Genomic DNA, 128293 nt, shown 5'->3' on the forward strand with positions numbered 1-128293 from the left:
CTGGGGCCAGCTGACTCACTTGAGCAGTACATGTGACTCCAATGGGGCTGCTTACGTGTGTCAGGGCTGCAGGACTGGGGCCATGAGCAAATCCTCCTGCTAGATCAGAAGGGGGGGTGCTGGCCAGCGGGGTTAGAGAAAGTTTGTGGTGGGCTGGGTAGAACGGAGTCTCTCCCCCATGCAACGCTAGTGCTTTCACTGAGCTCCACGCCTGCGGCCCGGGAACCAGCTTGGTATTAAATAGGCCAAGAGGAGCCTTGTGACCCTGCTGCTGCGGTCCCAGCAAGAGGCGCAGTCTCGGTTGGGAAGCTGAGAGTCTGTTTCGGCTCCCAAGCCGGGAGATGGAGCCCGGAGGGACAAACCCTGATCCCTTGTTGCTGTTGTCAAGCTTCCTTTGGGACCTGTCCCCCGAGGCAGCATTGGGAGAGGGGGGAGCGGGGAGGCCTCTGAATCTGGCTGGCCATAGCTCTGTCTGCTGGCTCCATGCTGAAGCCGGCTGAAAGGGCGAGCGGGGAATCTCTGCCCAGTCTGGAGAGGTGGTGGTGGGGGGGAACCTGGGCATGGATGCATTGCACCCCCCTGGCTTGATGTCCCTGCCCCATCATCAACCCCCACACCCACCTCCCCGGCCCGGCCCCAGGCGGGGCCCAGCGACTCTAGGTGCTCCAGCCCCTGTGGGAACCCCACTTCACCCCTCCCCACCGGTGAGAGGCTCTGACACCCTTCCCTGCCCACGCCATCCCCACCAGCCAGACGCGCCCGCGCCTCCCAGCATCATGGGACCCCCGGCTTCAGTTCCCCAGGGCCAGATCCTCCCATGGGGTCCTCCTGCCCCCACAGCCAGGATCCCCTGGATCGTCTCCCCCATATATCCGCCTCCTCAGTCCCAAGCCCCACAGCCAGGACATCCAGCCCCCCATGTCCGACCCCCCCACAGCCAGGAGCCCTGGCCCCCCCCAAGCCCCACAGCCAGGATCCCCTGGATCCCCCCCATTTCCCCCCAAGTCCCATACATCCAGCCCCCCATGGCCGACCCCCCCCCAGCCAGGGCTGGATCCCCCCTCCCCCCAAGTCCCATATATCCGCCCCCCATGGTCCCCCATCGCCCCCCCAGTCCCATAGCCGGCCCTCGCCCCCTATGGCCCCCCCCCAGCCAGCCCTCCCAAGGGGCACCCCCCACGGAGCCCCGGTTCCCGGGGGTCCCCGCCCCGGCAGCCCGGCCCCGGCAGAGGCCGCTAGGTGGCGGCGCGGCGCCCTCGCTGGTGCCCGGCTCCGCGGCGCTCGGCAGCGGCAGCGGCAGCGGCGCTCACTCGGCTCGGGCAGAGCGAACCTGCGCCGGCCCCGCCGCCCGCCCGGCCCCGCAGCGCTGCGCCGCGCAGCGCAGCCCCCGCCAGCCGCCCGCGCCGGGAGACCCAGGCAAGTGCCGGGGAGCCGGGGGGCAGGCTGGGGGGGGGCGGATCTGGGGGGGGGGGCATTGTCGGGGGGGTGGGGTGTAAGGGAGGCGCTGGAGGGCAGGATTGGGGAGGGGTATGGGGGCGCTGGGGGGCAGGATCAGGATCAGGGGGTGCGGTATGGGGAGGAGCTGGGGGGCTGAGCGGAGGGGTGGGATACGGGGGAGGATCTGGGGAGCTATGGGGGTTGGGGGGGGTGGGATATCAGGGAGGATCTGGAGGGCAGGATCGGGGAATGGGGTGTAGGGAAGGATCTGGGGGGCAGGATTGGGGGGTGGGGATATGGGGGAGGATCTGGGAGGCTATGGGGCCATGGAGGCTGGGAGGCAGGATTGGGAGCCGGGGTGTAGAGAAAAGAACTGGGAGCTATGGGGTATGGGGGGGGGCAGGGTTGGAGAGTGGGGGTATATGGGGAGGAGCTGGGGGGCTATGGGGCAGATGTAACATCCGTTGGGCACAGGGTGGGCAGGATGGGGGGTATGGGGCAGGGGTAACGTCCATGGGAGATGGGAGAGGGTCGGGGGGTGTACAGGGCAGAGGTAACATGCTGGGGGTGGGAGGTGTATGGGGGGACCTGGCAGGAGTTTTCTGGGAGCGTGAGGTGTTGGGGGCTGTGGGTGGGGCTGGATTTAGGAGAACTGGGGTAAGGTACTGGAGGGCAGGGTCCTGGGGGCAGGGTGCTGTGGGGGTGGGCTTAGTGGAGCAGAGTCTGGAGTCCAGGGGGGTGAGAGACATACTGAAAAGTGTGGGGCTCCGGCTGTCAGGTCCTGGGGGCGATGGGGGGCTGCCTTGGGACGGGAGGCGTGTGTGTGTCGGGAGGTGTGGGTCAGACAGTGTAGTGGCCCTGGGCTGGGGGGCAGGGGTTATGTATGGGGCTGGTGAGGTTCTGGTGTGGGTGACGCAGGCACGTTCAGCACCTGGGCAATGTGGCGCAAAAATCCCATGTGATATTTATGATATTTATTACTCCTTTCTCCCCCCCCACAAGTGCCCTCATGGATAGGGGGCCGGGTGGGTCTGGGGAGTCACTTGGACTGTAGAAGCTTCTTGAGACTCTTCTCCCCTGAACAGGTTTCAGACCAGTAATGAACTCCGGCCGGTGATCCTGGGGCAGGAGGGGGCTGCAGCAGATTTGGTTAGAGGGATGGTGATGCTGGCATGCCGTTGTTTTTCTCTGCAAGCTGGGCAGTTTTCCTTCTCCCCCTTCCCTGAATGCTGGTCTGCCTGTGATGTCGGGATCTTTCATACCCTCAGGACAATCTTGGAGTTTGGGGCTTCTTTAGCTGCCCCCCTGCCTCACCCCAAATGAGCCATATGCCTGGGCTTGGCCTTTAAAAACGAGAGCTTGAAAGCGGGGTAACCAGGAGACGGATCTTCTGCTGCTGACAAAAATAGACAATGAAACTGTCCAATATGGATGAGGAGAACAGGTTCTTCCAGAGGCAGGGAAATGATTATTAACAACGATGCTGTTTTTCTGTGCTGGTTGGAAAGTGGGTGCCCTTCACCCTCACTTAAATAGGAGCTTACGAGTTGTCTTGAATGAAGGCCTAACTCTTGGTGACTTTGGGAGGACTTAAACTTCAGCGTGCGCTTAAGTCCTTTGCTGAATCAGGGCTGCCGGTCTCTTTTTTGCAGTCACATTTCCTCCTGTTTGTTACCTAGCCATGTTGAACACGGTGGCTCTCTGTTCATCTGAGCTGAGTTGCTCAGGGGAAGGTAGAAAACCAGTGTTTGTTGTGGGCCTGAATCTCGGTTTAGTGACTTTGGGGCTGCTTGTAGCTGGAAAATTTGTTGTTAGCCTGTTGGAAATGAAGGACTTGTGTTGCACTGAGGTTTTTGTTCAATTCCATTCGAATCTTTCACTTCTCTTCCCTTCAGGAGTGTAATGGGTTCTTGTAGCTGTGAGATTTATTCAGCGATTTTTGGCAGATTGGATGTAGGAGAAAACAACCAGGAACACTTGAAATAATTGATGTCTAGTCTGTGCTCTGGAGGGGAATAGCTGCTTATAGGCGCATTACCTTACTTCATAACTATGCATGGAGCATCAGTATTAGCAGCGCGGGAGCTGGTGTTAAGGAAATTAAGAAGGTGAATGGGATGGTGTGGCTGCAGGGGGTGCGGGTGGGGAGGGAGAATTTCTGCCCTGGGTTTCTGGCGTTTACCTGGGAGGCTGAAATCGGCAGCTTGATGCAACTTGTTGTGTAGCTGCTGTAGTTGAAGGTACAGGGAAGTGCAGGTTTTCACAAATGCTTTGTAAAGCTGGTGGAGCTGATAAGCATGGAAGCTGTGGTAGAATTCAAATAGCAGGGGACTCCCCCCCGCAAAACTTGGTATCTGCTTAAGCGATCAAAGAGCCAGAGAGGAAGGAGTGCTTTATTTCTATATATCTACACGCATGCTGCCCCCCATCCTGGAGAAAATAGTGGGGGGAGAAAGCTGGGTTTGGTTTACAATCTGCTTTGCTGCCCTCCCTCTTGTGTTGAAAACCCTGCGTAAAATATTAGCTGTGTGTGTGAATAATCCCTGTTTGAAGGTGGGGTGAAGCTCCCTGGCACCTCCCTGCTTGCTTTGGAACTCCGAGGCAGATACTCTGTGTGATTAGAATTTTTATTGTTGTTACTCTTGCTGTTTTATGGCCCCTCTTCATATTTTACCAGCACCAGGATTCTGCTGTAACAAGGTCACGGCAAAAGCATCTGCATGTGAATGTTCTGAATAAACTCTCTCTCCTTTCCTTTTCCCCTCATGGTCCTCCGAGTCCAAACCCTGCAAATAAAGTAAAATAAAATCTTCAAGCTGAGAATTCAGGCAGCCTTGTAATATAGATGATGACCAGAACAGAAATCAGCTACTAGATTTTGGCTTTGCCCCAGCTTGCGTCTTTTAGATAGATTTGGGAGGAGGGGGGTGGACTTCAGCAGAATTAAAATACCTGATGGTGTATCTAGTGGGACTTCTGGTGCCAAGCAGGACTGTGCTTTTAATGTAGGTCCTGTACAAAGCTGTGGATGTGAAATAACTTTGGATGGGACAAAGTGCTGTGAAGCAATAGTATTTTTTTTATCCAAGGTGGAAGTAATCCTTTTCTGACATTCATCTTGAAAGCTGAGTTAAAGGGGACATCAACTTACAGTTCGGCTTTGGGGAAAAACTAAACAAGGCTTTATTAAACTTGAAGCCGATACGAATGCTTCTATGAACTCTTTTCGCTGGATTTATTTCCCCTGTTTGTCATTGGTGAGGCCGCATTTGGAGTACTGTGTCCAGTTTTGGACCCCCCACTACAGGAAGGATGTGGACAAATTGGAGAGAATCCAGCGGAGGGCAATGAAAATGATGAGGGGGCTGGAGCACAAGACTTATGAGGAGAGGCTGAGGGAACTGGACTTGTTTAGTCTGCAAAAGAGAAGAGTGAGGGGGGATTTGATAGCAGCCTTTAACTACCTGAAAGGGGGTTCCAGGGAGGATGGGGCTAGGCTGTTCTCAGTGGTAGTAGACGACAGAACAAGGAGCAATGGTCTCAAGTTGCAGTGGGGGAGGTCTAGGTTGGATATTAGGAAAATCTTTTTCCCTAGGAGGGTGGTGAAGCACTGGAATGGGTTACCTAGGGAGGTGGGGGAATCTCCATCCTTAGAGGTTTTTAAGGCCCAGCTTGACAAAGTCCTGGCTGGGATGTTTTAGTTGGGGTTGGTCCTGCTGTAAGCAGAGGGTTGCACTAGATACCTCCTGAGGTCCCTTCCGACCCTGATCTTCTGTGATTCTATCTTTATTTTAAAGAAAATGTATCTTGGAATAAATAAAGGGGAGATGGGATAGTCTTGTGGTTAAAGCACTGGACTGAAACGATGGATAGATTGGGTCTATTCCCGGCCCTGCGACAGGCGTCCTGTGTGACCTTTGACAAGTTACTTAGCCTTTCTGAGCCTCAGTTTCCCATCTGTAAAATGAGGCAAATACATCCGACCCCACAGCGCTGTTGCGAGGATAAATCCACTCCTGTTTTTGAGGAGCTGAGGTGATGGGGGTTGGGTCCCACGTGAGCAGACAGACATTGCCAGTAAATGTTTTTGAAACCCAAACCTTCTGGCACGAAAAAAACCAGAAGTAAAACTGGCACTAAAGGCCCATGAAACTTAATTGTCTTTCATTGTTCGAGCCCAGTGAAATGCAAAGTGTAACAAAGAGCACGGCCAGGGACAAGCAAATTGGATCTATCAGTAGTGGAAAAGTCTTGAGGTGTGGGTAACAACAGTCAGGAAACTCCACAACGTAAACAACTTGTCCCTTTACATTTGGGGTCCTTTTTCCTTCTCAGCGTAGCTCTGAAATTACGCCTCTGCTTCTCTCCTGAAAATAAAGCCCTTCAACCACAAAGCCTTTTAAGGTTTAACTGCAGCTCACGTGCAGCACGTTGTGATGAACTGCGCTGCTTTGTTTGAAAGGAAAGACAAATGCATGCTGCTGGGAAGCTTTGCCGTAATGCTGGCGGGCTGGAGCTGACTTCTGCATAGACTGGATGTGGTGCTGCTGGCGAAATGGCAATTTCCAGGCTCCACGCATGGTCTTTCCGAACGTACTTAACATTGGAGGGTTTGGTTGTTTTGTTGCCTGCTGAATTTAATCTCCAGTTCCCTTGTGCTGGCTCTAAATGCCCTGCTGAGCAGGACTGGGTGGGCTGGCTTGGTGTGTTGGAGCCTGACTCAGTCTGGGGGGATTTAGTATATTTTTGTCCCATTCCTGGTTTCTAAGGTAATGGTGCCAGGGATGAACTTGGTGCAAGTGGGAGCAAATCTGCCAAGCTGAACGGGAGTTGTGCTCACCAGTGTCACAGCTGAATTGGGTCTATTGCGCTGCACCCTGGTGTTAGTGCCTTACTGGGATTCCCTCTCACTGGGACAGAAGGTCATAGAATCACAGAAGATCAGGGTTGGAAGGGACCTCAGGAGGTATCTAGTCCAACCCCCTGCTCAAAGCAGGACAACCCCAACTAAATCATCCCAGCCAGGGCTTTGTCAAGCCGGGCCTTAAAAACCTCTAAGGATGGAGATTCCACCACCTCCCTAGGTAACCCATCCCAGTGCTTCACCACCCTCCTAGGGAAAAAGTTTTCCTAATATCCAACCTAGACGCCCCCCCACTGCAACTTGAGACCGTTGCTCCTTGTTCTGTCTTCTGCCACCACTGAGAACAACTTCATCCTCTCTGGAACCCCCTTTCAGGTAGCTGAAGGCTGCTATCAAATCCCCCCTCATTCTTCTCTTCTGCAGACTAAACAAGCCCAGTTCCCTCAGCCTCTCCTCATAAGTGATATGCTCCAGCCCCCTCATCATTTTTGTTGCCCTCCTCTGGACACTCTCCAATTTGTCCACATCCTTTCTGTAGTGGGGGGTCCAAAACTGGACACAGTACTCCAAATGCGGCCTCACCAGTGCCGAATAGAGGGGAATAATCACTTCCCGTGATCTGCTGGCAATGTGCCTACTAATGCAGCCCAATATGCCGTTAGCCTTCTTGACAACCAGGGTCCACTGCTGACTTATATCCAGCTTCTTAACTACTGTAACCCCCAGGTCCTTTTCTGCAGAGCTGCTGCCTAGCTCGTCGGTCCCCAGTCTGTAGCTGTGCATGGGATTCTTCTGTCCTAAGTGCAGGACTCTGCACTTGTCCTTCTTGAACCTCATCAGATTTCTTTTGGCCCAATCCTCCAATTTGTCTAGGTCCTTCTGTATCCTATCCCTGCCCTCCAGGGTATCTACCACTCCCCCCAGCTTAGTGTCATCTGCAAACTTGCTGAGGATGCAATCCACCCCATCCTCCAGATCATTAATGAAGATGTTGAACAAAACCGGCCCCAGGACCGACCCCTGGGGCACTCCGCTTGTGACCGGCTGCCAAGGTCCAGGGTAGCAGAGAAGCAGAGTTGCTTGGGGCAAATTGACCTATACCTCTGGGTCTGTTCTTCAATGCAGAGGTCATTTGGGCTCTTCTTTGGGCATTGCCCCTAACCCCTCTCCAGTCCACACACCAAACTCTCACCTGAGATTGGTGATTTAACCCTGGGCTAACTGGCCCTGCAGGCAGTGGGGTACTGCCCGAGTTCCTTTTTCGCTGGGGCGGGTTATCTGCCCACTCTGCATGGAGCCCGCAGGCTAAACCAGTGCAGTGCTGACAGTCCCCCCGTGTGCCCAGAAGGCCAGACAAGTTCTCCCACGATTTGGTGGGAAGGAAGGAATCAGAGCTGCTCAGCTCACCGCGGCGCAAAAGAACCACGGGCTGGGCCCCCTGAAGTCCTCGCGACACACGCAGGGGAGCCGAGGACCCAGGAACATGCGGCGGCTCAGAGCTGGGATCGGCGAACCCGAGGGCTCAACGTGGGTGGTCAGCACCAGCGTCTAACACTGGGCAGTGAAGACATCCCCAGGGTGCATGTTGCAACTGAAGGAAAACAACCAGCCAAAGTGTTTGAGGAGAAAACCGGGGAGCAGCGTGGGGAGAGCACCCCTCCGCTGAAGGAAAACGCTCATGATCGAAATTGCATTCCCCAGGGTTACCAAGAACCTTGGATTATGAAAGCTCAGCTTGGCATTTCCTCTCACATAAGCTGCTGATGCTGGAGGATTTCCCTGGGGGTGAGATCAGAATCAAACCCTCACACTCTCCCTTGCCGTGACCTCTCTGCCTGTTCACTCAGCTTCGCCAGTTTCACTTTCAGCTTCTTCTAGGCCCTCCGACGCCTTTCTTTCTTTCTCCTTTCTGGGAAAGGGCCTGCCGTCCCTGCCCCCAGCCGTGAGGCTGTCAGGGTCTCACTGTACAGACCCAACTAGGAAGACCACGCAGATGGTCTTCGGGCCGCAGGGCTGCTCTGTTTGGGTTTCTGTTGAATAAATAAAAGAGACGGCTCGTGGAAATCGCTCGCACATGTCCTTTCATGGTAGCGTCTTGCAAAACTAAACAACTTGTAGCAAACACTACGTTGTGGGGCTAACTGACGCCACTTGGCCCGGTAAGGGAGAGGGTTTTTTTACCCTGGAGCTGAGTGACAGGAGACATGTAAACCTGGTTTCTGGCTTCTCCTGCTGAGCGAGAGCCCGCCTGTCTTTCCCCACAAGTTCTGAGTGAGGGACCACTCCCCACCCGCCTCCCTGATTCCTTCAGGGCGGAACTGCTCTTCCGGTCGGTCATGTGGGCAGGAAATCCCATGCGCTCCCTGCCTCCGTCCTGAGCTCGCTACCTGCTGCTGCCTCCCAGGGAGACGCAGGAGACGGTCACCCCATGTGATCTGGTGTCCCCACGCGCACAGATAGAGAAGTCCCTGCCCCAAAGAGCTTGCTGCCCTTTGTTATGATCTGCCATTCAAACCCCGGGGCGGAACATGGAACTCTTTCTAACACGTCCCCAGCAGCTGGTGCTCTGTGGTCCTCTGAGGTGTGACTGGCTCCGGAGAAGGGGGGGAGACGTTTGCTGGCAGGAAGGAGTCTGTGGGCCCCGTTGTCGGGGCGAGTTGCAAGTCGGTTGCTACTTATTGGAGTGATGGAGCGTGAGCTGCTGGAAACCGAAGACAGCTGAACAAACAACCGGAGAATCCATGGGGCTGTTCTTCTTCCACATCTCTGTAGCAGTCGGAGAGGAGATCCAGCCAGAGGGGTCTGAGCATGTCAAATCCTGAAGCAGGGAGGGAAATGGGGATACACTGAAAGAGGCAGTTTCTCGCCCGGATTGCATGGCGATGCTGTCCCCAGCGCCCGCTAACTTCCCTGAACAGTTCTCAGCCTTGAGCTGCTGAAGGTAGAGAAATACAAGCTGCAGAGATCATCCTCTGGGTAGGACTCTGGAGGTTTCCCTTTCTGAGCCGGAGGCATTATCAAGAGACGTTCTTCCTGATTCTAGCAATTCAGAGGAAGCTCTATTTAAAAAAAACCCAAAAAACTAATTTGTTCCTCTCCAGCTTAGGAGCGAGATCAGTTTTTGGCCCTAAACTTCGCTTTACTTCACCCCCTTTCACCAGACAAATAGCATCTGTTTGACTCATCACCGGTGCTGAAGAGTAGCAGTTTTCCAGAGGAGTGGAGATGCTTATCTTTGCTCTGTGTCACAGTGAACCCGGGTGCCCTTTAGGATTAGGCTGACAATTCAGAAAGGCGTGTGTGTGTGTAGGGGAAATCGAACAGGAGTCTGGGAGGGCTGAAAATCAGCTGACATGAGCTACTGAGAATAGGGAGGGAGTTGATGTAATGTGGCCCTTCTGACCTTAAACTCTGTGAAATTGTAATCAGGGTGCAAGGCAGAGATGTAATCAGTCATGAGGACCTAGTGTCTAGAGCAGAGTAACCGTCCCCGCTAACTTCTGTGACACACACCTAAAAACCCATGAAATTCACCTGAGAACCAGGCTGTCTGCACTGCTGATTGACTGGTGATTCGTGGCCAATGTAATTACCACCCATAAGCCAGAGACCAGTGCTCTGGGCAGAACTTCCCACCAAACCAAGTATCTCTAAATGGATGGAGAATGCTAGTATGAAATTCACCGCTGTTCAGCATCCCATGGCCATTACACAGCCCATGGAGAATGTTCCCAGGGTGGATTTCTATACTCCAAGAGCTTAAAAACAGCCTAAAAGTGGAATAGGGTGTGATCTAGTTCTGCTGTCCAAACTGAGTGAGAGGCAAAATCCAAGCAGGATGAATAGTGGAGAGAGAACTAGATTTTACATTACTGGAAACGCATTTTTATCAGTAATCAGTTTTGCCAAGTGCAAGTGTTTGAGAAGCATGAGTCAGGTCCCAAAAAATCATGAGATTGTCTTGAAAACTGTGAAATTTTCAAAGATAAATCTGGGTTTATTTGCTTCTGTTTTTTGAACCTTTAAAGTTTCACACTTTCATGCTTTTCTCTGCAACCATGAGGGCTAGAAAATTTTTTTTTTTTTTTTTTAAATGAAAGCAGAGATTCTCGTGGAATAATGCCATTCCAGCAACTGGGGCTTCAAAAAACATGTCGCAAGATTGGTAATAAAATCACAAGGGTTGACAATGTTGGGTAACGAAAGCAAGGACGAGTTTTACTGCTAGACAGTGTCCCTTTATTGTTACCACTTCTGAGACTGATCCTTCAGCTAGAAATCATATGGATTTACTTCCCCTCCATTTTTGGACCCAATAAATATTAATTCATCGCTTGGTTCTTGTTAACTTTTTTGAAAGGGAATGCTGAGAGATCTGTTTCTAGGTACCGAGTTCCTGTGCTGTTATCGATCACTTTGTTTTTCTGCTTCCTAGTGAGTTCATCTTCCTCCCCCTTCTTCTCACCTGACCTTTGCACGATCAGAACATGAGACACTGTTTACACTTCACCTCTAGATGTGCTTGTTCTGACAGGAGCAGGTGAAAGATTAGATTTTGGATTTGTTCCCCATTCTTAACAACTGAAGGTGGTGTGACATGGGCAACTCCTGGTTTTAAAATGCAATCTCGGCCGTGTCGCTTTAAAGCTTCTAGTAGCAGCCAGGACTTGGCTTGCTTTGGGAGCTGATTTTGCTCCATTTGTAGAGCCCGGCACGGATACAAAATTTATATCCGCATCTGATCCTCAGAAATGGTCCGCGGATATAAAGGGGACACCCGCAGGCGGATTTGCAGGGCTCTATCAATTTGATGCAGTAGACCACTAGGCCTGTTCCTGTTGTACCGTCTCCATGCAAAACTGCAGGGCTGATGTCCTCCTGTCTCTGACAGGTCACTTCTTCCAGGTTTTGTGCAGGGAAGTGGAGAGGAAGGGGACTGTTTGTAGGAAGGGGAGCTCTGATTTATTGGCAGACGTTCTGCATGTCTCTTTATCTTCTGCCGTTTGTCCGTCCCTTCCTGCGGTGTTTTTGCTTGGCACTTTCCAAGCCACCTTCCAGTTAAGAACAGGGGGAAAGTGTTTTCCCCACAATGCCAGATGTTTCCCCTTGGTGCCTGAATACGTGAGCCGCCTGCTCCTCCCAGTCACCAGCTGATCAGTGCCTGTCCCCGTGGGAGTGCCTGCCTGCCTGCGCTCTCATTTCCCTGCCTATCTGACGGCTGCAAATTTAACATGAAGCTCTGCGGCTTCCAAAGGAAATGAGCACAGCCGAACTCCCACTGGCTCTGCAGAGGGAGGTGTCCTTGGCTCATTCAGTGGAGTAACTCCCTAGACGCAGTAGAGGTCCTGGCGTTTGAGCGAGGCAGAAAATCATTTTCCCGTCCTGGGAAACGTTTTTGAACACTTTTCCTGGCCCGAATCAGTCAAAGTCTTGAACATTTGCACAAAAGGCAACCCCCCCTCCTCACAAAAAACATTCCACGTTGGGTCCATGAAAATGGTTTGATTTCAACCTTTTTTAACTGGTTTTTTCTTTTTTTTACTATAAATTAACTTACATTTCAAAACGAAAAGTCGTTTTGAAAAATGCCAAAACAGGATGTGCTGTCCATGTTGGAGCTCCCTCGCCCCCTGCACCCATACAGGGAAGTCATCAAAACGGGCCCTTTCCCATTAAAGAAACAAAAAATCATTGGGTTTGACGAAATCAGCGTTTTTCAGTGAAAAAATGTTCCACTGAAGAATTCCCAACAAGCTCTCCTGACAGTGCTGGCTTCGTCTGCTCCCATCACCAGTGCCAACATGCTGGGTAGCATCACCATACCCGTGTCGGCCCCAGAACGCTCCATACTTCATAGCCGCCTCCTCCTCCTTCCACCCTCTTCCTTAATATATGTCCCCCTTTAGGCTGGGATGTGCTGTCTGAAGCCACCATATTCCCCGTCTGTTTTCCTGCTGCACTCTCCCAAAAGCCAGTGTTTGTGTATCTGCTTCGTGTTCACCTGGAGATGAAGAAATTATGGGCCATATGAAGGGTCCCATTGCAAAGGGTACCTACCATTCATTATAGAAGGGTTAATGACCTGGTCCGTGAGTAGGGCTTCTAGGTGCTAAGAGAATACAGATGATAACATAAGCACGTTGCAGACGTTAGTTTCTCTTACAGAGGTTTATAAGCCACCTGCTGGACTCTGGAGCAGTTGATTAATAGATGTCCTGTAAATGGTTAACTTTGCATGAACTATTCCGAAGAACGTTAAGGCTGCAAAATCAAGAGGTCAGAAGTTGGGATATGCCAGAATTAAAGATTGCCCCATGCAATCCTTATATCTTGTGCATATGCCTGACGTCGTGAAAGGCTGTTGCATACAGTTCTCCCCCCCCCCCCCCCCCCCCCCCCGTTAGAGCAGATCTGCACCAGGGATGAATCAGGGTTGGGGAGCGAAGGAGGCTGTTGTCTGTAGGCCCTCTGCCTCATTTTGTGGGAGGTCCCACGGGTCTAAAACCCAGGACTGAAGAGCTGCCAGCTGTAACCAGCGTGGGCTCTCATTGCCCATGACGTGCTGTGGACACAGACCATTGGTAGTTCCTCCTCAAGGGTTCGACTGACAGCAGCCTCATGGCTCCTGATTGGCTCCCTGCCCTTTATAAACCCAAGGCGCCACCAGTGTGGATTTCCTGTAGGTGCCATGATTATTCCAGCTCCTGAACTCCTGGCTTCAACCTCGGCTTGATTTGGACTTTTCCTGCTGACCCGGACCCGGAAACCTGACTCGGACTCTGACCCTGGGAATTGAAGCCCGGCCTGGAACCTGACTGTGAAGTCCTCTGCTACTCCCAGCCCCAGCTTTGCCCCTGCTGTGAGCCTTCATCCTGACTGCCCGCACGTTAGCATCCCGACAGTTTGTTGCAGAAGTTGGAAGGTGTGTGATGAATGAAGATGGTCCCTTGGTTAAGGATTCTTTTCCTGCTGCTGCCACGGAGTTCATATGTGGTGCCAGCCAAGTCACGTACACCCAGCTTTGCACAGGTGGCCACTAACTGTGTGTTCCTCATTTTCTGGGTGCCTAGCGGTAACATCTGGGGCTGGATTTGCAGAAGTGCTGAGCGCTCCCAGCCGCGACGGAGGTTGATGGGGACCGACCTTTGAACATGTGTGCTATAAAAATGCAAAGGACTCTGGAAAAATCACAGCCATGTAGTCACAGAGGGGACACCTAAAATTAGTGGACGCTTCTGAGGATTTTGGCCTTAATCTCTGTGCCTCAGTTCCCCCTCTTTAAAAGGGTAATAATCCCACCGACTCTCAGGTGTGTGATGAAAATGAACGAACGTTTGTAAAGCACTCGGATACCATGGTGAGAGCACCCAGGAGGAAGTTAATAATCTTGTAGTCAATGCAGGGTTTAGAAGACATGTGCTTAAAAAAGGCCTGGGACCATGCACTGAACGAGGAAGACAAAAAAAAAAAAGTGAATAACTCTTCAGTTACTGAATGAGGCAGGGTCTCACGGGGGGGGGGTTGAGGGATTATGGTCTGTGATCGTGTCATTAAAGACTGGATGTGCCCAAGGGGGCTGCATCAACCTTAATGCTGGCGTTCCTGAGCTTTGGAACGCTGGAACGTTACGGTCGCGTAAATCTTTTAACGCAGGTTTCTTTGTGATTTCCGAAGTTTTAGTTTTAAAAATCTCAGATTCATTTGGAACCGTATTGACCCCCGACTTGGTGAAGGGCAGGGCGTGGCCCTTTTGATCTGCAGCACGGACGCCTGCCACTTGAGCTAATGGGCTAGCGACAGCAGTAGTAGGCTGTCATCCTCTATGCGGAGCAGCCACTAGAGGGAGATGAGACATACACTTCGCCGGTGGGCTACACAGACATTTGCTGACGGCAGAGGAATGTAGGACTTCGGGTTCAATTCCAGGTTTTGGAGGGGAATGTGCTCTAGTGGTTACACTTCCACCCCAACCCCTGTCTCTGTCCCCCACCACTCTCCCCTTATCCACCCCCCTCATCCTGGTTCCTGCCCCCCATCTTCTAGCTCCTGCAAACCCTTCCCCCCCCTTCTTAGTCCTTTGCATTTGAATCAGGTGCTTCCTCTGTCTCCTTGGAAGGGGAAGGCATGAGAGTCTTCCTGGTCTCCGTTCTGTTGCCCAGTGCTGCAGGGAAAGGAGCAATTGCAGGGAAAGTCCTGCTGAGCCCCTGCGGCCCTGCGACGGCGCACACTCAGTTGCTCTGTGGGCGTAGCGTACGTGTGAGCTATGCGGCGTTCGCGTATGTTCAGGGCAGGTGGCATCTTCAGAGAATTTAGCTGCCAAACTTTAACAATGTGTGTGAACTGAGAGTCCCCCCGCCCTTCCCCCCACCCCCTTCTTATACTTTGCCCAGATCTGGCAAATTTTCGCAGGGATAGCAGAAGACAGATCCCTGGCACCAGGGTGACACCCCCTCCTCCCCTGCCAAGTTTCAAGTCCGTGCTCCAAAGCAGAGGCACCAGAGCTTCTCAACAAAACACCTGGCAGCATTTTTTATTTGTTTTTAGCATGAGCAAAACCTACTTTTTCCTAACTTTCTTCTGGGAAACGGCTGACGTGCATTAGCAAAAACAGCTCTGCCTGAGGCGTGTGCGTAGGACACAGCCTGGAAACGACCTCTTGGGTCCTCCAGATCCCCTGCCGTTGCAGGGGCCTGGGAAACATCAGCCCGAAGGATTTAAGTTTCAGAAAGTTACAAGCCACGGAAAACTGGGTCTGATAGTGCAAAGTGTTGGGCAGCTTTAACTATAGGTGGCACCGTCAGCTTTGCCTATAATACCTTTAGTATAAAGTGTGGCCAAACTGATGTGAGGGATGGACTGACAGAAGACGGGGCTCGGCTGGCCTACATTTAGTTTTAGCCATATTAGCGTGTGAGTGTTTTCGAGCACTCGTGTGTTGCCTTCTTTAAATGCGCTCTCTTGTAGTTGTCTGCTATTCAGGTTTGTATTTTGTTGGCGCTTTCTCAACTCTTAATACAGAAGAGACATGCACGTACGCCAGTTTATTTGCTCACGCGGACTGGGGGATAAGGAGCGCTCATCTGTTGGAATACAAGATGTAGGGAGAGCGGCACGAGGTAAGTCCTAAGACGCCACAGCTTTCCAAGGAAACGTAATTGCATTTTATTAGCGCACAGAGCGTGGCAGTGCGGATCTTCTGACGCTTCGCCGTAGCGCTGATCTCTCAGAGTCAGAGATCAGGGACGTGTGGGAATGTCAGAGATCCTACTCTGCAAATCTTCACACAGTATTACCAGGCAAGTGTAATTCCCTCCAGTGCTGGGACGTCTCATTAACTTGCAGCTCTGACGGCAGGTGCTGAGCCTAGCATTTGTTGGGTTTGTTCAGGAGGAGCAGGATGGTTTTGAATGGCACCTCATTGTCCTGCCATGTCTCGGGTACTTTTTAAACGTGCTTAGCCTGTTTTTCTCAGTTAAGAAGATGGTGCTTTTAGAAAGCCTCTGGAGGCTGGATTGCTCCGCTGCGTAACACAGAGACGAGACGATGGGGCCTGGCATTTTCCTCTGAATTATCCTTTTTTTTTTTTTTTAAATTAATGCTAAAAATGGGAGCTGGCTCTGTTTCAAGTGAGCCTTCGAGCTGGGTCTGAGAAGCCCCTAAACGAATTCTCGTGTGCATATTGGCCGGCTTGATAGCAATGGGCCTTGGCTCCTTCCTTTGTGCAAGTCTGGATGTTGGACTTCCATAATCCAGTGCGACCCTCATCGCAAACAACCACGTGTATTGGAAGAATTAAGGGAGCTACGCGAGATGGGTCCCAGTGACATCACAGGCAGATGCGAGCTGATTGGTTATCCCTGCACTAGAGCCTGATTAAGCCACCTGTGGTGATGAGTCATTTCTGGGCTCGGCTCCAGCCAATCCACAAGCCAGGAGCTGGTCTGGTGATTCTCGGGGCAGGTATATAAGCCTCACAGGAGACACAGCAGCTCAGTCTGATGAGTGTCACTTCCTGGCTTGGATCTGCCCCCTGCCTGCTGGGGGTGACAGACTCCGCAGGCCTTCGCCGGCTCCAGCCCCACTCTTGCTTTGTTCCGACCCCGCTCTTGACTCCTGGCTTCGGCTCTGACGTCCAGCTCCGGTTCCTGGCCTGGCTGCCACCACACTGACCACTAGGCCGGACTGCCCCTGCTCCAGCCACCTGGCCTGAACTTCCCCGTCTCCGTTTCTGACTGTAGAGTCATCTCTAGCTAAGCGATACTGTACGTAGAATTACCCAAGGTCCCAGATAATCCTCTCGAATTAGGTGTGTGGGGTAGACAAAGGGGGAGAGCTAGATCTACTAGGAATCACTGCAGGTCCGAGGGTGGCCTGGAGATCAAGGAACTGGAGTGGGAGGTAAGAGATTGGGATTCACTTAATCCTATGCTTCCATTTAGGGTGACCAGAGAGCAAGTGTGAAAAATCGGGACAGGGGTTTGGGGGTAACAGGCGCCTATATAAGAAAAAGCCCCAAATATCAGGACTGTCCCTATAAAATCGGGACATCTGGTCACCCTACCTCCATTTCCCATCTCTACATGGGATAACATTCCCTCTGTCTGTTTGGCCTGTAAGCTGATCAGAGCAAGAACTGTCTCCCACTACGGCATGCAGCCCAATCTCTCAGGCATCTAGGTGCTGCTAGAATATCTAATCAGGATCCCAGCGATAAGGCGTAGGTCCTCGAGTGTGAATCCAGTCTGAACAGCGGCTCCAAGGGATGGCAGTAAGTCGCTGATACTAATGTTAGACTGGCCGGTGAGCACAGAGGAATGTGCTACCTTCCACTGACGGCTGCGTTCTGGACCTACCATTTGAAAGTGATCTGTGACGATTAGCATCGTCGTCCACAGCGATGGAGCGTTAGAGTCACTGGGAAAATCAGGCTGGTTAGCCTTCGGAACGCAATTCACAGCCCCGAATAGGACATCTGTTTTCAGGCGTGTATTTTTGCACTGACGATTGGAAAGAACAATACAAAGAGTTCCTATTGTGGGCGGCTGCCGTGCCTGGGCGGACCGTGTTTCGTTTGAGTCAGTGTCACATATGCTAATGACACTGGTGTGGGAGACTGTTTCCCAGTGGGTAGCATTCATTCCGATTGTCAGACGAGCTTGTATGTGTACTTATGAATGAAGCTGCATCGTTTGCTGGTCTTGCCAGGTTCTACGCCCAGCTTGATGGCATTTCTCTGTTTGTAATGCGATAACTTTCGAATGCCACGTCCAATTAATTCCAGTATTTAAGGGAATGTTCCAGGCATCTATGGCCAGAACTCTGTTGACTGAAAGTGGGAAATGGGGGATCCCCAGAGCCCCTGGCATCTGGCTAGCAGAGCTATTCACTTCAACCACTGCTGTAATTATTGGTTGATGGCAGCCATTAGCACATTTCTGCATAACAACCTATTTTTTTAGCCCTGCCCTTTCTCCCAATAGAATCTAAAAGTGTTGACACCCTGAAAGTGAAAGGAAGGAGAATAATATATAGCAAATGGAAGAAAGGGGAATTTGATAGTAATGAATATAAATCAGAAGGTAGGAATTGTAGAAAATTGATAAGGGAAGCAAAGGGACACAAGGAGAAATCTGTGGCCAGCAGAGTTAAAGATAATAAGGAGTTTTTTTTAATAAGGATCCTGACAATGGTATTAGTCCATTACTAGATGGGAATGGTAGAATTATCAATATTAATGCAGAAAAGGGAGAAGTGTTCAATAAATATTTCTGTTGTGTATTTGGAGGAAAAACAGATGACATAGTCTCATGTGATGGTAACATTCTTTCTATTCCAGTAGTATCTCTGGAGGATGTTAAACAGAAGCTACTAAAGTAGGACATTTAAATATCAACAGGGTCAGGTAACTGGCGTCCAAGAGTTTTAAAAGAGCTGGCAGAGGAGCTTGTTGGACCATTCATTTTGATTGTCAATAAGTCATGGAGCACTGAGGAAAAGCCAGAAGACTGGGAGAAAGCAAATGTTGCACCACTTTTTAAAGAGGGTAACTGGGATGACCTGGGTATCGCATGATGTGATTGAAACCCTAGAATGATGTAAAATTAACATAGCATTATATAGCATAATATAGCATTATATATAGTCCACATTAAATGGACTAAAAGCTGTCTGACTGATAGGTCTCAAAATGTAATTGTACGTGGGGAATTGTCAATGAGAGGAGGTGTTTCCATGGGGTCTCACAGGGCTTGGTTCTTGGCCCTATGCTATTTAACATTTTTATCAATGACCTAGAAGAAAACATGGCATCACTAATAAAGTTTGCAAATGACACTGGTAAAGAATGCAGAGGACAGGTTGCTGATTCAGAGCGAGCTGGATCGCTTGGTAAACTGGGCACAAGCAAACAGCATGTGTTTTAATATGGCTAAATGGATGCACCTAGGAACAAAGAATGCAGGCCGTACTTACGGGATGGAGACTCTCCCCTGGAAAGCAGGGGCTCTGAAAAAATGTGGGGTTCGTGGTGGATATTTAGCTGACCATGAGCCTTGAAAGAACTAATGTGATCCAGGGATGCATAAACAGGGGGATCGTGAGTAGGAGTAAAAGGGTCATTTTACCTCTGTATTTGACACTGGTGCTACTGCTCCTGGAGGACTGTGTCAACTTCTGGTGTCCACCGTTCAAGAAGGATGTTGATAAGCTGGAGAGGGTTCAGAGAAGAGGCAATGAGAATGATTAAAGGCTTAGAAAACCTGCTGTATAGTCATAAACACAAGGATCTCAATCTATTTAGCTTAACAAAGAGAAGGGAGTCAGACTAAATGATCACAATGGTCCCTTCTGGTTAATCTAGGAGAACAAGAATGGGTGATGGGAGGGTGAGCACACAGATCCCCTGGTGTGAGGCAGAGAGGGAGGGTTGCAGAGAGTCCCTGAAATAGAGGAGATGGGAGGATGGCACACAGGGAACCTGTGGGGGCCAGGAGAACGGAAGGCTGAAAGGATCCCCTAGTGTGTGCAGTGAGCGCAGCCTAGAGAAGGAGCAAGTGTGTGATCACCTAGATTGTTAGTAAGGAGTAAGACGGACAGGAGCGGCACTCTGGCGATAATTCCCGGACTGAGTATATGCCCCGTTAGAAAGCGGGGAGAGTCAAGAAGCTCTCGCCTGTCTGCAGTCTACTCAGCTGTGGTCAGATGGGCTCCTGGTGGCACAGGTGACCAATCTGGGCTCTCGTAAAAGCGTATTCTATTCCCTAGCGCTTTGTGTTCTGAATAAGAAAGTTGGATCTAGCGGTTTCTGGGATGTCCTGAGGCCATGCTCTCGTGATAGTGCCTAGGCTCTTCAGCCGGCTTGGTCTCTGCTGTGCTAGCCAATGTACAAACATGGCGACTGCCCTTCCTTGCCCAAAAGTGCTTCCAATCCTAGAGTAATGCAGAAAGCTGCGTTTGGTAAAAACATTTGCATGCGGTCGGTTTTTCCGGCTAACGTTGTGGTTTGGTGGGAACTAGTCCAGGACTGAACGCAGGTTTACTGGGCCAGGTGTAACCAAATAAATGAGGAAAATCGAGGCCCCCCCCCTTTTGTTTTATAAGCACCGAGCAATTTTTAGTTTGATTTCTGACTTCTAAGAGCAGAGGTATAGGTTTTGATATCAATTAAAAAAGCGGCGACATTGGCAATGTATCGTGTCTCTGGCATGATACCTTTACCTGCTGGTGTAGGGGCCTATGATCTGGGGAGAGAAATCAATTGACTGTGATTTGAATGTGTTTTTCTTAACCAGAGCTTTCAGGTTAGCCAGGCAGAACATTTTCAGTAGAAGGCAGAATATGTATTTCTAGGTATTGGAGAGTTTATTAATGAGCGAACGGGAGTATGGGAATGTTAACAGGGAATTACAGCCTACTGGGCTTAAGGAAATTAATATATATCCCAAAAGCAGTGGAGTGGGGGATTTCTGATGTCCTCCAGGGCAGGAAGAGACTTCAGCTTTTGACACAAGTGCTTTGTCATGCTCAGTCTAGAATTCTTGGAAGCGTTGAGTATCTTGTTGGCACCAAAGTTTGTTTTGGAAAGCTTTTGATCCGTGTAAATGCCTTGGAACTCTTTCAAGCCACACAATTCAATAGCCAGCAGCAAGTACAAGGGCAAAAACTAGGAGTGGGAGATGGGGAATTCTGCGTGATAACTAACTACAGTGCAGTGGAAACAGGTGCCGTTTCTAGTCCAAGCTGGAGTCCAGCTTTCAGAGAGCTTGATAGTATTTCATTTAAGATGCTCCTAAAATCCAGACCCAGTGCAATAACAGCCTTTAGCGCACAGGCCAACTCCATGGGTTCATAGGCTTTTCCCACATGTAGTACGATGACCTTGAGGACAGAAGGAATTCAAATGAGGCTTTCTTGCCCATTCAAATAGATTCTTTTAAGTGTAATGAGGCTTTGGACCGTTGGCAAGTGGGTCTGTGGCTTCTTGAATAGACCACTGCTCTTTAAATGTTAAAGGTTGTGCATTGGAACTTGACTTTCCTGTTTGAAGCCCATTGATTTGAACGGACATTAAAACTCCAGTCCCAACATGACTTGTTCTGATCTTCCAGAGTGACACAGGAGTGTCGTGACTGGCAGACTAGCACACAGCTCATGTGGATTTCGGGTTGGGTTATGTCTGAGATACCCTCTCCGTTCCCTTCGAGTGCAAACTTCGGAACTGCATAAGAAGTATTTAGAGGAGCTCAGTGTTACAAAAGTCTGCTCTTGTGGGGTAAGATCCGTTCATGGAAATCAGACCCAACAGTGGCCAAAGCACAGAGCTAAGATTGTTGATTTTTAAATGAAGTGAACTGAACTGAATACAAACTGTGTCCTCAAGCCGCAGCCAGTCTCCCTGATTCTCCCTTGTGGCTGAATTCATGCCACTCAGCTTCATGTTTCGCATGGCCCATGGGGACCGATTTTACTGTTCACCCCTAGGAACAGAGACATTGTCAGGCCTTGAACAGATCAGGGGCCAAATCTAGCTCTATTCCTATGATCCCACAGGGGAAAATAGAAATGCTCCATAATGGATCTAGCTAGCGGTGTAGGACTATGTCACGAGGTGGCTGTATATGCTGTGATTTTCTTCCTGACCCTACTCTGCCAGACTAGTTTGTGCCCTGAAGCATGACAATAAATACCCCTTTAATTTTTACTGTAGCTGGTGTAATTGCATTACTATATTAATATATCAATTTTCTGCTTATTCTGGCCTCTCCAGATAAAATAGTGCAGGGAGATAGGTTAGCTTTGAGCTGACTTTTGAAAATCTCCCAGCCAGGGCCTGTGCAGAGGGATTACATTTCCACGTGCTGCCTTTACCCTGACTTTCACAGCCGAAACCAATGGCTCAGTGTCTGAGAACACACTCAGCAGCAGCACATGCTTTTTTTGGCTATTTTTTGTAAAGCTGCCATTTTTCAGCTGGTGGCATAGGACTCCTGGCTAAAGCAGATCTTATGCCTCTTGTCAGCGTGTTTTTCCGGGGGCAAACTCCTTGCCTCGTTTCTTATCCTAATTACATTTTTCTGCTTCTGTTTTAAAAGCTTCTTTTGAAAAACATGGAGTGACTTACAGAACTCAGGAGCAGAAATCCTATCTGGCTTCTGCTCCTGCACTGACGGTGTGGGGTCTCTTGGGGTCTTTGCAGAGGGTTCTTTAACCCGTGTCAGCCTTCTGGGGGTTGAGAAGGAAAAGGTGCTCTTACGGACCCAGTTGTGGCATGCACGCGAGTACTTGCTGGGACTGAGGGTGCTTTAACTGCAGTGTAGACATGCCCTTACAGTAGACACCCGGGCCAGCTGACTAGGGCTGGGCAGGCTCAGGCTGCGGGGTTGTTTAATTGTGGCGTAGACCCTCCCACCTCGCAAGCTCCTAGAGCCCCGGCTCCAGCCCGAGCCTGGAGGTCTACACTGCTGTTAAACAGCCCGGTAGCACAAGAGAGAGCCCGCGTTGAGCAAAGAAAGCAAATCCGTAGCCCGACCGTTCCTAGCCGCCCAAATCAGTGTAGACCCGCTGGCTCTTGCTAACTCCTGTGAGCCCCCCCTTTCCACTGCTGTCCTGGCAGTGCTCGTTGGAGGTGTTTCCCCCCATGCAGCATTTCCTTATCACAGCAACCCTCAGCCCTGACGAGCCCCGGGCTCAGCAGGAAGCGCACCTCTGCAGTGCATTGCTCTGTGGGTCTGATTCCAATCTCGCTTACGCAAGCGGCCGCTCACTTCGGGGGGGTTGTTTTGGATTCTTATACTGCTATAACCCTCGCTTAATTGTTCTCTGGAAAACGGAGCCTCTGCTCATTTTCTCCTCTTCTTCCTTGTTCCCTGTCATCCAAGCAGTGACTATTGATATTAACTAGCGGTAACGGCTCGGGTTTCCCGTGCAGTCTGATACAAGGCTGCGCACAAGAAGCGTCTGATTGTGCTCTCCTGCCACCGTTCTCCATCCCACCCTCTCCTTTCCGCCCGGGCTCCTGCCCGAACACCGTTCAGCGTTGACTTTCGAAGTGGAGCCTTCACCCTTGATTGTCCCACTCTCTGTTGGCACAGAACCTGACGTGGTTTTGGTGAAGCCCATTTCACAGCAAAGTGTTGCCCTGTTTCTGCTGGAAAACTCTCCTTTTTAGTCTTAAAAGGACTCTGTCAGGATAAAAATCAAATCGCTTAATGCCATGTGTGTGTGGGATTTTGTTAACACCTCCGGGTGGAGTGAGGATTAGAATGAGAGTTACCTTACCCTTGTTTATCTTGTGCTGGCTATTTACCATCCGAGCGTCATGTGGTTAGCATGCTGGTTCTGCTGGACACTGGCACAAGACTCTGTGGGATCCCAGCTTTGCCGGGGAATGCTGGACTGTAAATAAAATGGCGTAGAATTGGGGTTTTTTAACGCATTCGGTTTTTTTCAGTTGAGAAACTTAAATACCAGGGGCCTAGTCTCCACAGCTGTTGTATTTTGGTCTAATCACGAACGCTGTGGAGAAAGTGAATAGCGAAGCATTATTTACCCCTTTTTGTAACACAAGAACCGGGGGTCACCCAATGAAATTAATCAGCAGCAGGATTAAAACAAACAAAAGGAAGTCCTCCTTCACGTGACGTGCCATCAGCCTGTGGAACTCCTTGCCGGGGGATGCTGTGTAGGCCGACACTATAACAGGGTTCACAGTCCATGGAGGACAGGTCCGTCAATGGCTACTAGCCAAGATGACAGGGACACAACCCCAAGCTCTGGGTGTCCCTAAACCTCTGACTCCCAGAACCCGGGTGTGGATGACGGGCTGAATCACTCGATAATTGCCCTGTTTTGTTCACTCCCTCTGAAGCATCTGGCATTGGCCACTGTCAGAAGACAGGACACTGAGCTAGATGGACCCTTGGTCTGACCCAATGTGGCCATTCTGAAGTTCTTAATTCTGGTCATTCCTTGGTGACTGTGCTGTGCAGGAGGTCAGGTTAGATGTTCTGGCCGTCCTTTCGGGCCTTAAACTCGGTGGCTCTGGAGAACCTGGGACAGGCCAGGCAGCACCAAGGTAGTTTTGGGCCTCCCTCGTTTTGGCCTTCTCCAGGAACTCATGCAGCCCCCCAAATGACTTGGATCCAGCTGCTCCCCCTCCCACCCCTACCCCTATGTCAGGAGGGCTGTGTAGGGCTGCTTACGTTGGCCCTGTGCTGGGGAAGATCTCCAAGAGCTGGGACCCTTTCGCCGAGCGGAAGAGAATTGATCCCAGTGTTCAGGGAGGCAAGGACTGTCTTGTCCAGCTTAGACCATGAGCTTGATGCTGCCCGAGGCACCGCAGCGAACCTTGGTATGGCCATTTATAACCCGTTTCCTTCATCCCGGAGCTTTGTCTCCTCCTGAGCAGTGGTGCGCCCGGGCGCCGGTGTGAGAACGTATGTTGGCACATTCTGTGGCAGACCTGGGGCCCGAGTGTGCGGCGCAGGCCCGAGTGTGAGATGCAGGCCTGAGATGCGTCCGTCCAGTCCCGTCTTGTAGCCATGTTTGTTCCTCTCTCCCGTCGTCGCTTTCTGGGATGAAGGGAGATCAGTCAAGCTAGGAGCAGGGCTGGGGCGGCAGTGTACTGGTTCAGGGATGTAGTACCAGGGGCCTGCCAAGAGAAAGATGCATTGGCAGGAGAGGAAGGTGGAAATGGGCTGGTTAATCACAGGGTAGCAAACCTCCAAAAGCAGGTGAGCTCTGACGAGGCCGGGACAGAATCTTGCCTTCCCTCCCCCTCACTGATTTCCCCGGGGAAAGCCAGGCACACGTGTAACCCGCAGGACAAACCCAGCTTCCTGTGGGTGTGAAATGCCAGCCAGCCAGTTTCCCCGGTCCGTATTGGCATTTCCTTGTCACTGCACTGCAGGCGACACATGCAGTGACCCAGCTTCTCTCCCTTGAACTGACTCTGCCATGTGACTCTGATCCTTTGCGGAGGAGCAGGATTTAGTTTCTCTCCACCATCCCCCGGGCAGAGGGAAGGTCTCTGCACACACGGGTTTGCCAGTCAGACAAGGCCAAGGATGAGTTAATGTCCTGTGCTTACAGAAAATAATAAAAAACCCAGCAGTTCCTCTTTCTGTATCCACTGAGTAAAAAATTAACCAGCTTTTACAGCTAATAGGATGATTGTCCTTCAAGACAAAAAGCTACACGTTGATCTCAGGCAAAGGAGTGCCAAGAAGGAGGTGTAATTACTGATCTGCAAAAACACCGAATGCATCCAGAGGCTGACTCCAGAACCCCTACGTGGGGAAGACATGCACACACAAGCCTCCGGGTCTGCCGTTAACATTTCCTCTGCATTTGCTCTGCCCTGTCTGGTTAAATTTTAGACAGCTATTTGAGCTGAGTTTGCTTTGTGATAAAGAAGGGCCCAGCAGTCTGGCCTGATGCCGGGTTTGTCCGTGAGATCTGCCAGCTTTCTAGAGGAGGAGATGGTAAGGAAACAAAGTTCAGGGCTTATTTATTTTTGGAAGACAAACTGTTCATGCCTGCTGTAGCCAGGCAAGTGGCACGATTTTTATTGATCGGTTTTTCGTCTGGTGCAAGGAAGAGAATTAGCCTTAAAATTTACCAGCCCAGATGTACCGTTTACTTGCTTGCCTCTTTACGGTGGGGAGGGATCTGCTGGTTCCTGACGAATGATTTCATGTTCTTGCTGCTGCCTGATGCAGCCTGGTAAAGCTTCAGAGTAGGAGTCCCAGGGGTCTGTTGGTTGGGTGCCTGAAGCCAGCTGGCATGAAAGCATTTCGGTGTCGTAGCTCCCTTGCGCCCACATATGCAAGCATCTGCAGCAGCGCTCAGACAAGCACCAACTGGGTCTGTGCAGAGCCGTGTCCTCCATCGCTGGCGCTGCAATGGTGCCGGGGGACAGCGAATGCTCAGACAGGGGCTGTGGACATCCACTTGGTCCTCCCAGTGAAATTCCTCAATCATCCTGCCCATCCTCCACTGACTGCTCAGAGCATGGGCCCCATCTCCTGCCAAGCCCCTTGCTGGCTAGATGCATCCAAGTCAGAATGGTCCTGCTCCAGTCTTGGCTGGTCCATCGTCCAAAGCTGCAAAGAGACGCCAGTACAATGAAAAATCCCACTGCATCAGCAGAAACTCTGTGCATCCCCCGAGGGGTCCCTTGCAGCGTTGCTCTGGGAAGGCCTCCCTTTGGATCTATCCCATCTTTAGCCCCTACAGGAGAACTTGAGAGAAGGAAACGTAGCGAAGACACAAACCCAGGAATATCATAGAAACATAGATCCCAAGGCGAGAAGGGACAACTGTGGTCATCTAGTCTGATTCCCTGTATAACACAAGCTGGAGAACGTCCACCAAATCATTCCTAAAACAGCTCTCTCAGAAAAAACATCCCATCTCGATTTTAAAGTGATCAGTGATGGAGAATGCGCCAGGACCGCTGGTAAATGGTTCCAATGATTAAATGCTCTCCCCGTTAAAAATTCACACCTTATTTCCAGTCTCTGGAGAGGAGCAGGTGTGTGCCTACTGTGTGCAGTTCTGGTCGGCCCATCTTGGAAAAAATAGATTAGAATTGGAAAAGGTACGGAGAAGGGCAACAAAAATGATTAAGGGTATGGAACAGCTTCCGTATGAGGAGAGAGTAAAAAGATGGACTGTTCAGCTTGGAAAAGAGATGACAGGGGCAGGGGGAGATAGGATAGAAGTCTATAAAATCATGACTGGTGTAGAGAAAGTGACTAGGGAAATGTTATTCACCCCTTCACATAACACAAGAGCCAGGGGTCACCCAATGAAATGAATAGGCAGCAGGTGAAAAACAAACAAAAGGAAGTACTGCTTCACACAGTGCCCAGTCAACCTGTGGAACTCCTTGCCAGGGGATGTTGTGAAGGCCAAAACTATAACTGGGTCCAAAAAAGAATTAGATGAGTTCATAGAGGATAGGTCCACCAATGGTGATTAGTCAGGATGGTCAGGGACATAACCCCATTCCCTGGGTGCCCTTAAGTCTCTGACTGACAGAATCTGGGAGTGGACGACGGGATGGATCACTCAATGATCGCCCTGTTCCCTTCATTCCCTCTGAGACACCTGGCATTGGCCACTGTCGGAAGACAGGATGCTGGGCTAGACGGACCATTGGTCTGACCCTGGATGGCCGTTCTTATGCAATAGGCCTGCAGGGGATGCTGACCCCCGGCTCCCCATGTGCGCTGTTGTCTTTGGCTCTGGCTCAGTAGCAGAGTTCAGAGCTGTGGGCCCTTGGATCACCTTCATCTTACAATTATTTGTCTCCACATCTGGACTCTTGGAGGGTCTCTAACTCCAGTGCCAGGCCCAGCTGTTGTTGGTCTATATAGAGCAGAGGGAAATCAGACTTGAATGGGCACGAGCCATCCTGAGAATCGGCATTGGAATTGCCGATTTGTGTTGCGTGCAGCCGTCGGCTGGCTTGGGCCACTGATCAGCAGGGTTGATTTAAAATCAGTGACTTCGAGGGCGGAGGCTCTGTGAGCATTTTCATCAGTCTCCCACGCCAGCCGGTTCTGCCTTTCCTGTGCCTGCACCCAGACCTCGGACTGCTCTGGGACGCTTGAACAGACTGAGCGCGCTTACTGTTGTGAAAATGAAAGGCTGCCGGAGTTGCAGGGGGAAGGCAGTGGCCGCAGTGCGTGTTTCAGGCAGGCTGGGAGGCTAAATGGCATCTCTTAATAGAAGTGAGAAAGTTACGAGCCATTAATAAGCGGAGCCGAGATGGGAACGCCTCCCACGGGGGCACCCGAACAAGGCCACTTTCTGTGCGTGCCTTGCAAACGAAAACAACATCGTTCTGTTCTCAGCGGGACACGGCGGTTTTAAAAGTGCTTTGTGGGAAGAGCAACCCAGGGGGGAGCATTTGGGCGACTTGTTCATGGGGAGGCGTGGGGGGGGGGGGGACTGTGACAGCTGCATTTGATATCCTCATGCAGAGCTAATGCGGAGCTTTTCCACGGCCGCTGGCATACAAAGGAATGGGAGAAAACGGCATGCCTGACTATTCCATCAGCAGCTGCTGCCCTGCGGGAATCAGAGGATCGGAAGGGACCTCGAGAGGTCTCCTAGGCCAGGCCCCTGCACTCAAGGCAGGACTGAGTATTCTCTAGACCATGTGTTGCTCTGGGAGAGGATGGCCAGCGTGTTACCGCTCCCCATTGACTCTTTCAAGTCTCTGAGGGTCAGCCTCAGACCCCAGTGGGAGTAGCAAGAGCTCCAGCAGAAGAGGCTTCTGCGCTCTGGTCCAGCAAAGCACTTTTAAGCCCGTGAGAACTCCCGCTGGCTGCTCGTAGTGCCGTGGGACTGCCTATGTCCCTGAAACGAATCACGTGCTCTGCTGGGTTGGGTCTGCAGAGGTGATGAAAATCCTAGAAGATGATGGTTGGAAGGGACCTCAGGAGGTCATCGAGTCCAACCCCCTGCTCACAGCAGGGCCAACCCAACTAAACCATCCCAGCCAGGCTTCGCTGATGTAACTTCCCTCTCGGAGCAATGGGCAGGGGCACGGGCCAGTAGCTTAGTTTTTCCTGTCTGCCCATGGAAAATGAAAACGGCTCTGAGTGTTTCCATTAAGCTCCACAAACGCGGAGGGTGCTGGTGACGGATTTGGGAGTATGGGGGGAGCGGCTGTCCGGCTGGTGCTTTGACTGGTGGGACTGCTTCCTGGGAAGCAAAGCGGCCCCTGGGGTGGAGAAACGCAGGTGCCATCGGGATGCATGGGGAACCAGAGCTGTCAGCGCTAAATTCTGTACTCGTTTCACGAGGCTGGTGTAACAGAACGCAGCCCACCTCCCATTGTGGGGGAGGGAAGGAGTGCAAGGAAAGTACTCTTTGAAATCTATGCTTTGATTACCGGCAAACAAGCACTTGATTTAACCAGCAATTTAAAAACGTCTTGAACTCTAGAGTAAAGGGAGAGCTTCGATTCTTCAGTGTCTTATCCCGCCCCGTCAGGCTGTCAGCTACAAGGGGGGCTTCTGGTTCAATCCTTCATCTTGCTATTGTTAGTGACCAGCTTTCCAGAGGTTTGTTTCCAGTGACCGACTCTCCTCCCGAAGTAGCTGCTGTATGCCGTCCTGCTCTCTACAGGCGTTCCCCACCATTGCTTGAGCCCAAGGTTTTGTACCCATCGCTCCTCTTGGAGACTTCACTTGGGTTTCTCAGTCTAGTCGGGTCCGCTCTAGTCCCCGTGGTGTGTGATTGGGCTCTTTACCCTCTGTACCCCGTCCTCCTAAAAGGCTGCGTGCCTTGGGCTTGATTCCCCACCGCCCACGCCAAGCGGCAACGGCGACGCTCGCGCTGCGCGGTTGTTTCTGCCGACACACCGTTCACAGCGGGGGATCGTCTGGCTCTGCACGTCTTGCGGAGTTAGAAGCCCAGAGTCCAGCTTTCTGACGGCTGGGCCGGGAGGCGTGGGATGAACGATGGGCCGTGTTTCCCAGAGAGCCGGGAGACCAAGCAAGGTGAAGGGTAGTGTTAACTGGCTCTGGAGACGCTAAAGTGGCCGTCGTGAAAGAGATGATGGACGTTGGGGCCGAATCTACAAAGGAGCAGAGACAAAAGGATGGTGGGGCATTAGCGACAGGCAGATGGTTCTGAATTGAGGACAGCAGCCCATTTTCACTGACTCCTTGGGGTGGGTTGTGCATATGTTGGGGAGCTGGTCCAAACGCTTTCATTAAAGGTAGGTGTGTCCGGGGCGGGCGTTTCAATGAAAAGTGGGTTTGTTTCTGACCCAAATGAAAATATCTGCAGAAAAATTTCATTTTGGTCAAAACCCCGGTTTTGTCAAGTCTTGGAACACAACTTTCTGTCTGTGTGTATGGGGGGAAATCCCCACTTGGTCTTTCACTGCCCCCCTCCCCCACTGTCTCTTTTCCAACAGGGAGGGGGAGACAGTAAAAAAGCGAGTGGATTTTTTTTCCCCAGCCAAATCACATTGTCATTTTTTTCCTGCCAAAAAAACCAGTTTGATGCTTTCAGGGGATGATGGAATTTCAAACAACCCCAAACCACCTGCGTTTCTTGCGAAATATTTTGTGAAATATACTTCTCCCTCCGCCCCCAACTCTAGAGCACTTCCTCAGAAGCATACAGCATGGGTCGCAGCAAAGGACTGGACTAGAGAGGCTGTAGGCCTGAGATGAATTAGTGATCTTGCTGGCGGTGATGGCGAGGGCATTTCTCTCCTTTGCAAGTTTAAAAAAAAAGCCAAGATTTTGTCCATTTAAAATCCAGACTGTCCCTTCTAGCTCCCAAATCATTGCGAGAGCTCTGTTCTCGCTGCCTTTAGAGGGGCCGTCGGTGGTCCAGCAACGCTTGAGCTGTGGTTAGAGATGATTGCCCCCTTTGCCCTCCGAGCAGGACCACGCAAGGAAGCTCCTTCTCTCCTGGACCCATGTCTGAGTCAGCAAGCCTCGTGTGCGCCTCTCTGCAATGGGGAAGAGTTCTGGAGGGAAGGGGGCAATCTGGTCTGTGCTTTTTAGGGCGGGGGGGCTTGCAAGCAACGGACTTCATTATCCGTTGCCACCCCCAGCAGTTGGCTTGATGTGTCTGCCTTTTGTGGGGAGGAGCAAAACTGTACTGAAATATTATCGCTGCAGAGAGAATCCAGCTGGTGCTGAAATCAGGGATTTAAACCGTGGGGACTCACAGCACGGGCAGGAGAGGGGCTATCTGCTCCCTTCCGCTCCTTTCTCCCTCTGCCCCCGTTCACGCCTGCCCTGGGAACGTGCCCCAGCCCGTGTGTGGACACACACCAGCCCTTGGGAGAATAGACCAACCTCCAGGGCTCTCAGTCCTGCCTGCCCCTACCCCCCGCCAGGACTGCTAAGGAAAGGAGAAAAGAGTGGCCACTCCCATGGTAGATGTCACCAGGTGGGGCCGTGCTAGCCGCCACGTCCCGTGTCTTGGGAAGACATGCTGCTGTGCTGAGTTTTGGAGCATGGGACGTTTCTGCTTAGAGGCATCTTGGGGAGAGATACAGCTGTGAAGCCAGGGAATTTGCCGTCTGCCTTGGTCTCCGATGCCTCAAGACGTGCCTCAGAGTTGCTCCCTGGGAACAGGGCAGTGCTGTTGGGCCGAGATTCCTGGAACGAAGGGATTGCCTTGCATGCTCATTTGACCGCCTCTGTTCCAGGACTGGTGTACGTGTAAAATGAAGGAGTTACACTTGGAGTGCACACAGATTCCTTGTCTTTAATTTCTCCTTTGTTGGGAAACCGACTGGTAAGACTCCAGGCATCTGCTAGTGCTCAGCAGAGATGTTGCAAGGGGACCCTGGTGTCAGAAGAAGGGGCAATGGCTGGCTTTTGATCGGGCCTGGAAAATTCACCCCTCCAGTTTCTCTTTCCGGGCCTGGAATCCTCTTTTTAGCTTTTTAGAATTTGTTTATTCTCTGTTTCAAATCTGATGAAATATTTGCTCTTGGGAAACCTTCTGCGGGAAGCATGTTTGAACAGTGTTCTGGCAGGCGAGGTATTTGGTTTATATTTATTAAAAGACCTAAGCAAACAAATGCGCATTAGTCGCTTTATCAAGAGGTCTGCTGTTCAGAGTTATTGGACCATCTCTCCTCTTCTCATTAGTTCCTTTTAAAATTAGCAGGCAGCTTCTGCTGGCATGGACATTGCTGGGATGGGCTTAGAACTAACCAGCTCAGAGGAGATGAGGATTTTGTTCATTAGAGCCCAAATCAGATGCTTAAAAGCGAAAGCAGGCAATAAAGAGATGTCAGATTTATGGTTGGGTTAATGACCTTTAAAACCTGCCTTCCCAGAGTCCGGCCTGTGCTGTTTTAAATGATTTTTTGGTAAACTTTTTTATTAAAAAGCGCTTGATACGGATCAGCTTTCTCCACTCCACCCCTGCTTCGAAAGGAGGCCTGCGGGTGCTTTGAGAAGTAGCTCGAAAGCTTATCCAGGTGCTGCTGCTGCTTCTGTAAACGCCTCTCTGTCCTCTCCTGAAACCAGAGCCAGACGAAGGGTGGGATGTGGGAGACGCTCCTGGAGGCCGTGTTTCTAAAACGGCTCGGGGCACGCGCAGCGGCAACGGAACGAAGCTGTGCAAAGACCGCACGGTCACAGGGAGGCTTTTCCATTATTCATTGCTGAGCAAAACCTGCCCCCGGAAATAGCTTCTTTGCGCTGACTGTCTCCATCAGACTCCGCTCTCATCCTTCGTTGGCTTGCTTTGAGGGGGGAGAGGGCTTGGTTTCCACTGCTGGGTCGCCCTGGATTGAAAATGCGCCGGTTTTCGCTAGCCCAAATGCGTCTTTAAAGGTGGTGGCGGCGGCGTGGGAGTCGGGTGGGCTTGGTCTCCCCTGCGGAGCGCGCGCTGTCGCTGACGTTGGCGCGCTCTGATGCCTTTCCGGTCGTGCGTTAGTTGAGTTCGTTTTGCCGCCTGAGTGGAAACGAGAGGCCGGTCCGACCGTCGGTCACACGTGAGCACCAGGGCCAGGACTCGACTGGGTCCGATTCCCTCCCCCGTGGCCAAAGAGCGATTGGGAATAATTAATCTTAAAAGGCTGGCCCACGTAAGTGGCGCTAAATAGTGATGAATTCACGAGGGTGGGGTATTTCCACCCGTGCTGGGACACTCCAGGCCAGGTTCCCCCTTTCCTCTAGTGCCCGTGAGGCCTGATCCTCTGACGCGAGCGTGTCTGAGACCGGGCGTTATTGATACACACGGCTCTGTCTCACCGAGCGGCTGCTTCTCAAGCTGCGGCTCTGTCGGCTCCCGCAAATCTGCCTCCGTTCCGTGGCTCTGCCGCTCGGACCTGCGTCCACGCGCTCAGGGCGAGGCCTTTCCCGCCCTCGCTCTTAGCTCCGGTATTGGCCAGCCGAGGGTGAGACACGCAGGTGGCTCCCGGTCGGGTCACTGAGGCAGCTGCTCGACTGGCAGCCTCGTTCGAGGGACCAGCATTGGACGACGTGAAGGGCCAGGTGGAGGCCGTTGGCGGGCTGGGGAGAGGGAGGCGGGCACTGCCCTGTGATGGCTGGTCTATGTTGTCCCCGTGTGCATTGGAGGCCTCCAACACCCTGGAGAATAGGAGCCCTGGCTGGATCCTCCCCCCCACCACTGCAAGTCTCCAAAGCCCGGCAGCTGCGGGAAGCCGAGCCAGCTGGAAGCGCGCCGCTGTGAAATGCTCTTTGCTGGAAAGGGGTGTGCTGCGTTCCTGAGCGCTGGAGTGGGTCAGTGGGTGGCTGGAGCCCCGGGCTGGGTTTGCACGAAGGAGGACGAGGCTGCAGGTGTTATTTCGGAGGAGCCTGGCTGGGCTGGACCAGGCCCTGGGTGCCAATGCAGGCAGGTCAAAGACGTGACATTACTCCCCGCGGGTGCGCCCTCCCGCAGGGCTGACGAAGGGGCTGGAGAGCGCACGCCCACAGAAGCTGGGGACTCTCCCCGCCAGCTCTCCCGTTCTGGCCAGGTGGTGGCACTCCGGGGGGCAAACGTACAGTTACACCGTGCAGCGCCTGACATGTACACCCTGGAGAGTTCTGCAGGCTGAGGAGTAAAGCACAATAGAGTATCCAGTCAAAGCTACAGGGGGGACTTTGCGTCTCCCCACGGCCCCTCGTCTTGCAAAAAGTGCCCAGCAATCTTGCATGACCACAAGGGTTTGGCATCTGTTCCACGCCCCGGCAAGACGGCCCCGCGGAGGGGAGGAAAGCCGCCCACGGAATCGCCGTCCCCGCTGCCTGGCTTCTGGGAGGTCTCTCTCCGGCGCAGACCAGACCTGAGCCTGCGTCGCTTGGGGAGCCGCTGAGGTCACCGCCTGCAGGGCTCGCACACGGGACTCGCTCTCGTTTATCAGCAGCGTGGTGTTGATCATTCATCTGAAGCCCTCTGTTTGGGGCACTGGGGCCCTTTTATCCCCCCCCGCCCTGTGCCCTGCAGGGCAGAGCTGACCGCCACTCCCGGCGGAAGCCGTCGGCACAGCTCCCGGGACAGCCAGAGGGTCTGCCTAGAGCAGGACGTGGTGCACCTTGCCTTCCGCCGCGCGTGCGGGGCACAGCGCCGAGCCCCAATTCTCGTCGCCCGCTGCCCTCTAGTCTTGGGGGGCCCGGCAGGTCCTTGCAGTCGTCCTGCTGCCAAACGGGGGGATTTCCCCGCGGGCGCGTGACGAGCCTCGAGCCGGGATGATTTGGGGGGAGGGTTAAAAGTGGAACAAACGTGTCCTCGTGGCTCCGCACGGGACTAGCCCCCGAGTCCTTTCTGTAGCGCTGGGAGGCAGAGCAGAGCTCATGGGCGTCCAGGAATCCAAAGTGAGCAGCGGCTCCTGGGACAGTAATGGACAGTCGCCTGCCCGGGGGACGACAGCCTGGGGTGTGTTAGCAAGAGGCGGCTTTTCAATCTCTCGGCAAACCGGGGTGCCCCGGGGTGCGCATCACAGCCACTCGGGAAGCGAGGGAGACCCCGGGCAGAAGCAGACGCTGCAGAGGTGAGCAGAGAACACAACCAGCGGGCTTCCTGGGGAGTCGCTTTGCTAGGCAGGCCTCTGAAATAGCCAAGATCCCGGAAAGGAGGCTTTGACAAGGAGCAATGCAGAGAGAGCGTGTCCTGGTAAAGCCGAGTGGAGAATTATCCACGCAGGCCCTCGCCGGTCATCTCTCTGAAGAAATCCTTGCTCCGTCTGCAGTTGGGAGCAAAGGGCCAGGAAGTCAGTCATGGCCACAGGCACGGGGAGGGAGTGCTGTTAAATGGTTAGAGCAGGGGACTGGCTGAAACGGGCGATCGACTGGAACTGCAGAGAAGTTATTAAGCAAGCCGGGGTCTCTTTAAAAGGCTGTCCTCTTGCTACCTGCCTGTGAGGCAGGGCCTGTGATTGGACTGGCCTGAATCTCTCTTGTTTTCTCTCTGATGGTGTCTTTTCTCATCATTTTCTTTGGCCAGAATTTTCAGAAGTCCTGCATTCGGGGCTGGACTTCCAGAAGCGCCCAGCCAAAGGGTTCTCAGCTCCCTGGAAGATTCAGCCCTTTCGTAGGTGTTTCCTGGCATTTCCCTCCCCAGCAGATATTCGAAGGCATATTTATATAGTGGAGCCAATTTTCTGCCTTATAGTCACTAGGAACAAAACAAGAAGCTGCTGGTTTATGATGCAGCAGGGAAAACGTCGTGTCATTCCTAGGAGCGATCCTAGCCGTTCGGGCAGGCTGAGGAGTTGTGGGCTCGCCTTGCCCAGAGATCATCAGCGTTTGACTTTGCACCCATCTGTCGTGGGCGGGTTGGGAAGATTGGAACTGGTTGTGTCACAAGTTGTGCACGAGGACTCGGGATTCACTAGACGCGCCTTCACTCCGAAGGATTCTCCTTTGATCCCACAGCAACTTGCATCCTCCTGTCTTGGTGAAAGAACTTAATTGTCAAACTCTGGGCCAGACCCCAGACCTGGCCCTTTCCTCCTCTGCCGGGAAAGGAAAGACGGCCTGGAATGATTGTCCGAGATAGCAGAGAAGGATGGGCGGAAGAAACCCCTTACCACCTTCAGTGCTGGGTGGGGTTTGGGGACGTGTTACCTCACACTGAGCCTCCAATAACCAGAGAAGAGCTGGAGAATCAGTATAAGTTCATTGGGAGCCGCAATGTGCCAATCTAATTTAACCGGGATGTAATCAGGCACTGGGTGGGCAGCTGAAGTGCGGAGACCACTGATACGCTGTCTGCTAGCCACTGTCACCTTATTGTTTCCTTCTGCTTCCCCTCGCTGTGTCCCTTTCTTGTAAGCTCTTTGGGGCAGGGACTGTCATCATTCTGTGTACAGCACCTAGCCCCTTGGGCCCCCACGGCCCTACCACAATACATATACTCACTATGGGCGATGGGAGCTATTGCATCCCCCTAAGACAATGGTCCCCAAACTGTGGGGCGTGCCCCCCCAGGGCGTGGAAGAACGTTTGGAGGGGCACACAGTGAGACTTGGGCCATGCAGAGAGGAAACGCCATGCTTCTGGCCCAGCTCCGCCCCCAGGTCCAGCTCCGCCCTGTGCTCCGCCCCCAGCCCAGCTCCACCCTCATTCCTTCCCTGCCCCCGGCTGGGTAAACTCTTTGAGGCAAGGACTTGTGTTGGTAGCGTATTTCGTGCACTGAGCACGCCTGGCAATTAATCGCGTCGTCCTGGTTACCATTAAACTGGCTGGAGTTCGCTGCAGCAGCAGGTCAGCAGGTTAAATCCTGTATGGCTGGATTGTTTTAATCCTCCAGCCTTCTTTGCGGACGGTAGTTCAGATTTACCCTTCTCTTGGCTTGCTTAACTCCATACTTCAGGGTGTAAACTGATCTGCTGTGGGAGGCCAGGAAACAGGCTTTTTCCCTACAAACCACACTGCTTAATTGGCTCCATCCAATATGGTTTTCCACCTTCCTCTGAAATGCAGGGTATTAGGCATGGCCGAATTAGATGGGATTTGCTGGACCGGATCACTGGCACGTTACATGGCGTTTTGGCCGGAATTTCTTCCCTACTGGAACGGGATCCAGGGCAGATGCTGAATCTCCAGGCAGCTTATTAAAGAGAAGCTGAAATCTAGTGGAATAACGTTGGGAAACCCATTCGCCCTAGAAACAACTTGGCTAAAATGCCAAATTGCTCCTGTATTCTTTCTCTGCTCTTTTTTATTGCTGGCTTTCTTTTTGTGGTTGCTGCCTGGCACATCCTCACCTGAAGCCCCTATCCTCTCCGGTTTCCCAGCTCTGACATACAACTTCAGAAGCTGCTGCCTCTCCCCCATCCCATCTCAGCACACATCCTTAATCTGAAACGGCCACATCAAAACTGAAAACTTCTTGTGACGAGGCTCCATGTGTTCACTGCAAAGAAGCTGGTCCAGGAAAAGATGTGACCTCACCTACCTTGTCTCTCTCAATTGCAAAAAGAGGCACGAATCCAACTGTACAAGCAGCAGACCAGATACTGCTTCACGGAAGGGGACGTCGGTCTCTCTGGGTCTGTCAGAGGAGAGAGGGAAATTGAAAACATCTGGATCTTTTCAAGTGGGGAAATCTCTTCCCCACATGGTCAGGTTTGTTCCTGGCTAGCTCTTCTCTTCTTGATGAGGCCGACCAGGGCTTCGGTTTTTAAATGTACAATGCAGGGAGTGATGCTCCTCTTGTCTCGGTTGTCCACTTGCACCCAATCCAATAAACCTTTCGACCGAAGAGGAAAGCGCCTTTCTGACTTCGGTACAACTTGCTGTATTCTCTTCAGCCTCATCTTTGCTGGGCATGCCCCTGTCTGGAGACGAATCTTAGCGCAGGTCTGCACCACCACGTTACTTCGGCATAACTGCGTCGCTCAGAGATGGGGAAATGCCGAGCTGTCTTCCGTCGGCGTAGAGCATCTTCACTGAAGCGCTGCAGCCGCGCCGAGGCAGCGTTCGAAGTGTGGAGCTGCCCGGTGAAGCCATGGGGACGTCGGTGGTGGCACGGGCTAGCCCTGTCCACCTGGAAACCCTGACACGGACGCGAGTGGCCAGCCCAGGCTGCCCTGTGCTTCCGCCGCTTTGCTAAATCGAAGCCAGCGGGGCCGTGTCTGCTTCTGTGGCTGTCACCCCTCCTGCATGCAGCACAGACACACCCGGGCTTATGAAAACTCAGGAGGGATCGCAGAGCAACGCTGGGAGAGCAGCCCACAAGGAAAAATGACGCCATTGGTTCTGAGCAGAATGCATCCCGGTCTCTGGGCGACATTGGCCGTGAGTGCATTTCCCATCGCAGAGGGAAGCAGCTGTGACCTCGCTCCTTGGGCTGAGCTGGGTGCGTCTCAAAGTGTCCTGAGCGGGTTGCCAGGCACTACACAGACTCCTCTTTCGTGCCAGAGCGACCGTTTTGCTGCCTGCGGCGTCTTGTTGGTGCTGATTTAAAGAGCCCCGGCAAGCTGGTGAGTTTTCTCGCTGCCCTTCCTGGGTTGCAGAGAAATGCTCTGAAAGCAGAGCCCCCGACACCGACTAGACGGAAGGACAAATTGTAGAATGACACTGCTAGGACGAGTGGCTGCCCCATTTGTCTCTCTCCACGGTACCCAGCTTCCTTTGCCATGGCATGAGAGATCCCTCTGCTTCTCCCTCCCACCATCCTCCAGGCAGCAGGGACAGGCAGAGAGAGATGGGTGCTCTGCCTCTCCGTGGAAAGGGCTGACCTGTTGGCCTGGGGAGGAACAGAGCTGGGGCTGCAGATTCTTCTGCCACCGTCCAAATGGGCCCTGGCCGTGGTGCATCGGCAGAGTGATAGCGATCAAATGAAAAGCTACCTCATGTGGAGCTCTGTCCTGCTGTGCTGGGGCCTTGAACTAGGGGATTGGTCATTGACCGTCTGGTGTGTGTGAAGCACATGTCTGGGGGCAGGGACAGGGTCTTCTTGTGTTCCTCCTGCGCTGGGAATTGCTCCTTCCTCCATCTGTAAGCAACATGTACTTTGGCTCTTCTTCCATTGCAGGGCAGGCAGGGAGCAGGGGGGGCTGGCCGCTTGTCTCAATGCACCTTCCATCAGGCTGAACAAATTTTACGTGACTTTTCCCAGAAGAACGTCCCGTCTGATCCAATCCAGCCACACACCTGCCCAGGCCCCAGCAGGACAGAGATGCACCTAGATGAAAGCTTGTATCTCTGTCACACATAACTGGGCGGGGGGAGGGAAGGGGTGAGCCTGCAGCTCTCCTTCCTCTGGAAAGGCCGATCTCTGTGCACAGAGCAGAAATCTCTTCACACGAGCCGACACCGTTACCATTCCAGACACCCTCATGCCTGCGCCGGCTGTAGGCCAGCCAACCGTAGGAGACTCGCTCTCCGACTTGCTTCCTTCGGGGGCAAAGTGCAGTGGAGAGCGAGCTTTGCTGAGCTTCTCCTAGAAGGGCCTTTTTGGTTTTTTCCTTGGTTTCGTTTTCAGAGCCAGCGATTCCCCCTTTTCCTCTCTCGCTCGGCCAACTGGCTCAGATCAACTGTTTCTACCACCCTTGACTCTTCACACAGAGCAGATGTGCAGGAAACGGCCTGAGGTGAAGGAAGGAAAAGTAGGCCAGACCTTCAGGAATATCGTTTTCAGCTCTCTGAGCAGTCAGGCGGGGACCAGAGCTCCTCTGGGAGTTGCAGATCAAAGCATGTTGGATTTGAAGGGACGAGGAAGGATGTTGCAGCAAGCGGATGATCGGAGATCTTGCAAGCACCTTCTGCCCTAGGGCACCGTCCTTCTCCCCAGCTCCCATGCAGTGTTTCCAGATGGCCTAGATCTGGTCTAGTGGGGAGAGGCCTATGGCTCAGGGTCGAGGTGAACTGGCCTCGTTACGGGGCTGGGAATAACACAAGGAATGCTCTGAACCAGGGCTACGTGTCCAGGACCTTCCTATCTTGCATATGATTCAGGCTCCCTGTTACGTATCCATCCATCCATCACACTCAACTCCGCACGCGTTGAGAACTGAGGCCGTTGAAAACCCAGGTCGCTACTGGTTTGCCTTGCAGCTGAGCAAAGCGCGTGCTGGTCTAGCTTATCTCCGGTTTGATGCTCTTACTTGGACCGGCCTCCCCGGCCCGGAGGCGTTCTTGCTGTGAGAGTCCGGCCCATGTGGCGCGGCCTGTGGTTTGTTGCATGGATGCGTCGGCTTTGTCGAGCCTGGCTGTAACGAGCCCCGGTCTGCAAACGGCGCTCCTCAGATGCCGATGGCTGGGTGGTCTCCAGCACGCGCTGGGTCTGCCAGGGAAATGTGCACTGCCCGCAGGCCAGAGCCAACTGGTGAGTAAGCGGTGGCAGCTGGTCTCCTCCAAAGGAAAGCCGCTCCGTGTGCGGGGGCGAGAGACAGGGCCAGGCGGTTGCCTCCAAGTGAATCCCTTCCAGCTTCCCAGGCTCCAGCGGGCCACAGTCAGTGTCACAAAACTGTCCTCCGTGACGCCGTGGTGCTTTCCACGCTAGCTCTCGAAGCCCGACGTATCTAGCCCGGCTTAGGGGAGCGGGGAAAAGCGTAAGTGTCTTTCCCAGCGTCCCATGGGGAGGAGAACCCAGCTTTCCCCCTCCCAGCCTTGCGTTCAATCCACGGGAGCCCAGCGGCCCCACTAAGCTGTTGTCAGGGCGGGCAGGGAACCTTGGCAGCCTTAGACGTGTTGCCTGCCCCAGTCAGGATTTACTCCCACGTGCGATGCAGTGGGTAAAGCTGCACCCTTGGCATGGGGGTGTTACCATAACCCCCTGTGCAAAGGCCGTGTCCCAGGTGTCTGACGGGAGTCTGCCTCCAGAGACCTGCCCTGCTCTGACCACTGAGCCACCCATCCCAGGCCGGAGTGGCACTGGTCCAGTGACATCGCTGCCTGCCAGGGCAGGAACGACACCCGTGTGATTCCCAGGGGGCCGCTCGGCGCAAGGAGCTGCACCAAGGCACAGAGTTTACGGCCAGAAGGGCCCCCGGCTCATCCCGTCTCACTTCCTGTCTCGTGCAGGGCCCCAGCCCCACCTGGTGCCTGCACCCGCAACCCAGCTGCTGTGGCGATAGCTACCGGCGCCCAGTCAGTGGCAGCCCTGAAACTCCATTTTGGGGGGCAGCGATGGGGTGGCAAAGCCCACGAGGAAACAGGAACCTGGTGGGGCTCCGTCACGGGGCGGGAGGGGAGGGACCTGAAAACCAAGTCTCCCCTGCTTCCCAGACGGATTCACAGTCAGTAACTGGCACAAACCCCTCCCGTCCCGAGGGCCTCCCCACTGCTCCACAGGCTGGTGGTGAGCTAGGAAATCTTTCTCCCTGACGCTTCCTGCAGAGGGCTGGGGGTTTCCAACCTAGGCCTGGGGGTCTCTGGGGACTGTAGGATCTGGCCATGCCGCCCTGCGCTTGCAAGCGAAAGCAGGGTCCGAGCGAGGGAAACGCAGCCTGCCGGCAGCGGGTGACTGTAGACGGGGGGACAGAGCGTCCTACTGGGAGCCAGGAGCGCCTGGGTACTGGTTCCTGCCCTGCCTCCCCCTGCGGCTTTGGGAGACGGCTGAATCTCTCCGCCACAGCTTCTCTATCTGCGAAACGGGGGCAGCACCTCCCAGGGGCATGGACGAGGAGGGCAGAAATTCTGCGAGAGGGAAAGCGCTGTGCCCGGGTCGGGGCGTCCCGATGCCCTAGCATGAGGCCAAGGGGCGCTCGGCAGCAGGTGCCGCCCTCTGGGCAAAACTTAAACCCAGCCACGTGCAGCCATTATATCCCACTTGGTTACCCGGGAGGGAGGAGTGTTACGTCCGCTCGGCCAGTCGCGTGGTCGCCTTAACTTTCCTTAGCAGAGTCAGCTGGAGGTGGCCCTTCACTTCCTGTCCTAAAGTGTCATGCTCTCTTGCTGTTGACACAGCTGCTGCACTGTCAGTGGCAGGTGTGACTATCACACACACACACACACACACACACACACACACACACACACACACACACACACACACACACACACACACACACACACACACACACACACACACACACACACACACACACACACACACACACACACACATCTACGGCCAGTGCTTTAGAAAGGCTGAAGCAGAGATAAAAATTGCCTGGCTCAGAGCCAGTCTGCCAGGCCTGTGACATTACAGGTCTGAGACTAACGTGACCGAGTTCCCGCTGTGACCGGCGGTGAGCAGGGAGGCTAAACGCCAGCTCTGACTCTTTCGGGACGACTCGGCAGGGCTCCGAACGCCTGCAGGAAAGCTGCTCTGATAAAAGCTTGCGGAGTCTCTCTCTCACTGACTCCCGGCACTGGAGAGCACTGAAAAGCTGGCGAGGTTCAGAGGAGGTTGCTTTTGTTGGAGTCTGAACAGCTCTGAAGCTGTGAAATAAAAGAAAGAGAACTCAGGCTGGCTGGCCGGGCTCTGCTTTGCCTCTCAGTCGTGCAGTAAAGGGGTGCAGCACACCATGCGCGGGCTCCGGAAATCAGCAGGCTGCAGCGTCTCCTCCTCCCTTGGAGGTCTGCAGCCTTCTGGCTGGGATCTCACCTGACCTTTTCTAAGCTAAACCGGTTCAGGGCTGGTTTGCACTGGGGTGGGACACCTGGCGGGGGAACCCAAAGGGCAGATTTCCTTCTGGGCTGGCATTGGATGTATTCCTGCAGCATGGGGGTAGGGGCATTGCCTTTCAGGTGAGACTTGATCGCTCGTACCGTGGGATTATCTTCCCATGTGTGGCCATTGCTGCCATCTCCCCTGCCCCCCTCTGCTCCCGATTTAGCTAGCCAGAAGCTTAAAGATGCAGCCAATGGCCAGTCCTGCCAAGCCTCTTCTCCCGCATGCGTGTGTAAGCGGCTTGGATGGATGGCCGGGTCCGTTTCTGGATGATAAGGGAACCGCAGTGCTGTTTCCTTCCTTTCACTCGGCTGGGACAATGCGCCTGTCCAAGCAGCAGGCATTGGCAGAGCCGATTCTGCAATGCCATCACCCCTCCCTTTGGTGTCTCTCGCTGTCTGCCGGCCCTTGCTCCTCACGGGCTTCCAGCCTGGGCCTTTCCCCAATATTCTGAATCGGAAGAAAACCAGCGGCAGCAAAACTCAAAGGGCGCCCCACACTCAACCTCGGCGTTGATGTTAGCAGGGAGTCACGCCTTTCCCGAGACGCGCTAGAAAACGCCACAGAACTTGGGGCGGGTGGGAGGATTTTGGCCGGCAGTTTACACCTCCATCTTATGGTCGAGCGAGTCGCTGCAGCTGGTTTGGCTTAACGAATGCAGCGTGCTCCGTTAACGACCGTCCCTGTCTGGAAACCGCATCGCGCGTCACAAGTCGGAAGCGCTGCGCCGTTAGCTGCCTCTCTGCAGGGCAGGGCTGGGATCGCAGCTTGCTGTCTTGCGAACGAGCTAAAATTGTCCAAAGGGTTTTGCCCTGGTAACCTGGCCTCACAGTTCGCAGAGAAAGCTGGTGGCTAGTGCAGGAGAAAATGACTGCTAAGCCCGCCACTGGGATTCTGTGCACAGCTCAGGTCGCCCCATCTCAAAAAAAGTATCTTAGAATTGGAAAAGGTACAGAGAAGGGCAGCAAAAATGCTTAGGGGTGTGGAACAGATTCTGTATGAGGAGAGATTAAAAAGTCTGGGACTGTTCATTTTAGAGAAGAGATGACTGAGAGGGAATGTGATAGAGGTCTGTACAATCATGACTCGTGTGCAGAAAGTGAATAGGGAAGTGTTATTTACCCCTTCACAGAACACACAAACTAGAGGTCACTCAAAAAAATCCAATAGGCAACAGGTTTAAAATAAACATAAGGAAGTATTTCTTCGCACAGTGCCCAGTCAACCTGTGGAACTCCTTGCCAGGGGATAATTGTGAAGGCCAAAAATATAACTGGGTTCAAAAAAGAATGAAATAAGTTCCTGGAGGATAGGTCCATCAATGGCTATTAGCCAGGATGGTCAGGGCCTTCCTGACCTTTATTTGCCAGAAGCTGGGAGTGGACATCAGGGGGTGGATCACTCGAAATTACCCTGTTCTGTTCCTTCCCTCTGAAGCACCTGGCCTTGGCCACTGTCGGGAGACAGGATGCTGGGCTAGATGGACCATTGGATCTGACCCAGTCTTGCCATTCTTATGTAATTTTCTTTTGTCCCCCATCCCCCCGTTTATAACTGGTATCAATGGCATCCATTACCATCTCCACAGTGTCTGGGTGCCTCAGGATTCGTTAAAAATAGCCATCACCATAACTCTGTTTCTTTCTTCCCAGCCTGCAGAAGTCGTTTGGTTGGTTCCCAGGCTCTCCCGTTTGGGGTGAGCGGGTGGGTTGGGGGTGTGTGGAAAACTCTTTCAAGGCGAGTTAAATCTAAGAAGCAAGGGAGGGTTTTTAATCAAGGAGGCGTCTGGCTGTTCTGGTGTCTTGCAAGAGTGAATGAAAGCACTGGAGTTGTCCGGTCCCTGTGACCAGTCTGCTTCCTGCACGCCCTCCTTCCCCCCCGGGCTGGAGTTGTCATAGCTCACAGCTGTGCTAGGAGATTGTGCGTGCCGATTTCTGCAGGAGCCGGGGCCAGGCGCGTGGAGATGTTTTCATACAGTCCTAGGATAGAGAGACCTTGGACTGGGAGCTTAGTACGATGTCGGAGGAGGGGTGACTCCTGCCAGGTTGCTGTCTGAAGCATGCAGGCTTGAATTCTCTTACGCTGCTCAGTTCCACAGGCTAGCAATAAAGGCACCGCATCTTCTTTTAAAAAAACCCCGACCCGGGGAATCGGTCTTCATGACGGCATGCAACAGTGAGCTTTCCAAGGCTGCCCGCTGCCTCAAGTGTCTCCTCTTAGACTTTTTTGGCAGCTCTTCTGGCTTTAATTTGGCCCTGGATCGTCTTATTCTTTCAGGTGGGGCAGGTTAGTACAATAGGAAAACAAAAATGAGCCTAAAGCCCATTGAAACATTGGCCCAATCCATTCCGTAGGACTCTGTGCTGGACGCAGAATGCAGATTGGGCGGGACTTCGGGACCACAGTGAGGGTTTAAATCCCACCTCTTTGTAATTATGCTTATTGGCTAGATGATTTAAACTGAAATGCTTGGGGTGCAAGATGAAATAAAACACAAAGGATCCCCTCATGATAGCATTCAGCGCAGTGTTATACCTGGTGTGTTTATACCTCTTTTCATCTTGCCTGAAAAAGCCTGGGGGCGCAGAGAGAAATCTGTGTTTTACCATGCAGTCTCTTCCGGCTATGGCTGGGCCCACACCTTTGATACACTCTATTTATGATGCAGTTACTCGGCTGCCCGGTATCTTCCGATTTCTGTACGCCATGGGCCACCATTTTGCTTATGGGATAATGTAGCAACGTAGATCTTTTAGCGTTTGGATTTACGGAGGCTAGCAGGTGTCCGGGGTTTGGTGAGGCATGATTTCTATTTTAATTTTTTTTTTCCCAGAGACTGTGCATTTTTGTTCAATTTAGCAAATTAATACCGTTGAAAGAGGAGAACGGATGAGAACAGAATCCCTAGCCAGCGGGTGTGACGTGTAGCGGATAGGGCGGGGGATGCTCAGAACGCCTGGGTTTCTATACCCAGCTCTGCCATTCTGTGTCTTGGAGTAAATTGCGTTCCACTCGGGTGCCTCAGTTTCCCCATCTATCAATAAGGGCTAATACTTCCCTGTCTCCCAGAGATGTTGCAGAGCTTAACGTGTGGGGAAGTGCTTGGAGATCCTCAGAGGAAAGGCTCCAAGCGTTCTGCTCCTCAACTTCCACTCTGTATTTCAGGAGCACGATTGTGGTTCGCCGTGACACACGCCGGAGCTGGGGGGAGCCATCTCCAGTGAGCTGGGACCCCGTCCATCGGCAAAGAGTTTGTGTCAGCAGAGCAACAACCGCGGTCGCCCGGGGAGATGAGAAGACGCATGGCCCATTACCTGTTGGTCCTGTTCGCGGCCGCGGCAGCCGGCTCTCCCGCTCGGCGATCCGCTGTGGACCTGGACGCCACGCCGAGGACGACGATAGCCTATAATGGTAAAGACGCTCGGTTTTAAGTGTGGACACCCTGCCCCGGAGAGTGGTAGGCCTTGCTCTGGTCCGAGCAGCCTGACGCTGTGTGTGTGATTTGCGCGTGTTGACTGTATGGCTGGGCTGCCGGGAAGTCCAGCTGCGGGGTGCTACTGGGGTGGACTGCGGGGAGCTCCTGCGGTGAGCGCCGTGCAAAGCCCCGGTATTCACAGGAAGGGCCAGGATCTACGGGGATAGCCCGGGGATCATTTGCACGTAGGTGACTGGAGTGTCCCTTGCTGGGTGGGCTTCGGGGCGTTTTCGGGGCTTGCCAAAGATCAGGATGGGAGATGGAGCTTTTCTTGTGTGGAGGGGTCTGCCGGCCTGCCCTGCCTTTCAGAAAGGGTCTGGTGTGGAACGGCCGGTGCTCTAAGGGGTCTGATGGCTGCACAGGGATGAGACTGATGATTTCCCCCCCCTTGTGTTTCTGCTGTGAAAGAGGGATGGGGTGGGGTGCGGAGACGGGAGGGAGGAAGCGAGTCCAGTGAGCCGTCGGCTTGTCCTGCCTGGGAGCTGCTGCCGATTGGGAGCGGTCAGCGGGACTGCAGCCGCGTGTCCGGTGACATCCGCCCCTCCGCTCGCCTGCGCTCCGGTTTCCCACGGTCTGGAGGCAGAAGGACACATGGCCCCGGCCCCTCCAGCGCAGAGCAGGGGAGGGCACGGAGGCTCTTTGCTGAGGCTGCATCCTTGTGCCTGCTGTTCCTGGCTGACTCTGCTCAGCCCCCGGATGCTAGAGCTTCTCAGAGCAATTGCAGTAAACCGACCCCCAGCACCTGCCTGGATTTGGAGTTGCTTCCTTAGACCCCGTTGGAGGCGAGGCTGCGCTCATCAATAGCTGGACCAGCGCTGGCCTAGAAGCCCCCCCTGGGGCTGGTTCTGTGATTTACACCCGGGGGCTTAGCATTAGTTTAGGTGAACCCTGTGCAAACTCCCAGGGGCTAGCAGGAATTAGCCATCAGAAAGCTCCCTCCACGACTTCCCTACCTGCTTCCTTCCTGCCTAGGAGATAGAAGGGAGAATATCGTCTGCTCTGCAGAGCGAGCCAGCCTGGGGCCCATGCACAAGCCCACGTAAACCCCAGTTCAGCTCATAAGGTGGTGCATAGACCTTGCCCTGGCCCTCTGCCCAGGGATGAATTCCACCCAGAGTGAGCTGACGGGTGGGCAGGTGGAGGAGGCTGTCGCAGGCCCACCGCGCCGTCTTTTTCTCAGCACGACTGGGTGATCCCGTCTCCTGCGTCATCTTCCCCTCTGCTCCGACTGACTCCTGTCTGCACACTTGGAAAGGCGATTGGCCGTGATGGACGTAGGGTCGGGTCTCTGCCCTGGAGCCTGTCTGGGGGACATCTCACCTGAGATGCTGCTACTTACATCATGGCGGTTTGGAAGGGAAGCCAAGTCACCAGCCTTGACTTTGCGGGGATGCTGAGAGGGCCGACTGATGAACTAATGTTTGCGCAGCATGAACTTAAAGGCTAATGCAGCTGGGAGAATTCACTTCTCATGGAAAAATGAAACCCTTGTGTGATGGCAGCAATTTCAGCAAAAGCGTTGGCTGGAATATTCCTGCAAAATGCTCTGGAGAAGCCGAGGATCTGCTCTTGGTTAAAAGTTCATGCTTGGGATGGGTAGGGGCCGTCCCGTGCGTGCCGTATGGGCTAGTGGCTTTAGCCCCGGGCTCAGAGCCAGGAGGTTGGTCCCAGCTTCACCACACATCTACCACTGGGTAGCCCGACTGCTTTGAAAAACAGCGAGCACTTTATAAACACCACGCTGCCAAGCAGGACAGCGTCATTAGTTCCATTTTACATTGGGACGCTGGGTCAGGCCAACGGTCCATCCAGCCCTGTTTCCTGCCTTCCAACAGTGGCCGGTGCCAGGTGCTCCAAAGGGAATGAACAGAACAAAGTAATTATTGAGTGATCCATCCTGTCATCCAGTCCCAGCTCCTAGCAGTCAGAGGTTTAGGAACTCCCAGGTTATGGGTTTGCGTCCCTGACCATCTTGGCTAATAGCCATTGATGGACCTATCCTCCAGGAACTTATCTAGTTCTTTTTGGAACCCTTTATAGTTTTGGCCATCACAACATCCCCTGGCAAGGAGTTCCACAGGTTGACTGGGCATTGTGTGAAGCAGTACTTCCTTATGTTTCCTTCCTGTTGCCTATTAATTTTATTAGTTGACCTCTAGTTTGTGTGTTTTGTGAAGGGGTAAATAACACTTCCCTATTCACTCCAGACCATTCCTGATTGTATAGACCTCAAACACATCATCCCCTGTCAGTCATTTATTTTCTAAGATGAACAGTCCCAGTCTTTTTAATCTCTCCTCATACAGAAGCTGTTTCATTCCCCTAAGCATTTTTGTTGCCCTTTTCTGTCCTTTTTCCAATTCTCATATATCTTTGTTGAGATGGGGTGACCAGAACCGCATTCAGTATTCAAGGTGTGGGCGTGCCATGGATTTATAGTGGCATTATGATATTTTCTGTCTTATGATCTGTCCCTTTCCTGATGATTCCTCACACTGTTAGCTTTTTTGTCTGCCGCTGCACACTGAGCAGATGTTTTCCATAGTAATGCCAAGATCTGTCTCGAGTGCTAACAGCTAACTCATACCCCATCGTTTTGTATGTATAATTGGGATGATGTTTTCCAATGTGTTTTGTTTGCATTTATCGACATTGAATTTCATCTCCCATTTCGTTGCCCGGTTTTGTGAGATCTCTTTGTAACTCTTCCCAGTCAGCTTGCACTTCGCTATCTAGAGTCATTTTGTATCGTCCGCAAACTTTGCCACCTCATTGTTTACCCATTTTTCCAGATCATTTATGAATATGTTGAACAGCACTGGACAGATCCTTGGGGGACCCCGCTATTTACCTCTCTCCACTGTGAAAACTGACCATTTAGTCCTACCCTTTGTTTCCTGTGTTTTAACCAGTTACTGATCCAGGAGATACAGTTCCCTCTTACTCCATGACAGCTTAGTTTGCTTAAGAGCCTTTGGTGAGAGACCTTGTCAAAGGCTTTCTGAAAGCCCAAGTACACTGTAGTGACTGGATCACCCTTGTCCACATCTTGTTAATCCCCTCAAAGAATTCTAATCGATGGTGAGGCATGATTTCCCTTTACAAAAGCCGCGTTGACTCTTTCCCAGCATATTGTGTTCATCTGTGTGTCTGATCATTCTGTTCTTTACTGTAGTTTCAACCAACTTGCCTGGTACTGAAGTTAGGCTTACTGGCCTGTAATTGCCAGGATCGCCTCCATAGCCTTTTTAAAAAATTGATGTTACATTAGCTGTCCTCCAATCATCTGGTGCAGTGGCTGGTTTAAACAATAAATGATATACCCCAGTCAGTAGTTCTGCAATTTCATATTAGAGTTCCTTCAGAATTCTTGGATGAATACCATCTGGTCCTGGTGACTTAAATTACACAGTAATATCAGTTTGTTCCAAAATTGTCTTTGTTGACACCTCAGTCTGGGACAATTCCTCAGATTTGTCACCTAAAAAGAATGGCTCCAGTGTGGGAATCTCCCTCACATCCTCTGCAATCAAGATCAATGCAGAGAATTCATTTAGCTTCTCTGCAATGGCCTTGTCTTCCTTGAGTGCCCCTTTAGCATCTCAATTGTCCAGGGGCCCTGACTGATTGTTTGGCTGGCTTCCTGCTTCGGATGTACTTAAAAAAAAAAGTACTGTTAGTTGTTGTGTCTTGCTCGAGTTGCTCTTCAAAATCTCTTTGGACCTGCCTAATTGTACTTTTATTCTTGGCTTTCCAGAGTCTATGCTCCTTTCTGTTTGTCTCTGTAGGATTTAACTTCCAATTTTTAAAGGATGCCTTTTGTTCTCTAACCGCCTCTTTTACTCTGTTTAGCCTTTTTTTGGTTCTCTTCCTGGTTTTTGTTTTTATTTGGCGTAGCCTCTATTACAGGGTTTTTTTAAAAAAAGTTTTTAAAAGTTTCCAAAAGTTTATTGATGAGGAAAAAGAGGTACAGCAATCACCCCCAAGATGGTATCACAGCTGTGCTAAATCAGAACCTAACCCACTGCACAACAAAATCCTTCACCTCTTCCTGCAGTAGGGGTGGGGGAGGGCTACCTCTCTGGTGCTGCTTTTAAGAAAAGAAAATCTCAGTGCATTTTGTTTGTTTAAACAAGGCTTCAGCCCAAATGGGCTGGACCCCTCCCTCGAGGAGCACGTTGTTTGCGAGAGAGTGGAGGGGTGAAGAATAATTTCTGTGCATGCTCAGTGGGTCTCTGCGGAGCTTTTTAGCAGAGCTTGAATGAGCTCCCTCCCCCGTAGGACATCTGTGCCCTTTGCCTGCCTGGGTTGAGCTGCTGCTGGGCCAGCCAGCGTGATGCCAGTGGGGATAACACTTCCCTGCTGCATGCAAAAGAGTCCTTCCAGGCCAGAGCCCAGCCAGGCCATCCAGGAGAGCTGGCGAAAAGCCAGGGCACCCCAAAGAGTGAGAAACCTTGGGGCTACCTGCAATCCTATCTTTGAAAATAAATCCTGGGAAATGAAATGCCAAAAACTTTGCTAAGATGGCCCCAGGGTCCGACAGCAACACTGACGTCTGACCGGACACTGCCGGGTCTCTTTTTCCACCTGACTTTCCAGTCAAAAACGGGACACCTGGCAACCCTACTAGAAGCGTGACTGTGTTCCTCTGCCAGGGACTAGCCGGCGCTGGGCCTGTCTACGCCGTGGCTGCGATTCCCAGCCTGGGCGGACAGACTCGCGGGAGCTCCGCTTGAGCTACCCCGCCAAAAATAGCTGTGGGGCCGTGGCTGCCCGGGCGGCGGGTCAGGCTAGCCACCCGAGCAAGGGCCCACTTGCCAGCGAGCCGCTGCCCCGTGCTGCAACAGCCACGCTGCTGTTCTAAGCGTGCCGGCGCCAGCCGAGCGAGCACAAGTGCACCCGACTCCCTGTGTGGGGAATCACCCATAGAGGACCCGAGCTAACCAGCCTGCGTCTCTTGCACGTGGCAGTCGAAGCTCAGGCTTGTACGCGCCACGTCCAGGTTTCGGTTGGTGATCTCGTTACAGGTGGGGGCCCAGGTTGCCCAGGGGCCTGATCTTGGACTTCTGGAATAGCAGCCGATCATTAACCTCTGTCCGTGGCCTGCACCCTGGAGGGGGACAGGGAACCCCAGTGGCCAGTGTGGGTTCACACGCCCACTCGCTAATCTGGCCCCTGGGGTGGAGTGCTGCCCTCCCCGCCCCCCGAGGTTCAGGACGTGCGCCGTGGGCTGGGTCGCCGTTGCTATAGGAACCGTGATGCCAGTGGAGAGGCCTGTCGTAGGGCGGGAGGAGAGAAACGAGCAGGTTCGTCCTTTTTTCCCTTGAGGAGGACGGTCGGCGCGTGCGGGATCCCCCTGGCGGGGCCCAGAGGAGGAAGCCAAGTGGCTGTAGCGGGTTTCTGAACCACGGGCTGTAGCGGCTGGGAGAGCATCCGTCCGTGGCACAGAGCCAGGCCGGGCGCTCCGTGGGTTTGAACGGGGCTCGTAACCTTTCCAAGGAAGCTCGACGCGCACGGTGAGTCAAATCCGCTGCACGCTCACCTGTCAGCCCAGCAGGCGCCTCGCCGTGCTTTCATCATCGTGCTGGATGCTTGAAGCAGGGGGCAGCCGTTGGGGCTGTCCGCTGCTCCTTGGAGCCTGGGAGGGGAAGGGGCGCTCCTGCCTAGGCTGTGTGTGTTGCTTTGTGTTGTGTTTTAGAGGAAGAGACACAGGTAGCTTTAGGCAATATAGCCTCAGGGCTAGGGCTCAGGAGATCTGGGTCCTATTCCTGGCTCTGGCCTGTTGGCTGACCACATGCAAGTCACTGCGCCGCTTTGTGCCTCAGTTTCCCCAGCTGTGAAATGGGGATAATGATCCTGCACTTTGTAAAAGGCGCGGAGCTATAAAGATGGAATGAGAGCTGGGAGTTCTACCTGTTGATTATCATTATCCATGGCCTAGGATTTCAGCAGACAGGAGGGTGGGGGCATGAAGGAGTGAGCAAATTCTAGGGTGCTCCCCTCACGGCGGAAAGATTGCTCCAAGCGTCTCCATTCTGTTTGGATCTGTACATGCCTCAAAACCCATCCCACCCACCCTGTGAGGTTTGGGGAACCGGAATGCCCTTGTTTTGCTTCAGATTCAGCTTCGGACCAGCACTTTGTTTAACACATTAGCACTTGGATACGTTCATAGTGAAAACAAGGCTGAGTTTATTATCAGAGTCTAGAGACACAGTGAGTAAGGACACGGGAAACACAGGGCGACACACAAAACAAAATCATAGCACACTTTCTGTGACCAAACTTAATGCACACATTAGCCGCCCGTCTATAGAAGTTTATCGCCCCCGAAGTCCTTTGCGGTGTTTTCGGCCACGCTTGGCCCAGCCCCCGTTTCCCTGCATGGAAATGCACTGGCTTCTTTGCCTTCTCCAAATGCCCCCCGAATTTATGGTCTGTCCTGAGAGACAAGCTGACCACGCGGGGCTCGTCTTTCCTCCTTCCCCGGGGGCGTCACCCCTCTTCGTTAACATGTTGACTTCGTATGTAAATGGCTCCCAAAGCGTTAGCTTCCAGTGCTTAATTTACAGCCCGTCAGAGAGAGAGACATTTCTTACTCCCCGTCTGGAGGCAAACCTGTTTTCGCCTCTGTTGGTAACTAATACCTTGAGCCGGACTTTTGAACACATTGCCAGTCTGTTGACATAACTCCTTCCCTGGTTGTTCTGATCTGAATGACCAGTGTGACCCCGGCTTTTATTTAAGACCGCACCTGACGTTCCTTGGAGAACCGGAGTGTGCAGACCACAGGCTGGATATTCCTATAACCCCTTTGCCAGCTGGCTTGCAGACAAGGGGGTCCCACGCAAGGTCACACAGCCGGTCAGTTGCAAAGTTGGGACTACAGGTCTCAGTCCAATGCCCTAGCCACTAGGCCATGCTGCCTCTCGCTGCACTAGCCTGGCCCTTCAGTTTGTGCCTGTATTTGACACTCCAAGAAATGCAGGACCCATGGCAGTGGCTGGAATTAATCTTAGCGCACGCTTCTCACTCGTGGCTCTGGCCGTCCTGGCCAGCATCCCTCCCCGGAAGGTCCAGGCCTGTTGAACAACGGCCCTGAACTACGCACCCATGCACCACGCTGTTAGAGGAGGCTTCGCCCTAGACCAGCAGGGTAGGAAGAGTGTCATGGGGCTGGTGAATGGGTTTGGGTTTAGATCTAGGAGCTGTTCTCTCCTCCCTCGTAAACATGTCAGCTCTTCCTTCCCCCAGCTACGGGATGGGAGCAGATAGCTTTATGGAGCGTCCTTCCTCAAAGATCACCGCCTCTTCCAGACTGTCACGTTGCCTCGGCGCTTCACACTGACTGTGCACGTGACTGGCTGCCCCCCGAACGCTGGGAGCCCTGGGACAAAGGACTCTGCGCTCCAGAGTCACGCCCGGGTGTAGGGTTTGTTCCCCGGATGCCCCTGTGAGGCTGTGCTCCTAGATCCTTCTCCTCCACCCTCGCAGACTTCACTCAGCAGCGAAATAAAGCCGCCAGGCAAATGGGGGCGGTTAACTCCTTAACTCTGCAACATCTGTGCTGTGAGCTAACACCTCGCCTTCTGCCGCAGACTCAGCAGGCGTCCCGGCTTCATTTCCCGTCTGCTCATATTTTTAAGGCTTTTCTGGGGGGACCTTGAGGACTGGAGACAAAACGTTAACTCCTAAAATAAAGGACCGGCTTGGTGATCCACTGAGGGCTGAGCCAGTCCAAGCCCTGTGACATGTGCATGCACACGGCGTTGGGGTGCATGTCCTTTGAGCCGAGGAGGTGGATGACCTCTGCTGCCGGGAGAACCTCCCCAAGGCCGTTTGCAGAATTACCCTGACGGGTATTTTACCTAGCCGGGCCGCTGTCGCGTTTGACGTGTGGACGAGGTGGTGTGCGCAGGAGGAGGAGATGAGAGAGGGGGCCATCATTCTGGGAACGTTACCGCCGCCCTCCTTCGGATAAAACGGTGTACGTCTCTCTTGACTGTCGGGGTGCTGCATTCCACACCTCCGACCTGCCCCCCCCGAAGGTCTCGCCCCATTTCTTCCCTCCTGGGAAGGCTCCGTCTTGCAGCCGCCGCCTTTCTAGACACGGCTCTTCAGAGCCAGCCCCCCGATGCTCACGAGCTGAGCAAGTCCACCAGCTGGAAGGGGCATCTGAAGCCGCGGTGGTGGGAGTTGAACGTGGGAGCAGGGTGACGGTCTCTAAAAAACAGCTCCCCGCAGCACCAGGGCTTCCCGCCTGGGCTGGCTGCTGTCGCCTCTGCTCTGTAGGCTGCTCTGCTACCACGAGGGCTCATTTCAGGTGGCAAGCCCATGGCGAGGTCTGCAGATGCCGCGGGAAGGTAAATAGCTTTCCAGCCCTGCGTCGGGCCAGGAGTCCCCCTGTGATGCATCTAATTTCTTTTAACAAACTCTGACCACCTCAGGCAGTCCCCTGCCGGGGATCAGGAAATACTGGTCTAGACTAAACATCTGGATGCTGCATCTGGATGCTGCAGATGTGGCCTTACGTTAACTCACATGCAACCGAGGCAGTGCAGAGGATGTCGATTCACAAAAGGCCAAATTCTGGTCTGGGAGATGCTGGGATAAATCCAGAGTGAATGGATTGAAGTCAAAAAGGAGCGATTTGTAACAGATCAGACTCTGGCTTATAGAGAGAGGGATGCGGGGAGGGTCCGCGCACCTCAAGCCCTGGAAAAGTAGCACAGATTCAGGAAAGAGAGAGAGAGAGAGAGAGAATGTGCTTCCCTGGCACAGGCCTCACAGCTGCTTCTGACTTTTCCGATGGAGTTAAGCTCTGCTGCGATATACATGAGCAGAAATCCAGGGCGGATGGAAAGTGGAGCCTTTTCTATGGATGAGGGAGTGTAGGGATCCGAGGCTCTGCAAACAAGAGGCATTGGACCTGCAAGGAATAGGCCAGAGGACCAGCAAGGTTGGAGTGGCGCAGAAGATGGGTCTTAATGACTAGCGAGTAGGGCTCGATGGTGAAGTGCGTGAGATGAACTTCCGTGCCGCATAAAGTACCTGCGGGACTGGGATGGAAAGAGTGTCCTACACGGCAGGGTTAGGCGGAGGATGTGACCCACGGCTTCCTTTCTCACTGAGCCTTGAATCCGGGTGCTCAAGTGTTAGCTTTCCAGGACGCTGAATTGAGCTGCAGATGGAAACAAAAGCCCCTCGGAACAGCTGGATGCTTCAGGCGTGGAGAGCAGTTCTGGGTTGTTTTTTTTATCCCAGGTGTTTCTCTTTGTCTTCGCTCCCCATTCCGTCTGACAGCCGGCTGGGCTTGGAAGGGGCCTCTTTGAACCTGTGCGGAGAAATCAATTTGAAAATCTCCCAGGCGGAAGATCGTTTTACAGTTTACCCTGCCGTCTTCCTGCGGCCTGGTGGAAGCTGCGGGACCGCACGAGGCGCTCAGGGTGGCTTTGCTGGGTAGTTTGGTTTGAGGCCTGCGAAATTCTGGAGTGGCTCCGTCTTAACTTTCCCAGCCGCGTGACGGTTCTGTCGGCTGCCCCGCTGTGACGTGAGCAGAGAGAAGGCAGCGTAAGGCTGATCTCTGACCCGGAGGGCTCCGATATGCCCGTGCCACGCTTGTGGCAAACAGGAAAGCGTTTGGCTGATCTTGCAGTGAGCTCAGCTGACTGAAATACGGTTTATCCAAGTTAACAGACTCCCTAAACTTTCAGAAATTCCCCTTGGACTCAAGCAGCTGCCATAACTAGCTGCTGGCTGAAGCAGCTGCGTGTATCCCTTCTGCCAGTCGAGTCGGCAGCAGCAAGAAGGGCCAGATTCAATATCCAGGGCTTCCTTTCAACAACACAACACCAAACCGGCTCAAGCCCCCACCCCGTAACCTGGGACAATCGCACCCCACCCCTCGGGCACCTCTACAGGCAGCACGTCCCCCCTCGCAAGCGCAGAGACTGAGTGTAGAAAAGAGACTTTTAATAAAAAGGGGCAAAGTCGCCTGGCCTTGACGTGGGAAAACACCCCAAGGATTCACGGGCCTAAAACCAGGGACAAAACGCCCGCCCCAGAGTACCTGGGGCAGTTTCTTTTTGCCTCAGTTCTTAAGCCCAGCAATAAGGAGTTCCTTTAACGCGCCCCTCCCCTCACAGCGCCCCCCTCCCAGGGGTTGTCCACAGTCAGGGCCGACCCAGCGGCTAGAGGTGCAGCTGCAGAGTTCACCTCCCACCTTGCCTGCCCCGCTGTCCGGCCGCTACGCTCCGGCCGCTTGCCCCGCCAGCCGCTCCGTTGCACCCCGGCACCTTCTGCTGCCGCGTGCTCCTCTGCAGGTCAGTCTCCTGACGTTCCTCGCAGCCTAACGTCCCCTCTGTCCCACGGGGCCGGGTAAAGTGCAGTGCCGGGAGGTGGGCAGGAGGAAAGGTTGCTGGGAGTGGGGGGTGTCTGTGCTCCACCTGGCCCAGGGGAGGAAAATGGAGCAGGTTTTCGCTCCAGCAATGGAGAAGAGGGAGAAATCTGCAACGACCCTTTTCCCAGCAGCCTCCAGCCTAACCCAGTTTTGCCGGCCGCCGTAAAAGTAGGTCTCGGTAATTGCTCCGCACAGCGCAGCAGGCTGGCCCAGGGGGACAGCAGCTGCGGCAGGACCCAGGCACAGTCTGGCCTTGATGGGCTTTTCTATGCGTGAGCCGTGGTTGCCAAAGGAGTCAAAGGATGGGGCCGCTCGGAGTGAGCAGAGACGCTCGCTGCCTTAGCCCAGATGCCGTGCGCAGGAGCTCCCTGTTCCCGGGCTGGGCAGCTCACCGCTCATTCCCCCTCTCCTCCCCTGCCTCTGCTCTGAGCCTCTCTGCCCCTCTGCTGCACTCTCCTCCCCGGCCCCCAGCATGGTATAAAACCTCCAGGGCCCAGCAGGGACGGGCAGGGGGACCTCAGCCTTCAGCTCCATGGGGGGCTCAGGGTCTCAGTAGCTGGCCGGGGAAGGAGGCTCGTGGCTGCAGGTTTCAGCCCCTCAGCTCCGGTCTTTAGCCCTGCAGGGCGTGCCAGGGCTTCAGGCTTCAGCTGCGGCCCCCCTGAAACGGCTCGCAGGCTCCCCAGTTGAGAACCGCCGCGCTGCAAAGTCGCCGATGGCAGGCAGGCCCGGTCGGGGCGGTTCAAGCCAAGGCCGAGCGCTGACTCAGGCTGGAGTGAAGCCCAGCGCCTCGCCGAGCCGTCTACAGGACCAGCTCCTTCCCCCCACTGCCACCCAGCTGTGAGACGCCTAATGCAGGGAGCGCTGCCCACGGATCCTGCCCATCCCGGTAGAGGCTGGCCTCCGCTCCGGCTGACACCCGGGGAAATGCAGGCAGGCGGTCTGGACTGCAGCGCGTTCCTGCACCATCCACGGCTGCGTGTTCTTGTTGGGCTTGTTCTTGTGATGTTGCTAAGCCTGGACAACTTAAGCTGTCAGCTCTTTGGGACAGGATCCGTCCCGTAGTCCCTGTGTTTGTGCAGCACCTAGCACGGTGGCATCCTGGGCTAGCACTGGGGCTCCCAGAGGCTCCCATAAGCCCTGTAAATCCTTTCCCTGGTGTGCGCTGTGTTGGGTGACCAGTTGTTTTTATTGCACGGATGCCTCCAGGTCTCATCCGGGTCGGGCCCCATTGCGCTAGGTGCTGTACAAACTTAGGGACAGTCCGTGCCCTAAAGAGCTAACAGATGGCTGAAACAAGCAGATAGGAACAGGAAAGGCCACAGAGTGAGTGTGCTGCTTTCCCATTCCAGGGCGAGGGGGGGTTCCAACACCCCCTGATTTTTGACCCCTGGAATGACAGAAACAAACAGGAGGGGAAGAAGCGGCAGAAATAACAGGCTGCTCCAGCACAGACTAGCTGGGTGCACAGTTCCTTGCTGAGCCACCGTGGTGATCCCAGCCAGCCGCCCAGCGAAGGACAGGCCTTGGAAGTAAGGGGGCAAAAGGCCCACGGTGGATGACGCCGCTCGTGAAAACAGGTCCAGCGGGGGCGCCGTGGGGCAGCGGTTAAGTCACCGGATTGCAAGCGTGGATTCTGCTCCCAGCTCTGCTGCTGGGGGACCCTGGGAAGGAGGGTGAATGAGCCCGTCCCTGTTCTGCACCCTTGCGCCTGCTCTCCACCCAAGCGGGCTCCGGTCTCCTAGCGCCGGGCTGGCTCGGCCCGTCGTGCCGTGGCCTGAAAGGGTCTCGTTCGCTGCTGGGGTCGATGGTGCCCCTGGTTAGCAGCCGCAGCAGGGGGGCTGAGCCCCTCTTTCACCACTAGCAATGATCCTGCCAAAGGGAGCCGAGGGGGATGCCAGCTGCTCTGTCCCTGCGCTTGACACACAAGAGGCACTTACGCCTGGTGCACGTGGGCGGGCAGAGGAGGCGGATCGCCAGAACGGCCCAGCACTGATCGGCTAGACCCCGGGGAAGCTGGCTGTGGCGTGGGCCCCTTGCTCTAGGCACACAGGAACTTTGCATGCTCTCCCCGGCAGGGAAAGCAAACCGCAGGTAGCGAGTGGAGAGATCTGGCTCTTTTCCCTACAGCCGCCGGGAGGTTTCTGTGCGTCCTGCCTTGCGTGTCCAGCTCTGTAACTTCTAGACGACAATATTCCGTGCTGAATTCCAGCCGTGCTCTGTACGCAGCCTTCAGCTCTGCTCTCTGGGGACTCGTTTTCTTCTCCATCCAGCAGCGGAAGGACAGGAGTGTCACAAAGGGTGTGATTTGTCGTAGCAGGACCCAGACACTGCCGGCTCCTGAATCTAAGGCAGGATTTTTAATTAAAGGAGAAAACTTTCCACCAGGAGACTGAGAGCAATTAAGGCCTTCTGCTTTCCACAAGACCTTCCCCCTCATTTATTCCTCTTGTCCTGATTGCTCGTTATCTGGGCTGTTTAAACAAGAACATTGGGCGGGCACCGGTCAAAGCGCTTTGCAAACATTTGTTCGTCCACGCCCCCTGGAGCTGCTTTCAGTTTTTTCAAAGGAAAAGCAGCTCTTTTTGGGGCCGGGGAGCGGGGGCTCGTTAAAAAATGTTGGCAAAAAAAATGGAGTGCCGTGTTTTTATGGCACTGGTTTGTTTACCAAAAACCAGGGGTTTGGTCGATGAAAATGGAACGTTTGGGAGAATATTTTCAGCAATTTGGGGCGGGGGGAGAGGCAGTAGACAAAGGTCACACACCCAAAAATTGGCTCCGTTTTGAACACTTCAGAGTGAAGACAGGTTTTCACTGAACGGTTTTCCAGCCAGCTCCACCCGCAGATGAGGAGCTGGGGGTCAGGCCTTTGCCACTGGAGCAAATATCCAGCCGGGCTGTGAACCTGGTGACCGCGCGGGTGTGAAATGTCGCAGGAAAACGTTCACCGCCTTGCCCGGTGGCATGTGCTCCCCGCGTCTCACTCTGCTGTGGAATGTAACAGATCGGCCGGTCTCTGGGGAGGTGGGGGAATCTCCAACCTTGACAAAGCCCTGGCTGGGATGATTTAGTCGGGGTTGGCCCTGCTTTGAGCAGGGGTTGGACTAGATACCTCCTGAGATCCCTTCCAACCCTCATCTTCTGTGAGTCTAGAGATTCCCAAGCCGCCTGCTTACTGGAAACGGGGCCTTTTCATGGCCCACCAGGCCAGTCTCCTAGCGTAAAACCCGCGTGACATTGCAAACGCTGCCTGGCTTCGTTTCCAGCTCGGGGACTGTGGGGAAAGCCCAGAAATCGGACTGAGGCTTTGTCTCCATACGGACGAGGCACCAGTTTAACGACCAGACTGGAACACGAGCCGCCTGGGTGCAGACAGGTCCGGACAGGTGAGCGGGGCTCAGCTGGACTCGGGGAAGGCACAGCTGCAGGCCGCAGCCCGCTCACCCGTATTGCATCGCAGGCCTGGCTTTAAAAACCTCGTTAAACCAGTGCTGCGCCGAGGGTGGGCCAGGCCTCGCCTGACTCTCTGCCCCTGCCGTGCCTGAGAAGCAGAATTCCCAGTGGCTCCCAGTAGGCTCAGCGTGCCTGAGGCTGGCCAGCCCAGTTCTGTACTGGTCTGACTGTGTTGTTTAGGGGAGTGATCTTTTTTTTTAACCGATGCATGGTTCATTTGGGTACCACCCCCGGTCTGGGCATCGTTATACTGGGGAAATGGTGCCTCCTGCTGGCCTGGATTATCCCCCTTGCTATGTAGGGACAGCGATAACGCTGCTGTGGAAGCAGAATGGGTGTAGTTCTGCCGGCGGAGTTACAGCTGGACAGCTCCCCTGCCTGGTGACATGCCACCCCGTGTCTCAGCCGCTTCCACTGCAGAGCCCCGGCAGCCGGACGAGGCTTTCCCCCTTCTGCTTCTTAGACCCCAGCCGGCCTCAGCTCCCCAAAGGGAAACAGCGAGCCGCCAGCCAGCCCCAGCTTCCTGTCCGTCTGCCCGTCTCTCCCAGAACATGCCACGGTCCGGCCAAGGGGATCTGGGTCTAACCAGCCCTGCCAGCTGCTGCCCTTTGTGCAGGTGCTGCCTCCCAGCCAAGATCCCCCAAGGGGGCACTTGGGGGTCCTGTGATGGACTAAAGCGGTGGGGCCTGGGAGAAGCTCTGGGCTGGGACTTGCTTGGGCTGGTTTTGGGCCCATCTGCTGCCTCAGTTTCCATCTGGGCTCCAAAGTCTCCCTGGTCGTTTTTCAGGGCGTCCCCTCGCTTATAACCTGGCCTTGCCTTCCCTCCCTCCACACTACGGCCTTGGCAGTCCCCCAAGCTGGGGCTTCTCACCCGGCTTCTCTCCTCGCCCCCGGGTCAGGCTGCCCTGATCTGCCTCCTCAGGCCTGGTTTCTGTCCCCCCCTCACATAAGCCCCACACCCATTCCTTTCGCCTGGCACCGGTGGGACTGAGTCCCCAAACCGTTGAAAGGGCCAGCTCAGCTCGTGAGACGCTCAGGGACCCGAGAGATCCGGGGACGGGCTCAGGGCTCGGTTCCGGGGTCTCCCCGATTCCTCGCACCCCTTCCCTCGCTTCTTTCTGCGTTACACTCAGGTTGTTCATCCTCCCAGCAGATCTCTGCTCCCGTTCCCTCCTGCTCTCTGCTCCCCCCAGGCCCTCCTCCCGCTTTTGCATCACCCCTTCGCGCCGCCTCCCTGCGCCTGCCTCCCTTCCAGTGGGCTGCCCTCCCTCAACCGCTCTCCCTCCTGAAACCGGTCTCCTGCCAGGCCGCCCGGGGCAGTCACAGGGCCCCGTACACAGCGGGGTCATTGCATGCTGGGCCCCCGCCCCCACCTCCGTGACAGAGGAGCAGCCGCTCCATGTTATCGTGTCGGCCGCAGGCACTGGGCAAAGTCTGGGGGAGCCTGGAGCAGTGGGAAGGTGTCCCCCCCCGCACCGGCACCTTCCCCGCCCAACTCCACAGCCGCAGGAGTTTGCTGTTCCCGTCTGGCTGTAAAGCCCCCAGAGCTGAATCACGTTGGTTCTGGAGAAGCAGCTTTGTCCTTCAGCGCCAAATAAATGACTCCTGGCAGCGGCGATCCCATCTGCCTCTGCTCGCTACTCATTGGGGGGCTCCATTTCATTTTCCCACCCCAGGTTGATCAGTGGGGTCCCCCCCCAGTCCTATAATTCGATGAGTCTGTGAGATTGCTCCTTTAGGTCAGGGAGCCAAGCAAAACCCGCCCGCCGCGGCTCCCCTGGAATTCCCCCCACCCCCTTCTGAAATCTCACAAGAGCACCCAGGAACCTCAGTCACGGGCCAGGTCCCGGCTGCGCTTGGCGCTGTACAAACACAGAACTGAGGCAGTCCTGCCCCAAAGAGCTGACGGACTCAATTACAGGATAGTCATGAAACTGGCTTGGGAAAACTTGCGATCATACTGATCTGCAAAGACCAGGTGAGTGAGTTTCCCTTCGAATGCCAGTGAAGTTCGCCACACTCCTGTCTCATGGAGGTGCGTTAGAGGTGCAGTTCAGCCCTGTTCGGAGGTGGGTCCTAGGCCTTCTCATAGGGGCAAATTTCACCCTACAGGAGCTGAGCCAACTAGCAATGCCATGTGCTTCTCTCCCCCCCCAGAGCTGGCCGACGTCCCGCGCTTCAGCAGCCACGCCCTGAACTATACCACCCTGCTGCTGGAGGATGAGAAGGGGATCCTCTACGTGGGAGCCCGCGGGGCCATATTCTCCTTAAACTCCAGCAACATTGCCGATGGCTCCCAGAGGAAGGTGAGCAATGCCGCACCCGGTCCTGGATCCCTTTGCAGCCGCTTTGGCGGAGGTTCCTGAATGGCCCGTGGTTTTTTTTTTTTTGGGTGCTGAGCTGTCTTGGGGAGTCTGCTGTTCGGAAAGTGCTGAGCATCAGGCGTCTGCAGCTGGGCACCCCCAAGTCATTGGTCACTCTTGAAATCTTAGCCTGGGCGCCATACGGCCTTTCTCATTTTGTTTTTTGAAATGGCGTGTATACAGGGGTCAGACTGGTGTGGGGAGGAGGGCGGGCAAAGTGACGGTACTCTTCTGAGCCCCGCCCACAAAATAAGCTCCACCCACAAAATAAGCTCCACCCATGTGCACCACCAAAATGAGACCTGGCTCCCAAGGGATTGTGTAGATCTGTGACCTTCCCTCTGCTTTCTCACATAAGCAGTGACATAATTAACAAGGCTGATGTTTGAATTAGCATCCTGTGAGCGAACCCCGTCGCTGGGACTACTTCAAACATCAGTTTACACCTCCTCTGCCGGTCACGGCAGGCTCTCTGCACCGGTTACACTCCAGTCACAGTTTTTGAGATTTTCTTCCTGAGGAGGCCAGCTAAAGGCATTTTATTTTGGAATCAGAGCTGAGATTCTGGAGAACAATTAACAGCTTCAGCTGGAGGCTTGTTAGAGCTGGCTGAGAAACGGTTTTCTAACCCTGCGAAATTTCCAACAGTTTGAAAAACGTCCCCCTCCCAAATTGTGGCAAAAAGTCACAAAGTCAAAAGATCACAAGCTAAATATGAGACAAGCGTGTAACACGGTTACAAAAAAAATGCAGGCATCATTCTGGGAGGTATTAACAGGAGTGTTGCAAGCAAGACACGAGAAGTAATTCTTCTTTACACCGCGCTGATACGGCCTCAGCTGGAGTGTTGTGTCCAGTTCTGGGCGCCCCATTTCAGGAAAGATGTGGACAAATTGGAGACAGTCCAGAGAAGAGCAACAAAAATGATGAAAGGTCGAGAACACACGACCTGTGAGGGACGATTGAAAAACTTGGGTTTGTTTAGTCTGGAGAAGAGAAGCCTGAGAGGGGACGTGATAACAGTTTTCAAGTACATAAAACATTGTTATAAGGAGAAGGGAGCAAAAGTGTTCTCGTTAACCTCTGAGGACAGGACGAGAAGCAATGGGCTTAAACTGCAGCAAGGGCGGTTTAGGTTGGGCACTAGGAAAAACTTCTTGTCAGGGTAGTTAAGCTCGGGAATAAATTGCCGAGGGAGGTTGTGGAATCTCCATCACTGGAGGTTTTGAAGAGCAGGTCAGACAAACCCCCGTCAGGGATGGTCTAGATAATCTCAGTCCTGCCTCGGTGCAGGGGACCGGACTGTATGACCTCTCGGGGTCCCTTCCACTCTGACACTTCTCTAAGTGGGACCGAGTGAACTGGGCGGTCCCGACAGTCTGCCCCTTGGCTTTGCTCTGGGGAGGAAGGGGAACTCAAAGCACTACAAACCCAGCGTCTGCGCAAGGCATTGTCCAGCTGAGTTGTGTGTGCTGCCGCCCAGCGGGCCCTGGCCTGGGATTCACAGTAGCCAGATCGGTATTTCAGTCACGAAGCATGGGAAACAAATGGACCCAGGCGTGGGGCTGGTCCTTGCACTGATCAGTCTCCCGTGGCTGGCTCTTGAGAAGTGCCGGCGACGTCATTCCGGGGCATCGCGGTGCAGCTGGGAGGCGCCGGTGAGTAACGGCCCCTCTTCCCTTCGCAGATCCAGTGGGAGGCGTCTCCCGAGAAGCAGACGGACTGCCTCCAGAAGGGCAAGAACAACAAGGTATTTGCGGCGGCGTCTCGGCGCAGGCTGGGGCGGGGCGGGCGGCCTGCAGGAGGCGGGCCTGCCGTCATGCTCTTTCTCCCTCTCCGCAGACCGAGTGTTTCAACCACGTCCGGCTCTTGCAGAGGCTGAACAGCTCCCACCTCTACGCCTGCGGGACCTACGCCTTCCACCCGCTCTGCGCGGCCATCGTGAGTGACGGGGCGGGGAGGCAGGGATCATGGGGAGGGGGGACCCTGTCTGGGTGCTGGGTCGCAGGCTCGGAGACGGGGGGGGGCAGACCCTGTCCCTCCTTTATCCTGCACCAAGCTGGTCGGCTGCGTGGGCAGAGCCAGCAGGATTCGAGGATGCTCAGCGATTCCCAGGATCAAGCTCCTTTAAGGAGGGTGCCTGGAAACATCCGTTGTGTTTATTTATTTATTGATCTGTGCCACCGAACCAAGAGGCGGTCCCTGCCCCAAAGGCCTTACAGTCTCAGTAAGCGCCAGCGCTTTGGCCAGGGTCCTAGCGGCTATCTCCATGCGGACAGACGCCGCCGGGAAGTCCCACGCTCTGTTGCCCTTTTCTGGCCGCCTCCGGTGCCCTGTGCATCAAGCGGGACACGCTGGAACAGGCTTGGAACCAGCCGGCCCCTGTTCTGTGTGGCCCAGGTGGTCGGCAAACCTGCTCAGCTGGGGCTGGCTGGCTGCCCCGGTGGGCGGGGCAGCAGAGTGGGCTAGCCGGAAGCAGCCCCAATGGGTGGCAGGTGGGTGGCTTTCCGGGAAGAGGAAGATCTAAGGCCGATGTCCACGGCTGCAGGGACTGACTGGGCTACACAGAAGTCTCTGGTTAGGTCTGACCGGCACCCCAGATCCCTGGTGCAATGGAGGCAGGGTGCTGAGCTGGTACCCAGCACTCAGGGTATGGAAAAATCCAGTCTGGGGCATTATGTTCTTTGCCTGAGTCGTCTCCCGTCTTTGCCGACCGAGAGAGGAAAGTGGGGGGGGGTGGATCTGAGGCCCCTTCACTGCCGTCCAGCGTTGTACGTCAGCGCTTTGGCAGGGATAGGCGTATAAAAGGTATAAAACGAGGCAGGGCAGCCAGAGCCGCCTCCTGTTAAGGTTACCTGACACTTCCCATTCTCAGACCCTGTTTTCAGCCGCTTATAACTGCGGCCGTCCGGTCGCCGCGTCGTCAGCTCGCCTAGTTGTTGGGTTGGAAGAGCCGAGCCCCGGTAGCCTCCGGACGCCACCGGGTTCCCCAGGCCGCCGGGTAACGACAGGCTGCCTTCCAACAGCAGCAGCATCGCACCCGCTGAGCCTGGCGGAGGATGCAGGCATGGCCCGGCGGGGCTAATGACGGTCGGAGGCCTTTGGGGGCTCTATGATTTGCATAGGTGGGGGGCGGGTCGCCGCCCACTCGCCTGACGGGGCAGTGCCCGCATCCCGAGACATTGGCAGGGTTGTCTGCCCCATGGTCTGGGCCGTGGAGACTGCGCTGCCCCCGGAGGGGGGGGTCCTGCCAGCTCACGGCTTGGGGGACACGGGGGAGCTCACGTGGCAGCTGCCACGGCTGTCCCCTACTCCGTGGCTGCACGGAGGCCTCCAGAACTGTGGGTGCTGCTTTCACGCCGTCCTGCCCAGCCCAGCGGCACCCCAGCCCCCCCCCAGGTAACTCCCCCCTCGCTCCCCTCTCTCTGCAGGATGCCGACAAGTTCACGCTGCCGCCCCACTTGGAGGAGGGCAAGGAGAAGTGCCCGTATGACCCTGCCCGCGGCTACACCGGCCTCATAGTAGGTAGGTAGGTCCGGACGCCGACGGGGCCGCTCGCCTGGGTTCCCTGGGGAGTTGGTGGCACCAGAACCGGGGCGGAGGCTGAGTGAGCTGGAGCAGTCAGGTTTCCCCCCCCACCCCTGCCCAAATTTCTGTGCGCCCCTGGGGAGCCAGCCTCCCCCCGCCTCCCCTTTCACGGGCACCGCCAGCCCTGGGCTGCTGTGACGGGAGAAAGGCTCAGCCCAGCCCCCCGTGACGGAGGAGTCCAGGCAGAGCACCCCGTCCTCCACCCGCCTCCCCCGGCCCGGGGCGAGGTGAGAGGGATGCGGCTTGGGCTCCGGGTGGCTGAACGACCAGGGGGGATCCTGACCCGTCCTTCCCTCCCCGCTCCCAGACGGCGGCTTGTACACGGCCACGCGGTACGAGTTCCGCAGCCTGCCGGACATCAGGCGCAACCTGCACCAGCGGCCCCTGAAGACCGAAGAGTCCCCCGTGCATTGGCTGAACGGTAAGATCCGGCGGCGTGCCTCCTCCTTGGTGGTGCGCGTCCCCCGGCTCGGCATCCCCCTTCGCCCCCCAGCGGCACCGCTGCCCCCTCGGGGCCGGGCGCTGCCCGCCTTTCCCAGCGTAACCTGCGGGGGAAGCTTCAACCGGCGGGACGGACTCATTCGACACTCCTGGGGGCCCTGGCTTAGGGGGGACGTGTCCCGTTATGAGCCTGGGCTGCCGCGGCCGGCCTGGGAGCACTGGCGCCGATCCTGGCAACCTTTCCCCGGGAGAGCGTGTTGCCAGCCCTCGGACCTGGCCCGCATGGAGCGGGATGTCCTGCTTTATTCACGGGGCCGAGTTCCTGCCTCCTTCCCTTCTGTGTCCCTTCAGGCTTTGCACCCCCTCTTTTTTTCGGGGTGGGGAGGATTGTTCTGGCGGTGATCACGGTCAGGACCTTTTCACTCCCTTGCCCCGTGCGGAGCGGCAGCCCCTTGGATGCAGGAATCGGAGCCGCTCCAGTGATGGGGGCACCCTGAACGGCTTGCCATGTCTGGCTGGGAGGGGTGCCCGAGATCACAGAGTGTCGGGGTGCTCCCTGAGCAGCCTGGCAGCGGGCACAGGCGCCAGACGGAGTGCTGGGGGTGAGGGGCGGTGTGTGACGAGACGCAGCATGGACCAAAACTTGGCGCTCTGCTGAGATTTAATGCCCTTCTCTAGCCCCTTTCATCTGAGGATCTCAAAGCACTGGTCAGGCCCTCCAATAACCCTGGAGGCAGAGGGGCGGGCAGGATCGGCCTTCCTTATTTATAGTGAAGGAAGCCGAGGCATCAAGAGAGAAAGGGAGCCCCCCAGGGGCTGAGACGGTTCCCGATCAGATCCCCCCGCCCTCCCCGCCGGCCGCGCGGCACGTCTGACTGCTGCCACCTTCCTGCCGTTCGCAGACGCGGAGTTCGTGGCCTCCGTGCTGGTCCGGGAGAGCGTGGGCAGCCCCGTGGCGGACGACGACAAGATCTACTACTTCTTCATGGAGCGGGCGGGAGAAGAGGGCACCGCCTTCGAGAAGACCCAGGTGGCCAGGGTGTCTCGGGTGTGCAAGGTACGGCGTTCATTCGCCCCCCCCCCCCCCCTCGCCTGCGCTTGTCCTGCCCCTCCCACCCCACGGAGCTATCCCTGATTCACAGCTAGGGAAACTGAGGCACGGAGCGGGGCAGCCACCTCTCCCCAGGGTGCGATCAGGCCCCCTTGATCTCCTGTCACGTTCCCCACCCGGGCCCTCCAGCTGTCTGGCTCCATGGGGAAGATCACATCTTGCGCTGGTGCCCTCACCGTGGCGTGAAGTTCTCCTGGGCAGCGCCAGGCCCAGGATCTGTAGCCTGTGGCCTGTAAGGCAGGGCCGCCTAGATACCCAGGGCTCTGATGGAGAGGCCCACGGGTATCAGGTGGGCCTGAAAATCCGTTGCTGGCTGTGCCTGGGGCAGGGCCCGGGAGGGCTCAGCCCTTGACTTCCATGGAGCTGGGCTTGTTTCCACCCCCCACTGCCCCAGCCCCACGGCCCCAGCCCCACGTCATCCATGTGTCGCACGTCAGCTGGCGAAATCCTCCCAGCGCAGCCCAGCACGTGCCCCGCCAGCTGAGCCTGGTGTTCACAGCCTGTCCCCGGGCAGCACCTGCCCAGCATGCTTTGTCTGTCTTGGGAGATGGGCAGCCGGGGCTGATGGCTGCACGCAGACAGAGTGCAGCTTCCCCGCAAGAACCGGCCTGCCCCCAACGGCCCCTGGCGGCCGCGCTCCCCGGCAGTGTCTCTGAGCTGCCGGGCAAAGCCTGCGGCTGCTGGGCCTGCGGGCACGTCCCCAAAGCCGCCCCGGCAGCTGGCACTCCGCCGCAGCGTGAGAGATCCACGACTGGTTGGGCCACGCAGACGGGGCTGTCCTCCCAGCCGGGGAGTGGTCCCTCCGGGGCAGAATCAATGGGGCAGTGTATGTGTGTGTGTGGGGGGGTCTTGCCCTGCCACATGTGCCCCTCCTGCCCTGCGATGTGCCAGCACAGCCAATCAGCGGGCGCCCCCCCCCCCCACACCAGAGCTCTGATCACCAGACCCTGCAGCTCCTCGGGGCTTTTCAGCCCGTCTGACCCATTGATTAGGAACGGTACCGGGGGGCACCTTCTCCACCTGGCCCGGCGGAGGGGGGCGGGGGCCCCAGAATGGCCGCAGAGAGGGCAGGGCGACGTGACGGGAGGATGGAGCAGTGCGGGCCATTTCCATCTCCAGGTGTCATCGTGCACCGAGCGCTGCTCTGCAGATCCCAGCCGGGGCTAGGCTCTGGCCCCTCACATCTGTCTATTCCGGTGGCTCCCAGGAGCCTGAGTGACGGGCCGGGATCCCGGGGTGCTAGGTGCTGTACAAACACGGAACAGAAGGAAAATCCCTGCCCCATCGAAATGCCCGGGGCAGCGGGATTACTCCAGCTTTATGTCTGGGGCCCGGAGCAGCGGCAGGGGCAGGGGGAGTTTGGGGTGGGAGGAACACCCCGGTTCCACGGGGCTCAGAGGCAGTGACCTGGACAGTCTTGCCCTCCCCCAGCGCTTTCCTTTCCTTCCCTTCCAGAACGACCTGGGTGGCAAGAAAATCCTGCAGCGGAAATGGACGTCTTTCCTGAAGGCCCGGCTGGCCTGCTACATCCCCTACTACGAAGTGCTCAGGGGCGTCTACAGCCTGGACGGGGGCAGCTGGCCCAGCACCGTCTTCTACGCCACGTTCACCTTGGCGGCCCAGTGGTGAGTGGGACTGGCTGGCTCCTTCCTGGCCCAGGGGCTTCTCCCCAGAGCGGGGCGAAGGATCCCCGGGGGTGGCGTGGATTGTAGCAATTCAGCAGGGTCCCCTTGGCGCCTACGGGTGACCCCGAGAGCTGCTAGAACGGCTGATCCCCTCCCTCCCCCCCGGGCCGTCTGGGTGCCTGCCCTGGCAGGGATAGCTGGGTCTGGCAGCTTCTCCTAATGGACACATCGCAGCAGGACCTTTTGTAGCCCCTCCCCCTTTGTGACCCACCGGCAGTCCCCAAACAGGTCCTCTGCCACGGCGGCTTCTTCCAGAAACCGTCAGCCAACCCTCAGCCACGGGGCTCCGTGCTCTGTGTGCATCCGGCGTCTGACCCGTTCCCCCTTCACAACCCTGCTTGACCAGCCAGGCTGCCGGGCCTGGGTCCCACGCCCGGGAGCCCTGGGCAAAGCCAAGCCCTGCCTCTGGCTGTCTAGGCACACTCTGGGCGTACAGATCCACCTTCCGGCACCCGCTTCTGCGAGCCGGGACCCCGCAGCCCAGCTGCCTCAGTCCTGGCTCCACAGCTGCATCCCAGGGTCTTGAGCACACCCTTCCCAGCTCTCCGGCTGTGCGGCTCTCTGGGTTAAAGTCAGCCTCGGCAGGGACACGGGACAGCTGTCGCGTCCAGACACAGGCTTTGCAAACAGTGTCCCCAAATCAGCGACACTTTAGAGATCCAGACAAACCAACAACCATCCCCTGCCTCAGTTTCCTCCCCACTCTGGGTCAGGTTCTGGGTCAGTGTCCTTTCAAGATTCCTGGCTCTCTCTTCCCTTCTCCCTGAGTCTGTGCGGGTTTAAAGGCTAGTACTGACTTCCCATTCCTTTGTTTCCCCTTCCTGGGGAGATTCCACTGCTCCAAATCCTTTCCAACCAGCTGGAAGATCTGGTTCCCCAGCTTGGACAGCCTCTTTCGCACACCCAATGCCCTGCCAGCGCACAGGTTCAGGTTAACAATCTATTTTGTCTATTCTGCCGCTTCTTCCATCTCAAGGGGTGGTTATCGAGTCAGGGACCCAGTCAGCCCACGCTGCCCCTGGAGGCAATTTCATCCGAGCCAGACTTCATAAGTTCTACTTAGCCACATTCCCCAAAGCGTCTCACAGCCCCCCCGGGCGATGAGCTGCCTTAGGGTGTGCGGATCTGTCTGTGGCGCCGGAGCGGCCTGGGGAGGGCGGGTGAGAAAAGCCAAGCGCACCGTGCGATTTTAAGCAAGCTCTTTCATGGACGAGCGGCTCCGTTGTGGTGACGCTGACGTCACAGCCGGCTTGTGCCTGGGGATGGGACAAATGAGATGCAGTGTATAAACGTGTCCCTGGGAAAAGCGCAGGCCTGGAAAACCCCAGTTCCCGGAGCTCAGGGGGGAGATACAAACCCCGGGTTACAGGGACTGTGGCGAGAGAGGCGGCGTTGCTGGCAGAGGTGTATTTCCCTCCTTTGCTGGATTGTTTCCTGCGCTCCAAGCTCCCGCGCCACGGGCGGCTTTCTGCGTCATTTCCAAACGTGTCCGGCATTGACCACCTTTTGGCTCTATTTTGCTCTGGTTTATCTGTGCAGAGGGCAGGGACTAGAGCGGGCGCAGAGCACAGTGAATAGCCGCTGCGTGACATTGAGGTTGCAGGTGGCGGGGGGGGCAGAGGGGAGTGAAATTGAAGCATTCTGGCAGGATTCCCAGGGGCCGTATCTGGCAGAAACGCAGCCCGGGTAGACAGGAGGGGCTTAGCAGGAAGTGTGGCGTATTTAATGTCAGCGTAGCTGGACCGAACTCAAACAACGGCTGGCTTAATGGAAGGGGCATTTCCTGTTGGTTATCGATGGCGGGGTGAATTCTCACGAATCGCTGCCTGGCTAAATAGCCGGGGTCTCTCCAGAGAAGCCTGACACGGGCTGTGGCTATTTATAGCGCGATGGCACGTGGAGAACCGCTGGGCCAGGCGGGGATGGTTTCCACAGAGAAATTCATTAATTATCACTCAGCCTTCTCAGGCCTCCTGGGAGCGCGGGACAGTTTGCAGCCACACAGAATCCGGCGGTGAGGGGGTTAAATTAAAGGGACAGCGCGATGGCCCTGTAGCCCAGGACTTTTAGTAAGCTCCCAGGCAGGGAACTGACCCTTCCTGGCCAGGCCAGAAAAGGGGGTGGGGAGGGCGAAGGTGAGCAGGTCTGTTGCGGGAGGTGGGGAGGGGAGGGGGCGTCCCAAGGCAGCCGCAACCCAACCCGCCGGGGGCTAGCACATCCTGAGATGCTTCTCCTTCAGGGTCCCGAAGAGTCCCAGGCTGGGTGGGCCCCCGAACTGCAGGCTGGGAAGAGGGTCTCAGGCAGAGGGTGCTGGGCTGGAGCTCCGACCCCTCTGTGACCTGGGCCAGTCACTCCGTCTCCCCTCAGTTGCCGTCTGTACAATGGGGCTGAGAGCCCGGCCCTGACACACAGGGTGGGGGGGGGGGGTTGAGGGGGTGGGGGGCTGGGAGGCGGGGGTGGGGCTGTGCCAGTGCTGAGGCAGAAGCCCCCTCTCGCTCCGCCCCGCTGTGGGGCTGGATGCCGTGCTGTCTGGGGCGGGGAAGGGATTTTCTCCCTGGGGCAGGAGTGAGCTGGGTCGTCAGGGCTGGCAGGGGTCCCCCCGCAAGCCGTGTGCAGGGGGCCGGCCCCTCGCCAGGGGCGGTCCTTCCTCGTCTCTATGTGGCACCTGCTAAGCAGGGAGCCGGATGATCTCCAGGGGTGGGTTTAACAGAGGGGGAAACTGAGGCACACCGCTGGGGCTCGCCCGGGCTTGTACACTGGGTCAGTGGCAGAGGCAGGAACAGAGCCTTGAAGTCCTGACTCCCAGAGTCCTCGAGCGGCTGCTTCTCTCCACCTCCCATCCTGCTGAGATGCCAGCTCTCCAGGCCCGGCCAGGCAGCGTTTCTCTCGGGTGAGGACGTGCCCGGCGGCCTGTGGTTACACTGCCCGCCCTTCTCACCTGCAGCGGGCCTGCTCCCCGGGGACTGGCGCCTCCCCGGAGAGCCCCGTGCCTGGGAAATGGCCAGCCCCGTCGCCGCCAAGCATCAGGGATCAAGCTGCGTGGGCCCATTGGCCTTGCTGCCTGAGTGAGGAGCCGAACCAGAACCGGCTGGGCTTTTGCGGCCCAACCGGGACCAGAACAGCAGGGGAGCTGCGGGTCGGGATTGTGGGGCGTCGGCAGAGCCGTGTGCTGAGGTCCCCCGGCTGCTCCCTGTGCTGGAGTTGGACGGTGGCTCTGTGTCCTTCCTAGGGCCAGCTGTGCCCACGTCCCAGTCCTGCCACGGCTCCGCCGGTGCCGGCTGCCTCTCTGGCATTTGCCAGCCAGTGTCTGATGGAGAAATGGGTTTTTTTTCCCCCCATTTTCCTTTCTTTGCCATAAATACTCAAGTGGACACTAAGGCGGTGTGCCGGCCCTGGGGCGGCATCACTCCGTTGCTGGAAGGTTAGGCCGCCTGGGGATGAGGCCTGACGGCCTTAACGCTGCCCCTTCAACGCTGCAGCACGGCCCCGTCGGCAGTCACGGGGTGACCGATGGGTTCATAGACCTGGATGGACACCGTCAATACAAGTCTGGGCCTCAGGAGACCGGGGTGCTCCCCTCAGCTCCGCCGCTGCCTGGCTGTGTGACCCTGGGCAAGTGCCTTCCCCCTCGGGGCCTCAGGTTCCCGTCTGTAAAATGGGTATCATGCGACTGATCCACTTTGTCACCTGCTTTGAGGTCTCTGGCTCCTGGTCCAGCTGGGATCCCCTCCTCCAGCAAAGCCTGGAGATTCGGAGCTGTTTCTGCAGCGCTGGAGAGGCCGGGGCTGTCACTCACTGGGGTGTCGGGTGGATGGAGCAGGGAGGGGTGTCTAGGGGGGCCATGGGTCGCTGATCCTGTCGTCCTGCCTCCTAGGAGGAGCATGGAGGCCTCCGCCGTCTGCCAGTACAACATCTCGGAGCTGCAGAGGGCTTTTGAGGGCCCCTACATGGAATACCAGGACACCACCCGCAAATGGACCCGCTACGACGGGCAGGTGCCGGACCCGCGGCCGGGCTCCGTAAGTGACCTGGCGACGCTGGCACCCCCTGTGCGGGGCTGCAGACCTGCCCTTGGGAGGGAGCCAGGAACCTGGATGCTAGTCACAGCCGGGCCCCCCGGTTCTAGCACGCACAGTCCCACCCTGGGGGCGTGGGAGCAGGGGGCAGTGCTCATGTCCCAGTCACTTGCCAACTGGGGCCGGGGGGGGATAATCATGAGCTTCCAGTGCGCTGCTGGGGCCAGAAGAGCTCGTGCGATCCTGGTGCATAAACAGGGAATCTCGAGTAGGAGCTGGGAGGTTATTTTACCTCTGGATTGGGCCCTGGGGCGACCGGTGCTGGAATCCCGCGTCCAGCTGTGGGGCGTGATGAACCGGAGGGGGTCAGAGAAGAGCCACAAGAACAATTAAAGGAGTAGAAAAACCTGCCTTAGAGCGACAGGCGCCAGGAGCACATTTAGCTGAACAAGGAGAAGGTGAAGGGGTGATTTGATCCCAGTCTGGGTGCGTCTACATGGGAACCAATATTCAGTAACGGGCTCTTCGGGCCAACCAAGAAAGGTCCAGCACACGCCCGCGGCTGGAAGCTGCAGCCAGACAAATTCAGACTGGGAATAAGACGGGAATTACAAACTGTGAGCGGAATTAAACCTCGGAACCATTCCCCGAGGGCGGTTTTTAAATCGAGACGGGACAGTCTCTCTCCCCGCTCTGCTCTAGGGATTGCTGGGGGCCAGGTCTCTGGCTGTGGTGTACAAGCCAGACTAGCGGGGCGCAGGGACCCCTTTCTGCCCTTGGCATCTCGAGGGCGTACGGCCAGAATGAAGCGTTAGATCATTTCCTTTGACCGCCGGTCTATTACAAGCCGGTCGATTTCACCCAGTTTCCCCCATGTCGCGCCCTGTCACTCCAGTCAAACGAAAGCCATTTAGCGGGCAAGACGAAAAGAAAAGCCGTGCCCGAGGTGCCACCGAGGCCCGTGCAATGGCAGGGCCCTGATTAGATGAGACGCCCAGCAGCCAGTTGTGAAGTTGCCCTGCATCCCCCCTGCCCGGCCTCGCCTGTCATGCAGCGTTGCTGGGCGCCGTTAACCAGCGGCCGCGCTCCGCCCCAGAGGTGGCTGCAGTGGGCGCGCGTTGGCTGCGCGGCCCAGAGGGGCCCCCTCCCTTAGCGACCTCTCCTCCCTCCCCGCAGTGCATCACCGATCGCTCCCGGGAGAACGGCTACAACTCCTCCCAGGACCTGCCCAACGGCGTGCTGGACTTCGTCAAGCAGCACCCCCTGATGTTCGAGGAGGTGAAACCGGCCTGGGGAGAGCCGCTGCTGGTCAAGAAGAACGTGCTGTACACCGCCCTGGCGGCAGACAGGGCCCTGGCCCTGGACGGCCGGCACTACGACGTGCTCTTCATGGGGACCGGTGCGTTGGCGCGGCCTCTCCCGCACGCAAAGGCTTGGGGGCGGGCAACGGCCTCTGGGGGCCCTGAGGATGGGTGGGATGGGGGACCCCCTGGAGCGAGGGGACCCAAAGGGGGGGGGGTACCAGAGAGCCCCACCTCCCCATCATGACAGCAACCAGGGGCTGATGTGCTCAGGCCAAGGAGGAAATTCGCTGCTCAGTCGCCCGGACCCGGCTGCGAATCCCGCCCTGGCCCAGCGGCGTTGCCCTGACCGTGCCCCTCTGCCCTCGCCCAGGTGATGGCTGGCTCCACAAGGGCGTCGTGATCGGCTCCGCGGTGCACATCGTCGAGGAGATGCAGGTCTTCTGGGCCCCCCAGCCCGTGGAAAGCCTGGTGATCTCCAAAGCCCAGGTGAGACGCCGCTCTGGGCTGCACCCCGACACCCCGGGCGGGAGAGGGGGGGACAGAGCCGGCCTCTGAGCAGGGGCACCACCCACACCCTGCCCCTCCAGGGGCTGTCTTGCTTGTAGAGAAGCAGAACGAAATGGGGGATGCAGCGGGGGAGGAGGGGCAGGGAGTTGGGGCAGCCAGAACGGGGGGGGCTGGGCGTCAGGACTCCTGGGTTCCCTTCCAGAGTCTGCTGCTGCCTCGCCCAGCGTCCGTGGAAGCCCGCTGCCCCTCTGCACTGTTGCCTAGGCGGGGGCGGTAGGAGCTGCATGAACTGGACTGCCAGGCGCTGGCACTGCGGGGTGGCCCGGAACGGGGCCGTCTCCCACTCGGCCATGCTTTAAACTCCATCCTGGGTGGCTGGCTGAGCCCATAGGGCCGGCAACGCGGCAGGGCGGCCGTGGGTCGCCAGTCTGGCCCCCTGCCCACGGCGGAGGCACGGCGCTCGCTCCTGCCTGGCATGCCACGGCTCGTCGGAGCCTGCGTGCCCGCCCCATGGAGGGGGCCGAGAGCTGTGGCGTGGGGCAGGGTGCCTCACGCCCTCATTGGCGATGGGGTGGCTCTGGCTGACCCCCCCCCCAGGGCAGGGGGCGCTGCTGAATGAGAGGGGCGACCCTGGGGCTATATCGCAGCGTCCCCATGGGGGGGCCCTGCCCCCCGCCCTCAGCCCCCCTCGCTTCATCCCTGCTGCCCTCATCCCAGGCCCTGGGGAGGCCCCCCTGCCGTCTCCCCACGCACAGGGCTCAGCGAGGTGGAGGGGGCAGCAATGGCAGAGACAGGCCCCCCCAGCCCAGTGGAACAGAGCCTGGGGCCGTACCCCCATGGCCACGGTTCCTGGGGACGCTGCAGGGAGGAAGGAAACCCCCCCTCTTTGCAGCGCAGGGCCTAGGAACCAGGCAGCTTTCCCGTCCCCTTGCACTGATCACCTTGGTTCCACCCAGCCCCTTCTGGCCCAGGCCCCCACTGCCCCCCGGACACCCAGGGAGCGAGTCCATTGAGGCGTGTGAGCCCGTCCCACGGGGGACTGATGCAGTGACTGGCCCAAGGATACACAGTAGGCCAGTGACACAGCTGGGAGGAGAACCCAGGAGTCCGGACCCCCCACCTCCCACTCTAACCACTGGAGATCACTGCCTGCCAGGGCTGGGAGTGGAACCCAGGAGTCCGGGCCCCCAGTCCCCAAGTTTGTGTAACTTGGCAGGGCGGCTGCATGGTGCGCGGGGGGACAGGGAGGGGGCTCTGGAGCGTGTGACGAGGCCCTAAGGGAAGGGCCGCACCACGGTTTCACGCGACTCATCACACTGGGCTCTGCGCGCTTTGCCCCGCAGAGGAGTGTCTACGTGGGGGCTGCCAGCGGCGTCCTGCAGCTCCCCCTCGCCAGCTGCGCCAGGTACGGCTCCTGTTACGACTGCATCCTGGCCCGGGACCCGTACTGCGCCTGGGACGGCGCGGGCTGCCGGGAGGTGGCCAGCGCTGCAGACAGGTAGGGCGCCGCTGTGCCCCACGGCGGGGATCCTGGCCCCTGAACTCCTGGTGCCTGGGGTTAGGGAGGCTGCTGGCCCCAGCCATTCGCTCCTGCTCCAGCCCAGCTGGAGGGATCCTGGACTCGGCCTGCCAGAACACCCTCCGGGAGTTGGGATGCAGAGACCTCCCGGGATCTCCTGCCGCTGGGACTTCCCCACGCCCCGGCCCACCCAGCCAACCTCAGCCCTGCCCGCTGCACGGCCCAGAGGTGCTGCGGCACCATCTCAGCCCCTCTTCGGTGCTGAGGACCCTCTCCCCAGAGCTGGCGGGAGGTTCCGGGGGGCCCTGACTCCTCAGCCCGGCTCCCATGCTGCCCCCGGGCCTGGGCGCTTCCTTCGCCCAGAACGGCATTGTTACCCGCGGCTCTGATGGCGGCTGGGACGCTGGGCACCGGCTGGCTGTGTGCAAGTGTCTGTCTGTCTGCAGGCCGGGCTGTGTGCGAGTGTCTGTCTGTGTGCAGGCGAGGCTGTGTGCGAGTGTCTGTCTGTCTGCAGGCTGGGCTGTGTGCGAGTGTCTGTCTGTGCAGGCGAGGCTGGGCTCGCCTCTGTCTGTCTGAAGGCGGGGCTGTGTACATGTGTCTGTCTGTCTGCAGGCAGGGCTGTGTGCGAGTGTCTGTCTGTCTGCAGGCCGGGCTGTGTGCAAGTGTCTGTCTGTCTGCAGGCGGGGCTGTGTGCATGTGTCTGTCTGTGTGCAGGCGAGGCTGGGCTCGCCTCTGTCTGTCTGAAGGCGGGGCTGTGTACATGTGTCTGTCTGTCTGCAGGCAGGGCTGTGTGCCAGTGTCTGTCTGTCTGCAGGCAGGGCTGTGTGCAAGTGTCTGTCTGTCTGCAGGCGGGGCTGTGTGCATGTGTCTGTCTGTGTGCAGGCGAGGCTAGGCACGTCTCTCTCTGTCTGCAGATGGGGCTGTGTACATGTGTCTGTCTGTCTGCAGGCAGGGCTGTGTGCGAGTGTCTGTCTGTCTGTCTGTGTGCAGGTGAGGTTGTGTCTGTTTGTCTGCAGGTGAGCTGTGCACGTCTCTGTCTGTCTTCAGGCAGGGCTGTGTGCGAGTGTCTGTCTGTCTGTGTGCAGGCGAGGTTGTGTCTGTCTGTCTGCAGGTGTGCTTTGTGCGTGTGTCTGTCTGTCTGTCTGTCTGCAGGCGGGGCAGGGTGTGTCCGTCTGTCTGCAGGCCAGGCTGCGTTTGCACGTGGTACGTGTCTCTCTTCGGGCCGCCAGTCACCGACCCCTTGCTGACACGGCTCGTCTTGCTCCTCCCAGGGCCCAGCTGACCCAGGACGTGCGGCGCGGCACGGAAGGCTGCAGGAACGGCTCTGCCCAGGGTGAGCCTCTGCTCCGGTCCCCACCGGCATATTCACGCTGGGAACCTCCAGCCTCCGCCCCCAGGAGCCAGAGGGGGGGATCCGGCCCTGGCGCTTCGGGCCGTTGGCAGCGCCAGCTGCTCTGGGGTTGCCTGGGAGAGAAGGGGAAACTGGCCCCCTCCCGGCTCCCCCCTTTACCCCCGTTCCCCGGGAGGGAGGTCCCTGACCACTCGCTGCACTGGGGGGGGAGCACCAGTCCCAAGGCATTCTGGGAGCTCTCCGGGCCCAGCACAGCTTCTGCTGTTCCTGGGGGGGCGCGGGCCATGGGGCGCCGGCTCGTGGGGATTGTGCGTAAGCCCTGCCTGTCTCGTCTCTCCCCCAGCGCGCCCCGTGCAGAGGAACCGGACGGCCCTGCGGGGCGACGACGTGCTGCTGCCCTGCGAGCAGCGCTCCAACCTGGCGCAGGCCACCTGGCTGGTGAACGGCACGGGGGAGCTGGCGGATGGCCAGGGGGGCCCCTTCCGAGTGGGGGTGGACGGGCTGCTGGTGACGGACGCCCAGCCGGAGCACAGCGGCCAGTACAGCTGCTACGGGGAGGAGGGCGGCTTGCGCTCCCCGCTGGCCGACTACGCCCTGACCGTGCTGCCGGAGCTGCCCAAGGAGCCGGCCCCCACGGCCCCGCCGCGCACCGCCCGCCAGGCCTCGCCCGACGGGAAGCTCGTCTACATCTCGGTCATCGCCGTGCTGGCCGGGCTGTGCCTGGTGCTGGGCGCGGGGCTGCTCCACGTCTCCTGCCTGCAACGGCGCAAGGGCAGGTACGTCCTGGACCCGCGCGCCCTCCCGGCGGAGCTGCAGACGGTCTCGGCCAACCACCCGGGCAAGGGCCAGGAGGACGGCTGCCTGCAGATCATCCCGGGCGAGGCCCCCCCGGCCGCCTCCCCGGCCAGGGAGATGCCCCTGGCCGCCCCCCCGCCGCCGCCCCCCCCGCTCCCGGCGGAGTTCACCAACGGCCTCTCCGCCGCCCTGCCCAACACGCTGCGCAAGATGAACGGGGCCAGGTACGTGCTGCTCCAGCAGCAGGAGGAGCCCAGCACCTCGTCCCTCCACAACACCTCCTTCGCCCAGGAGCTGAGCAAGATCCTGGAGAAGCGGAAACACACACAGCTGGTGGAGAAGCTGGACGAGAGCTCCGTGTAGGGGCCCCCAGGCGCCAGCCCCGTTCAGGCTCCGTCCCCTCCGCCCCCGTCCCCTCCCAGCCAGTGTTACACAAACTCACAGCGAAACTACCTCCTCGGCCGAACGGCCAGGCCAGGCCGGGCTCCAGCCGGGACTTGGAGCGCTCAGATCCCCCAAACCTTCGCTGGGTTGGGTTGGAGATCGCCCTCAAGGGAAATGGATTTCACGGGGGTTTCTATTTATACATAAAGAGATGATGATCCGGAAACAGGAGCCGGAGACACAGCTGTATCGGGGGGGTGGGGGGACTATCCGGCCGGAGGAGACGTGTCTGGACGCTGGCCTCAGCCCGTGGAATCGGACCGCTCCGGCGGGGCGGTGGGAGAGGTCTCCCCACCGGCCCTTTCAGCACAGAAGCGGCAGCCAGGCGCGGAGCGGTGGGAGCCGGCCCCTGTGTGACGAGCAGAGGTAGGTGATGGAAGGCGGGAGCTCCCTCTGCTGAGGGCCGGCAGGCCGCTTCCTACGGCCCCTCTGCCCCGGTATCGGGGATCAGAGCCGATTCCTGGCGCGCGGGGACTCCACGCACGTAGCTGAGGCATAGCCAGCTGGGCAGGGGTAATCTGGCTGCCCTGCTCTTGGGCAGCGTCCCAACGCCCGCTCGGCTCTGAACGCTTTGCCCCTGGGGGAAGTTGGCAGGGGCTCGCCCAGCCCGGGGTCTCAGAGCCGTGGCTTTGGCATCTCGTGGGCTGCCCGTGCGGGGTTTTGGTTCTGTTCGAGCAGTGCCTAGCCGCCCCTGTCGGGCTGGGGCTGGACGGAGACAGAGTCAGACAGACCCACGGTGGGCGGGAGGGAGGGAGCGCGGTCCCCACTGACGAGAGGGGAGTTGAGCCCCATGGAGACCGAAGGACTTGCCCAGCGTCACACAGGGAGTTTGGGACAGAGCCGGGATGGAACCCGCAGCGCTTGAGTCCCAGCCCAGGGCTGGAACCACTAGGCCAGCCTGCCTGGCGACAGCCGTCCACTGCTGTGTGGTTTTGTTTGGTCAAGGACCTTTGAGCATCAGTACACAGTGTGTGTGTGTGTGTGTGTGTGTGTGTGTACACAAGGGCAGGGGAGGGGTGTGTAGGTGTGTGCACACAGAGGATGGGAGGGGGGATGCGCACAAGGACAGGAGGTGTGTAGGCGTGTGTGTGCACACAAGGACAGGGCGGTGTGGGGGTGAGTGTGTGTGGATACCTGGCAGGGTGGGGCTCGGGATGGCTGCCTTCCCACGCAGGTGGCTCCCCCTGCCCGGCGTGCGGGTGGCACGTGTGTCACAGAAAAGCTCCCTTCAGGACGGCTCCCAGGGTTTGAACAAATGACACGGGGGTTATTTTCTGTCTCCCTCCACCTGTCCTGCCAGGTGCTGTGTTCCCTGACTCCAGGGCCCAGGGCTCCATCCCCAAGCATAGGGCAGGCCTCGCCCCGTCCCGGTGGGTGGTGGGCCCGTGCAAGGGTCAGCGTTTGTACTGGCAGAGAAGCGCTTTGTGCCCTTGGCCGGAGTGATGCCCATCCTGGCCCTTGGGTGATTTGGGGGGGGGGTAGATTCCACATGGGGAAGTGGGGAGTTTCCCCATCCAGCGGCGCTTTGAGCCTGCTCTGACACGTGCGGTGCTCGGCTCAGCCCCGGGGTGACAGGCGCGGGGGCAGCAAGGGTGACCCCTGCTTCTTGTGTTATGTGAAGGGGTAAATAACACGTCCTTAGACACTTTCTCCACACCAGTCATGATTACATAGATCGCTACCATATCCCCCTTAGTCCTCTCTTCTCCAAGCTGACCATAGAATCACAGAAGATGAAGGTTGGAAGGGACCTCAGGAGGTGTCTAGTCCAACCCGCTGCTAACAGCAGGACCAACCTCAGCTAAACCATCCCAGCCAGGGCTTTGTCAAGCCGCAGCTTAAAAACCTCTAAAGATGGAGATTCCCCCACCTCCCTAGGTAACCCATCCCAGTGCTTCAGCACCCGCCTAGGGAAAAAGTTTTCCTAATATCCAACCTAGACCTCCCGCCCTGCAACTTGAGACCATTGCTCCTTGTTCTGTCATCTGCCACCACCGAGAACAGCCTAGCTCCATCCTCCCTGGAACCCCCTTTCAGGTAGTTAAAGGCTGCTATCAAGTCCCCCCTCATTCTTCTCTTCTGCAGACTAACCAAGCCCAGCTCCCTCAGCCTCTCCTCATAAGTCTTGTGCTCCAGCCCCCTCATCATTTTCGTTGCCCTCCGCTGGACTCTCTCCAACTTGTCCACATCCTTTTTGTAGTGGGGGGCCCAAAACTGGACACAATACTCCAAATGCGGCATCACCAATGCCAAATAGAGGGGAATAATCACTTCCTTGATCTGCTGGCAATGCTCCTCCTAATGCAGCCCAATATGCTATTAGCCTTCTTGGCAACCAGGGCACACTGCTGACTCATAACCAGCTTCTCATCCACTGTAACCCCCAGGTCCTTTTCTGCAGAACCGCTGCCTAGCTCATCGGTCCCCAGTCTGTAGCTGTGCAGGGGATTCTTCCGTCCTAGGTGCAGGACTCTGCACTTGTCCTTGTTGAACCTCATCAGATTTCTTTTGGCCCAATCCTCCAGTTTGCTTAGGTCCCTCTGTATCCTATCCCTACCTTCCAGGGTATCTACCACTCCCCCCAGCTTAGTGTCATCTGCAAACTTGCTGAGGGTGCAATCCACCCCTTCCTCCAGATCATTGATGAAGATGTTGAACAAAACCGGCCCCAGCACTGACCCCTGGGGCACTCCGCTTGTGACCGGCTGCCAGCTAGACATGGAGCCATTGATCACTACTTGTTGAGCCCTATGCTCTAGCCCAGTGTTTCTCAATTAAATTTGGCCACGGAACCCTTTTGAACTCCATAAATAATTGCGGAACCCCCCAAACTCTTAGCAGTCTTCAAATGTCGAAATAAGCAAAGGTCAGCATTTCTTACTTAGATTACACTTACACTGGATACCCTCCGCTAGAAAATCCGAGACATCTTCCCTTTTTCGGCGGCGCGGAGAACAGCTGCTCTCAGAACCCAGGGGTTCCGTGGAACACCAATTGAGAAACACTGCTCTAGCCAGTTCTCTATCCATTTTATAGTCCATTCATCCGACCCATACTTCTTTAACTTGCTGATGATACTGTGGGAGACCTTATAAAAAACTTTGCTAAAGTCAAGCTATGTCACATCCACCTCTTTCCCCACATCCACAGAGCCAGTCACCTCTTCATAGAAGGCAATCAGGTTGGCCAGGCATGACTTGCCCTTGGTGAATCCATGCTGACTGTTCCTGATCACCTTCTTCTCTTCCAAGTGCCTTAAACTGGATTCCTTGAGGACCTGCTCCATGATTTTGCCGGGGACTGAGATGAGGCTGACTGGTCTGTAGTTCCCTGGATCCTCCTCTTTCCCTGTTTTGAAGATGGGCGCTAGATTTGCCTTTTTCCAGTTGTCCAGGACCTCCCCCAATTGCCACGAGTTTTCAAAGATAAAGGCCAATGGTTCTGCAATCACCTCAGCCAACTCCCTCAGCACCCTTGGACGCACTGCATCCGGCCCCATGGACTGGTGCATGCCCAGCCTTTCTAAACAGTCCTGCACCTGTTCTGTCAGCACTGAGGGCTGCTCACCTCCTCCCCATTCTGTGCTGCCCGGTGCAGGAATCTGTGAAGACAGAGGCAAAAAAAAAGCATCGAGTACTTCAGCTTTCTCCACACACCGAGGTTGCCTCCCCCAGCCAGTAAGGGGCCCGCGCTTTCCCTGACCTCTTCTGGTTGCTAACATACCTGTAGAAACCCTTGTTCCCTGTCACGTCCCTTGCCAGCTGCAACTCCACTTGTGCTCTGGCCTTCCTGATTTCACACTTCCAGTCTTTAATCTCTCCCCCAGGGAAACACTTCCATTCTCCCTCCCCCCGGTTTTTGTTACCCATCTCTGCACCTTTTCCCATGCTGGGTATAGCCACCCCACGCCCTTCCCCTGACCCAGCTAGCCTGAGAATGTCCCCGTCTCCCGAGGAGCTGGCAGTCTCTGGGTTTTAAAGCGGCTGTGATTTGCTCAGCGGTCAAATGCAGGGGGTGGGGGGCTGCTTCTGCAGTGCCCTCGTTTCCTGCGTCACAGCCACCGAGAGGCAGAGAAGGGGAAGCCGGCCCTGGCGAGAGCTGGAAAGCGGGAGGCGCCACCCATGGGAGGTGGCGGGGCGAGGGAGCGGGCAGTGGTGCAGCCTGGGACTGGGGGGCCGGCATCCCAGCTCCAGCGCTGGGCAGTGGCGGAGGTCTCGGCACGTTGAGTCCCTGCCTGGAGAGCTGGGGGGTGGCCATGGAGCTGGAACAGGAGAACCCAGCTGGTTTCCTGGCTGGGGGGCAGAATTGAACGGCACTTCCCAGCGCCGGGGATGTCCTACTCCGCTCTGGGGGCACATGGGGTCCCACCAGGGGCCAGGGGGTCCCAGCGCCGCTCGGGGGGTGTAGCCATCATGGCGTGTGGCTGGGGAGCCTGCCGCATCTTCTGTGCAAACTCCTCAACGCCAGCCCTTGTCTCTGTCTCCCCGCAGGTGCCCGTCAGTCTGTGCGGCGTGACGATGGGGCTGGGGCCTGGCTGCGCCGAGCTGCGGCTCCCGAGGCCGGTGCGCAGGACTGAGGGGACGCCGGCTGGCCTGGCCTGGTGAGGGGAGAGCGGCGCCGGCCCCCCTCCATCGGCTGCAGGCTCAGTCACCAACCGGCCTGTCACAGCTACGCAGCCCCGGGGCTTTCCCAGCGATGCCAGCCCGCAGCCGGGTCATGGGGGGGGGGAGCGAAGAGTCGCTGCAGAGTGGGTGCGTCTGTGTGTGTGTTTGTGTGTGTGTGTGCCTGTGTGTGTGTAAACAGTCACAATGGAGTGGTACGTCGGGGTCATTGCAGTGCCTGTGTGTGTGTGTGTGTGTAGACAGTCACAGTGGAGTGGTACGTGGGGGTCACTGCAGTGTGTGTGTGTGTGTGTGTGTGTGTGTGTGTGTGTGTGTAGACAGTCACAGTGGAGTGGTACGTGGGGGTCATTGCAGCGTGTGTGTGTGTTTGTGTGTGTGTGTGTAGACAGTCACAGTGGAGTGGTACGTGGGGGTCATTGCAGTGTGTGTGTGTGTGTGTGTGTGTGTGTGTAGACAGTCACAGTGGAGTGGTACGTCGGGGTCATTGCAGGGTCTGTGTGTGTGTGTGTGTGTGTGTGTGTGTGTGTGTGTGTGTAGACAGTCACAGTGGAATGGTACATGGGGGTCATTGCAGTGTGTGTGTGTGTGTGTGTGTGTTGACAGTCACAGTGGAGTGGTACGTCAGGGTCATTGCCGTGCCTGTGTGTGTGTGTGTGTGTGTAGACAGTCACAGTGGAGTGGTACGTCGGGGTCATTGCAGCGTGTGTGTGTGTGTGTGTGTGTGTGTGTGTGTGTGTACGTGGGGTCATTGCAGTGTGTGTGTGTGTGTGTGTGTGTGTGTGTAGACAGTCACAGTGGAGTGGTTCGGGGTCATTGCAGCGTGTGTGTGTGTGTGTGTGTGTGTGTGACAGTCACAGTGGAGTGGACGTCGGGGTCACAGCGTGTGTGTGTGTGTGTGTGTGTGTGTAGACAGTCACAGTGGAGTGGGTCACTGCAGTGTGTGTGTGTGTGTGTGTGTGTGTGTGTGTGTGTGTGTGCCTCTGTGTGTGTGTGTGTGTGTAGACAGTCACAGTGGAGTGGTACGTGGGGTCACTGCAGCGTGTGTGCGGTGCCAGGGTTCACATCCAGCCGGAGCCATGCAGGATCTCCCCAGCCCCTGCCCAGATGCCCTTAGCCACGTCCATCCTGGGACGCTCTCGGGGCGTCCTGCCCCCAGGCTGCCCCCTTCCTGGCACCCAGCAAGCTTCTGCCAGACCCACGGCTGCAGGTGGCAGCTGTCGGCGCAAGGGCAGCCCCGGGCGCTCTCTACTCCCAGCCTGGCCTTTGTCCATCCCACGGGCACATGCGCCTCTGGGTCGCCCGATGGGGCGGCCGCCGGTCTGCCTCAGCACCGCTGTGCCCCTGGCGTACAGCTTAAAGCCTTCCCTGCCCCCAGCTCGTGCTGGGCCCGCCTGGATGCTCGGCTCTTTGCCGTGGGGCTGTCCCGTGCCCTGCTAGACCCTGCTGCCGGCTGGGACGGGGTACACGGGCCGTGGGCTGGTGCCTGCGCTCTGTCCCCGGGGAGGCGCCCTGGGTTACCCTGGCGTAACTGGGCGTGGGAGCTGGTCCCGGATTCCGGCCCCTCTCCCTTTCCTTCCTCTGTATCCCGGGTCTTTCCCGTCCCAGCGCCGCCTGCCCGCCCACCTGCCCGCCCACCTGCCCATCCAGCCTGGACCCCCGCATCCCTCCCCACAGCCTGTGTCAGGCTGGAACGGAGCTGGGGAGCACTGCCACAGGCCCTGCCGGGTGCGTGTGTGTGTGTGCAGGCGTGTGTGCGTGTGTGTGTGCAGGCGTGTGCGTGTGTGTGTGCGCGCAGGCTCAGCACCACGGGCTAGACCAGCAGGCGTGCGCCATGTGCCCTGACTGACACGCCGGCAGCGGGGGGGATTCCCCTGCAGCTCCCGCGTTTTGGGAGCCCGAGATCCAATGTCCTGGCCCTCGCTGGTGCCTGAGGCCTACGTGCACAGCCTGGATTCGTTCCAACCCGCCCCCGGCCGCGTGGGAGCATGCAACACGCACGGCAGAGGCCGGCTTCCTGCCCAGCCGGGGAGAGCTCGTTCTCACGAAGCCCGGGGGCTACGCGCGGGCTGCCCCGAGAAGGCCAACGCGAGGCACGGAAACATCTGATCTCCACGGCCTCCCTCCGTCCACCACCGCTCGGCCGCAGCTTCCCCAGCCCGGTGCAAGCTGAGCGTGGGTCCAGGACAGCAGCGCCCGGGACTCCTGCACGGACGGCGGGCGGCGAGCGTCCCTTCCAAGGCAGGGACAGTCGGCTCCAGACTGGCCACGGACAGACGTGACCGACTGTCCTGGGGGGAGAGAGGTGGCAGGGCCAAGGCACGACTGCAGCCGTAGCTAGCTCTGCCTTCTGGCCAACGGCACAGGCCCTGAGAGAGAGACAAGACGGGGGGGCAACGTTCCCACGGCCTGGCCGAGCCCAGGAAGCTGCTCCCGCGAGGCAGCCCAAATTCTCCTTTGTTTCATCTGATCCCAAAGCAGGCCAAGCGATACCCCCCTCCCCTGGGCCCCCGGCCCTGCTCTCAGGCAGGCTCGCACGCCGTGGGAATTGGTCACCAGCTCTCCCTGGCTAATTGACTTGGGCATTCGCGCCGTTACCAGGCCGCCCTGGTATTCTGGGCCAAAACCACCCAGGCAGCCGCCTCCAAGGGCTCCACCACTCCTCAGCCGGAGGCCTCGGTTTCCCCTCCATAAAGCCAGGGTCGTTTCACCCTGCCTGGTGTTGGGAGGCGCGGGGCGTGGGGCTCGGGACAGCCTGGTAGACAGCAATGACCCAGGCTCTGCCGTAGCCCGGGGTACGCTGCAGCCTCCCAGGCCGTTGCTGCAGGGCTGTTCAGGCTGCCCGGGCCTGGAGAGGGAAGGGTCCGCGTGGCTGTGGCTGTATCCGTGGCTGATCCCCGGGGAAGGTGTGGGGCAGGAGCCCTGCAAACTGGACGCTCCTCCTCTCCAGGACAGCTTGATCTAAGCCCCATGTGCCAACCCGGCTCGTCCTCAGCGACGTCCCGCTGTGGACCGTCCAAGCGGCGGCATGCAGCACCGTGCGCCTCGCGGGTCGCTCAATAAACCTGGATCTGTCTGAACGAGCCAGCCTGGCGTGAGTCTGGGGCCGATTCTCTGCCAGTGGGTGGCACCGCGGAGGGGGTGGGGGGGGGAGGGGAATAGCTGCCAGGGCAAAGAGGCACCGTTCATTTGGGCACTGCAGACCCTCCAGAATGACATGAGGAAACCCTCCCTGGCCATGGGACTGGCAGAGCCCCGGGGTCACCCCATTAGACCATCTCTGCGCCAGGATAGCAGGGCACTATCTGACCCGCCAGGGAGCGACTTCTACCAGCCCCCAGCGCTGTCATCCCTAAATGCTGTCAGTAGGTTCCAGGGTGAACGGAGGCAGTGGGCTCAGCGGGGGTAGATGCGTTCAGCTGCACTGTCCTCGCCGGAACTCGGCTGAGGACCCGGCCAGTGGCTATAATTAAACTCAAGCCCTAAGGGTGGTGTTGAGGCCCTGGCGCCTCTCTGCTCTTCAGATTCTGAGACTGCACCTGTCACCGTGGTGTCTGGCCTCTCTGACCTCCAGGTCACAGGCTGAACCCAGCCCACGCGCTGCAGCTGGGCGGGAGGGTTCCAGGTGTGAGGGTTTGGTTCAGGCGAGGATCTGCTATTCAGATCCCTGCCCAGACCAGCCCTCAGCCGCTGTTACCACCTAGCCGGCTGCCCCTGTGCGATGGGTGGGGGGCAGCCTCTGCTTAGCTCCTAGCGAAGAAAGGTTCACCAGAGCAGCCTGGCCTACAACGTTCGGCACGTCTCCGGAAGCCCCAGCGCTGGGAGTCCTGTGATTATGAGAGACGCTCACCTGTCGTTTCAAAGGGAGGCCCGTCCGGCTTCCAGTCTGCGTAGCGCTGGAGAAAAGCTTGAAAACGGGACCCGGGAGCGACTGAAAGGTTCGACCCCCAAAGGGCAAAGAAAACACCCCTCGGATGGATTATTGGCAGCCCTTTGATCCTGCTTGCGGCCAAAAGCTGGGGTGGCGCTGGCTTGCTTCCGTGAGGATGGGGCAGCGACGATCCGAATCAGGTGTGTTCTGGGCGTGACCTCGTATATTGACAAGGAGTGGGCGCCCCACCCCGCTTCCCTGCACGCACCACACACACACAGCAGCCGGCTGGGCTCTGGCTAAACAAAACCCCACGTCTGCCCCTCCGGCCAGCCCCTTCCAGCAGCCGGTGAGTTTTAAAAGGCTGCCGGTTTTAAGCTGGTCTCCTGATCTTTGAACGCTGAGGGTCGGCCAGGCCGAGACCAGGCCTGACAAGCTGCCCCCCGCCCTGAACGCCGGCACGGGAAAGCCCTGGTGTTTGGGTGGGGGGGGGGGCCCACACTTTCCAGCCAGCAGGTCACAGCAGCGTGGTTAAAAAGAACCGCCTCCTCTGTGGGGAAATAGTCCCCAGATGGCAGCTGGGCGCACTGGGTCCTTCCTGTGGGGAGAAGGACACCCTGCCCCATGGCCCCCACTGCTTTGCCTGTGGGGGGAGGGGGTGTCATGAACTGGCCCGGGCAGGAGTTGCCATCTGTCAGGGTTGTGCCAGCAGGTACCTAGGCAGTGGGGAGGGGGCCTGGTTGTAGGCACCGGCCCTTCTCCCCCCGCCTCTGAGTCTGGCCCCAATGAGGGGACATCTCTGCTCAGAGCCCTCCACTCGCCGGTCCTGGCAACTCTCCTGGGGCATTGGAGAGCAGCTGGTCCTGCCCCAGCGAGGGCCTGGAGCCTCGGTGAAGCTGGTGCTGCACGACGCGCCTCTGCCCCACGGCGGCTTCCCCGCCCACCCAGGGCAGTTCTTCGAGCAGGGCTGGCCTCCTAGGAAACCAGCCTAGCCTCGGCCTGCTGCCCCTCCGCCCTGCCCGCCTGGAGCTCCCCTCCTGGCCTGCCTCAGGGCACCTGGCCACTGCCGCGCCAGCCTCCGCCATGCAGCTGACAGCCGGGGGGCTAGGCAGCGTGGCAGAGCCTCGTGCCCCCACGGCCCCAGGGCAGCGTGGCAGAGCCTTGTGCCCCCACGGCCCCAGGCTTAGAGCATATGGAGCTGATCAGCTGCAGCGTGCGAAAAGGATTGCATGAGTGAGCGAAGGTCTTTGCACACTTGCCCTCTAACGAGTGAGCCTCCCCTCCCTCCCTGCCCAGGGAACCTGCCTGGTGTGGGGGAGAGCGAGAAACCCGGCAGGGCTGCCAACTCCTGGCCCCGTGGGCAGCCCTCTGCCCAGCCAGGCTGGATGCAGCCAGCTTCCTCCCAGGGCAAGGGGATTTGGGCCCCGCAGGGAGAGGAGGAGGAGCTGCCCCCCCCCCCCCCCCTTAGCAAGGGTGGCCAGAGCAGGCCTGGGTGGGCTGGTGCTGTGGGCTGGAGGTGACAGAAGCCGCCCGGGTAGGGGCTGGATGTGGCAGCCCTCGCCGCGCAGAAGGCCTGTCCGGCAAGCAGGGGGTTGGGTGGGTGCCACCCGGGCCACAGGCAGAGCACCGAGCGCAGCTCAAGGCCGGCTGGAGGGAGGGGGGGAGGCGGCGATGTTGGCGTGGTGTCTGCCCAGTGCTGTGCTCCGGCCCTGAGGGTGCCTCCCCCTGGTGACGGAGCGTGATGAGTGGGCACTGCCCTGGGCCAGGCACAGCCATGCTCAAGGGATGGGGGGACGCCCCTCGCTTTCCTCGCACAGCTGCCCATGGTCCAGGGGCAGCAGGAGAGGGGGCCCGGCCCTCCCTGGGGGAGGAGGGAAGTGCTGCTGGGTCACACAACCAACACCAGCGCCCCTGCCCTGGCTGGAGCTGGGTCTGTCCTCCTTGCCTCGCCCACGGCCAGCGGCCGGGAGAGCCGGGTTCCAGCTGCTTCAGCAGGAGTTGGCCAACCCCCCCGTTGCCAGTCGTGCTGACTGGCCCCCGCAGCAAAGGCCAAGGGCTGAATGGGCCACGGCAACCGAGTGAGGCTGGGGCACATGGGGAAGAGCAGGAGACGCTGCAGCTCCTGTTCCGCCAATAACCCCACTCTCCTCCCCCCCGGGCTGCCGAGCTGATGCCCCTTGCTGGCACAAAATCCCCTCCACGATGCGTAATCCCCCCGTTAGGCCAAACCCAGGGGGCTCACAGCTTGATCAACCCCCCTTTCCGGTCGGTGACTCAGCAGTGGGATCACAGCACCTTGGTGAACAGCTGGCCACCTACCACCTGGCTGAATCGGTCAGGCTGGGAGGGTCTGGGTCTTGAGTCCACCATCCTCCCCCCCAATTCCCTGGGCTGAAGCTCTGGGGTTTTTCTCCCTTGGGTTGTCTCAGGAGCCGCACCAGCCTGTGCTGCAGGACCTGAATTTCTGCTCCTCCGCCAGCCGTGTTTCGCAGCAGGGCAACCTTTGCTCTGAACGGCTACCGGATCCCTCCATCGGAGCGAGAGACGCTTTTCATCGCTTCCTGCCACAGGAAATCGGCAGCAGGCGGAATGGCCCAGCTGTGGAATTCCCCCAGGGCAGGCAGGCGGGGAGAGGGTCCAACCACATCTGCTGTGAAGTTGGAAACCCCCTCGACAAGAAATGCTCCATTCATCCCTCCTCCCACCCCGTGAACAGCCCACCTGGAACCGAGGTATGGGGCCCAGCCCCAGGGGGTAAAACAGCAAACCCTTACAGCTGGGATGGGAGAAGAGTTTGGAACTTGAATGTGGGGGCTGGAGCTAACAGAACTGCTGCCTCCCCAGCTCCTTGATCCCCTTGTTCTACAGGCTGTAGGGGTAGAGATCTCTCCCCCCTGAAATGCAGCTGTCTCTGGGGCGGAACACGGCAGTTGATTACCAACAGATGACGGGGAATTAGCACTGCTGGTTCTATTTGCTGCTGCCACCAACTTGCTGGTGACCTCCCGTCTGTGCCTCCCTTTCCCCCTGCATAAGGTGGGATAAAGGGCCTCTGTATCCCAGGGGGCAGGTAAGGGGCGTGGAGAGCTTCAGCTGGAGGCGCCTACAGTGCCAACAATAGCCCATCTCAGAAGCATTTAACCCGTGGATCTCTGGATGTGAAGGCGAGAGCTCCCCACCCCGAACGCTCACACAGAGCCCGGCCACACACCCTTTCCAGCAGGTCACACTTTATTAGGCTGTGGCTCCAGTCTGCCCAGGCTCTGCATGTTGAGTGCGCTCGGCTTGTTGGTGAACGGGTGCCACTGGCCCTGGATACTGGGGTTGTCCGTGTGGAAGGGCTTGCGGATGCGGATGACCTCCAGCCCGGACTGGTTGGCCAGCTTCTGGATGAGCTGCGTTATCTCATCGACTGTCTTGTCGCCGATGTTCTCTTCCCTCACGGCTCCGTTCACTGGAAGAAAAGAGAGGCGCTCAGGGAGTCAGCCCTGCTGGGAGGAGAGCCCAGACCTGCAGGATCTATGCTATGCTCGGATGGAGGTCTCTGAATGCCTGGGGGGCGAAAGAGCTGCCGCTGAAGGCTATGAATAAAGCACATTTCTGTAGCACCTCATCTCAAAAGGACCCCAATGTAAGCTACAGGGACTCCACCCATCCCTGAAATGCAGCCACCTATGAAGTGGAACGTGACAGCTGTTGAACAGCAAGCAGCAACACGCACAACACTTGAGGAGGGGATGCAAAGGCGAAACAATTTCAATTAGGGGGTGCTTGGGGCGTGCTTGCCTCTCATTTGAAATCCTGCCCTGATCCATCCCTGCTTAGCTGTTCGGTCTGGGGGCGTGGCTGCAAGCTATACCCCTCACTCCTTCCCACCCAGCTACCCCTCAGAGGAGATTGAGGAGAGACGGCCTGGCTTTCTGCTGAGGGGTCGGGGTGGCGTCTCCCTACTTCACCCACCAGCAGGAGGCAAATGGTCTTGTCGACAAGGAAGCGTCTGCCATTTTTTTTTCTTTAGCCATGACCAGCCGTGCCATCTGATCAAGTACTAACAGGGTTCTCCTCGCCATATCATCTTAGCAACTAAACGGAGTGATCCTCTTTCACTAGTCTGACCCATCTTACCCTCTCCCTTCGTGGTATATCGTATCCTCACTTGTCTGCCTAGTCCATCAGTCAGCCTGTAAGCTTTTTGGGACAGGAGCCTGTCTTCTGTGATTACAGCTCTGCTCCGTGTGGGCACTATGCAACTATATGACCATTTCCAGTGAGCACAAATCAGAGGCTGAAGTGACCTGCACAGCTACCCCTGCTTTGAACTGCCAAATAAATACTGCCAGCAAGAGCTGATTCTAAGAGGAGGTGGCTCCAATCAATGCATTTCCTCGTGTTCCCATGTCAATACCTCTCTAGTGTTTCCATCCCACAGCAAAATGCTGATTGCTTTGCACTTTCTTCTCCAGATACAGTTCTGCTTTTCGTCTCAGTCTTGCAACTAAGAAATCTATTCTAGGGAGACGGCACCACCTACCCGTCAGTAGGCACACTGCAATGCTAAGATAACATCTTGCTAGGGAAATGTTAAAAGCCCATTGAAACTGTCTAGATTTCAAATTAGCAGTGTTGTACCCCACAGGAAATGAGACAGACGGGGTGGGGGAGGTAGTATCTTTTATTGGACCAACTTCTGTGGGTGGAAGAGACAAAGACAAACTTTTGTGCTACATGGAGCTGTTCTTCAGGTCTGAGCTCTGTGTAGCTCACAGGCATCTTTGTCTCTTCTACCTACAGAAGTTAATCCAATAAAAGATTATCTCACCCACCTTGTCTCTCTCAGATTTCAAGCTGACAAACAATGACTTAAACGAAGTTTCAGGTCCTACGCCTGCCCCTGACCAACTGATGTGGTCTTACAATCATATTTGAAAATAGTTTTTCCTCTTCTTTGCTGCTGCAAGAGACCCAAAACAGGGGAATTGGCATATCTGAGGCATACCTGCTGTCAGAAGCAAACTTACACAAACTTCCTTTTAGTTTCTTGTTAATCCTCTTATTACTGGTTTTTGATGAATGATTTTTCAGACTATGATTAAATTGGGTGTCCCTTTAACAAAAACCATCATTTCCCAGGGCATTCTGACAGCACATCTGCAATATACTTCAAAGAGCTTAGTGACACGACACGAAGCAGATGTTCCATGTGTTTTGGATATATTCCTTTCCTGATTATTTTGTATCTAATTGCAAGAGAAGGTGGCTGCAATCTGCTCAGTTTAATGCAAGTTAGGTGCAGTCCTTGGGCTCCTGTCACGTCAGTCCCCCGATTCAGCCATCAGTCCAGTCTGGGCATTGCTTTTCTTGGTGGAGTTTGATTCTCTCCATTCACAAAGCCCTCTCAGTTTTACAGCTAGAGAAATCCGTTGTCCTATGTCTAGAAGTCAGGGCTTGTCTATGCTTGCAAATTAATTCAGGTGACGGTAGAGTGTAAATTTAAAGCACTACAGCTAGTCCTGAATAATTCCATGTGTGAACACACTCATTCTGGAATAAGAATACCTAGTTCTGGTTTAGCTTAATCCACTCTCAAAGCTGATTTCTCTTTGACCTTCCTATAGCCCTTCCCTTTAACTCAAGCCCCTTTGATCTGGGAGAAACACCCTCCAACGTGGTGCTTTACACCCCCGTATCTCTGGGGTGACTGTTCACTACCAGTGGAGTTCTCAACAAGCCTCTCCTTCACTGAAACCGGAGGCCGCGTTTTTCCCAATACTCACAATATTCTGCCACCACGGTGGGGCACCTGCACTTCTTCGGGGTGACGTACACCACCACGCCAGGGTTCTGCTTGGCAAAGTCCACCACCTTCTCCTCGATGTAGCCCCTGCCACAACACAACACAACAGCGGGAAGAAATCAGAGGTGAGGGGTTGGCGCCAGACCAGCCGAGGGGGCGCGCTGGGAGTCTTACCCCTTCGGGAGGGGGTCAGGGTGCAGGTGAGCTCCCATGTGTGGGGGGGACCCGGCACCGAGCCGTGCGCTGAGTGGGCCCGGGAGCTAGGACAGAAGATCGGGGTGCAGGGGGCAGGAGCCCAGCCCCCCAGCTTAGCGTGTCCCCCCTGAGGGGTCAGAGCACGGGGGGTGGGAGCAGGGGCTGCAGTACCTGCCCCTCCCTCCAGGGGAGAGGTCAGGGCACCTGCCCGCCCCAGGCAGGGGTCAGAGGTCAAAGGTCAGGGGGTCAGAGGTCAAGCGCGGGGCCCCGCCCCCCGGCCCGCACCTGGCCCCGCGCGAGGTCTGCCCGCCGGGGCTGAAGGCCAGGCTGAGGCGCTGCAGCTGACAGACGTAGCGGCCCAGCCCGTTGCGCAGGACGCTGCCCAGGAAGCGGCTCGGGGTCCCGCGCGCCGTCATGGCCACCCGCCGCGGCCGGCAGCGGCGCTTCCGGCTCTCCTGGCCCCGCCCCCCACCGGATATGACGCGCGGGAGGGAGCCCGCGCTCCCTGTTGTGCTTCCGGGGTCGCGCGGGGGCGAGGGGGGGAGGATGGCGCGTGCCTGCGGGCGGCACGTGGTGGGGCCGAGAGCGGGCGGGGGCGCGCGGGGGGCGCCGGCCTGAGGGGCGGGGAGCGGGAGCGGTGCTGTGGGGGAGGGGCGCTGTGAGGGGAGGAGAGAGGGGGGCGGGGGGCGCCAGGGGGAGGGGCAGGGGGTGTCAGAGGCGGGGAGAGTTCGGGGGGCGGCAGGAGCCAGGCCCGGGGGGGGAGGGGAGGAGGAGGAAGTGTGGGGGGGGCCCAGGTGCCCCGGCGGTGCCCTGGGAGGGGGGGCTGCGGTGGCGGGGGGGGGGCGATGGGGGTGCCCCCCTGCAGAGCCTCCCTGCGCCTGCTGGCCGGCTGGGCGAGGGGCTGGGGGGCCCCGCTGAGCCGGGGGGCCCCGGCCGGCCCCTGCCGCCGGCACTACAAGAAGGAGGCGCTCCCGGCCCCTGAGGGCCCCGTCCCGCCCGTGACGGTCACCGAGATCCGCCAGTACCTGCGGGCCCAGGGCATCCCTTTCCAGGACGGCTACAGCTGCCTGCACGCCGCCAGCCTCTTCGCCGAGAGCCCCGGGGGGCAGACGCCACCCCAGCCCCCCGGCCGCCACAGCCTCTTCATCGACAAGACCACGGGCAGCTTCGTGTGCACCGCCAGCCTGGCCGAGGGCACCTGGCAGGACTTCCAGGCCTGCGTGGAGCTGAAGCACAAAGGGGTCCCCCGTGCCGGCCTGGAGGAGCTGGGCCGGGCCGACCAGGCCGGGGAGGACGCCCGCCACATCTGGGACCGGGCCCTGCCGCTCTGGGAGCTGCTGGACGAGGAGGAGACACGGGCTGCCAAGGCCGTGTTCGGCATCTCCAAGGTGTCGGACGCCACCCTGAAACGCTTCGGGGTGCGCTACCTGCGGGCTGCCCGCACCCTGGTCTTCCCTTGGTTTAGCCCCGGTGGCACCAGCCTGAAGGGACTGAAGCTGCTGGGGGCCGAGTGCCAGGGGGACACGATACTTTACGTGGAGAACACTCTGCCCCGGCCGAGCACCTATCACAACCTCTTTGGGCTGCCCCTGATCGGCCGCAGAGACACAGAGGTGGTGCTGACTGGCCGGGAACTGGACACCCTGGCGCTCTACCAGGCTACTGGCTTGCCCAGCTTGTCCCTACCCCGGGGGGCCACCTGCCTGCCCCCGGCCCTGCTTCCCTACCTAGAGCAGTTCAAGCGCATCACCCTGTGGCTGGGCGAGGACCTCCGCTCCTGGGAAGCCGCCAAGCTCTTCGCCCGCAAGCTGAACCCCAAGCGCTGCTCCCTGGTGCGACCCGGTGACCGGCAGCCCCGGCCCCTGGAGGCTTTCACCCGTGGCATGAACCTCTCCAAGATCCTCCGCTCCGCCCTGCCTGCCGGGCACAAGTCCATCGTCTCCTTCCGCCAGCTGCGGGACGAGGTGTTCGGGGAGCTGTCCGACGTGGAGCAGGTGGCGGGGGTCAAGTGGGCCCGCTTCCCTGAGCTGAACAAACTCCTCAAGGGCCACCGCAAAGGGGAGCTCACCGTCTTCACAGGTGACTGGCTACAGGTGAAAGGGGGAGGGGGAGTTGAGAGAGTGGGACTTGAGCTCTTCATCCCTCTGTTGCTGGCCTAGTGGGGTGGGGTGGTCTCTCCATTCCTGCAGAGGAGGCCTTGTCACTCCCCTGGTCATTCATAGCACTCCTCTAGCCAGGACTCACTAGCGCTGCAGACTGGTGCGTTCCTATTTAATCCTTTCTTCCCCACCTGGACTTGCTGGCTCATGCTGGTAACGTCATACCCTGTACCATAGCATCTTGCTGTGATGTTACCAAGGGTGCCTTTGATTTCCAGTGAGGAATAAGCAGCAAGCGCAGCCAGACCCTAAAGAAAAAAGAACCTGTTTCTGTACCATTGGCCTTAGAAATAACATTCCCCTTGTTCCTGCCCCCGACTTGAAAATGTCAGGTACCTGCAGAAATTTCTCCAAGGATTTGTGGCCGCAGTGGATCCTGTTGAAGGACATCCAGGTAAACTTGGCCCAGTTTCTTTCCTCCAACCTGCTTTAAGTGATGTGTAAATTCTCTGCGCATCTAGCCTGGCTGTTACTCCAGGCATGGCCGTGAGAGGTCCCACGCTAGTCCCACAGCACTGTTCTCATCTGGAGAACCCTTTTGTGAGGCAGATAGGAAAACTCTGGGCGTACAGCAGCATAACTGAGTGCACAGTCTGGCCGTTCAGCATTAGAGACAGAAAAGGCCTGTTGGGTCTCATCTAATCCTCGACTGGGGCAGGACTGTGCCCTACAGCATGTTCCCCAGTGCTTTCCCCATCCAAGATAAGTGAAGAAGCTCCCAACTGGGGAGGTTCTTCTCTAGTCCAGTGGCCCTCTCTATTAGGAAGAGTTTCCTGATGTTCATATCCTCTGGCTGGCAAAGCAAGAGAGCCCTTCTGCTCTAAACTCCCTTTTAACCCTGTTTCCGTTGAAATAGGCCCGACGGGCAGCGGGAAGACGACCTTTATCAGTGAGTACGCCTTGGACCTCTGCGTGCAAGGGGTGAACACCCTGTGGGGCAGCTTCGAGATTAACAACGTGCGCCTGGCCAAGATCATGCTGACCCAGTTCGCGGTGAGGCGGCTGGAGGAGCAGCTGGACCAGTTCGACGAGTGGGCAGACAAGTTCGAGGACCTGCCGCTCTACTTCATGACCTTCCACGGGCACCAGAACATCAAGTAACGTATCTGCCAGCAGCCCCCCCCTTGCACATCCGCTGTCTTGAGACCTTCACAGCCTGTGCACCGCACTGTGGAGCTGCTGGGGGCACAAGGGGGGTGAAGGGACTTCCCCAGGGTTGCACAAGAACTGCCGGTAGAGTTGGGATTAGAACTAGGCAGTTCTTGGCTCCAAGTCATGTGCTCAGTCCACCGGACCACACCTCCAAGAGGGGTCTGGAGCAGTGGTTCCCAACCTTTTTGGCTCCAGGGCAACAGATACAATTTTTACAGCCCTGAAGGGCCACAGCAGCTGCCCCTCCCACCCCTTCTGCCAGACAGCAGTGAGTTCAGCGCAGAGGCTGCCTCCTCGCTGATCTCCCATCTCCCTGGCTGCAGCAGGGAAACCACACGTCCTGTAGCCCCGTGCGCTCCACCTGGGTCCCCAGGCAGTGGCTCTCTTCTGCAGCCAGGGGGACGGAAAATCAGAGCTCCCCTCCCTCTGGCTCCAGCAGGGACCCCAGCACCTAGGGACTCAGGCAGAGCACTTGGCTGTAGCAGGGAGCACAGCAAGGGGGAGGGAAGCACAGATCTCCTGTCCCCTTGGCTGCAGCAAGGAGCCTGCGCTGGTCTTTTAGCCCTGCAGCAATGTGCTCCACCTGGGTCTTCAGACAGCGGCTCCCTTCTGCAGCCAGCAGGAGGGGAGCCGTGGGCCACTTTTGGCCCCCGGACCACAGGTTGGGAACCACTGCTCTAGAGGGTCCTGTCTTGCTGTGCAGACTGTGATCCAGGGCACTTAGATGGCCAGGATGGAATCACCAAAGCTATTTGGTACCTAATGCCCAGTGTGTGCATGGGGCTTAAAACAGGTCGGAGACCCTGGCCCCAAATGCTTGCTGTCTGTTGTGGGACAGTAGAGGGAGCAGACCCCTGCCTCTGGGGGAAGAGAGCAGCTGCAGCTTTACAGGCAAGAAAGGGTCAGACCTTTGCTTTGGCATCTGACAGTCAAAGGCGACTGGTCAGATTGCGTGCATCTGTGGTGCCCTCCGTCCAAAGCGCCTTGGGCACATCGATTTAGTTAACCACACAGCCCATCCTGTGGGTCGGGGTGCAAACCCTTGGTGTAGCTGGAGGGTGAGGTGGTGACTTGCCCAAGGTCTTGCAGTGAGTCCGTGGCAGAGCTGGGAATGGCTCTTCAGAGTCCCTGTCCTGTGCTTCAACCACAAGCCCTTCTCCAGTCCTTCTCTCATCAGCATCAGTAACCAGCTTCTCTGGTGACTCGTTTACCTGAGGCAGCCTCTTCTGTTTTCCCCGCCAGGGCAGTGATAGACACCATGCTGCATGCTGTGTACATGTATGATATCAGCCACGTCATCATTGACAATCTCCAGTTCATGATGGGCCAGGAGCAGCTCACTGTGGACAGGTAAGCCTCTCCTCCTACTTGGTGCATTCCAGTTGTGCCCTCTCTCTCCGGCTTAGAACCCCCTCGTGCAGTCCTCTCCAGAGGAACCGCTGAACCCTGGTTCTTTAGGCCCCATCTCACTCATTCTTCTCACATTGACCCGTGTATGCAGATAGCCTTCCCTCATCTGGCGGTGCTGCCTGTATAATAAAGACAGTCCCTGCCCCAAAGAGCTTCCAGTCTAAGTAATATGATTTTCGGTATCCATCGATTAAAATTCATTTGAAGAGAGCGGCCCGATGGTGTCCGCAAAGTGAGCCCTGGAGTTTACGCTATTTTCAGGGTTTAGATTTTTGTTGCCAAGTGTTTTCTCAGCTGGAAATTGTATGTGACAAGATGCTCAGGGCAAAAAGAAAAAAAATTGCTTCAGGTGGAGTCGTTTTAGGAAATACCAGGGTGACTCCCTGTCTGGTGTTTGCTTTGTGTGTGGTGCTGCAGTGTTCGAGTTATGGTATAAAACCCGTAATGGATGAAAAACGGTTCATTGGAGGAGGGGATATTTAAATTATTTTATTTTAATGGAATGGTCTCGTGCTTCTCCAGCACCTCCAGGATCTCAAAGAAATTTGCAGATGGAGCAACCTGATACATAGACCGTGCACAGGAGTTAGTTCAACTGCTGCTGAAATGCAGTCTCTTCTGGGGAGTGAGGGGGGAGCTGTCCAACAGAGCACAGCAACACCGGTTAACATTTTAGTGCTGGAAGGGCTCTTACTGGACTGAATCTGCAGGGGGTTATAGGGAGGTAGCATGCATCTGAGTTGGCCTTTGGTCTGGACCGCAGGATTATGGGGTATTTGTGATGCACAAGAGGCGAGCACCTTGGTTTCTAAGGTGCAGCCTTTCTTTGGCGTTTGCCGTTTGCTGCAGCACTCAGAAGCTGCAATCAGGACCCTGTTGTACCGGGCACTGTAAAAACACATAGCAAGAGACAGTCCCTGCCCTGACAAGGTGAGTCCCAAAATAAACTGACATTGACCTTTTTCAAGTATCTGGAACAGGAGCGGTCAGGTCCCCGGTAACCAGTCTCAGTAAGAATGACACAGGACCATGCCCTTCATCTTAGCACCTCAAAACGCTTCCCAAACATCAGTGGCCAGAGCCTCAGCTGATTTAAAAGTGTGCAGCTCCACCTATACCTGTTCCATCCTCTCTCAGTGGGGCAGGGAAGTATTAGTAGAGGGAGAAATTGAAAGAGATTAAGCAACTTGACTGAGGTTGTGCAGGAAGTCTGTGCTAGAGTCAGGAGTAGAGCCATCTGCTGCGCTGATCACTAAATGGCACTCTAGTTGATCATAAGAAGGATGACTTAGTGGATAGGAGACAGCTTAGGACTCCGGTGTTGTGGGTTCAATTCCCGCTCCACCAGAGACTTCCTGGATGACCTTGGGCAAGTCGCTCAGTCTCTGCGCCTCAGTTCCCCATCTGAACAATGGGGACCACAGCTCTGCCCTGCCTCCCAGGGGTATCAGATCCATCAGTGACTCTGCCATGTGCAGATACTGTGGCAATGAGCACCAGGAAGTACCTCGATGGATAATCCTCTGGAAATGAAAGGTGGACGGAACCAGCCTGTATCATCCAAGGGTCGTTTTACTTCCTAATAGTATTTTAAGTCCCCCTCTTTCCTCAGAACTGCGTCTTGCCCTCATTTCGTGCCCCACCGCTGCTGGGAACCAGAGCTGAGGAGCTGTTCTCTCTCTGGCCAGCCGGAGACTTTATGGTAGCCTGCTGCAGTTTACCATCCCCACGTGAAAATGACGCCCTTTGCTCACTCGCTGGATGGAGAGCGGCGTGTTTGATGCCATGCTTCTGGCTCTTCGCCAAGGCCTTGTACCCTGCTGGAGCAGAACTTTTCACTCCCCAGTGTTATGCTCTTGCCTGGGGTGCCATCAGTGTGTATCAACCTAAATCGCCTGACTGCCTCTCTGGGAACGGCTGAGGACAGGCTCGCTGCTTGCAGGGGACTCTTGGACTTCTGGGTAGTCAGCTGGATTGCAGGGAAGCTGATCTCTTTATTCTGCTCTCAGATTTCAGCCCATCCAAAACCCCAGCTTATTCCTGAGGTGGAACAGGATGGGCTTTATTTTGTAAAGAGCTCTGCTTTTTAAAACTGTAGAGAGCATGTCCGTGCCTGTAGGAGGCATTTTTTTGTGCAGAGTTGGTAACACGTTTTTTTTAGGATAATTAGAGTGTGTTGAGTCCAGATATGCTTGTTACCACGCTACGTTTGTGTAAAAAGAGAACAAAGTAACACATGGAAATCACTGAGGAGTAAATCTTTATTTCCTTTTCATTTCAGATTAGCATACTTCATCTGGGTCTTACTGAGCTGCTGGATGTAATTAAAGGGAGCACCAATATGCACAATCTTTTTATTAAGCTATTGAATTTCAGTTTTTATTTGGCAGCAGGGACTAGAAATATTTGAATGTTATATACCCCCAGGAAAGAGCATGTGTACCTGGCTATTATATGTGCAAGCTGATTTAACTGTTAGGAATGCAAGGCGTCATTTGAAAACACCTGTTTTGAAAACAAGTGAAAGTATTGACTATGTGTTAAGTGAACATTTTAATGCACATGTGTTAATGTTGTACTATATCAGGAAACTCTGGTTCTTGACCATGGCAGTTTGAATCTACTTCCTATTAGGTCTCTTCTTATGACATATCTGCTTATTTAATGGTACCATCCTAAGTGTCAGGGACATTGACACAACCTTGTTCCAGTTCTCTGTTTGCAAACTCCTGTACAAACAAGCCACCCTGTCCTGCACCTGCCTCACTGACTTCTGCACCCTCTTGTGCTGCCACAGAATATTACCTCCATGTTGTCTGCTGGTATTGGTGGCAGTGACATGAGCTGTGGCACCAGACCTCCACTCTCCTGCTTCCAGCCCATTGTATTTGGCAGAGGAAGTATTGGATATGGGCAGTGGGCCTGCCTCCAGACAAGTGCCTAGTAATGAGTTCTCTGTATGTGGAAGAAAAGAGCATCCTTCGTTGGGGGGAAGAGCTTCTGATGCCCACAAATGTGTGAACAAAGGGGCGCATGAGTCGTCGGTGCCAGACACCTCACAAACAAACACTTCCCCACCTGAGTCCAGATCACCCTTTCCGAGGTGTGTGAAAAGCTGACCAAGTTACTGAGAAACTTCCTATGCAGTCTTCTTACAGTGGCCAGCAATAAAGGAACTAGTATCACAACGAGGCAGGGCATGAAATGGAAGCAGAGTTTTCAGAACGGTGGGTCCATAGTGTCTTTTCTCACAAATGGCAGGAATAGGAAACTGCTTTGGTTCCTTTCATGTGCCAGCATTCAGCCAGAGCTGCCTACGTGTCATTCTGTTGTAGTGAGCCAGCGAAAAGCTGAATATTCCTGCCTGCTACAACCGCACTGTCACAGTAAACCATTCTGGCGTCTGCTGTTTTTTTATGTGCACACAGCTGATTGGTATCGAGTGCCATGCTTCAGCCTCATCCTGAAAGCCACCAGCCAGAATGATGATTTTATCATGTGGTGATGGTGTCATTAGTTGCTCAGATAAAAATGCTGCAAAGTCCTCCTTATCTTCTGGAAGTACATTTAAATTTCATCCAGTTACTTGGAAGAGGCACACATCTGCCTTCCACCACTCTTCAGATGGGTCTTGTACTTCTTGAGCGTTTTTGCCTTGTTTCACCCTTAATAGATTCCTTGTCCTACCTGTCAAACACAACATCTAGTCTGTGGAAGTCTGCTCCATAGTATGTACTGTTTTTACAAATGTATCTGCAAGGTTTCCAAATATTTTGACTCCAGGCAGCTTTCCCCTGGCTTAGACAAGTCTTCTCCCAACGGGGTACTGTTGGTGGGAACTGGACGTTAGCTGTCAGTACGTCACCCAGTATTGCTTTTGTGCCTGTTCTTAGACGGCCACTTGTCTATGCTAATGCCAAAGAGACAGGCATTAACTCATGTTTCAAAATTTGTTGCAGATTCACTGTCCTGCCGGCTTCATGGGCTGTGATTAGTTGCTGGAGCATATTTCTCTTTGCCTTCGTGATTAAGACCTTCCCTTTGACTTCTTTCCCTGCCACACATAGCATGGAAAAAGTTGGAACGTTATTTTTCGGCAATGGATCATGACGGCGTACACATCCAGGCTCCCCCTCTTGCGCCATAAGCTGTTTCTCCCCAAAACTGGCCAGTTGCAATCGTCCTAGATCTTTGCATTCAACAGTGTGTCTTGTGGGACTTCATTGTGTCTTGTGTTGCAGTATTTTGCAATGAAGCGGGAGGTTCCTCCTAAGAGAAAATCTTGAAGCCTTGACGCGTTTGTAAGAGTGCTCCCTCATCTTCATCGTCACGTTTCTCCCTTGCCTTTCTTGACTCGTTGTGAATAAGTTGGTCATCCAAGCCCAAGTGGATGCCCATGGCTCTGGTGTCTGCTGCAATATGGGCTCCCGGGTTGTAAGACAAGGCCCATCTGCTGAGGGCTGAGCGAGTCTTGGTGATGTCTACAATTCCACCTCCTTTCTTCCCTGTGCCGTTAAACCACGCTTGGCTCTGATCAGGGCCCGCTTAACTGAACTGCTGGCATCTCCTGACAACAAGAGAATCCCTTGAGCACTTCACCTGGTAGCTGGTGCATTCCTGCGATGTACATGGCACCCCACCTTGCATAGTTTGTGTGGTCATGATCCCATGAAGAACAGCAGAGTACATTTGAAGGTGAAGAGATGCAGCTCCCAATTTCCTTCTCTCTGGGCACAGTTGAGCATGATCAGGTTTTGGTGGCAGTACATGGAAATGATGGCCCTACTGAAGTTCACACTATCTTTACCTGTGCTGTTTACTGATGTGGAGGTGAGATCTCAAAACCTTTGTGAAGTACGAACTGACATGAGCTCACCATAAAAATGTACAGATATCCTCTTCAAGTTCTTGATCACATGCTGCTATATGGTCCAAGAGGGGTGGAAGAAACAGGCACCGCTGTGCTTGAAATACCCATTTGTGGGCCCACATCGCCCTGGCGTATGTCTTCCCATTCATAGCGTGTTCTGCAGAGTTTGGTCTAAGAACTTCCCTTTCAGTCCAGGCATCTGTTAGCCCTGAAGCCTGTGTGTGCTGACCCGTACATTTTTGGAAGTTTATTGAGACGTGAAGATCTCCTAAATGCAAGCCACTCACTGTACTCTGGCGTGGCCCGTTTTAGTTCCATCAATTTATAGTAGCGACCTTCATCAGCAGAACCACTTACTGCTGCCCCAGCACTGATGACCCGTTTGCATCTCTGTTGAATGGGGCTGAGGGTGTCTCGCCCGCGGGCAGGGACTTGAATGATTGATTGGCAAATATCCAGTGCTCGTTATTTCTGGTTCTGTTGTCATGTGCAGTTGGTTGAAATGTGTCCACCTTGAGTTCTCATTTTGATGTTTAACGCTAAAGGCCGTATCAGAAGCTCTTTCCTGCATTGCAGCATTGCAGTTTTCTTCACATTCAGAGTGCCGCTCTTTGCAAACACGGCCCTGGAATATACTGGCTTAGGTTTCCCATTTCTCCTATTGGCTGGTGTGATGGTGTCTCTGGCATCAGGAACAATGAGTGTGCTGCTGTTCTCTGGCTTTAGATCAGTCAGCATCAGATCGGGGCAGATTCTCTCTGCCATGCAGCGATGTGGGTTGCATGGCGTGTGCATTTGTCATTCAGGAAAGATCATTTTTGTTGGCTGCGTAGTGAACAGATTTCCTAGGAACCAGGTTGGGAGGAGTAGGAGCACCATTCTCAGCGTCCATAGTTCATAGGGCTTTCTCCACTAGGGCTTTGTCCGTCTTGGAGACTCCTTGGTAACTCATGCAGTGGCTACCTTATGGCCTCTGACTCCTCCGACTGATGCAGGAGTGTGGAATTTCAATACCAGCTTCCTGTGCGAAACGGCGGTAATGATTCCAAACCGCAGATGGCTCTGGAACCTGGCCTTGATTGGTTGCAGGCTGACGCTAATTCTGACGGCTAAGCGTTGCTGGGTCAGTAATTTCACAGCTTCACTCCTTTTCATCACAGACCCCACCACTGGGATGTAGCGAGGCAGGTGGTTCTGACCCTCAGCGCCGGCGAAGTCACATACTGCAGCTAAAAGAACACTCGTGTGACCAGACACAGCCTCCTTCATCTCTTCATTCCTTTTGGAAGTCGTTCCAGAGATGAGCCTCTGTTTGTGAAGCACTTCTTGACAAGAGATGCAGCATCTCCGGTCCGTAGGTTTCACGGAACTAGACTACTTTGTATTGCAGACACTGGTGTCTTGATGGGGATCACTACAGCTTGCCACAGCTTGGTACATCCATTGCAGATCTCCTTGCTTTCCGTAACCTCTGGATTTTGCCTTTGTATTGAGCATGGCAACTTCTGTGCCACACGACTGATGCTGTCTGATCTGAATGAGAAATGGACACGATTCTGTTCGTGGCCTCTCTGTGTTTCTCATCTTCCATCTTCTTTCTGTGGGCTGCCTGTGCAGTCCTTGTTCACCTGCTTCACTCACATCTTCACTACTTGATTCTTGGTGAATAATCCCAGAGACCAGGAAACCAGGGTGGCTGTCTTGAGACTTCCTTCCAGTTCCATGGTTTACTACAACTGTAACCAATATGAGTGTCCGCACGTAGCTTATGAAGAGAGGCTGAGGGAACTGGGCTTGTTTAGTCTGCAGAAGAGAAGAGTGAGGGGGGATTTGATATCAGCCTTTAACTACCTGAAGGGGGTTCCAGGGAGGATGGAGCTAGGCTGTTCTCAGTGGTAGTTGATGACAGAACGAGGAGCAATGGTCTCAAGTTGCAGTGGGGGAGGATATTAGGAATATCCTAGGTTGGATGTTAGGAAAAACTTTTTCCCTAGGAGGGTGGTGAAGCACTGGAATGGGTTACCTGGGGAGGTGGTGGAATCTCCATCCTTGGAGGTTTAAGGCCTAGCTTGACAAAGTCCTGGCTGGGATGATATAGTCAGGGTTGGTCCTGCTTTGAGCAGGGGGTTGGACTAGATACCTTCTGAGGGCCCTTCCATCCCTAATCTATGATTTTAAACCACCATGTCATCTAACTACTGTTGCTTTCTCTATTTGTAAAAAATACCATCACCATCACTTCCGTGTTAATTCTACCCTAACTACAAAGCATTATGTACTACAAAGCAAATGCTAAGCATGCAAGAAAATGATTTCACATATTACAGGAAAAATAACTTCTGTTATGAATAACCTGTTTCTAATATTAAGGTCTATGGATGAATGAATATTATAAAGAATTGAATACTTAGGGTGCAGTAGGTGTCAGAACCACGATGTGCGTCTTCTCAAGTCTGCTCTTAATAGACATAATTCTTTTTCAGTCAGACAGTGTGACAAGTTCATGCACAGGCTAGTGGTATCTCAGACCTTTCTGGGGAATTTTAGCGGCCATATTCATTTGCAAGTTTGAGGGTTTAAACATCAAAATTCAGCTTGGTAACAGTCACTTTCAAAATCAGCAGGTTCAAATTATGTTAGAAAAAATTGGCACCAGCTTTTAACAAAGAGTGCATCTCGACCCCTTCTAAGGACGGGCTGAGATTTCTCTCTAGGCTAAAGGTCTGTTTGTCGGAGCAGGAATCTGGTGATCAGGACTCCTGGGTAATGATTCCACCATACTGGCTGTGTGAATGTCACTCCCCTTCTCCCAGCTTCCATATCCTCGTATGTTAAGCGGAGATGATGATCCTCTTAACCCCCTGCCCCTGTGGAACCGTAGATGTGCAGTGTGTCTGAGCACCTCATAATCATCAGCGTATTTATCCTCACAGCACCCCTATGATGCAGGGCAGGGCTGTTATTTCCATTTCATAGATGGGGAATCGAAGCACAGAGAGGTTAAGTGACATGCCCAAGGTCACGCATTCTGTGGCAGAGCAAGGATTCAAATCCAGCTCTCCCAAGTCCTAGGTTAGCACCTCAATCATTAGACCATCCTTCTCTCAGCTTGACCTTTCACTCTTTATGCAAGAGGCTCGTTGTCTGCATGTTGAAAGCATTTCCTGGAGCGTCCCACCTGTGCCGCGAGCAGCCTCTCTTTCTTACCACCCCATTGCCGTCTTGCCGTTCCAGGCTTGCTGTCCAAGACTACATTGTTGGTGCCTTCCGGAAGTTTGCCACGGACAACGGTTGTCACGTGACCCTGGTCATCCACCCTCGGAAAGAGGATGAAGAACGAGAGCTTCAGACGGCCTCAATATTTGGGTCTGCGAAGGTGAGTGGCTGTTGGGAATTACCCAGGCGTGGGTCTGCTCAGGGCTGTGTCAGCAGCTGGCCGGCAGTCTCAGAGCTGCACCTAACGTGCGTAGAACGGCGCAATTTACAGTTGCCCTTCCCAAAAGAGATGGTGGCCCATGGGGACTCCATCTCCCAGAATGCACTGTTCTGTTGTGATGAGCAGGCAGTGGTGGCCTTGTGTGTGGCTTTGTATGTGATAGCAATGAGCTCAGGCACATGTGGGGCTGTTCCCTACAGCAGAGTCATGGTGAGCACTGGGAGAGGGTCTGTGACAATGTCAGGTCTCAGCCCGGAAAGGAGCGGGTTTCTTGTAAATTGGGAGTATCATAGAATCGTAGAAGATGAGGGTTGGACGGGACCTCAGGAGGTATCTAGTCCAACTGCCTGTTCATAGCAGGACTAACCTCAGCTAAACCATCCCAGCCAGGGCTTTGTCAAGCCGCAGCTTAAAAACCTCTAAAGATGGAGATTCCCCCACCTCCCTAGGTAACCCATCCCAGTGCTTCAGCACCCGCCTAGGGAAAAACTCTTTTCTAATATCCAACCTAGTACCTCCCCCACTGCAACTTGAGACCATTGCTCCTTGTTCTGTCATCTGCCACCACCGAGAACAGCCTAGCCCCATCCTCCCTGGAACCCCCTTTCAGGTAGTTAAAGGCTGCTATCAAATCCCCCCTCATTCTTCTCTTCTGCAGACTAAACAAGCCCAGTTCCCTCAGCCTCTCCTCATAAGTCATGTGCTCCAGCCCCCTAAAACTGAACTGGCTTAGGCGGTTCCAGGATTGTCATTTTCCCATAGCATCTGGAACCTGAGGAGTTCTCCCTCCTCCTTGGCTCAGCCACCCATGGGTGAAACTTCCAGCTGGGTTTGCTCTGCCAGCTGTGTGCAAGCGCTCTGTCCCTTGGAGAGCAGGGCAGGTGGGAACTCCTCTTCAGGGAATGAAATAAGAGTTAACAGAGGGCAGTCCGCTAGGGCATGCTCTGGTGAAGGAGGGGCAGTGAGGCAGCTAAGCGCTTGGGGAAGGGAGCACACTTTTGAGGTCTGGATTAAACCGGATTCTTTATTTGTCTTTCTCGTTGATGCTTAACTGGTATTTGTTGTTACACCCTGAGCGCTGTAGCTATGCCCATCTATCCCCTGGTGTAGACGCAGTTGGTTGACGGAAGAATTCTTCCCTCCACATAGCTCCTGCTGCTCAGAGAGGGGTGTTAAACTACGTCGATGGAAAATCCATCGCTGTAGGAAGCATCCGCACTGCGCCGTAGTTGTGCCACTCTCGCGCCCGCAGTGTAGACGTGTCCCTAGTGGGCTGCATTTGGATTCTGTGGCTGTGTGTGTGGACGACCCTCCCTTAGCCTGTATTGGTCTCGTTCGGTCAGCTGGGAGCACGCAGTCTCTTAAGGGGGGTGTGAGTGTGTGAAGGAGAGTCCCAACATAGAGCGGGGTGTCAGGGCCTCGACGGGCTGTGAAAGGCTTGGAGCTCGTCTGCGAGCCACAGTCATACATCTCCGTTCAGTGGCCTTAAATGGAGAGACCTGAGCGTGGTTCAGAGGCCGTGGTCAGACCCATCCTGGCCAGCCTTCATTAAACACCTGCTGACGTGCTGGCGGCCCTCAAGGAAGCGGGGCTGTCATTTCCCTCTCGAGGATCCAGGCCGGTTTTATCTCCTCCCATCGGATGAAGTGTCGGGTTCGCAGAAGGCTCTGTCTCTTGGGGACATTGGTGCCTTGTTGTCCCTGGTGCCAGAATGCCTGAGTGCTGTAGTCATCCAAAGAGCCGTAGGATCCTAGAACAGTGATCGGTGTTTCAGAACGGTGCCAGAGAGCCTGGCTGGCCCAGTCCCCCTCCTGACCGGCACTGGTTTGTTGTGAGTGGACCAAACTGCTGGGTGTGGGCAGAGCCTGGTCACTCTTCTGGCGCTAGGCTTGTTCCCAGCCTTAGACCCTTTCTCTGCCCCCTTTTGTGGGACGGGAGACTCTGCTGTCCTGAAAAGTTCCAGAGGATTAGTCTGTACACAGCAAAAACAACGAGCGTCCTGTAGCACTTTAAAGACTAACACATTTAATTTCTGCAGGCATGAGCTTTCGTGGGCTGCAACCCACTTTGTCAGATGCAAGAAATAGAAATCACAGATTGGAGGTATATATATACAGCCAAGGGTAAGGAACAACAATGGGGAGGGTAGGTGTTAGCAAAGTCCATTCAGTTAGAGTAGATGAGGCCTATTCACAACCATTGATTAGAAGGTGAGAATGTGTGAACAGTGACAATTACTTCTTGTAATGACAGAACCATTCCAAGTCCCTGTTCAGACCCAGTCTGATTGTCTGGTTTGCAGATCAGTTCCAGCTCTGCAGTTTCTCGCTGAAGTCTGTTTTTGAAGTTTTTTGTAGAAGTATGGCAACTTTCAAGTCAGCTATAGCGTGTCCTGGGAGATTGAAGTGCTCTCCTACTGGTTTATGGATGTTACCATTTTTTATGTCTGATTTGTGTCCATTTATTCTTTTGCGCAGTGACAGTCCGGTTTGGCCAAAGTCCATGGCAGAGGGGCATTGCTGGCACATGATGGCATATGTTACATTAGTAGATGTGCAGGTGAATGAGCTCCTGATGGTGTGGCTGATGTGGTTAGGACCTGTGATGGCGTCACTAGAGTCGATGTGCGAGCAGAGCTGGCAACGGGGTTTGTTGCCGGGATAGGTTCCTGGGTTAGTGTTCTTGTTGTATGGTGTACGGTTGCAGGTGAGTATTTGCTTCAGGTTGGGGGCTGTCTGTAAGCAAGGATAGGCCTGCCTCCCACGGCTTGAGCGAGTGAGGGATCATCTGCTAGGATAGGTTGTAGATCCTTAATGATGTGTTGGAGAGATTTTAGCTGGGGGTTGTAGGTGATGGCCAGTGGTGTTCTGTTGTTTTCTTTGTTGGCTCTGTCCTGTGGTAGGTGACTTCTGGGTACCCGTCTAGCTCTGTCAATTTGTTTCTTCACCTCTCCAGGTGGGTATTGTAGTTTTAAGAATGTTTTATGGAGATCCTGTAGGTGTTTGTCTCTGTCTGAGGGATCGGAGCAAATCCGGTTGTATCTTAGGGCTTGGCTGTAGACAATGGATCGTGTAATGTGTCCAGGGTGGAAGCTGGAGGCATGAAGGTATGTATTGCAGTCAGTTGGTTTTCGGTACAGGGTGGTATTAATGTGACCATCCCTTACTTGTATTGTAGTGTCCAGGAAGTTGATTTCTTGTGTGGACTGGCTGGACTTCTAGTTTAACCCCTTCAGGGACAGCGTGGCAGGAAGGCAAGGAGCACAGGCTTGGCCAAGGGCTTCTCCAGTCACTAGAGTGACAGGTCATTGCAAAACAGCAGCTGTCCTGAGGCAGCCCTCCCTCCCTGCCACCCCCCTCCGCACACTCACTCCTCTGAATCTGGTCCATATTTCAGCCTGGGCAGAGCCTCTCCTGCCTTCTCTCTCTCCAGCCTGGTCTTGCATGTGGCCGTGGTCTCTGCCTAGGCTGCCCCCTCCACAGAGGCCCCCTCCCGCAGTCTCTGACCCTTTTGCCATGTGCCCAGGCCGAGACACTCCAGCCCTTGCCCCTAGCTAGGCTTCTACATAGAGAGTTCATTGTTCCGTGGGGTCGGGCCAGCAGAGCAAAGCTGACCTCCCTAGATTGCTCTGGGATGGCTTCCCATTCTTAGTCCTCTCCAAACCAGGCACTTGTGTGGGATGCAGCACAACAGGCTGCCCTTGGCAAAGTCAGGCAGCCTTCACCACAGAACAAACCGGGAGACAGGGTACAAAACCGGGAGTCAGAATGTGACACAGATCCGGCCCGCTCTCCGTTTGGTCATTACAGATGCCAACACGCTTTCCCCATACGTCAGTGGTGAATTCCAGTCGAGGGAGTCGCGTTCTGCCTACCTTCCCCTGCAGTTTTAATTGGCTGTGGAGTTCTTCCCTTCCTGTCCTATAGTCTTGCTGGGCGCTTTTATATGCGTGTTCCACCCCAGAAGTGGTTGCCTTTCAGAAGTGCATGAGGCATTTATGTTTACAGAAACACACAGGCACTGTCTGAAGTGCTCTGGGTTCCCTTGGTCTGACAGGTGTGTGTCCAAGTCAGGTACCTCTCTCTCCATGTCCTTCTCTCTGTCTCTCACATCCAGGCCAGCCAGGAGGCTGATAATGTGCTGATCCTTCAGGACAGGAAGCTGGTGACGGGGCCGGGGAAGCGGTACCTGCAGGTGTCCAAGAACCGGTTTGATGGGGACGTGGGGGTCTTCCCCCTGGAGTTCTGCAAAGCTTCCCTCACCTTCTCCACCCCCCTCAAGGGGAAGGCCAGGCTGAAGAAGGTGAAAGACGACAACGGCGCGCCACCCAAAAAGGCTCCGGCAGGAGGCAGCGGGGCCTCTAAGAAGCAGTGACCCAGCCATGGGATGGGCTGCTCTGGCCCAGTTGCTTCCCTGGGGCACTCCTCCGCCAATGTTCATGGCACGCGTCCCTTCAGCCCTGAGGGAAAAGGAGCCAGTGCCCAGTGCAAGGGGCAGAGGAGATGGGGACATGGCTTCATGGCAGCTCCAGCGCGAACGCCACGGCCGGGCTCCGTCGGGGCAGCTATAACCTGACTCTCCAAGCGACGGGATTCTGCCTCTGCTGCTGCCTATTTGGTCTGGCCAGGCCTGGCTTTGTTGCAGGCTTCTCTCCCCTCCGTGGGAGACCTCGGTCGGATTGCCTTTGGGGAGGAGGAATTGCACAGCTGCCACTGCGTTAACGCTCAGACCATGAGCTATAAATGGGATTTGGCTTAGAGCCGGCCAGCGGACCAAGACGCCCTGGCTGATTGAAGGAGAGATTCATACAGGCTGAGGTGCAGGGGGAGTCCTGTGTTTTGCATCCCCGTCCGTTCACTGAGCACGGGTCCCTGTCTGTCTGTCCCTGGGGAGCCGTGTGTCCGGACGCTGGGCTGGAGAAACTGAGTTGGTGGAGCCTTCGGGCTGGATGTGCATTTGCCAGATCCTCTCTCCTTGCTTTTGTCCTTGGTGTATTTCAGCAAATGTGGGTAAATCCTGGTTCCCAGGCTCTGGCGCCAGGCGGGGCACTGGCGTGTTTAAAAACTCCAGTGGCCCCGTGTGTGATTTCCCTGTTTGCGAGTGGAATAACTGCTCACAGGGGCATGCAGCGGGCCAGTGCATGGATCCTTCACCTCCATGGAGCTGGACTCCTAGCCAGGCGTGGGCCGCAAGCCAGTATGGGTTTGCCAGGGCTTCGTCACTCAGTGCCCACTGCACATCTTGTCTGTGTCATAAAATTGCTTCTGAATTAGCTCCTGTTGCCCCAGGAGACCCGCCCTTCACTCCAGGACCAGTCTGGAGGGGCATCGGCAGAACAGGGCAGGTCCCAGGGCTAGGCTAGCAGGGGGCTATGGTCAGGATTTAGAGGCACCGGCAGAGCTGGGGGGGGAGGCGCTGTATGTTCTGAGTGAGGTAGGTGCATAGCCAAAGCTGTGTGGGTTGAGGGGTACCCGGCTGCAGTCAGCACTGTCTCAGGAATCCCCCACTTCCACAAGCACGGGGAGAAGGCAGTGGGGGGAGCAAAGAGCCCAGTGACTTGGGGGCTGATGGCAGAGAAGCAGGAATGATGCCATTGATGACACTTGCTCCTGTCTGGTGCCATTAAGGCAGACGTCCCCCCATGGCATGTGGTGCTGTAATTACATCAGCCCTGCTTTGTTAGCATGTGAGTGGAGATTGTGAAACCCCTTTACGGCAGGACAGAAGCCTGGGAGGCCCTAACACGGTGACTACAGGGTCAGACATTTGTCACACCTGGCGCCTGCAGGCTGCACCTGCTTCGTGTATACAGTTACATTAAAATAGCAACAGGCCCAAACCAGCAAGGTCCTGAGTACCTTCTGCTGCCAGTGACTGCAGCAGGCAGAGCTTCCAAACTCCCCTTGTTACAGGAGTCGCTTCGATTTGAATCATCCCACTGTCCGGGGGAGAACGTGCCAGTTTGAATACACCAGCAGTAAAACCCCAGTGGTTCAGCTCCGCCCTCGCCCTGCAGCTCTTCCCCGCTGCAGCGTAAGGCGCTTGGGTGAAAGGGTCCGTCTCGTCTTGTGCCCTGCACATCTGCTGCAGAACGGAAACACCCCTGCCCCTTCCTGTCTGCAGCTGGGTTCTGAAATTTCAGTCCTCTCTGCCCTAAAGTCACTGGGTTTGCTTGAAGGTCAAATAATGCTGCTTGTGTCTGAGTTGGATCCCAGGGTGGGGCACTGTGAAGGAAATGGAGGCCCCAAATGCACCAGGGAGGGGAAATTTCTGAAGGGGTTTTATAAACCGCGAGATTAGAAGCCTTTTGGGCTCTTCGGAGGACAGTTTGGATTTATTCCCTCCTTCCCCAGGATTTGGAACCCAAACATTGCAGGCTCGTGCTGGTCCGTGGGAACCGGACCCTGAGTCGGACAGGTCTTTCTTTCCCTGTCTCAGCTCAGTGAAGCGCAGAAGATAAAGGGAATCAGTTGGGGAAAGTAATTTAGGGTTTTATAAAGCCCTCTGGTTAGGCATGGTTGGCTTCTACTGTGACGGTGATTATGGAATGGTTTGTCGAGGTCTCCCTCAGAGTCCCTGCTCCCAGTCCGGCCGCCTGTAATCCCACGAGAAACGACCTGCTGCGTAGGAAGGCAGACTCTTGGGGGAAGTGGTTTTCAAACCACGTCGAATGATGAATGCTGCGATTTGGGGTTTCCTGGCACGGGGAGGGAAAACCTCCGCAGCAATCGACTCTGCAATAATTTTATACGCACGGGGGTGTGACCACCTTGATCGGATATTTCGTCTGCAGTTTGTCATTTGATTAAAAACAAAGGCGACTTTTCAGTGCTGCTGTGTTCTTGCTGTGTCCACCAGGTGTCAGTCTGCGTTAGACTTTAGTCTCTTTCGTTTCAAAGGGAAAACTGGATGGAACTTTCTTTCCTCAAATTCCCATGCTCAGGCGCAGTTCCTCTGTGTCTTGATTTTACGCTGAGCTCAGAAATTTCCATTCCTGAGGCTATGGCTGCTGGCTGAGCCAGTGCTGTTGGCGTGGGTTTGCTTTACAACAGCCGCCCTTTTGAAATTCACACAGACTGTGGGGTCCCACTGCTCCGGGTGGGTAGCACGTGACTCCGCCGACATGGAACAGGTAATATACAGCAAGAGTAAAGGTGCTGAAGAGAAATCCAAAAACAGCCCCAGAATACCACCGCTGGAAGGGTGATCATCAGAATCTGCTGAGTACATTGTTAGTCGACCGCTCCTGTACAGACATGCTCCATCAAGCCTCCGGCTGTCAAAGAGAAAGGAATCCTGGATGATAAACACCCGACTCTCAATTACTTCTGAGGGCAAGGGAGTGCATCGCGTGCTGTCAGGGAACCATCGGCGTGGGAATTCGAGAGGTGTAGCCCTCTAAATCCCTAGTAAGACTCCAGAGGGAGGAGAATAACAAGAGTCTCTCCAGGGCACTTGGGCTGGCGTGGGGCATGTGGGGGGTTAGATGCTTAACGAGCGTATTGCAGGCAGGTGCACAGTTATGCCAGTGCCCAAGTCTGGGATCAGTGACGGTGCCAGGAGCGGGCCCATGCGATCGGAGGTCTGGCACCAGCGCAGTGGTGAAGGAGGAGGGTTGCATGGAATTTCCTAAATGTCACCCTGAATAGCCCAGTCCCACACATCCGCACCGGCACTTGCCCTGGGGGGAAGAGACGGATTCTGCTAGAGGGTCTGTGCTCTGACCTATTCTTCCCTTTAGTTTGAGAGCTCTGCCCCCAGGTGGGTGGAGTTATGGGACTCCTCCCACAAGGGGTGGAGTTACAAACTTCCTCCTCATTTAAAGGGACATTCCTCCCGTTTCACCACCTTGATGCCTGCATTGCAGGGCGAGCACGGAGCGTTCACCGCGCTGGGAGGTCTGAAAGGGCTCCGGTGCTTTGCTTGGCTGGGCCGGGGCAGGCTTGGCTCAACGCAGTCAAGGGGCTGGGAAGCTGCTGAGAGCTCCAGGTGCCTGGCACAGCTGCCCTGATTATCGAGGGGGGATGGGTAAGTGGGCTCATGGCAGCATTTGGCAGCTGCTCCTTCTCTGCGACCTGTTGTGACTTTCCCTGGCCGGAGCCGGGGGCTGTGGCCGCTTTGCAGGGCAGGGCCCGGGTGGTCCTGTGTCCTGGGCCCGTAGGGTGAATGGTGACCTCGGCCGGAGGCAGGAGCTGCTGCACCAGCTCTGCTCAGGCCGGCGGGGGGACAGCGCTGTGGTCGTCCCGGAGAGCGGGGGGTGGGGGGAGAACCCTGCAATGTGAGGTCAGTGCATGCAGGGCCGGGACCATAGAGGGGGGGAGATTGGGCCCCTTCGCTCCTGTTCCCTTGTGCTGCCCCCTTGGCTCCCCCTGGGATAATCCCTGCCCATCTTTGGCTAGCCCAGCTCCCCACCCCGGCTCGCCCCCTCGCTTACGACAACTGTCCCTGAGTTCGTTCCCACGCGCTGTGCGTTTCCACCTGCCCGGCTGCAGCCCATGGGCTCCATGGTGCCCCCTGGTGGCAATGGACCCCGTGGGATGAGCGCCAGCTAGCAGGCCGCTCTGGCGGGGAAGCCTGAGTTTCCGATGAGACTCTCTGCTCCAGGAAGGGTGCTGCCTTTTCTTAGCTCTCTGAAGGACAGGGAGGCTCTGGGAGCAGGTTTTATTAATTAGCCTTCGGCGGCGCTGGGATAAAGTGAGGATGGGCATTGCCTGCTGGGAGCCGTGGGCTGGAGGCGAGTGGGAATGGGGGAGGGGGCCGTCCACAAGCTCTGCTGGGCCTCTGCTGGGGCTGATCGGACTGAATCAGCACGCTGGAGCCGACGGTGGGGTAGGGGCGTCCCTCATCCAAACGTGGCCAGGGTTTGAATGGTGCAATGGGCAGCATCCGATTCGAACACACACGCAGCCCCGCACCCTCCAACTGCAGGCGTGCCCCAGGCCTGGGCTCTGGTCGGGATTCTGCAACGGCTCCATCTCTGGTGCCATGAGCTTTGTCACCACGATGGAAGCAGAGGCTGTCCCAGCCCTAAGCGGCTCTGAAAGCGATTTTCAATCACCCTTGCTGTTACCTGTGCACTCGAGGACACCCCATCTTTACCCCAGTCCGTAGGGCTCGAGGCATCACCCGGTTAAGGCACCCCCCCACCCTTCCCAATCTGTAGGGCTCCGGGGAAAGGCACCTACCCTAACCCAATTCACACTCAGGGTCGCCCATTCCCAGGCCGTAGGGCTCCGGGCATAACCTGGTTAATTGGAGTGCCCCCTCTACCCCAATTCGTAGGGCTCCGGGTGTAATTCTCTGTGGGTTTGCAGCATCTTTTTCCAGTGAAGGAGCCTTACACGATAATATCCTTATTCTCCATGTATTAACCATCACCAAAACAGGATACACACGCTCACCGCTCCCAATAAGGCAGACAAATGTCTCCTGGTGGCCAATCAGGATTGGCTCATCTGGGGCCTGCGGCTTCTGTAAATGCAGTTGGCCGGGTGTGGAGGTCAGGCAGCTCTGATTCTTGGGCTGCGTCCTGGAGTTAGGTTCCAAAGAATTTCCTTTTGGACCTCGGTTTATGTCGTTAAAACTTGGGTCCTGCTTAGCTGTGCCTTCACCAATGGTTTTAAACGAAAGTACTACAAAACACCAATCCTAGCCCAGTCCCAAACGGTTCTTTAACCAATCATGTCCCATTCCACCTTCGCTGATTTAAATATTGCACACTGAGTTGTGCAACGGACAGAAACAACCAAAGAATCAGACAGAAATCATTCAGATAAACAATAGAGAAGTGGGGGCCGTAAAGTCATTAAGAAGGGCAGGTTTTACAAGCACAGCTGCTAATGATTCCTTGACAGGCATTTTCTTTACACATCTTAAGTGCTGTGTCTTTAGCTGGTGCTGGTAGGTACTATTCGGACAGTAGCACTTTCTCAACAGCCCGTTATTACATGGTCTGGATGTAATTTCAGGAATGTGAAGATGTGACCACATGCTTCTTAGCTTACAGCTGCTGTCTCTCCTAATATGGCCGCTGCTGCGTAGCCAAAAAAAAACCAAGGCCTCAGACCTTCCATGGCGGGGCGATAACGTCCGTTTCTCCAACACATTTCACCCCAAAGTGCTTTACTTTGATCTAGCATGTGTAGCTAAGGGAAGAAACCGCTTCTTCCGCGAATGAAATGCAGCCACTTCTGGGGTGGAGCCTGACAGCCATTTAACACAGGGGAGCCATGCTGTGCAGCAGTTCAGGATGAATCCTGTATGTGACTGAAACAGCTGGGGGAATAGAGGGAGGCAGACTGCACTGACCCACGCTGGGGTCTGACGGACACCCACGGATACCAGCCGATCTTTCACAGCCACAGGCGGCCAGGGCCTGCAGCTGCTCCTTCTGGACTGTCATTAAGACCAAGCTGGTTTTTCATGCAGTCCGTCAGTTACTCCTGCCAGGACTCCTCGCAGAGTTAAAGCGTCTCTCTAGCGGCGGCCGCTGTGAAGACGCTTGGAGGGAACGAGTGCTGGTGGGCTGGGAAAGGACACCTCCCCTGAGCAGGCTCTTCTCGGTGCACAGCCGGGCACCCTGCCTGCCAGATTGATATTGCACGAGTCCAACAGCAGCCTGGCCGTGTCTCCTGCACACGCCGGGTGGAGCTCAGCCGACCTGCCCTGCCCTGCCCGCACAGCTCTCTGCCCTGGGATGACCCTGGTTCAGTGAAACGCTCTCACGCAATGGGCTGGGACGCACCAGAGTGAAATGCCAGGGGAAGAGCGTGTACCGTGTTGTAACCATGTTGGTCCCGGTATGTTCGAGACACAAGGTGGGGGAGGTCATCTCTTGTATCCGGCCGACTTCTGTTAGGAAGAGAGAAAGCTTTCACGCCCCACTGATCTCTTCTTCAGGGCTGGGAAACGTACTCAGAGTGTCCGAGGTGACTGGATTGCTTAGCAGAAGTAGCTAACACATATTCAATGGACCATTTGAGGTGAAGAGGCCCATTAAACCCCCTCCAGTGGGAAGAAAAAAAACCCAGGGCCAGGGGTTAAGTTTTTGGATTGCAGGTTGGCATAAATCCCGTGTCTCTGGTCAGTCCATGATTGTAAACTCCCAGGCTTGTCTTTTGAAGGTGTCGTGCAGGTTTCCTTTGGGAACGAGGGCCTAGTTATCAGGGCATTTAGTGCACTGGAGATGCATCACATGTTCTGACGGGCACGTGTGGGGGACCCGTGGATCTTGACAGGCTTGTGGTGGGGGGTGTTGATCATCACAGCAGAGGAGATAGAGCTGCAGGTTTTGCATCTGTTGGACTGGCCGGGTCTGGTGTCGCTGTGAGTTGATGGGTCCCTGTCTGTGGAGAGCTTGCTTCTGATGATGAGATTGGGGGGCTGTTTGGAGGCCAGAAGAGGGGGTTCGGGAAAGATTTCTTTCAGGATGGGGTCCCCACTGATTATGGCGATAGGTGTTTGATTCACCACATGGGTTCCAGCATCGGGGGGGAGGGACAACCAGGGGTGGGAGGTTGGTGGAGTTTTTATTTCTGTACTGAAGCAGATTCTCTCAAGATATTGGGATGGCCCGTTCCATGATGGGATCTACTTCTCTGGTGGAGCGTCTTTGTTTGGTGAAGGTGGTGTAAAATGTGTCTATCCTGGCCTTTCTCCTCGTCGCATGTTCTGTGCTGTCTGAGTGTCTGGCTGTAGGTAACAGATTCCTTGGTGTGTTTGGGGTGGTTATGGGATCTGTGGAGGTCGTGGTGGTGATCTGTGGGTTTCTTGTATATAGTTGCCTATAGGGAGCCCTTATTGAAACTGATCGTGGTGACCGGGCAGTTGATGCTGGTGTGGGAGTGTTCCAGAGGGAGTTCGACGGACGGGTGGTGCTGGAAATCTAGGAGGGAGTTCAGGTCGTCTGTCTGAAGGACAATGAAAATATCATCAACGATCTCAGGTGTATCATTGGTACATTCGTTCAGAAATTCTTCCTCGAGGTGGCCCAGGATGAGGTTGGCATCTTGGAAAACCACCCTGCTACCCAAGGCTGCTCCATGGTTTGGACCAAGTGTTTGTGGCTGAATGCAAAGTTGCTGTGGGTGAGGAGGAAATGGACGAGTTTGGCGATGCGTTGGGGGGGGGGGGGGGAGATTTGCATGTTGTGTGTTATCTCGTGGATAGTCGAGGCAGGCAGTGACGCCGTCATGGTGAGGGATGTTGGCGTACAGGGAGGTGGCAGCCAGGGTGACCAGAGGGGCATTCTGAGCGAGGTTGTTAATGTCACACGGTTTCTGGACGAAGTCAGTTGTGTCCTGGGGGAAGCTGGTGTGGTGAGTGCTTTGAGGCTGGTTTCTGAGAGTCCCAGTGGTCCTTCAGTCAGAGGGCTGTGGCCAGCTAGGATACGCCTACCAGGGTTCCCGTGTTTGTGTATCTTGGGAAGCACGTAGAAGGTCCCTGGGGTGCCTTCACAGGGGATGAGATTGTCCAGCGTCTCTTGGAGAGCTTTGGGAAAGGATTTGATGATACCCTTTAATTCCTGGGTGAAATGTGGTGTAGGCTCGTCTTCGAGTTCCCTACAGTAGCCGGTGTGGGAGAGTTGTCGGCTGGCTTGTTAACGTAGCTATCCCGGCTGGGCCCTGTGATGGCGCCCCCTTGATCTGCTGGCGCGATCCTTGTTTGGGGGTTGGATTTCAGGGACTGGATTTCAGGGACCGTGGAGCGATTGTGGTGGATGCAGTGTTAAGGATTTCATGGGGGAGGTGGGCAGGGATCCCAGAGTGCCCTGCTCAAGGCCAGCTGCGTGTTGATGCTCCGAGAGGGGCAAGATGCCTCGGGGCTCTTCTGATCTCCCTGCGGCACTGGCGGCACCTGGCTTGCACGAACGCACCGACCGCTTCCCACCGGCCTCGCTTGAGCAGGCGTGGCATAACCTGGGCTCTTGGTCAAGCCAGGCCATCTGCCTGGCAGCATCTTGTCTGAGGAAGAGGTTTGGAGCCCAGAGAGTCCTGATACCAGCTGCGCCACCTGTGTCACATCTTGTGCCTCAGTTGAACCCGGCAGGGGACTGGGTAGGAGCTGGCATCTTTGCTGGAGTGTATCGTTAGGTCACTGGGAGGAGAAGATATCCGTGTCCTGCACCTTTCAATGCCCTGCCTGCTGGGGGTAATGCCCCTCCTGTGCTCCAGTTCAGACACTGACTGCTCGAGGGCGCGGCTGTCCTCTCGCTCGCCAAGGGGAGACTTTACATTGGTTCTTTCTTCGCTGGATTTTCCGTAATCTGCAATAAATCACCTGGAAATCCCCGCCCGGCTTGTCCCGTCTGTGTCTGGCCCCACGCGGCTGGAGAGGAACACAGCAAGTTGTATTTTAAAATAAGCCTTCTCCCTGCCTGGCAGCCTGCCATCTGCCCAGTGGGCAGGACGCGGGTGCGCTGCCTGGCCTGACACACGATGGGGAGTTTGATTTCCTGGGCGTGCGGGTTTGGGTGGGGTTTGCACCACCCCCTTGGCCCTTGGTGGGGGGGGGGGAGTTTGCATGAGGCTCACATTGCCCTTGGGGTGCCAGTCTGCCTGGGGCTCCTGCCTCCTGAGTTTCCAGTGGGAAAGAGCCCCCAAACCCAAAGCAAAAATCAGCCAGAGCTGCCGGGTCTCAGCTGGTTTCATCCAGAAGCTATAATTCAGCCTGTGCTATCCCCGGAACTCACAGCCCCCGGGCCCAGCGGGCTCCCGCAGAAAGCCAGGCCCTGTACGAAGCTCTGGCTCCTTCTTAGCATATAGACGCCTTCTGAGGAACTAGGCCCCCTGGCTTCCTCTGAACCGCAGGCCCACGCTGCTCCTTTGCCTGCCCCACGCTGCCGGTTCCAAACGTGGGGCCTGGATCCCAGCAACCCTGCCATCCCCTTGACCCGGAGGAGGTGGACGTACAGCGGGCGAGAAGATCCAACGGTGGGGGGCCACTTCAGACCCCCTGGGGAACCGCTGCTGGCGTCATCGACCGTCTCCCTCTGCCTCGGGACGGAGCAACGGACCCCAGCTCCGAACCGCCCACGCTCGGGTGGGGACAGTCGGGTCGATCGGACCTGCCCAGCGCCGTCCCAGCCGGGTAAGGGATCCGGCTTGCTGACTGTACCGTGAGAGGGAAGGGGATGAGGCTGGGCGGTGCGTCTTGGAGCAGCCTCTCTGTTCCTCCCCCGGATAGTGGGGTGCTCACCCGGCCCCCTGGGCGGGAATTGGTCCCTGCCATTCCTGCCGGCCGGCCGCAGGAGGTAGCTGCCTGGGAGAGGTTGGTCTCGCCCCGTGTCATGGCTCTGGGCCCCACAGCGCTGCGTTGAGTGGGGAGAAGCAGGCCAGGAAACCAACATGAGGACTACAGGACGATGGGTGTGGCTCCAAGGGTGTGAGCCCTGTTCCACGCAGGGGAAACTGAGGCATGGAGCGGTGGCGAGCCGGGAGACCAGGCGGAGTGTCTGAAATGTGAAGTGGTCAATACGGCTTTTACAGGAACAACCTCCTGTGCCCCCTTTTCTCTTTAGCTGGCCAGAGTTTTTCGAAGAAGTCCCCCCAGCCCGTCCCCCCCCCCCTCCCCTTGACAGTCCTCTCTGTCCTGGTAGGGGAAAGACAAGACCAGCAAAAATAGCAAATGCAGCTTCTGTCGCACCCTTGCCAATTACCTGTTGGAGAAACACAGGCCCAGCCCCTGGTCTGAGCAGCTCCCCTGAGCCCCGGCAAACTTTACCAGCGTCAGGCCGTTTAGGACCCTGCTTTTCGCTGCCTTTCCCCACTCACAGGCTTGCAGTGGTGTTGTGAAATATGCAGTCTCGGCCGGCTGAGCCTGGCCCTGATTAGGCAGAAGGCAAGAGGACAGAGAGAGAAAAGGGAAGAAATGAAGTGGAGAAGGAAAAGCGCCCGCTATCCCAGGTGCTGGCCGGGTTTTAGCCAGAACTGGAGGTGACATGTCCTCTAATCCCTCTGTCTGGCCCGGGCTGGTCAGGACGTCTCTCGGGATTAGGAGAGGAAAGCTGGATCCCAGGAGGTGGCGGGGTGGTGGCTGAATGGGGACGCTTTCTCTTGTCTTTCAGCCAGCGTAGCAGGAGCCTTCTTTCCTCACCAAAATCTCCTCTTCTAAAGACCCCACAAGAAAGCGGGGAGCGGAATAGCCCACCCTTCCTTATTCCGTCCACCCGTTAAGCCTAACTTCCAGCACACCAACTTCCTCCTTCCTGGGAGCTGTGTGAACGTGCCAGGCTTGGGGCCGGCCCCCGGAGAGAAAGGCCAGGGTTCTGGGGAGGAACCGCGCCCACACCGCCAAACTGCCAACTGGGGGAAAGGCTGGAGCATGAGAGGGACACGCTGGAAGGGTCGTTCCCCTGCGATGTGCCTCAGTTTCCCCGTTTGTATAATGAATAGCCTGATCCGCCTCACAGGAGGGGGAGGTTTGTGTGAGATCCTGCAGCCTCTCTCTCCGCTGGCAGTCCCTCTTCTAGAGCAAGGGGCCCTGGAGGCTGGCGGAGGGGCAGCGGGGCAGGGAGCTGGTTGGGATTTTGTGTAGAAATAGTCTGGATCTATTTTTCATGAAATCCCCATCGAACAGTCGGTCGGTTTCAGGGTTCGTTGCATCCTCCCCCCTCGCCCCATCCATCACCACTTTGGATTGGGCGGCTGAGTCACAGGGTGGGATCTTCCAAAAACTAAAAAGTAAATGAGGATTTTCAGGGCTTCAAGGCTCCAGAGCCATTTGTCAGAGGCCGGGAGCCTTCAACGCCCCCGTCAGCAGCAGGGCTTGTCCTCTGAAGCGTCGCCAGCGCAGCAGGCCCTGAGTTCTACTGTTGCTTGCGCGTGTATGTCTGTCTAGCCGCAAACTCCAGAGGAATTTCCTTGCCTAGGCTGGTGCTTTTATTGATTTTCCAGCCATCCCTATTTTAGGGGACAGTATATTTACCATCCCCCCAAGCCCCAGTTCCTCTGCAGAACCAGAGGCAGCTAAAATGCAATCTTGTTAGCCAAGGAAGAGGTTTATGGCGCTGTTTTGTGTTTGGCCCACAGAGACTACAGATCCCAGCATGCAGTGTGCTATGCTAATCAGAGCAGTGCATGTTGGGATCTGTAGTTTCTGAACGTTGGCATGGGAGATGCCCTCATGCTGGGAAGATCCTGGTGTGGGTGAACATCCGGGGTCTGATGACGCCGTCCTGATGTCTCCCCTTGCTAGGAACATGTGTTCAGCGGGCGCGGCGTGACGCTCTGCAGCGCAGGGCTGCGGGTGACGAGAGGAGAAGGGTGTCTTTTATCCCGCCCCAGTTCTCGGGGAGAGCCCCTGCCCCGAGGAGAACACAGGGCCGGGAATGGCTCTGCAGCATCCGCAGCCCAGAGCTGGCAGGAACGTGAGTCCGGCCCCGCAGCTGATGAGATCAGCTTCAAAATCATGAAATGTTTAAAAAAAAGGCCCGGCAAGGTTCTGTTCGCCTGCCGTGCTCTGCCCCCTCGGGGCGCGTGGAGGGGCTGGTCGTGTTTTCCAGCTTTTCTCAACCAGCCACGAGGGTGAGAGGCTTGTCTGGTTTTAAACGATAGCCGAGCGTCTGCCGGGTTCCCCTGACTCCAGGAGCTGGGGCTTCGTGAAAAACGGTGACCGCCGTGAGCCCCGTGAGAACTGAGAGCGCCGCCGGGGGGAGGAGATGGATGGTGGAGCCGCAGAGGGAAGGAGAGTGGCGCAGGGTGGGCCGGGAGAACTTGCCTGCCCCCTTTGTTCTCTGCCAGCGTTAGCTCAGCCCCACCGCGCTTCCCCCATGGGCAAATGAGAGCAGCAGGCACTGCCTCCCTCGGCAGGGGCATCACAACGCTGCCCAGAGCATGGGGGGAGAGCAGCATCCCTGAGAGCAGCGTCTCCCAGCACAAGCACACAGACCTACACGGAAGCCCCAGAGGCTGGCACAGAGAGTCCTTCCAACGGCCCCCCCGGCCCGCCCAGCACCCCTGTAATGCTGCCCAGGGCCGTGCCCCGTGGGATCTCTCTCTGACTTGCTCTCTGCCGTGGCTGTTTTTCCCCTCGGCTGGGTGTGATGCTGCTCAGACAGGCTGGAGCCGGCCGCGCTGTAATCCATCGTTAATCGTTTCCAGCAGGGGATTGCGCTGGACCCGGCTTGGCCCGCCCGAGCCAGCCCCACCAGCACGGGGCGCCCCAGTCGGGCAGGCCGGAGAGGCTGGGGTCAGGGGAGCGCCTGGGGCTGGGATGCCGCGGATGCAGCTTGGATTCAAGAATGGCGGGCTCCCGCACCTGGCCCTTCCCACACCTTCCCCTAAATCCAGCCGCACGCAGCGCATGGACCTTCTGGACAGGTGGGGGTTCAACTCCTGCCACCCCTTCCGAGCCCCTTCCCCGCCCTGAGCATCCTCCGATCCACCCCCACCGAATGTTAGAGAGCCCAGGGGATGCCCCCCCCATTGACACAGACTCGGGGTGGAGGGCTAAGAGGGTCTGGACCCTGCTCGGATTTCTGCTCTGGCTGAGGCTGGCCGTTTCAGGTCGCGCCCCTTTGGCCCCCCTCCACCCCCCGCAGGCTGGCGCTAGAGACGGCGCCCAGATACCGGGGCGATGGGCAACGCCATAAAACCCTAAGCCAGACAGGCCCAGCTGTGGTGTGATCAAGCAGCCCCGCCTTCCCTGTAGGGGATGTGATGCTGCGTTCGGCTCCGTGCTGCACGGCCCTCCGAGATCCATCCGCACCTCCCCCTGATTCTCTCTTGCAAGAGACTTTCTGCAGGAAAAGTCCGTGTGTAGGTGGGCCCTGCCCCCCCGTTCCACGTTCCCATCCTCCCGTACCTGAGCAATGCACCCCTGGTATCATGAGCCCAGCCCCGGTCAGGCCAGGACATCGGGCATCTCAGGGAGCCAGAACGCCGGCGGTCGAGGGGTTAACCCCTGTGCTTTGCCCAGGTGCTGGGGGGCAGGACTGATGGGAGACAGAGGGAGCCTTTGGGAGGGGCAGCTGCGGCCAGGGGTCACGGGGTGGGTGTCTGTACAAACACAGCAGTGCCCGCCAGGGGCATGAGGTGTCGGCTGGTGTCCCCCCCCCAGCTAATTTAACCCCCTGCGCCATCATAATCAGCTCTTCCTTAAACAGAACGGGCGAGGGGCGAGCGGGAGAGCCCTCCAACCTCGGGGGCACAGAGGGGAGCAGAGAAGGCCCAGCGGGCACACACCGTGCCCCCCGGGAAGGATTTCATTTCTCTCCCCGTCACGCAGGGGTGCGGGCACACACACCAAGTTTGGCGCAGGATCCACCCACCGCCAGCCGCTCAGGGCCGGGTGGGGCCCTGGCATTCTGGGCCCGTCGCCTGTGGCGTCAGGGCTGCGATTCCCGCAGGGCAGCAGGCTGAGGACTTGGCGAAGGGCTGGACGAGGGTCCCCCCCGGTTGGGTGCTTCTGCCGCCGAGCCCCCGTGAGCGCTGGCTGTTGCTGTCTGTGATGACGGCTGGGTGTCACCGTTCGGCCATGTCACGCCCTCACCCCCAGGCGGTCTGAAGCAAGGCTCCCGGGCATGGGCCTGGGGGGTCTTTGCTGGGGGGGATCCCACCTCTGCCTGTGCCCCGAAAACAGCAGCCACCAAGCACAGAGGGGGTAGGGTGGGCGTGGGAAAATCTGTCCCTGGCCTCCCTTTGGCGACGTGGGGTCTGATTCCTGTATCCAGGCCCCTTGGTGGCAGGGGGGTTTACCCAGGGGTGCCAGGGATTAGACTCCACCCCTTTGGGGGTGTGCGTGGGGTCGCAGAGAACCCAAGAGTTCTGGCTCCTTGTCCCAGGCTTCTTCCACCCTCTAGGTCGCGCTCCCTCATCCAGCGGAGGATAGAACCCAGGCATCCTGCTGTCGGCCTCCTGCTGCCACCGCCGGATTCCCCGCTGGGCAGCCTGGTGCGTCGCAGCAAGGGAAAGCCTGATCCCAGTGGGCCCCAGTCCCACGGCTGTGCCCCTCCTCGGCCGACAGCCGGCGAAGCCCCGTTCCTAAACCCCATCGTCTCCAGCCGCCTGGGAGGGGAGCGCCGCTCTCCCTGTTAGCACAGCCCTGTCATGGGAGACGTGAACAGCAGCCTTGTCTGGCCATGCTTTGCCTTGTCCCCCCCCCGGCCCCAGTGCCGTGGGAAGGTTCCCGCGGTTGGCAGGCGGGTGGCAGAATAAAGGAGCTGTCAGCTAGTCCCCTGGGGCTCCCCGCAGGCTTGGCATGACCTGTTAGGTGTCTGCCTCCAGAGCCCCCCTGCCCCTCAGTGCGCTGGGGGCGCTGGCCGGGGCGCTGGGCTACAGGTCGCGGGAAGTGAGCCCGGGGGCTGGGGTGATGGGCACAGAGCAGGATCTTGAGTTGAGCTTCAGACTTCAGGGCTGGATCCCCCGTCCCCCTGGGTGCTGGGGGTTTACACGGGCAGGGAGCAGATGGCAGGGCTGTGACGACGCCTCCCCAGCCGAAGGGGCTGGATCCCCGGCTCTTCTCTCCTGCAGTGCTCAAAGCACGTCACAAAGGAGGTCAGTATCAACCGCCCACAGCCAGCTGGGGAAACTGAGGCACGGAGCCTTGCCCAAGGTCACCCTGCAGCAGAACAGGGAACGCCCCAGCCAGTGCTTTGTGGTCATGCTGGGGCGGAGCGGGATTTGACCCTAACCACGGGGCCGTCTTTCCTCATTGGGGTATTCGGCCTTGGGGCCTTTACGACCAGAATGACCCGTTGGTTTCTGCAAAAAACGGAGACCCGGCCGCTCCTGGCACTGGGGGGCTGTGGAATCTTCGTCCCTGGGACACTGACAATGGGGCTGGAGCCAAGTACTGGCCAGGGCTGATGGGAGAGTCCCGCGGCCGGGCTGGCTGGTCTAACAGGCCGGAGCTGTCTCCGCTGGGATGAGTCACTCAGGATCCCGTGATGCAAACGCCAGCGGCCTGGCCACATTCCAAGCGGCTACAACACCCTGCCCCTGAATTGCCCAGCTGACTCAACAGGATACAGTGCTCGTCTCAGCCACGGGGTGTCGACCCTGAGGGGACGTTACCAGGAGCCCTTCCCACCCCAGAGGAAGCTGCATTTCATTGATGGAGCAGGAGATTCCTTTGTATCGTAAGTATGGAAAGACGTGGATTCTTTCAGAATGAAAGTATCTATCCGTCCATCCCCATACACCCCGTCTGTCTGTCCGTCCATTCATCCCCATACACCCCGACTGTCTGTCCGTCCATCCATCCCCATACACCCCGTCTGTCTGTCTGTCTATCCATCCCCATACACCCCGTCTGTCTGTCTATCTATCCATCCATCCATCCCCATACACCCCGTCTATCTATCTATCCATCCATCCCCATTCACCCCATCGTCTCTGTCTGTCTGTCTGTCTGTCTGTCTGTCTCCATACCCCCATGTAGGTCTCTCCATGCTGCTGTCCCCGGCCATGTCACACTCTATAACTGTTAGGGTTCCCAGCCGTGCGCTGTGCCAGGCGCTGTACATTAATGCCACCTGCTCCCGCCCCACGTCGCCTAGGCCCTGGCTTTTCCCAGAGCCGCGGGCTGGGCTGTGTTGTGGGGAGGGCCCTGCCAGGGCCGGCGGGGGTCAGAAGGACAGCTCCGTGGGGGGCCGTGTCCTTACCGTGTCTCTCTCAGATCAGGTGAGGTGAGGTTAGACTGTGCTGGGGTGCACAGGGTTGTGGGGTATGGGGGGGGGGGGCTGGGCTCCTTCGCTCCCCTGGGGGGAGGGGGGAGGACACAGCAGCTGCACATGTTATCTAGGAAGACAGCGCGGCCTGGCCTGTCTACAAGGGTCCCACGGTCATGGCACCAAGCTCCCTCCTCCCCCCGGGAAGCCTCCTGTGGCCTGGCACAGGCTCCCAGCTGGCCTTGCCCCCCAGCCACCCGCCACCCCTCTTTGAGCCTGCTTCGGGGACTGCTCTGGGGCAAAGCAGTTGTGGAGCCAGGGGAAGCATCCTCGCCAGCCAGACTTCCTCTGCCTGTCTCGGTTCTGCCTGCCCTTGGCCCCGCTGCCCGGAGTCCAGGCCCAGCCCGGGACCACCCACGTCGGCGGCGTCTCCCGCGGAGAGCAGCCGGGCTCCGGTGCCAGAGCTAGGAGGAGCAGCGCTGTCTGTTGCTCCACCGCCCACCCCCGGCTGGCAGAGAAAAGTTGGCGCTCTCTGGGGAAAGAGACGCAAACCCTGACTGGGAAGCGGCTCCAGGAACGCCGAGGCTTGTACGTACTGGGAGATCCCCACCATGCCCTTGGGGGAAGGCACCCCGCTCCCAGGGCTGGCCCGGGGTCGAAGTACCTGCTGTGACCTTCTGCCCAGCCCTGGCCCAGCCCTGGCCCAGCGGAGAAACTGTAACTTACACCAGGGGCAGACAGGGTGTAGTGGAGCTTTGCCCCTGCCCCCCGCCTCTCCTGATGCAAAGGGTAGATGGCTGGCATAGGAGGTGCCAGCTTTCCAGTAGCAGGGAGTTCCCCTGCTCACTCCAAGGGAGTTTCCCCACTGGCCATCTCCAGCTGCTTTAACTCCACTTTGTGCTGTGGGACTTGGCTGTCTGGATAATTGGGTCTGTGATTTTTGCCGAGCCCTGATCGGCCTCGTGGGTGGCACGGTGGCCATGGCTAATCAGCCAGTGTTTGTTTTGGCAGACGCGAGGAAGACTGGTCCTGTGGATAAGGCACTGAGCTGGGACCCAGGAAATCCGGCTCCAGTTCCTGCCTCTGACACAGACACTCTGCCTGAGCTTGGGCGAGTCAGTTCGGCTCTGGGCCTCAGTGTTCCCATCTGTAACTTGGGGATAATAATCTGAACTGTCTGTTTTAAACTACCCGCCCTTTGGCGCAGGAACGGTGCCTTCTTCTGGGTTTGTGCGGTCCCTAGCACGCTGGAGCTCGCCTGTAATACAAACGCTAAACCCCAACCCAAGCAGGAAATCATTGTCATTTCTCACAAAGATTTAAAGCTACCCAAACCTGTCGCCACCCTGAGTCCATCTCTAAACATCCGAGAGGGCTGGACGTTCTTCCCCGAACAGCCCTGCGCTGGGAACAGCGGTGGAGTCACCCTGGCATGTGGGGTTATTATTAGCTCGGTGAGCGTCATGGTTTTAGGGTGAGACATAATTAGGGAAGCCAGGTCAATAACAGGGTGACCAGAACTCGCTGCTGCTTCCTGGGTGCGTTTGGTGTTCAAGCACACGCCGCCGAGGACAGCAGACTGGGGCGCCGGCTTGGCTTTACCCCAAGAAGGCTTCAGATAAGACAGAGGCGGAAAACGGAGACTCTCGCTGAGCCGTTCCAGGGAGGGAAAGGAGGAGGCACAGCTGGCCCCGCCAGATTAGCACCTGCGATCGGCAGCGGAGCTTGGGGAAATAAAGGTAATTCGTGGCCCTGTGCATTTTGCCGTGGGCTGACGGGCGGGTGGAGGGGGGCGGGAGGGCTGGGGTGCTCTCAGCCTCCCGGCAGGCGGGTTGGGTCCTGAGCCGTGTTCTCTGTGTTGC

At 56.4% G+C, this 128293-nt stretch overlaps 3 protein-coding genes across 7 annotated transcripts; 2 read left to right on the forward strand and 1 right to left on the reverse strand.

The window, feature by feature from the left end:
• Window positions 1-45046: 45046 nt before the first annotated feature.
• Window positions 45047-83671, forward strand: SEMA4G (semaphorin 4G). The gene is made up of 15 exons (XM_067537018.1): window positions 45047-45280; window positions 61351-61499; window positions 63244-63306; window positions 63399-63497; window positions 64988-65081; window positions 65452-65565; window positions 66488-66642; window positions 68152-68321; window positions 72256-72400; window positions 73574-73796; window positions 74072-74187; window positions 75552-75706; window positions 76999-77060; window positions 77422-78683; window positions 82808-83671. The coding sequence occupies exons 1-14, from the start codon at window positions 45160-45162 to the stop codon at window positions 78234-78236; spliced, it is 2481 nt and encodes an 826-aa protein (XP_067393119.1). The 5' UTR covers window positions 45047-45159; the 3' UTR covers window positions 78237-78683; window positions 82808-83671.
• A 5518-nt stretch (window positions 83672-89189) lies between these two features.
• Window positions 89190-93237, reverse strand: MRPL43 (mitochondrial ribosomal protein L43). 2 transcript variants are annotated; one of them, XM_067537019.1, is made up of 3 exons: window positions 93082-93237; window positions 92582-92688; window positions 89190-90261 (listed from the first exon to the last, which is right to left on the reverse strand). In XM_067537019.1, exons 1-3 carry the CDS (start codon window positions 93210-93212, stop codon window positions 90032-90034), a joined length of 468 nt encoding a protein of 155 aa, XP_067393120.1. In that variant the 5' UTR covers window positions 93213-93237; the 3' UTR covers window positions 89190-90031. The 2 variants fall into 2 exon arrangements, with proteins under 2 accessions (XP_067393120.1, XP_067393122.1); XM_067537021.1 differs by lacking the exon at window positions 93082-93237 and adding an exon at window positions 92776-92994.
• Window positions 93238-93640: 403 nt separating this feature from the next.
• Window positions 93641-112651, forward strand: TWNK (twinkle mtDNA helicase). Of its 4 annotated transcripts, XR_010917821.1 has the most exons (6): window positions 93641-94875; window positions 95812-96052; window positions 97350-97457; window positions 105622-105763; window positions 107862-107946; window positions 109940-110076. XR_010917821.1 is itself a non-coding variant. In XM_067537157.1 (5 exons), the coding sequence occupies exons 1-5, from the start codon at window positions 93642-93644 to the stop codon at window positions 110195-110197; spliced, it is 1983 nt and encodes a 660-aa protein (XP_067393258.1). In that variant the 5' UTR covers window position 93641; the 3' UTR covers window positions 110198-112651. The 4 variants fall into 4 exon arrangements, 3 of the variants coding, with proteins under 3 accessions (XP_067393258.1, XP_067393261.1, XP_067393260.1); XM_067537157.1 differs by lacking the exon at window positions 107862-107946 and having other exon boundaries at window positions 109940-112651; XM_067537160.1 differs by lacking the exons at window positions 105622-105763; window positions 107862-107946 and having other exon boundaries at window positions 109940-110111.
• The last annotated feature ends 15642 nt before the right edge of the window (window positions 112652-128293 follow it).

Source organism: Emydura macquarii, unplaced genomic scaffold (assembly GCF_026122565.2).
Source record: "Emydura macquarii macquarii isolate MOO-44397 ecotype Brisbane River unplaced genomic scaffold, CSIRO-AGI_Emac_v2 contig_3692, whole genome shotgun sequence".
Taxonomy (NCBI): domain Eukaryota; kingdom Metazoa; phylum Chordata; order Testudines; family Chelidae; genus Emydura; species Emydura macquarii.

Bases quoted from the DNA above. Each gene is read 5' to 3' on its own strand.
- SEMA4G (XM_067537018.1), top strand. From the start codon at position 45,160: ATGAGAAGACGCATGGCCCATTACCTGTTGGTCCTGTTCGCGGCCGCG. The intron at 73,797-74,071 runs GTGCGTTGGCGC...GCCCTCGCCCAG, and splicing joins CGTGCTCTTCATGGGGACCG to GTGATGGCTGGCTCCACAAG. The intron at 74,188-75,551 runs GTGAGACGCCGC...TTTGCCCCGCAG, and splicing joins TGGTGATCTCCAAAGCCCAG to AGGAGTGTCTACGTGGGGGC.
- MRPL43 (XM_067537019.1), bottom strand. From the start codon at position 93,212: ATGACGGCGCGCGGGACCCCGAGCCGCTTCCTGGGCAGCGTCCTGCGC. The intron at 92,689-93,081 runs GTGCGGGCCGGG...GTGTTGTGGCAG, and splicing joins CAGACCTCGCGCGGGGCCAG to GGGCTACATCGAGGAGAAGG. The intron at 90,262-92,581 runs GTGAGTATTGGG...CTTTTCTTCCAG, and splicing joins CACCGTGGTGGCAGAATATT to TGAACGGAGCCGTGAGGGAA.
- TWNK (XM_067537157.1), top strand. From the start codon at position 93,642: ATGGGGGTGCCCCCCTGCAGAGCCTCCCTGCGCCTGCTGGCCGGCTGG. The intron at 96,053-97,349 runs GTAACGTATCTG...TTTCCCCGCCAG, and splicing joins CACGGGCACCAGAACATCAA to GGCAGTGATAGACACCATGC. The intron at 97,458-105,621 runs GTAAGCCTCTCC...TTGCCGTTCCAG, and splicing joins GAGCAGCTCACTGTGGACAG to GCTTGCTGTCCAAGACTACA.